The sequence below is a fragment of the Cyprinus carpio genome, chromosome B4 (genome assembly GCF_018340385.1).
Source record: "Cyprinus carpio isolate SPL01 chromosome B4, ASM1834038v1, whole genome shotgun sequence".
Taxonomy (NCBI): Eukaryota; Metazoa; Chordata; class Actinopteri; order Cypriniformes; family Cyprinidae; genus Cyprinus; species Cyprinus carpio.
Window position 1 is genome coordinate 26485339 of NC_056600.1, and position 117933 is coordinate 26603271.

At 38.5% G+C, this 117933-nt stretch overlaps 5 protein-coding genes across 11 annotated transcripts; 2 read left to right on the forward strand and 3 right to left on the reverse strand.

The window, feature by feature from the left end:
• Nucleotides 1-9887: 9887 nt before the first annotated feature.
• On the forward strand, nt 9888-14575 carry LOC109060142 (gastrula zinc finger protein XlCGF8.2DB-like). Of its 2 annotated transcripts, none has more exons than XM_019077289.2 (3): nt 9888-9973; nt 10609-10848; nt 13239-14575. In XM_019077289.2, the coding sequence occupies exons 2-3, from the start codon at nt 10659-10661 to the stop codon at nt 14030-14032; spliced, it is 984 nt and encodes a 327-aa protein (XP_018932834.2). In that variant the 5' UTR covers nt 9888-9973; nt 10609-10658; the 3' UTR covers nt 14033-14575. The 2 variants fall into 2 exon arrangements, with proteins under 2 accessions (XP_018932834.2, XP_042578796.1); XM_042722862.1 differs by having other exon boundaries at nt 9914-9973; nt 10473-10848.
• A 9232-nt stretch (nt 14576-23807) lies between these two features.
• LOC122137156 (piggyBac transposable element-derived protein 4-like) lies at nt 23808-25693 on the reverse strand. Its single transcript, XM_042722840.1, has one exon. It carries the CDS (start codon nt 25324-25326, stop codon nt 23980-23982), a length of 1347 nt encoding a protein of 448 aa, XP_042578774.1. The 5' UTR covers nt 25327-25693; the 3' UTR covers nt 23808-23979.
• Nucleotides 25694-29225: 3532 nt separating this feature from the next.
• Nucleotides 29226-31853, reverse strand: LOC109060140 (gastrula zinc finger protein XlCGF7.1-like). Of its 3 annotated transcripts, XM_042722866.1 has the most exons (4): nt 31795-31842; nt 31630-31656; nt 30902-31213; nt 29226-30264 (listed from the first exon to the last, which is right to left on the reverse strand). In XM_042722866.1, exons 3-4 carry the CDS (start codon nt 31158-31160, stop codon nt 29561-29563), a joined length of 963 nt encoding a protein of 320 aa, XP_042578800.1. In that variant the 5' UTR covers nt 31161-31213; nt 31630-31656; nt 31795-31842; the 3' UTR covers nt 29226-29560. The 3 variants fall into 3 exon arrangements, with proteins under 3 accessions (XP_042578800.1, XP_042578799.1, XP_042578798.1); XM_042722865.1 differs by lacking the exon at nt 31630-31656 and having other exon boundaries at nt 31795-31853; XM_042722864.1 differs by lacking the exon at nt 31795-31842 and having other exon boundaries at nt 31630-31776.
• A 13329-nt stretch (nt 31854-45182) lies between these two features.
• LOC109113420 (gastrula zinc finger protein XlCGF7.1-like) lies at nt 45183-52540 on the reverse strand. 3 transcript variants are annotated; one of them, XM_042722878.1, is made up of 4 exons: nt 52409-52540; nt 51374-51514; nt 45918-46622; nt 45183-45493 (listed from the first exon to the last, which is right to left on the reverse strand). In XM_042722878.1, the coding sequence occupies exons 2-3, from the start codon at nt 51456-51458 to the stop codon at nt 45937-45939; spliced, it is 771 nt and encodes a 256-aa protein (XP_042578812.1). In that variant the 5' UTR covers nt 51459-51514; nt 52409-52540; the 3' UTR covers nt 45183-45493; nt 45918-45936. The 3 variants fall into 3 exon arrangements, with proteins under 3 accessions (XP_042578812.1, XP_042578814.1, XP_042578813.1); XM_042722880.1 differs by lacking the exon at nt 52409-52540 and adding an exon at nt 51914-52075; XM_042722879.1 differs by lacking the exon at nt 52409-52540 and adding an exon at nt 51703-51903.
• Nucleotides 52541-59405: 6865 nt separating this feature from the next.
• On the forward strand, nt 59406-70519 carry LOC109071574 (gastrula zinc finger protein XlCGF8.2DB-like). 2 transcript variants are annotated; one of them, XM_042722852.1, is made up of 3 exons: nt 59406-60373; nt 60927-61082; nt 68414-70519. In XM_042722852.1, exons 2-3 carry the CDS (start codon nt 60998-61000, stop codon nt 69472-69474), a joined length of 1146 nt encoding a protein of 381 aa, XP_042578786.1. In that variant the 5' UTR covers nt 59406-60373; nt 60927-60997; the 3' UTR covers nt 69475-70519. The 2 variants fall into 2 exon arrangements, with proteins under 2 accessions (XP_042578786.1, XP_042578788.1); XM_042722854.1 differs by lacking the exon at nt 59406-60373 and adding an exon at nt 60490-60622.
• Nucleotides 70520-117933: the final 47414 nt, after the last annotated feature.

A 117933-nucleotide genomic window follows, 5' to 3' on the forward strand; every position in this document is an offset into this window, starting at 1 on the left:
GGCTCACAAGCCAACACTTGAGCACAGAGTCATACAACCCTGAATGAAAGTAAAGGCGGAGTGCAGTATAATGTGGTTTTCTGATAAGGACATGATATAAATCATCTGTTCGACAACTGCAGACAGATATCCACATTATCAAATTCCTATATAAACACAAGGAAATTACTGATAGGAAAAAATTTCCAGTCAGGCCCTTTCCATGTTCTGGCCATCAACCGCGAATCGCGGGCAGTGGGCAGACAATTCTCACCACAACCGCAATGCGCTCCATGCATTCAGCTCCCATGGGAGCCAAACATGTTCATGTCATCTGTTCATGCTCTAGATTACCTCTTGGAAATCAAGTGAGAATGGAAACTGCAGCTGCAAATGTGCTGCTATTTCCATGAGAGGCGAATGTACTCATGCAAACGCTATCTACAAACTAGGGTAAATGGTGAAGTACTCACCTTCCCGTCAGTAGACCCGCCAATGCATCACGATGAGCATAAGCTGTCTGCTTGTGAGTCGAGTGCGTTCAATTCATGTTTATTCCTCACAAGAAATAAGCAATGAATGCAGAGCGTGTCCAACTCCCTCAAAAGCTGAACGCACTTGCTCTTCACCACACACAACACGCGAGCCGTGCAAAGCCTCTGGTGAGAGAACATGCACTCCTAGTCATGCTTAGCTCATGCTAACATAAACAAACGATCAATGTTATTGTAGTGTTTACATGTATGCTTCAGACATTAGAAAGGCGTTCCCCCAAAGCAACCTCTAGAGGACACAGTTCGAAGCTTCCTAGGAAGGGAACCCCTGATTTACACCGCACATGTCTGTTACAGCTCCAACACAGCCACCGGAGCTAATCGCAGCCACTCTAGTCGGTTTACAGCAGCCGTGGCATGTTTCAGACGTGTCCCAGAAGCAGCTCTCTGTGCTGCTTTGCTAAAGATAAGCGCCTGGTCTATTTTGATGGATGCCGCATTCAAGCCGCACAGCTCAAATACAAAATAAAAAATCTAAATATACACTAATATATTTGTAAAGTTTTAAAAATGTGAAGTTGTTGATTTGGTTTAAAAATACCTTGTACTGGTAGGCTACTGTTTTAAAAATGCTTTATGCTCTGTAGACTTTCCAGTAGGAGAACAAATGCCAGTGTTATCCTCCTGCTCATGGGCACTGTAAATTCGTGGAAAAATCATGGAAATAATTTGCGGTTTTATTTTGCAAAGATTACGTTTCCCACACATTTTTATGAAAATGGATATAGTTATTTTCTGGATTATACATCACATTTTTTATTATCTGAAATATGCTGCGATTTAGGGTGGGCATTTACAATCTATGTTTATAGTGAATGCCACTATAATTAGTGTTTGTTTTTTTACTTATATTTTTGTTCCTTTTTCTGTTCTGATCACTGCTAAATTTATAGTTTTTTGTAGAGTGAGGGAAACATAAATACATGTTTCAAGTGTTTGTAAACCTTTAGTTTATTTTACATTATGAATGAAATGATAAAATGTGTCTTGACCATCAATTGACTTACCAATGCAACTTATCTGTGTGTCATAAAGTGTTCATAAAAAATTAGGCAGATCACGGACCACAGCGACGGCGGGTTGTAGTGTATGACATGATTGACATTTGCTGGCTTTGGCTAGCTTCTAAGCTAACGCCTACGTGCCTTTATTAAATATTATTACACATCGCTCCAGCAGAATTTATGTAAGCCAGTTTGACATTACACAGTTTATACAAAACTTTTCTGTTTCCTTCTAATTCAAAATAATCCCACACCTTGCTGGTCTTTCACGTGGGCATTTTGAGCTCGCCGCAACTGACACGAAGAAAACGTATGCGACATCTGAGGTAAAAATATGGTTTCCGCCCAGATACACTTTTAAAAATATTTATATATTTCAATATTTTAATATGTATTCTTTTTAAAACATTTTAACTTGTTACTTAAAATGTTTTAAATGTAACGTTAAAATTATAGTAAATGACTGATAAACTGATTTTTTTTTTTCTTTTTTCTATTGTGTAATCAACTATTGTTTTCAGTGTCGACTAGTAGGATCTGTACCATTTAGTCGACTAGACCCGCACATACCTATCCACAACCATAAATTAGACTGGCAAACGTTTCGAATTTACGGTTAGCAAAAAAAACATGTCTGTATCCGAATTTGCCCCCTATACCCTCATTCACTATTCCCTATATTAGGTCACTAATTCAGTTCACTTGAAGGAGTGAGTGAAAAAGAGTGACTGAATTCGGACACTGAGTGCACCGGAAGGACTGACACTTTTGCATAGTTTGTGCTGCTGTTTAATAATCATTTATAACTGGCAGCTCCAGTAGTAAGATTAAAGGTTTTAACTTGAACTCTGTCATGGAAATTATGTATAGACTCTGGTTAAACAATTTAATAATCAATTTACAATGAATTTGTCCCTGTGTTGTATTAAGCTTGTACGCCATGGATGAGCGTGTGTTGTAAAAAGAATGAATGGAGCTGCGAGCGCCATCTTCTGGCGAGATACGGGAATTCATTTGGTGTGCGATTCTCACAGTGCATTATGGGGATTTTCCAGCTCTTGAGTGTACATTGGTTTTACACTCGTTATTGCTGTGCATTGTGGGATTGAATGAGTACCCTCGAGAACATCCACTATGGTTTCGGACACGACTAAAAATGAATACTTAAAATAGCTCCCTTTTTGAGGGTATAGGGGGTGATTTTGGATACGGCCCATTACTATTCCATTTGGGACGATACACTACACGGTTGAGTGCATAGTGTAAAAGTGCATAGTACATAGTGCATCATTTTGGACGCAACTTTGGGAACTCTTCTCATCCACTGTGTCTTTTTTTTTTTTTTTTTTAAACATGATATTTTCTCATAAACATACATCTGCTTATCTCTCAGCATAAGAAAATGTCTGTTTTCCATGTTTAGTTTAAAACAGACCAATTCGCAGCACAGCGGGAGTTTGCAAGCATCATTACAGTGTAAATTGATGGACATATCATCATTCCTTGAAACAGAAAAGTAATAAATACAGTAATATTCCCTCCTCAATCTGGAAACTGTGGGCTTCCACACAGATGCACTCACATCCCTGTTTCTCAGAAGGGGAAGGGGATGGTCTCAAAATTACAGAAGAATGATACAACACAATGCCAGTAGGGGTCACTCATATGTCATTAAATTAAAAATAAATAGTTAATTTTACTGAAATACATAAAACATGGAACAGTTTGGTGTTGTTCTGTGATACACAGAACTGTTGGGTGAAGAAGTTATAGCTGTGCTGTATCGTGAATAAAACAGCTGCTGACCAATCAGAATCGAGGATTAAAACTAACTGTTTTAAAAAAAAACTATATGCATTTTCATTAGTGTATTTGTGCATCTATAGCTGAATGTTTTATAATCAATACAAAACACACCTATAGTTTTGATGTTAATATTTACTTAATAAAGTTGAACTGTTTGGTTGGGATAAGCATGTTTAGATGGCTGTGTTAATTGGTTTGAGAGCAATTAAATTACTTTGGAGAAAAATGTCAAATGTAACTGTAATAAAATACAGTTACTCATCTTTTGTATTAAAGTAAAGTTATTTCCCAACCTTGTCAAAAAAAATATAAAATAAAAATAAAAGGTTAATCCTCTCAAGTGCCTTTTTGGCAATTGTATTTATGATTGGACATGAAAAAAAAATATGATCTGGCCTTTAAATAAAATTCCTAAATATTAAATATAATTCAGATTCATCACAAATATTTTGGTTAAAATTAAATTGTAGCTTTAGAAAGTCAGCAGAAAGATAAATGCCATTTAAATTTAAAAAAAAAAAAATCTCTTTTGCTTTAGAATTAGAAATCATAGGTACTTTGATCTCAAAACTTTTAACTTCACTAAAATCATCAGAAAATTGACTAATATAACTTTTTTTTCTGATAAATGTACTTCTAGATTTTAAATTTGTAATAAACTGTATATAAAATCTTATATATAAAAACAAAACTTCACACTCAAAAAAAAAAAATAAGTAACAACTGAATGTTGTTGTAATGGAGTTAACAGATGAAGCGTCCATATGCAGGCTTTTATTTAAAGACGTGATCAAAAACACAGGCAGGGTCTAAACAGTAGCAAACAGGTATATAGAGGGCAAGGCAAAAGAATAATCCAAAACGGGCATGGCCAGTCGATGGCTAACAATATCCAGAGGGCTTGATAACAGGGGTAATCCAAAAACATGAGCAATAGTCCAGGCTGGGGCAAACAGTATCCAAAACAGGGCTAGGCACCTGGGATATTCAAAACACACAGGCGAGAATCAAAAACAGGCAAACCTATGACTTTGACTAGACTAGAGGAAACTAAAGCAGCGATAAATGCTAAACAGCGATAAACAAACAATACTCGTCAGTTTGGGCAGGAACTGAATGGATTTTAAATAGACAGGATAACGAGGTAAAGAGGAGGGAGGAGCTAATCAATTACTATGGAAACTAACAAGATGGGCAAAGGAACAATGGAACACAGAAACAATGGGGAACAAGAAAACTTCAAAATAAGAGTCCACAAAAACCCAAGACAGGAGAACATAGACTGAAATCATGACATAGCCCATGTATTTATGTTTCCCATACTCTACTGAAAGTACACAGGTGGTTCCCTATCAAGGCGGTAACTCAACATTACATCAGCTAAGACGTATATGGGAACTCCTCCCTTCTCCACTTTCGCTGAAATCTTATGGGCTAACGCCAGCTGGGGACAGCTGGCCAATTGACGCGAAGCATGCAAATACTGACACGTCACCGGCAGTATAAAATGCATGGGCGCGAAAATTACGTCAGAATCACGACTGAACGCTAGCACAGCTGATCAAACAGCAACCACGGCGGCTAACGTAATGTCTTGTTCCCGCCTCTCAGGGAACCGAGGTTACGATAGTAACCGGAGGCGATACTGTTGACACCTCTGGAGGTTCTGCAGCGGTTGCTGCCACCTCTGGAGGTTCTTCAGTAGTATCATCAGGAAACAGGGAGAGTTCATTACTGAATGCCACCACCATGCAGGAAGCTGAAGCGAGCGCCGCCACCTCATAACGTTCTGCAGCATGTGCTGCTACCTCAGGAGAAACTGCAACGGGCACCACCGCCTCTGGAGGGATCATAGTGGATGCCACCACCTCTGGGGTTTCTTTGGTGGTGTATGCAACCCAAACATACCACAAAGCGATCCCTATTATGTGAAGCGCTACAGAAAGTGGAATCAGTTCAGGAACAGGAGGGCTAGAATGACTGGGTTTGGGGATACCAGCTGCGCCTGCTGACATCAGCGGTGGATCCTCCAGGCTGGATGCCAGTCTGTAAAACTGGTGAACTGACCTTGAAGATCTGGGTGCAACAGTCAGGATGTGACTAGACTCTGGGCGATCAGCTTTGAAGTGACGAGACTCTGGACAATCAGCGGTGACATGGCGTGACTCTGGACGATCAGCTGTGACGTGACGTGACGTGACTCTGGACTATCAGCGGTGATGTGAAGTGACTCTGGACAATCAGCGGTGACATGTGTAAGGGAAACAGGTCAATTTAGCTCAAAGGGAATCATTTAAGATTTTAAAGGGAATTTTAACAGAATCACTGTTTCACGGCTGATCACTGAAACGGCCAGCGATTCACTGAACGAGCCGTTTAACATCAAATCTGCGCTCGATATTAATATCCAAAGTATAGTGAAAACACTATAAATTAGCACAGTAACAAGATCGGCAGTTTAAGACATTAACTTGTAAGCACAAAACACAAGATACTTCTCTTTTCAATATGAATGAGCCTTTATTAGATAAATCTAAGACATATAAACTAATCTAACACATAAGCACACGCACTCACACATTCACACAAGTTGCAGGAGGATAGAAAGTAAGGAAAGGATGAGTTTAAAAGAATGAAAATGTGGAATCCCAAGTTTACAGCAATATGTGAAATTGCATAGACATGAACAACCATCAATCACTTAATTAACCCTCGCATTGAGTTCATCAATTAGGTTAAAATTATATTAGATAACACCAGTACAGATGTGAGTCTGGAGGTACGTTACTTGTGTTGCCTGTGTAACGGGGTTCCCTTTGTTGTCGCTGAAAAGGGGGTTTCCCGAAGTTGCTGATTGGCTGGAAGTTCAGTAGTCGTTGAAGTGACGTCTCGGGAAGCCCGTGGTTGGGCGTTGGCTGAAGATGCGGAGTTGTGGGCTGGTTGAAGTTTCAGACGGGCACGCGAGGTCAGACTCGGAGACACGGCGTTACAAAACTTAACTCAGAACACGAAACTCTCAAACGGAAAAGAAAAGAAACTAAAGTAAAAGAACAGAAGTAAAGTTTGACGAGACTAGGTGGTGTTTCTTCTCATCGTGGCTAAGTAGCAGCAGGCGTGCAGGCCGAAGCATGCTGGAACGGCACTCGAAGAACGCTAAAAGTGATGACAAAGTATGACTAAAAGCTTAAACTACAAGCAAAGCTAAAAGCCGGCATGACTGATAGCAAAAGCTAAACGCAAGCTCAAAGCTAAAAGCAAAATTTTATGGTGTCCTGAGTATTTAAACTGGCATTTTGGCCACACCTCAAATGTTGTCTTGACCAATTAGATATTGTCTTTTCTCGGGGTGTTGCATTGTTTGTCCCACCCATTCATAAATCATATGTTATCTTAATAATAACGAGGTCCGAATTTTCCCGCTCTTGCAGGGTATAATTTGGACATGATTCCTATAACAAGAATATGATACATTTGACAAATACCTGATCATAAAAAACTCAACAAGCAAGAAGATTCGAACACACACATACTAAACATGAATATGATCCCTTAAGCTATTCAAGAGTTATTAAAAAAAGACATACACAATAAGTGATTAGAAACAAACTCAAATGTGTGGGTTACATAAATGATATGAAGTTAAGCAATGGACTGATATCCATTTAGAAGTCTTTTTTGAGTTCATTTTGGTGCATATATGCATTGGAAGGCATTCTCTGTGCCATTCTGGGGAGTTAGGATATGTCCTGTGAAGACCAGAGGGGTTAACAGGTCTCCTTAGGAATTTCAGTCTGGTTCTGCTAGGTGGGGGGAAGTCAATCCAAAGATCTTGTTTACTCTCACGGCTTTACATGTGAGGGTCAGACTGTCCATCTCTTCGATTACTTGCCCCAAATTAGACAATCTCTTCTTCGAATTGAAATTGTCAATAATTGTTCTAATGGTGTTAATGTTGAAAGCTGTTCTCTGAAAGAGTTGGTTGGTTATCAGACTGTGGTGCTAGGAGTTGATTTACAACATCCTGCCTTTCTGTGGAATTCGGCTCATGTTTCAACCAGGCTCCTGATCGAATCTTTAATTTGTCTGGTTCACGCTACACATGACGTGACTTTGGACGATCAGCGTTGACGTGAAGTGACTCTGGACGATCAGCGGTGACGTGACGTGACTCTGGACGATCAGCGTTGACGTGACGTGACTCTGGACTATCAGCGGTGACGTGAAGTGACTCTGGACGATCAGCGGTGACATGGCGTGACTCTGGACTATCAGCGGTGACGTGAAGTGACTCTGGACGATCAGCGGTAACGTGAAGTGGACTCTGGACGATCAGCGGTAACGTGAAGTGACTCTGGACGATCAGCGGTGACGTGAAGTGACTCTGGACGATCAGCGGTGACGTGAAGTGACTCTGGACGATCAGCGGTGACGTGAAGTGACTCTGGACGATCAGCGGTGACGTGAAGTGACTCTGGACGATCAAGCTCTGGACGTGAAGTGACTCTGGACGATCAGCGGTGACATGAAGTGACTCTGGACTGACGTGAAGTGACTCTGGACGATCAGCGGTGACGTGAAGTGACTCTGGACGATCAGATCAGCGGTGACGTGAAGTGACTCTGGACTATCAGCGGTGACGTGAAGTGACTCTGGACGATCAGCGGTGACGTGAAGTGACTCTGGACGATCAGCGGTGACGTGACGTGACTCTGGTTGACTATCAGCGGTGACGTGAAGTGACTCTGGACGATCAGCGGTGACGTGACGTGACTCTGGACTATCAGCGTTGACGTGACGTGTGACTCTGGACTATCAGCGGTGACGTGAAGTGACTCTGGACGATCAGCGTTGACGTGACGTGACTCTGGACTATCAGCGGTGACGTGAAGTGACGGACGATCAGCGGTGACGTGAGTGACTCTGGACGATCAGCGGTGTGACGTGACGTGGACTCTGGACTATCAGCGGTGACGTGAAGTGACTCTGGACGATCAGCGGTGACGTGAAGTGACTCTGGACGATCAGCGGTAACGTGAAGTGACTCTGGACGATCAGCGGTAACGTGAAGTGACTCTGGACGATCAGCTGTGACGTGAAGTGACTCTGGACGATCAGCGGTAAACGTGAAGTGACTCTGGACGATCAGCGGTGACGTGAAGTGACTCTGGGTATGATCACGCGGACGACAGCGTGACGTGACTGACTCTGGACTATCAGCTGTGACGTGAAGTGACTCTGGACGATCAGCGGTGACGTGAAGTGACTCTGGACGATCAGCGGTGACATGGCGTGACTCTGGACGATCAGCGGTGACGTGACGTGACTCTGGACTATCAGCGGTGACGTGAAGTGACTCTGGACGATCAGCTGTGACTTGACTTGTCTCATGACGATCAACTGTGACCTGACTTGACTCAGGAAAGATAGTGCTGGCATGAAACGGCTCTGTTGTTGACTCCATTTTGTGAACAAGCTCTGGTTAGGACGCCATTCCAGGCACAGACACAGTGTTGGGTTCCTCTTCTTTCCTGTTTGCTTCACAATCAGGGTATTGTTAGCCACCGATCGACCACGCCCGTTTTGGATTACTCTTCTGTCTTGTCCTCAATATACCTGTTTGCCATTGTTTGACCCTCACCTGTTTTGACCATGTTTAATAATAAAGCTTTGCACATAGATCCGCACGTCTCACGTCTCGTCAGCCCCTTTAAAGTTGTCATATTTTTGCCAATTAAAGGAATCATATTTTAAGCAAAATTGCTCATATAAAAGAGCATTACCACTGAAATCATTATGATCAAACACAGGCCATATTATGCTTTTCATCCAATCTTCATAGAAGACAAATTTATTAATTTTCAGTGTACTGTATCTGTTAGAGCTGATATGGGGAGGATGATGTTTGTAAATCAATACTTCCACTAACTGAAATATGAGAGTTTGTTAATATTATAATTACATTTCAGCAGAAATTAGACAGACAATGTTAATACAGATAATCTGGGGAAATGTAAATCACATTTCATTTATATTTAGAAGAAATTATTTTAACAATTTTAATTAAAGATTTCCATTCAGACATTCAAAATCAGCTGTTTCAAACCAACCATCAATGTAATCCTTTACAGTCATGGCCCTTTAATGAAATCCCCTTTAACCAAATAATGATGAAAACTGATTTATTGCCCTTATGTTCCGGGGAGAAACTGAGATGGAAAAAGATGAATACTTTGACATAAAGTTTCAGTTAATACATTAATTGGTTTAATCACTCTGCAATCACAAATTTAATTTTGATCTAAAAATTCTTTCCAATTCTGGAATTTGAACACCAAGATGCTGAAATATTAGACTTGATTGAGAATATCACAAATGTTCATAGTTAATCATTAAAGCACTTCACATTTGTTTACATTCAGATAGAAGACTAAATACAAAGCTCATCTCAACTGTATTGATAGCGTTGGGCTTTTGATATTTCTGAAATTCATCCTTTGAATCATCCTATATTGTACGCTACTATTTGTATTCCAATTCTATAAATTCAGCCCTAAAGACTTTTATTTTGTCTAGCGATATGACGTCATAAGGCTGCGCCGCGCTCCAAGCGTCTGTGACTACTGAAGAAAGGTATGTGATTTTAATCGTGTAAAGTGTTTAAATAAAAACAACTGTGAGATAGATTATTGCAGAATGTAACACTGTAATGCTTTATGTACTGTCACTAATGAAATATATCTTGTATGAGTAACAGAAACGGTCTTATTTTGCACCCTATATTATGAATCAGTTTATCATAAACACGAATTCAGTCACTGGCAAGTAATGATGGAGAAACGGTGCTTTTCGAAACTCCGAGTCAACTGAATCAGTTGCTTCATAAAACGATTCACTGTTTTGAATCACTCGAATCAGCGCACGCAGACGACAACTGCTGCTCAAAACAGCAACGAGAACAACAAACACAAACATGTTTAATGACAATTTTTACAAACCAACTGCAAATGTTTATTTTTTTTTATTTTTTTTAATTTTTTTTTTTGAGAGTGGAATCTATTAAATATAATCTACAAATCAGAAAATACCATTATTTAAATGCAAGTTTTGGTTGTTGTTTTTGTCTTATCAGGTGATTTAAGGGCATTAACTATGACTGACTCCCTTAACAGTGCACTGACTACTGAACTAGGGATCTGATTGAGACGCACCCCAAGATTCAAGCTGGATTTATTTTTCTTTCTGTTAATTATTCTGATCTTAAACAGTAAACAAGTGTCCAAAAACAGAAAAACTCCTGCTGAAGCAACTGAGTTTGATGTGGCATGCTATTATAAAGATGGCGTTTATTAAAGAAGAGAGTGAAGACATGAAGATTGAAGAAACATTCAGAGTCAAACACGAAGATACTGAGGAACAAATAAAGATTGCGTTTATTAAAGGGGAGAAAGAAGACATGAAGATTGAAGAAGCGTTCAGAGTCAAACAAGATACTGAGGAACAAACAGGTTGGTTTTCATTCTCAAAGCTGAACTCACTCATCTGATCCTTATGAAAGTGTTCAGCTCTACAGAAATAGAGATATGAAAATGATACAGAAGTAGCCTAAACAAAGTAGTTCTGGGAGCACCGGGGTTTTTGGTGTATAAACAGTAATTCTGATAATGGCTTCTATTGTAAAACGGAGACAGTTTGACGTTCGCTGTAGGAAAAATCACACTGCAAAACTGTGCGACAAATCTTCTGACGCTGCCAGAATTTGGACTGAAGCTGGTCACACACTAGAGTAGGGGTCGGCAACCTTTTTGGCATGACGTGCCATTTTACATTTTTCTGGTTAACTGCTGTGCCAATCCAGTTTTTTTTGCACACACACACCATTCGTCTCGCACACGGAGATCTGAGATCGTGCTGTGCGAAAAAATAACATTCAGAAGCTCAAAAACTTGTTGTCAGCGCTGCCACTGAATTGCTACATTATATTTCTCAGTAACAAGGGGGGTAAAATTGCTGTTTTTTAAGTAACTAATCCCAGCTTCATTGTTTGTAGAGAGAGACAGACAATTTACACATCTCTCTCTCTCTCAGACATGATCTTGATTGCAAAATTATATACATGATTGAAATATTGGGATTAACGTAGTACTACTTAACTAGCCTACTTGCCGTCTTAACTTGTTGGTCTTCATTACCCACCTTTGGAAGTTACTGGTGAATCTGAGGGCGAGATATGCCTAGACATATTTTCTTGTCTTTTCACCACACTGGACACGACAAAGTGAACATTGCAAATCCAACTGTCCTTTGTGTCAGAGCGCTACAGTTCGTCAGAAAGACAGTGGGGCATCCGTTTACTGTCATGGCTTTGTTGTCTCGCGCCACGCCGCATATAGAAACATCACTGGGTTCTATTTGCTTTTGTCACGTTGCGCCGCTTGCATCTGGTGTAGACACGTTGTTTTGGTATTGGTGAATCTTAAGTATATTCATAATCTGCTTTACGTTTACTTGGCACTGGCAGTATTTTCACAAACTTGCAACTTACATGCTCGGAGCAGAACCATGCATTGTTCATTTATATTTCTACATGGCTCCCTGCAATACAACTCAGAATCTTCAAACGCGCCATCTAGTGGCGCTGTTATTGATACAACCACAACTGCTACAACTGATAATGCAGCGCTCAAGCGGGGATGAGGTAATTAAAATATTTCAACTTTTGCGTTCAGTTATTTACTTATCAGGCGATGATAAGCGGGAAAATTATGCAGCGTATTCTTTATCACCCTGCAGTGGTTTCTTTTGCAAAATAATCTGATGACTGTACAATAAAATTATCATTTTATAAACTTGTTGGGTCTCATTTACTAATAATTGCATGGGTTATTTCATATTTGTATGCACAGGAGAGCTTCTCATGAATAATTTCCTAATTCACAACACATTTGTACGTACATGAATTTGCTCTTAACATCCTTCTGATGTTAGTGAATTTGGAGTATTATAAATGAGCGCGTACACATAGTTAGTCATTTACATAAAACACGTCCAAGCATCCAATGTAAGGACTTTCCATACACACCTTCCTTACAGCCTTTCGCTTTTTGCAGACACACTCTCACAAATGGAAGCTTGTTTCTCCCACAGAATAAAACATGAAAAATGTAAAAAATAATTGCAAATTGTATATTTCAGCATCAATCAAAAATGTAAGTTTTATGCTTGTAAACGTTACATACTAATACTTATGCATAGAAATGCAGCATTAAAGTAAAACCTGTTGCAGTTTGTCATTAATGAAAGAAAAAGAAATCATGCACTGCATGCTGATTAAATTTTATAGCTTGAATAAAGATGAGTTGTCATTCAATTTATAGTTTATGCAATTTCAGTTTATAGTTTATGCATATAAAATTTTTACAGAAAATTAAGTTTCTACAATATTTAGTAGTAGCTTATCAGTGGTGACTGTCAGTTTATGTGCATACGGCAGAAATGTTCCGAAAAATCAATAAAAGACGTAAACAAACAGACGATTAACACTATTAATAGCAATTATGCAATCAAGCTTATAGCAAAATGTGGTAGTTCTGTATGTTGTCTCTGGGTTAGCATCATCTGAGGTCCTCTGAGGGGCTGGCATCACTGACAATGTCCCGACACAGCAGGTTACTTCTGGCATGAAATGGGGTCTCAGGACTCCCAGTTTTAAAATTTTGTTATTTAAAAAAAAGAAATTCAAACAATAAATACCGTTTTGTGGCTCTTTAATGTGTTGACAGATCACTGTATTGCCTCAGTTCAAACATGTTAACTGATCTTTTCATATTTACAATAAGTACGAAATGCTTTGTGCCATTAAACTGGTTTAACTTGTATTTTTCTTATTTCACCTCAGACCTAATGGCACTGAAAGAAGAGCGTGAAGAACTGAATGAAACAGAAGAGAAAGATCAAAATGAGAAACATCATGACTTCAAAACTGAAGAAAAATTGATTAATTCCTTGCAGACTGAAAAGACTACCTCACGAAAAGAAGCTCAAAAAATACCAACTACCAACCTTAATTCCCATACTGGAGAGAGCTCTTTCACCTGCCAACAGGGTGGACAAATATTCAATCAAAAAGAAAGCCTTAAAGTCCACATGGAAATTTGCAATGAAAAGAAGCCAATCACATGCTCCCAGTGTGGAAAGTGTTTTACACAGAAAAAAAACCTTAATGCCCACATGAGAATTCACACTGGAGAGCGACCTTACACCTGCGAACTGTGTGGAAAGAGTTTCATACGAAATGGAGGTCTTAAGATTCACATGAGAACTCACAGTGAAGAGAAGCCGTTCGAATGTTGTCAGTGTGGAAAGAGCTTTACACTCAGAAAACTCCTTAATGCCCACAGGAAAGTTCACACTGGAGAAAAGCCTTTCACCTGCCAACAGTGTGGGAAGAGTTTCGGTTTAAAAGGAAACCTTCAGACTCATATGAAAATTCACACTGGAGAGAATTTATTTGAATGCATTCAGTGTGGAAAGAATTTCATACAGAAAAAGCAACTTCATTCTCACATGAGTATTCACACTGGAGAGAAGCCATTCATATGTGATCAGTGTGGAATGGGTTTCAGATATAAAGAAAGCCTTAATTATCACATGAGGATTCATTCAAGAGAGAACAGTTTTATATGTCATTAGTTTAAAAGAAAGACCTTAAGAAATGTGTTAAAATTCACATTGGAGAGAAACCTTTCATGTGCAATCATTGTGGATAGAGTTGCTCAAGAGAAGGAAACCTTAAGGATCACATGAGCTCACACTGGAGAGAAACATTTTACATGCCTTCAGTGTAAAATTAGGTTCACATATCCACCTTATTTTTGCAGTAAAATGTGGGGCGGCCATTTGTAATTTTTATGGGACTGGCTTCCTATTTTTAGCTGTACCTAACAGCTAGTGTAATACCGTTTCCTTTTCACATAGACACACAAATGAAAGACTCTTTTTGTTGGACTCTCTTAGTTAAAGAGTGTGACAAAAAAAAAAAAAACCTGACCGTCACCTTTGGTGTAGTTGCAAATATTGGTCAGTTGTGGCAGATTCCCTCTTATTTCAGCTATGTAGAGAGGTCACTGAATTTCATGCATTGATTCCTCTAAATCAAAATATTAGCCAAACTTCTACCTTTCTGGGAAATGCAATGACGTATCTGGAATATTATAAATAATCTGAAGTAAAACTGAACAAAATGACTTGTTTCCATTGATTCTAGGTGTTCTTTAGCTTATTATTTAGTCAAGTTAATTTCAATTGCATGTTGTAATATCTGGAGAGGTTTACTGATTGTGGAACCCTGGAAATACCAGGCAACTTTAAATTTATGATCTGGGAAAACATGGAAATATTATTCTAGTTATGCTCAGCTCCGAGATAATTTACTCATTTATCTAGAATTCTCATTTAACCATGTTTCAGATAAAACAATACTACAAAACTGGTGTTTAAGTAAAGATAATATAATGATTAAGATTATCACAATTACTAGATAAGCTTTTTATGTTCAAATGAAAAGTAGAAAAACATTAAAGGGCAAATATCTACACAAACCATTAAACTGATTCTCAGTATAAAAACTACAAAAGTAGTAATGTAAATCTATAGTTCTATATATTATATAGAATCAGGAATAATACAAATATTCTACATTCTCTCCCATCTGAAACTTACTTAAAAGGGTCATATGATGCTGCTAAAAAGAACATTATTTTGTGTATTTGGTGTAATGAAATGTGTTTATGCGGTTTAAGGTTCAAAAAACACATTTTCCACAAAGTACATTATTGTTTCTTCTCTATGCCCCGCCTTCTGAAACGCCTCGATTTTTACAAAGCTCATCGTTCTGAAAACGAAGTGTGCTCTGATTGGCCAGCTATCCAGTGCGTTGTGATTGGGTGAATACCTCAAGCGTGTGTCGGAAATGTTACGCCCCTTACCACAGCAGTTCCCAATCCTCGCGCCCCCCCCCCCCCCCCCGGTCTGCATATTTTGCTTGTCTCTCTTAGTTAACACACCTGATTCATATAACCAGCTCCGTGTTCATTGCTCTCTACTCCCTGAGCAGGGGAAATCTGTTGAAGTTTACTTCCAAACATTCATTCATGAATTTGTGCTGCGCTACTGCCTGCAGCGTCTTCACACACAGACGAGTGTGATATCATATACCTCTGTTAAAAAAAAAGTGGGAAACGCTGACTTACCATTCTGTGATGCCGTATCACAGCGTGACAAGACAAAACCAATAAAACCCTTTATAAACGAGGTATTTGTTGCATCCAGTGGGGATATAATTACTGATTATAATGACTTATCTGCATTTGTGATCTGAGAAACAACCAACAACAAGCGCTACTCTACCGAGTTTGAATCATCAGTGGCAAATTCTTTAAATATGAAAATGTACTTACAGTCTGTGAGTCAGAAGCACCAGATTGTTCTTGCAGAGTTGGAACTGCCTCACTTCACAAACAGACACCGGCATTGTAGGCTATTCACAGGAAACATTCCTCGTCCTCCGTAAAAAGCGCTGCACACATCTGAATATTTGGGTTGAACTGTTCTGGAACAGTGTTGTAAATACGACTTAACCACTGATTTCTAGTTGTGTCCTCTTTTGGAAGACCAAACAAAGTCACTTTCACAATGAAACAGTGGCTCCACAACATAGCGCCGGCGGCAACAGCGAGAATAAAAGTTAGGCCTTCTTTCTTTGTGTGAACATTTGGGTGGCATTATGCAAATCTTCCCACATCGTGACGTAGAGATGTGGGGGCGTGTTAGAACGAGCTGATTTAGGTAGGCGTGGTTGACTCTTAACTTTTATGAAGAATATCTCTTTGGATTTGAGACTTTAGTCTTTGCAACTTTACAGATCTTCTTTATGCACCAAGAGCTTGTAACACTCCAAAGAGAAAGGAAAAATTCAAATCGCATCATATGACCCCTTTAAGTCCCAACTTACTAACTTTTTCCAGAATGTAGTTTCACAGTCTTAGTTGTTGTATTATAGTTACTAAAATAAGTCACAGTTTCATTATTAATGACCCATACTTTTTCCTATGTCAGTTGTTAACCAAATAAAATCAGTCACCGAATGACATATATATATATATGTACACATAGCAGGTATCTATGGTAAGGGCATGACATTTCCCGACCAGGTGCCCAGTGGAGCCAATCACAACACACTGGCCCAGTTCACAGCACATTTCAGAATGTGGGCTTTTATTTGATACAGGAACTATTCGAGCTGTTCATGCCAAACTGGGGAGAGAGGTGTTGTAATATTGTAAAATATGTGAAAAATAATGTGTTTTTCGAACAGCTTAGTATGCGAGGCCGGCGCTGGTACACCCCCAAAACAAAATCAAGACTTTGTAAAAGTGCAAAATAAGACCCCTTTAACATATTTCATAGTACTAGCCTAACTGATTATTGTCTCAGCTTTATTCAAGTTGTATGTAGTTATATAACTATCAGGGGTTCGATAAATTGTACTATCATAACCTAGGTGGATAAACAGAACCACTATTTAAAGAAAGACAAGCATGGTGAAGCCTATTAAATAGTATTAGGCTAGTTTCACACAGTAAGCATGCAAAGTGCATATTTTTTTTTGGTGTGCATGTTAACAAATGCAGGGCGGAAGTGTAGGGGATTTTACATTTAAACCCTAGAACCAGGTATGATAAATGAAGACCAGGGCCCAGTTGCATGAAAGCCCTTAAGTAATTTGACTCAGGGGTATCCCTGAGGGGGAAAAAATCCCTGAGGTAAGGGATTTCTTTAGGAGCGTTGCAACAAACGTCTTAACTGTCACCCTTACCTAAGTGTTTATACTAAGCGTTTCACAGTAGTTTCTGACAACATTCAGACAAAACAGATATGTATACATATCTATGACAATAAACAGAATATAATGAAATACAAACCTAAACAACTAAAACACAAACAAACATTAAATAAACATGAGTGCTGCGCGTATCTGCTCTACTTTGTGTACAGTCGTTACAGAGGAAACCGCTTTGTTTCTGCAGTGAAAGCGTCTCCTGACCAATGATGAAAAATTTACCAAATGTGAAAATTTACCCATGTTTTGACGCTGCAATCACACTGAGTTGTAATTGTGAACAGGTGAATCGACATGATAATGCATTATAAAAATCTAAACAATTAAGACAAATTATATTTATATTGTTTAATGTAATAATTGATTAATAATAATTGTTTAAATTGATATCATAATTGATACAACTCGTCAATTTACTTTAAAAATTATATAACATTTTTTGTTTTGTGAAAACCTGTAAGTCATACTTTTTACAGTCATTTTACAGTTTAATATGTTACCATAGTCATTGCCCTACTGCGCTCATATGATATTTTATTTGTGCAGGTCTTAAAAAATGTCTTAAGTCTTAAACTCAGTATCTGCAGGCAGGGCTTGAAATTATTATTTTTTTTACTTGGTAGAACTCGTGCTCCCAATGTCAAGTTGGGAATTTAGGAGGACTCACCAAAAATTTAGGAGTGTCACAACTACAAATTATATATTAACAAATTTCATCTTTACATTCTTAACTTTAATGCAGATTTTAGATTGGTTAATATTAGCTGTCAATCACTCAGTCGCTACTTTCCGCTAACTACCGTGAGAAAAAAGAGGGCTGAAGAAGAGAGAAAATGAAAAGAACTCTGACAGACTTCTTTTGTAAACAACCTAAAGTTAAGCTCTTCTTTGGAGAGGGTTAGGATGGTGTATGGCTCTGCCAATTGCACGGAATGACTGGCAGCTGGGGTGTGTGATATTGACAAAAATTATATCTCTATATTTTCTGGGATTCTATTAATTATTTGACTGAGTGTTACTGTGCTGATATCTTGAGGACTACAGTGGACAGCTGACTCCTAAAATTTTTTATATTCTTCATATTCTGTGTGGTGGTCCGTTCACAGCAGTGACAGAAATTAATCTTTTCCAATAAGTTTCAATTGATTTTTCCCTTTTATGGTCTGAAAGCATTTTTTTTCTAAAAGCATGCATTATCATTTGAGTCAAACTCTTATATTTTATCAATCAGTTACAATTAGATATTTGGGCTGTTATCAAGCAAATGAAAGCATCAAAATTCATCTTTGCAATGCAGAGGAAACAAAGAAGCTGCATCTGAAATGGCATTTAGATGCATTTATACACTGATTAATGCATTACATGAATGCATTTAACCTGCAGTTACACATGCATAAATAATATTTTAATATTGTAAACATAAAACATTGAATACTGATATTTGAAATATTTGAAAGTTTAAATGTGAAATTAAAATTGCCAGACGGTGGCAGCAGGTCACTGTTATTAAGTGGGTCATTGCGATTGAACCTAATCATTTAACGAATGATTTATTCAGGAACGAAATGCCCTCATGTTGCTCAGAGACGCAAAACAGCGCTGTGACTGAGTTTAGAATTGTTTTTGTTGGCGAAATAGAGCAAAAACAGGCAATATTGTGTATGTATTGTCTAAAACGTAAGTCCCTTAATATTAACTTCTTGTTTATTGAACAGTTGTATAAAATCAGTATTGTATTCATGCTGATTTTTAGAGGAAAAAACAGCACTCTTCTTGTGATATTAATTAACTATATGAAATTATTCAAAGGGCCCATATATTGAATTTTGTGATGCATTTTAATAGACTGAATCATCCAGTGAAAGAATGCACTCTAAATGCGCACGCGCACTAATCTAACCTAATAGACGTCATGTATGCATGCACTCTCTGTAGGTGTATTTTGATTGGATTTTGCAATATACTCAATAATGTCAAACCGCACATCTTAAAACAACAATTACAAAATGTGCAGATTCGGTGGTGAACACTGTTACCTGCAAACTCCGTCCCACAGGCTTTACAATGAATGCATTGCAGAGAACCATAGCACTCGCACAAATGCTTCCAAATATATTTTGAGGTCGCAGATTAAATTTCGGGAGCATATATGACCAAAATGGTCACAATTTCGAGCCTTGGCAGGATTTTTAAACTCAAGTGTAAGATGACTTGAGGGAGCTCTTTTGGTGTTGTGCCAGCTCAGCTATTCAACACTCCAGTGTATTTAGGAGATGTTGTCCTCCTGTCGGACCTCCGTGGAATGAGAAAGGAAACGCTAAAAAAAAGCATAAAAGAAGGTGGCGTTTCAGAACACACCCACCAACTGCGTAACCGCCACAGACCAATAGAAGCTCAAAGGTGTTAAGGAGCCAAAACGAACTCTCCCAGAAAGTTTGCTTTGGTCAGCTGTGTCGAACTGCCGTAAAAAACAAAATGAACTTCGTTTTGGCCTGATTTTGTTCGAAATGACGTCATATCAGTTCGTTCTTCGATTTCGTTTGAAGTATATCCCGATACCTTTAGGTTTTTTTCTTGCTACCCAAGTTTCACTAAGGTCTCCCTTAATCTTATAACTAAGGGATTTCTTAGCATAAGGGCTGTCATGCAACCAGGTACAGAAGTCAGAAATGCAATCAATTGAAGAAAAAATTACTTAAAATAGTTTGCAGTTTCATAAGCAGAAAACAGCTTTAATACTCTTTGGTCCAAGATGTTCGGTGTCCCTGGACAGTGGCCCTGTGGAAGCCCAGACGAGGCACAATCAAGCCCTGGAAGTGACAGTTGTAACACGATTGGCCCTGGCACACACTAGCACCTTCAGTTTTGCCCTGACAGTGAGAACACGGCTATAGGGGGTCTACCAATTGTCACACCTTTAATGCAGTGGGTGACGCTATAATCTGCTGATTGGTCAGTTTGAATGTCTCAAATTTGGGTTTTAGTCACACAGTCAAGGAATGGATAAAAGAAAATTGTAACATAGCATATAGCATAATTGCTATGTCTTCTTTTCTTAGCTGGTGATCTCTTTCTTTGCTGGGGCTCCACTATCTCTCCCACGGTCTCCCTCGCTTTCTTTCTATCTCTGAAGAGCATTTCACTTACAAGCAAGGTACATTTAACTGTATAATTTCTTTATCTGTTTTGTAACCAGTTCAGGCATAACCATAATGAAATACTGTTCATTTACAAATTATGTGCTAACAAGTCTCTTGCAATAATATATAGTCACACAATAGCAACACTCTCCCACATATTTAGCTATTCTAACTGTGCTTATTTCCATTATTGGTATAAGTGGCAGTGGGTGGTAATAGACAAGAAATTTACAGTTTTATACCATCAAGCTGATAATGTTTCTTTAGTCATTCACCAATCCTACAGCCTGAACCACTGTAGGGAAACCATCATTACAGCTTTGACCCCCTTTTTGGCACATATTATATAGCATAGACCAAGGGTTTTCAACCCTGCTGCTGGAGAGCTAACATCCTGCAGAGTTCAGCTCAAACCCCAAACAAATACAGCTCAACCCACTAATAAAAGCATTCAGTGTTGCTTGTCAGGTTGGAACTTAAGTCTGCAGGATGGTAGCTTTCCAAGAGCAGGGTTGAAGATGAATAATAATAATAATAATAATAATAATACAGAGACATAGAGAGGAGCTCCGTCCTACAAACTGCCTGCTGGATAGTATCCCTGCCCGATTACTCAAAGATGTTTTTAACATTGTTGGTTCCAGTATTTTAAGCTTGGTTAACGCATCTCTCAGCTCAGGGTGTGTTCCCGTAGCTTTTAAACATGCCATCGTGCAACCCCTCTTAAAAAAGAAAAATTTGGATCATTCGGTTTTATCTAATTTTAGACCCATTTCTAAACTCCCATTTTAATCTAAAGTCTTGGAGAAGGTAGTTTTTAATCAACTGCAATAATTTCTAGATGATTTTTGCATTTATGAAAAGTTCCAGTCTGGTTTTAAACCCCGCCACAGTACTGAAACCGCCCTTCTAAGAGTATATAACGATCTTCTCTTAGCAGTTGATTCAGGAAAATCAGCTGTTTTAGTCCTTTTAGATTTGACTTCTGCCTTCAACACTGTCAACCACTCTATCCTCTTATCCCGACTCGAACAAAGTGTTGGCGTTACGGGTACGGCCCTGAAATGGTTTAAATCATATTTGACATATAGGAGTTTTGCTGTCCGCCTTGGGAATTGCTCTTCATCTGTTGCACCTCTTTCTTGTGGGGATCCCCAAGGTTCCATTCTGGGACCCATGCTCTTTTCCCTGTACATGCTGCCCTTAGGGTCCATTTTTATAATACATAACATTTCTTTCCACTGTTTTGCAGATGATGTACAAATCTATTTGCCTGTAAAAAAACAATGAAAAGAACAACATCCAACCTTTGTTAGACTGCTTGAGTGATCTCAAAATTTGGTTGGATCAGAATTTTCTGTCTCGATAAAAAGACTGAAATTGTTGTGTTTGGTCGTGCGGGACATTTAAGTGATTGTGCAGATGCTCTTGGTACTCTATTTTCCCATATTTGACCTTTTGACAGGAATCTGGGTGTAATTTTTGACAGTGCTTTTAAATTTGAAAAACAAATTAGTTCAGTTGTTAAAACTAGCTTCTTCCACTTGAGACTTCTGGCTAAGGTCAAGCAATACATGCTACGCAAAGACTTTGAAAGAGTCATACATGCTTTTATTACATCGCGATTAGACTTCTGTAACTCTTTGTATGCAGGTTTGGATCAGTCATCACTCCGATGGCTACATTTAGTGCAGAACGCAGCAGCTCGACTTTTAACCGGAACCAAAAAACATGAACACATTACACCGGTATTGGCCTCACTTCACTGGCTTCCTGTTTGTTTTGGAATTAAATTTAAAATTGCATTAATTGTTTTTAAAATCTTGAGTGGGTTGTCGCCTTCATATTTGACGGAGCTTCTACATGTCCACACTCCTGTCAAAGTACTGAGGTCTTCCGACCAGATGCTCCTCGATCTGCCCAGATCTAGGCTAAAAAACAAAGCAGTGGCAGCTTCTAATATCTGGAATAGTCTACCAATTTATGTAAGAACAGCTCAGACTATTGAAACTTTCAAGTCTTTGCTTAAGATGCATTACTATGCTTTGTATTTCAATTCAAGTTGAGCTTTGATATCTTGACCGGTTGGTTATTTTGTTTGCACTTTGTTTAATATAATATTTTTTTTGTTTGTTTGTTTCTTTGTTGGATCTTGTGAAGCACATTGGTCAATTATGATTGAACTTGAACTTGAACATACCGTATATCAAAAATACAGACATGATCTTTCTGGCTATATAACCCAGCCCTACCTTATGGCATGCTTTAAATGCTGAATTTTCCTATTTTTAGCTAAGCAGTAATGATACATTGTTACATCACTTGTTAAATAGTTATTTAACCTTTTCAGTGCTGAATTTAGAATATCTCAGCTGTCCCCCTGGAGTGAGTTTTTAACAGCCGTAGAACGTTGGGTTGTATTACATTTCAGTTTCCATGGTAACACCTGAAATTGGCGCTTTAATACTGCCTGGCCAGGAAGACACATTTGAGGGTTTTTTCTTCTTATTGTAAGTCTTTTGTAAATGTTATAATTATAAAAAAGTTGCGCACAATAAGTCGACATGAGCAGCAAATGTAAGAAATTTGTTGCTATTTGCATTTAATACGGGCTATGGCCGCAGCCTAGTTTGTTTACATTGCAAAGCAGCATGGGTTTCACGTGACTCAAAGAAAAGTTTTCAGTCACGTGACCTGTGCTGCCTACGGCAGGGTAAAACAATTATTAGCTATAACACTGGGCTCTTTGTACAGACAAAGCACAAGCCGATAAATTTTACTATTTTCTATTCTATTTCAAGCCACGAACATTGGATCACTCTCAAAAACAAAGATATGAACACAAACGCTTGTGTTTCAGAAACAGGAAGATATTTGGAACAGGAAACTCATGCTTACCGGCATGTGCAGATGGAAGTCGTGCATTCGGTGATCACACAAGGTATTATGATTATGTATTGCAAATGTATTCTCTTATATTTTATTATTTCAAATTAAATCTCGTTAATTTTATTGTAAACAAGAAATAACATCAACCAAAATGGCATGTCAATGAAACAATGTGCATGAAACCTTTATATTAAAGTGCCAAAATATCCAAATACTATTAATGAAAACGCGAAGCCAAAGTTAGTATTGAACAATTTTTTTTTTTTTTTTTTAACCAAAGTTGGTTTGGTGCAGTTTGCTTATTTGCACAAAAATAAAGGTAGTTTAACAGCATGAAGAGATTTACATCTCATATGTGTAGAACAGTCATCAAAATGTTTCTACAGCAATTACAAAGTATTTAGAATATATATCATGAAATATCTAAATATAAGGAAATTCTATAATAATTATGATAATAAATAATTACATATAAAATTAAATATAATTACAACTACAGCTTGACATAGCTAAACTATTCCTAAATTACTGTACACGTATTTACAAGGTTGATATAATAGCTGTGTTTATGTGTGTGTGTTTTTGATATATTTTGCACTGTAAACAACATACATTATATACACAGTAGAGATTATTTACACAGTAACAAAAAAAGAACAAGTATTGCTATTACAGTGCTATAACAATTTTAGGCTGAAGTGTGGTACTGTTCAAATCACTCTGTTGGACACAGCGCTGTGTTGCAAGGTTTGCACATGAACCTCGTCTTCTGCCTTTTCTGTGGGCACTTTTTGGTGGTCAGACAGACCTTGCAGTACCTGCGTGTGTTCTTCCCCTGTTTGGACAGTTACAGGGATCTCAGAGGGGAAATGCCGGGCAGTGAGATGAAGTGGGTTGTAAGCAGGAGGGCGATCACCAGAAGATGGCTTCTGGGGAGTGTGGTGTTCTTCCACAAGTTGGCGAACAAGATTTTTACAGAACTTTTGGTATGTCAGGCTAGAATCATTCTTCACCTTGTAAACAATGAATGCATTGTGTACTGCAAGGTCCACAAAATGGAAGAACAGTTTCTTGTACCATTTTAAGGTCTTGCGAGTACAGCCAACAAAACTGTCCATCATATCGACCTTATCCACACCACCCATTTTCTTAATGTAGTCCAGCACGCATTGGGGTTTGATTTTCTCATTTCCAGTTGTGTGGTATATCTTTCCAGAGGGTGACATCTCTGCTGAGTTGACTGTTGTCAGCATGTGGACATCTCGTTTGTCATGCCACTTCATGGCCAGCATTTCTTCGCAACTTTTAAAGTCTGCCTCCCCACTGGACATCCCGTCTCGGAAGCGTGGGATGCCCTTTCTGTTGGCCCTCACTGTTCCACAAGCTCTCAGCAGGTGATTGAAAAGAGAAGGACTGGTGTACCAGTTGTCCACGTACAGAGTATGCCCTCTCCCCAAGTATGGCTTCAGTAGTGTCAGCACTACTGAGCCAGACACACCAAGCCTGGAGTGTGTGATGTCTGTGCTGGAGCCAGTGTACACTACCACATTGATGATGTAACCAGTCAGAACATCACACAGCATGAAGAGCTTGATCCCAAACCTTTTCCTCTTTGATGGAATGTACTGTCGAAATCCAAGCCAGCCTTTCCACAGCAGCAGTGACTCATCAATGCACAAGTCCCTGTGAGGAATGAACATCTGCCCAAATCCAGTCATCAGAGAGGTGAAGATGCTTCTAATTTTATTCAAAGGATCTCTGAGATTTGCTGTAGCATTGTCAGCAAAGTGGAGGGCCCTCTGGAGTAGCTGGAACCGATCCAGAGAGAGGAGAGCAGAGAAAAATGGGGTCCGTATTACTGGATCAGTGCTCCAGTAATCTTTCAAGGAGTTTTTTCTTACCAGGCCCATAAGAATAACAGCTGCCAGAAATGTGTAAATTTCATTTACAGTTGTTTCAGTCCATTTTGCCAGCTTCCCAGGGATAGTAGCCGACTCTTTCAGCTGATGAGCATACCTATTGGTCTCCTGGCACCACTTGCTCCACAAGTTGCTCATTTATAAATAATCTGAAACATTCTGCCTCAGAAGGATTTGTTAGGTAACTTTGAATACCTTTAGTAGTGTTGTCAAAATCCAGGGCTGATGGAAAGAATGGATTGGACGTCCAGGTTGGAAGGAAGTTCTCCACAACAGCGCCCTCACTGGCAGGGCCGGCATTGTCAGAGATCGGCGGGGCTTCGGAACGATCACAGCCCGCAAGGTTTTCTGGGAGGGGGGCTTCCTCGTCACTGTCTGACAGCTGTCTGTCACTGCCACTGCCAGATTCAGTGTCCGAGTCAAAAAGAATGTCCAAAATATCATCACGAGTAAGTTTTCTTTCCATGTTTACTCTGAAGTAATGTGGTCAACTCAGAGGGAGACGCGTCACAACCACGGCAAACATTCCCGCAAAAAAAAAAAAAAAAAAACATCCCGCTAACTATGAATAGTGATGTCATGAGCTGTCAAGTAGGAAGCCATGTTTGTTTGTTTGTATACTATAAGTACTAAGTTATGTAAACAATAAACTGTATAGTAATGCATCAAGTGACTGTGTTTCATTTGTTGTGGTACTTCTGTGACAATCTGAGTTTTTGTGACATAAAATAATCACATAAAGTGCCTATAAACACTGTTTGAGTGAACGTAAATGACAGCCGTGCTGCCTATGATGAAAGCAAAGACGGCTGCGCACATTTCATTCATACATTATTTCTTGTGCTTATGTGCTCTATAAACTTTTGTTGTGGTACTTCTGTGACAATCGGAGTGTCCATGGCATAAAATAAGCACATCATGCAAATGTAAACACTGTTTTAGGCTGATGGACTGTCATTTACGTTCACTCAAACAAACAGGCTGAGCTCGTTTCATTCATAAATTATTGTGCTTATATGCCCTATAAACTTTTATCTGGTGCTTCTGGGACAGTATAAGTGTATGTTACAAAATAAACACATCAAGTGCCTATAAAAGCTGTTTGAGTAGCTAGTTGTGCAAATAATGACCAGCGTTTATCATGCTGGCCTCTCTCTGTGTTGGCGCAAGAGGCCGATTTGAAATTGTGAATCTGGCAGTTACGCGACGTCACTGAACGTTCTAAATCCCATATGTGGGACCATACTCTCAGGGGCACAGAAGTAAGAATCCCATATGTGGGACCTAGTGGCGGACTGGGACAGTAAATCAGGCCGGGAATTTGACTCCACCCCAGGCCACCTCTGTTGCTGCAGTCACCACCACCCAATTCATGTGTCCACCAGACTGCTAAACTTATAGGCTAACCCTGTTAGTTGATGTAACAGGTAGACTACCATACATAATATGAATGGATAAATAAATAAACCCTCAAAAACTCACTAGGAATCCACCATCTATATCATCTTTCCCTGAATCCCTCTCTCTCACACTCTGCACATTTAGTTTCTCTGCTATATGAAATAAGCACTTTCAATAATCTATATTAATTTTGCAGCCATCAATTGTATGTCCCCATGATCACAGTCCTACTACTGATGATCTTATAAATCATAAAAGCACATATTGTTCTAAGAGTAAAGCCAGCATGTTTAGTTTTGCTTATAGCTTAAACTTTACCGGAAGGTTCCTGCTCTGACTCAAAAGCTGAACTGTCCACCCCCTTTTGTTTAACAGCAGGAGCACTTGGAGCACTAGTGCTACTGTTGCTTCCTTCGTCACCTTCAAAATAAATAAAATAAACATTGTAGACTAGACTACATATTGTAGGCTAGAAATGGAAAATCAAAATTTCTGGTCAAATTTGGCACTAAAAAAATACTGTGTCCCCATATGTAAAACAGTGTGCTAGTTTGTCATAAAGATGCTCTTTTAAAACTTCTATCATTATATATATATTTGTAATACATTTTTTAGAATAGTTTGTATCTATTGTAAGTCTCTTTGGATGAAAGTGTCCGTCTGCCAAATGATTACGTAAATATAAGGGGTGGAACAGTTCAGCTTTTTCACAGTTAGGTTTGTTTCACAGAATGTGCTATGTTTATGGAAAAACGATACTTTCAAAAAATATATATTTTATCTTATTATTAAGAATATTCTAACTACAAGCAACAGCACAAATAAATACAATAGAGTAAAGCTACAAATAAAATAAACTGACTTTCAGGGTTTTTTAGGTAGGTATAGCATAGTTTTAGGTACATAAATTGAACAAAGTAATCAAATGTAAAACAGCATTGCATTTTGGACTACAAATTAAAGATAAATCTTTATTAAAGGTACAAAAGCTTTTCAATCAAGAGCAGTGAGTGATTTCTTTGTTGTTGCTGTTCGATTAATATAAAGACTGTCACTTTAAAAGAATGCACTGATCCAGTGTTCGTATTCGTATTGAACAAGAGTGAATGGTTTGGCCACGGGTTTTTTTTTTTTTTTTTTTTTTTTTCTCATCGCTGTTGTTGTAATGTCTGGAAAGCCAGAATGTTCATCCATCAACAGAAACATATATTAACTGATACCTGTTTGTTTTACGTGTTATTTATAGTAAACCATATTACAGATGCTTTGTCAGATTTAAGTTGAACAGCGTTTCCAGCGCGTGCCGAACCGTGTGTGGAGAACCGAACAGTTCGATTTTTTCAGTGAACCGTCCCACCCCTAGTAAATATAATGTAGGCCTAAATGTAATGCTGACCGACCTGCTCCCTTACTGGTGAACGTGGCTGGGATTTTGCATCAACTTAATGCGTCTGTCGCCAGGGCTTTTCTCTTTTTTATACGTTCCCGCTCCCTTTGCTTTTACGCTCCGTTTTTTGCACGGTTTTCTAAGATGAAGCCTGTCTCTGGATATAGCCAATTAGGCAGTGCTTCGCTGATGTTGGGTCATGTGGTGGTGTCATTTTCACTCCGCGATCGCCTGATTCGTAGATTCATAAATCCGTCAATTAATTCGCAGTTGCATCCCAGCCTATTGCACGTCAGCCTGATCGACTGCACAGGGGCACAGAAGTAAGAATCCCATACGTGGGACCATACTCTCAGGGGCACAGAAGTAAGAATCCCATACGTGGGACCATACTCTCAGGGGCACTGAAGTAAGAATCCCATACATGAGACCATACCGCTCAAAAGGTTAACAATTACAATCCCTGGCAAACATTACGGAATCACCACACTTATGTTGTTTACACAATTTATTTACTCCATAACAAATAAATGAATCACGAATATAACACAAAACTATTTTTGTTTAATAATTCAACATTCTGGTTATGTGAAACATACCTCAAACAAATGTTTTTTAACTCTTTTAATTAATACAATTTGTTTAGTAAAGTAGTAATAATTTTAATTTCATAAAAATTATGAATCATTCAATGTTATGGAAAAAAATATGGAATCATCCACCAAAACACACAGTTAGTACTTGGTTACCCCCTATGGCTTTTATGACGGCCTGAATTCTTTGGTATGGAAAGATATTCCAGACAATTTTTAAAAAGAATTGCAAATTGTATTTTCAATTGCATTTTCCATATGTGGACGTATAAATTGTGACAATCCAAGTGCAACTGCAAATTTTGCATTACCGTTTGCATTTTTTGCGCACAGTGACTGCCAAATTTCAAATAAAAAAGCCAATTTGCAACAGTATTATCCATGTCTTACGAGTTATGATCCTGTCATATTTAAATAGTAATATGAACTACCACAACTGCTTTTTCACTCGTGTAATCTGGCAAAACTCAAATGAAATCGCAATTCCTTTTCGGATGTATACTATGACTATACTATGGGGTGTGTTTGTATTGGGAGGTGACGTCACTCAGATGAAATGCTTAGAACATTGGAGACAATCGGTGAAGGCTCCACTAAAGGCAGCAACCAATCAGTTTGTGCCTATGTGAATGAACAGACAATGCAAGTGATGCAACTACAGTGACAACTCTGATGTCAAGCCACCTTTATTCTATAGAACTTTACACAATATGGATTGCATCAAAGCAGCTTCACAGAGATAAACAATAAAATAACTGAATTGATAATGGAAACTCTAGGAAGACCATTTAGATTATGTTGTAAAGCCACTCCAAAAATCCAGCATTGTCATTATTTAGTTCAAATCAGTTCAGGTCAATAACATTCTGACATTTTGTATGCTGGAGTTTTAAATGTAGAAGTGCTGAAACATTTCTACACTGTACGCAGGTAACTGAGCTCTCTCCAGTGTGAATTCCCATGTGCCTGTTAAGGATTTGAGTTGAACTTATTACACACTATAAGGCTTTTCTCCAGTGTGGATTCTCATGTGGAGTTTAAGGTTTCCATTGTGGGCAAAACTGTCTCCACACTGTTGGCACGTGAAAGGTTTTTCTCCAGTGTGAGTTCTCATGTGGCCGTTAAGACTTCCTATATGAGTGAAACTCTTTCCACACTGTTGGCAGATGAAGGCGCTCTTTCTAGTGTGTATTCGAATGTGGGCTTTAAGGTTTCCTCGTTGACTGAAACATTTTCCACACTGAGGGCATGCAAAACGCTTTTCTCCAGTGTGAATTCTTAAGTGACTCTCAAGAATGGATTTACAAGCGAAACATTTTCCACAATGTTGGCAAGTAAAAGGGCTCTCGCCAGTATGAAACTTCATGTGGATTTCAAGGTGTCCGTGTTGAGCAAAACTCACACCACACTGTTGACATGCGTACGGCTTCTCTTCAGTGTGAGATCTCACATGCCTGTTGAAGTTTTCTTTTAGAGTGAAACATTTTCCACACTGAAGGCATATGAAAGGCTTTTCTCCAGTGTGAATCTTTATGTGCCCCTCAAGACTTACTTTAGGAGAGAAACTCTCCCCAGTCTGATTTTTAGGGGTTCCCTGTTGAGGGAAACTTCTAGTTTCTGTCTTTTGAAGATTCTCATATTGCTCTTTTTCAGTTTCATTGAGTTCTTCATTCTCCTCTTTCAGTGCCATTAGGTCTAAGGTGAAAAACAAATGAATAAAACCACAGTTTAATGGCGCAAGACGTCAAAACATTTAGATACAATGCATGAAAACCATCAACATGTATACTAGACCCTATACCAGGGTTGTGCAAACCTGCTCTGGAGGTCCAAACACACCTGGGCATGCTAATCAAGGTCTTCTTTATTACTAGAAAGCTAAAGGCAGGTGAGTTTTATCAAGGCTGGAGATAAACTCTTCAGGAAAGGTTGAGAACCACTGTGCTTCACCATATTGCTAACAATTTTCCTTCTTTAGGACAAGAGTCTTTAACTGGGGGTCTGCCAATTAATGTTTGATCACAAATAATTAATGTTAGACAAAATAATAGTTTGCTTAGGCTACTTATGTATTTTTTATTCTAATTAAATGTGTGACGTCATGGTGTCCAGTGTGGAAGTAGGATCTCAGGTTGAAGGCAGCTTTAGTATTTATCTGGTCATGTGATCTCAACATGTCTGTCCACGTGATCCGACCCTCTCCATGTCAAATAAAACCACTTCAAATACAACACTCATGTGACATTCTTCAAAAATATCATTCATTTCTGTAGTGTTGGACATTTTAATGAGAATCAAATGAGTGAGTTCAGTTTTAAGAATGAAAACCAACCTGTTTGTTCCTCAGTATCTTCATGTTTGACTCTGAATGTTTCTTCTATCATCATGTCTTCTTTCTCCCCTTTAATAAACTCCATCTTTATTTGTTCCTCAGTATCTTCATGTTTGACTCTGAATGTTTCTTCAATCCTCAGGTCTTCACTCTCCTCTTTAATAAATGCCATCTTTGTTTGGTCCTCAGCATCTTCTTGTTTCACGCCGAATACTTCTTCAATCTTCATGTCTTCACTCTCCTCTTTAATAAACGCCATCTTTCACGTTACGTGGATCTCAGCTGCTTCACCAGTTTTTCAGTGTTTGGACACTGTCATGTTTAAGATGAGAATAATTATCAGAAAGAAAAATAAATACAAAATTCTACATCTGGGAATCTAAATCAGCTCCCTAATTCAGTACTCAGAGTGATAGTTAATGGACTGATTACAAACAATTCTTAAAACTAGCACTAAAAATGAATTAAATAACAGTTTATATTGAAAGTCCATACTTGTTTGGCATTTAATGATTTAACGACACTAAAACATTTGTGATAAGCTTGTAAAAGCTGTAGTTAGTTTTAAGTGTCTGTTGTTCTCGTTCTATTTACAGTGTTTTATCAGCACGTGACGTCAGCTTGCGGTGATTCCAGCGGTTCGAATCACTGAATCATTTTGCAAACCAATTCACAACTCGCCTGTGGACTCATGTTTATGATTAGCGGATAAACGAAATGAAACGCACCGTTTATGTTCCTCATGTGTGGATGTGCTTTAGTCACAAAAAAGTGCATTGGCGTTAGATAAAGCATCACAACATGACTTTCAATAATATTAGATCGCTTGTGAAAAAAAAGTAGACTGAATTCTCTGTATCGATATAAACACTATCAATGCTTAAAACACAAACCTTTCTTCAGTCGAATCTTCAGTCGGAGAGCAGCGCAGCCTTCTGACGTCACACCGACAGCTCAAAATAAAAGTCCGGTATAGTGAATAGATATTTACATACAGGATTTTATTTTTTTTTTTTTTCTAAAAGGCATGTTTGAGTGCAGAAACCTTTTAGTTTATAGATAGTCTCTTTTTTGGCTCATTTTATCTGTAAAAGAAAACCTGCTAAATTATGCACACCTGAAAATAAGGCGTTTTTCCACTTCCAGCCTTCATGGAGATTTATATACCACTTATAAATGATTTAATACAAAATTAATAGTGGTTTTCAAGATTAATGTGGTTTGGAATTGGTAAAGTGTGCTTGGAAAAAAAAAATATGATCAGAATATCAACTTAATTATGCACGCACTGCGTATATTATATATTTTAGAATTATTTACTTCTCTTTCTATTTAATCGTGTATTTATAATTATGATTTTTTTTAGAATGTTTCTAGATGTGTCAAAAGTCATTTTGTCACTGATTTCTGTGAATTCTATCTTCAGAGAAACCACATACAGTACACACTAAATTTAATTTGAGACATTTCGTTCAGTTTGCTAGACAAAATTCAATAAATTATCCAGATTGTGCCACACAGTATTGCAAAAGTACAAGATATTTGAAGAAAAACACCATCTATTATACGTTTCAGACAGAAAGAAAACTCAAAATCAAGTTATATAAACTATAAACAACAATTTTTAGCCGCTTACAAAACAAAATCAACTGTAAACACTGACAAAAGAAAAAAAAACACTCAGGCCTTCTGAAGACCAAATATAGTTGAATAAGTTTATAGCGGATAAAGTAAAATGTGGCTTATAACAGACATATGTACCTGGTAAATTTTAAAAAAGTACAATTCTGCAATTTTTATGGTTGCTGCTAAAATGTCTTACAAACTCGTCCATATTTAATGATTGAGCCCATCTTGATTCAATGCTCAAAACTCCTAGATGGTTGTCTTTCAATCCCCCATTGTTGTTCTGAGATGGTTTTTGATCAGCTTGCCAAAAAACTACATTCACACGCAGCACTACTTACAGGTGTTTCAATCTTACACAGTTTGAAAAGCTCATGAAACACCCTCAAAGGAAATACCACAAATTCAATGAGAGAAGTCATTTGGTTTTTTTGTTTCCTTTCAGAAACTCTTTTGGTCTGATACAGCTCATGCTTCAATATTTGATTAAAAAATTCAGCAAATAAAAAAAACAGTTCTTCATGCAAGAAAGTGCTGCTTTTATGGTGGAGTGCTTGGATTCCATGCATATAGCACAATTTCTTGTCAGGTCGCAGGTTTGATCTGTTACTTTTCCTGCACGTGTTTCTTGTTTTCGTTTTTCATGTATTTAGTTCGTTCTTATTTGTACTTCTCGTTTTTGCTTTTTCATTGCTAGTGTTTTTTGTCATTTTGACTTTACCTTTTTTTTAGTTGTCACGGTTAGTTGTTCGTTTTCTTTTTATTTATTTTTTTGGTTTTTGTTTGCCCAGCTACTTTTTCTAATGCCTGCTAGCTCCGTGTATCATCTGATCAGTCAATTATTCCAGTGATTCTCAGCCGGTGGGCCACGGCCCTCTAGTGGGCCTTCGAACGCCATCTAGTGGGCCGTGTAGGCAGTGGTAGACTACCCTAAATTATTTTTTATTTATTTTTTAATTGACAAATCTTTCGGCTGACAGTGAGCCTATGTTTGATCATAGCCTTCTCAAATCATCACAACTCGCCTAAAATAAAATCCATAGATATAAAACAGTTCAAGCATATAACCATGTTTAAACATTAAAAGATAAATGTGTGTTATATCTAGTGGAAGCTAAAGCGCGCTTTGCAGGACATGGAGGCTACAGGGCGATCATTCGCATTTTTTCAGTGGATACACTGTTATTTTTCCTCATAAAGTTAAGAGTGATACAACATCCATAACTGTAAAGGGTCTACTTTTATTTGTGTGCACTCACAATATCAACAAAACATGCTTTTATAAAATAAAGAAAACAAACTGCTGTAATCTTGAACAGGAGCACTTCACCAAAATAAACAAAAACTCAGCAAATACATGCCTCACAAACATGATAAATATATCTATAGAAAGCTTCAAATTACTAAACGAAATAAAACCAATCAAAAATAAAAACCCTTTCATAATAATAATAATCCATAAAGATGCACTTCTCTCTAAAGGCGCGTCTTAGGAGATGGCGAGTCAGGACCCTTACCAAAAAGTAGTATACTTCAAGTTTATTTTATTAAGTATACTTAAAGGTGCCATGTGTAAAAATTGAGGTAAAAATATCCAAAAAATGACCTACACGCATCAAAAGAATGAGAAGAAATAAGGGCGATGATGTCATTAAAAAAATGTCAAGTTATAGTGCTGCAGAGATATCAACCTTAATAAGCATTAGCATTACTAGCCACGGCCCGACAGGTGTCGTAATACCAGTTTCGGCCATGGGAGGCGATATGCGGGCAACATAACCACCAGCCAACCTGCAATACACGAATAACTCGCACGGCTTGTGGGCGTACTTGAAGCTGATGTCAAGCAACCGCGCTCGGAAGTCACAAATCAAATCCGATAAGAAAAGGAGCCGAAACAGAGTAAACATCGGCACTGCTTTCCATCACTGGAGACAACTGATGGACTTGAAAGAAATGAGCTTCGACTCCGAACTTGCAACATTTCTTTTGGATTGGTAAGTAAGATGCTGTTAGTATTTCGCTAGAAGTTTGTTTTATATGTTTTGCGTATTTTTTTTCGGGAAGTTATAACATAGAAATGTATCGAAGGCTGTTCGATAAACGTGCTAATGTTAGCGATGGCTAACCGTAGCTGCGTTTGATAGTAAGCTAGCTATAACTTACCCACAGATCCGATCCGGTTTTCACCTGTTATCTACCAAAGCCCGTCTCTACCAAGCTGATGCTAAAATGTAACATTACCTAAGAAGCTTGAAATGTCTTCGATGATAATGAACCCGAGAGAGAGAGAGCGCGCGCCCCGGCCGCGCGCGCACTCACTATATTCAGAGCGGTCAAGTTTTTGAAAGCGTGTGAAAAGAGTCAATTGCGTGTGTCTCACGGTGAATGCTTGAGAGTTGGCAGCTCTGGTTACTTTGGTTGGCGCTAGCTTGGTCAACATCAGCTGTCTGATGTTGACCAATGATGTTGACAGAATGCTGTCTGTCAAATTAATTTAATTCAAATAATGTGTATATACAACTCAAAATGTAATATGAACAAAACGAATATGAACATATTCACTGGTAAAGGTGAAGGGGAGTAGCTTGAAGATGTCATGTTTCAAAATCACTTGACATCACCCAACGTTCCTCTGGAGGCAAAACGTCCTTTAGGCTTCGGCTATGGCTCTAGGGTTGTTGTGAAGGTAGGGGCGGAGCACAGAGACTATGCCGTTTCTCGTTTGTTACTCTAGAGTAGACCAATTCACTTTATTGAGGCATACTGCCCCCATCTGGTATGGAATGTGGAGTATGACTTGATTTTTTTGCCAGACATTACACATGGCTCCTTTAAGTAAAGTTCAAGTATATTTAGACTTTTTGTAAGTATAAGTCAAGTATACTTTAATGTCATTTTATGTATATTTCTGAGAAGTACATAAAGCCCATTTCTGAGAAGTACATAAAAAGTAAACTAAAAGCATACTTTCCTATTTTTAGTTTAAAAAAAGAAGTATACTAATAGCACACTTGAATAAACTTCTTTTTCGTAAGGGGATTGGCAACTTCATTCTTGCGACACCGACTCAGAAAACACTATTTATTAGTAAATAATTCAAATATCTCCTTACTGTTTCCCCCTGACACATTTATGGTAATTACTTTTGCCGATGCTTTGCGGCAAGCGTTAGCCTGTTGCATGTATTTGAACGCAGAACTGTTCAGCTGCGCTGACTGCATGCACCATACTGCTGCTGGCAGGACACTAAACACCGTGAGTCGCTCTCGACAGTCACGGTAGCACGGTCTCATGTGGTTTCCACCAGCGAGGCAATTTTTTTCAACACTAAGCCGGGCTTGAGGTGCGTAAAAAAGTCAGGGCCCATTAACAGAGCACGTTTACAGAGACACGCACACAGAATAGTGCTCATACTAGGCTCATTGTGGTCTGTCACCACAATGCAGTTGAAATACTAGACACTGAAGGAACAAGAGGTGCTTCAATTGAAAACTTTTTTTATTTTTTTTTTTACTTTATTTACTTTTATTTGCCATATAACCAAGTAAAGTTGTCAAACCTTTGCATAATAATTTAGCAACATTCACATGTCAGTCTCACAAATTAGCTCTCATTCAATCATTATACATTTTGTGTACTCATTTAGGGTCCTTTTACTGGAAACAAAACTCACGAAAAATCATGGCTGCATTGGAGGCTGATTTCCAAGCTATTTCCAACAGAAGAGGCAGAGAATCTCGTAAGTCAGTTTGTCAGTGACTTGCTATGCTTCCTCAATTTCCCTCCTGACATCAGTGCTGTAAAAGGCAAAGAATGGCCTTAAATGAGCAAAGCTGATTTGATGCAACATATGGAAAAAGTCATGTTTATAAGTGTTTCCTTTGCTAGTACTATATCAAATGCATTCCTAGTTACCTATGTCTGCTTAAAAATATAACATTTATATAAAAAAACGAATATATAAATTCAATATTTCTGTTTCATAGACGCAGAGATGATGAAGGGGGACTGGACAGTGTATTGGAGAAAGTTGAGGAGGTTGTCCTGGCTGCTCAGGGTTTATCTGAGGTGACCACTGCCATCCAGGAACTGTCTGACCTGGTCCATCAAAACAGGAGGACAACATTGGTGCTGACTGAAGAACAGTCCAGGAATGTGAGGGATTTCCTCACTTGTCTAGTTTGCAAAGGTCAGTCTTGTCTTTTTATGGAATTTAAAAATTCAGCCTTCATACACACATTGGGCCCTGGGTGTGTTCACGGTGTGTGTGTGTGCACTTTGGATGGGTTAAATGCAGAGCACGAATTTAGAGTATGGGTCGCTGTACTTGGCTGTGTGTCACGTCACTTTTTTGCAGTACTATATAAAACATTATTAACATATAACATTGACATTTATGTTTGTGCTTGGAGAATCTGGAAACACAGAAATATTGCACTCCCACAGATCTCCACTTTCAGGATTCATGGAAGAGCCGGTATTTCGCAGCATGCTGTGAAAGCTTAGTTGGATGCAGATCCTGCACTACTTTGTGGCTTCAGAATTCTTTACTGTGTTTGAAGTGTTGAACAGATGATTTTTCCACCAACATTCACAGGGTGAATGCACAAATCTATTCATTCCAATCTGGCACACCTGGCCAGTCAGATTGGATGTGCAGAACCTCGTCAGGCTGTCCTCCATATCAATTGCTTCCCTGATCTTGTAGCTGTACCAGGGCCTCTTTTAGTGGGTAATTTATCCGGTTGTTGATTTCTGGCCACATCCTTTCCACAGTGTGATTCTGTAGTAATAATAATAAAAGGTTGGAACAGGGAAGCTTACACATTTTGAAACTAGAGAAACAAACAATTCAAGAGAGTAATGTTGTGTGTGATTGAAGAAATACTCAGACCCATTCAGTAAAAGCACCAACATCATGATGTTGAAATACACCATCATAAAACTGTACAGTAAATATTTTCTGATAAATGTATTGGAAGTTCTAAAATTTCATGTTGGCCATTTTTCAAGAGCAGTTACATTTTCTATTAGTTTGTCATTACGCATACTGCAGTGGAGTATCAAGTAGCAGAACATGTAAGTACAGGAACCTCAAACTTTTACTTAAAAGCAATAATTTGCCTAATATATTACTTTTCATGACTGGTATATGCATTGTTTGATGGCTTGCAGACTAATAACCTTACCCTTGTTAACTGAGTTTGTAGGTATGGCGCTCTCTGCTGGTTGTGTCTATATTTTGACAGCCTCTCTTGCATGTACAGACAGAGGTAAAACTCTTTGCCATAAATCACACAAAGTATTTCGTATTGCTTTGTAAAGAAAGTAACCTATCCTACAGAAAAGCATTAAAACTGCTAGATCTCTTTCTGTCTCTTTTAGAAGAAAACAAACATAATTCCAGGTATTTATTCAATACAGTGGCTAAATTAACGAAAAATAAAGCATCAACAAGTGTTGACATTTCCCAACATCACAGCAGTAATGACTTTATGAACTACTTTACTTCTAAAATCGATACTATTAGAGATAAAATTGTAACCATGCAGCCGTCAGCTACAGTATCACATCAGACTATCAGTGCACTATAGATCCCCTGAGGAACAGTTCCACTCATTCTCTACTATAGGAGAGGAAGAATTGTATAAACTTGTTAAATCATCTAAACCAACAACATGTATGTTAGACCCTATTCCATCTAAGCTCCTAAAAGAGGTGCTTCCAGAAGTCATAGATCCTCGTCTGACTATTATTAATTCCTCATTGTTATTAGGATATGTCCCCAAAACCTTCAAACTGGCTGTTATTAAGCCTCTCGTTAAAAAAACACAACTTGACCCCAAAGAACTAGTTAATTATAGACAGATCTCGAATCTCCCTTTTCTGTCCAAGATACTAGAAAAGGTAGTATCCTCACAATTACATTCCTTCTTAGAGAAAAATGGTATCTCAGAGGATTTCCAGTCAGGATTTAGACCGTATCATAGTACTGAGACTGCTCTCCTTAGAGTTACAAATGACCTGCTCTTACCATCTGATCGTGGTTGTATCTCTCTATTAGTGCTATTGGATCTTAATGCTGCGTTCGACACTATTGACCACACTATTCTTTTGCATAGACTAGAACACTTTGTTGGCATTAATGGAAGTGCATTAGCATGGTTTAAATCGTACTTATATGACCGCCATCAATTCGTAGCAGTGAATGAAGAGGTATCATATCGATCACAAGTGCAGTATGGAGTACCTCAAGGCTCAATACTAGGGCCGTTACTCTTCACGCTTTAAATGTTACCCTTGGGAGATATCATCATGAAACACGGTGTTAGCTTTCACTGTTATGCTGATGATACTCAGCTCTATATTTCTACGCAGCCCGGCGAAACATACCAATTTGAAAAACTAACGGAATGCATAGTCGATATAAAAAAACTGGATGACGAGTAATTTCTTACTGCTAAATTCTGAAAAAAACAGAGGTGTTAATTATAGGACCTAAAAGCTCTGCATGTAATAACCTAGAACGCTGTCTAAGACTTGATGGCTGCTCTGTCAATTCTTCGTCATCAGTAAGGAACCTAGGTGTGCTATTTGATAGCAATCTTTCCTTAGAAAGCCACGTTTCTAGCATTTATAAAACTGCATTTTTCCATCTCAAAAATATATCTAAATTACAGCCTATGCTCTCAATGTCAAATGCAGAAATGTTAATCCATGCGTTTATGACCTCAAGGTTAGACTATTGTAATGCTCTATTGGGTGGTTGTGCTGCACGCTTAGTAAACAAACTCCAGTTAGTCCAAAATGTACCAGCTAGAGTTCTTACTAGAACCAGGAAGTATGACCATACTAGCCCGGTCCTGTCAACACTGCACTGGCTCCCTATCAAACATTGTATAGATTTTAAAATCTTGATTATTACTTATAAAGCCCTGAATGGTTTAGCACCTCAGTATGTGAATGAGCTCTTGTTACATTATAGTCCTCAATGTCCGCTGCATTCTCAAAACTCTGGCAATTTGAGAATACCTAAAATATCAAAATCAATTGCAGGCATCAGATCCTTTTCCTATTTAAAGCCTAAACCCTGGAATAACCTACCTACCATTGTTCGGGAGGCAGACACACTCTTGCAGTTTAAATCTAGATTAAAGACCTATCTCTTTAACCTGGCTTACACATAACACACTAATATGCTTCTAATATCCAAATCCGTTAAAGGATTTTTAGGCTGCATTAATTAGGTAAACCCGCACCGGGAACACTTCCCATAACACCCGATGTACTTGCTACATCATTAGAAGAATGGCATCTACGCTCATATTAGTCTGTTTCTGTCTTATTCCGAGGTCACCATAGCCACCAGATCCAGTCTGTATCCAAGTCAGAGGGTCACTGCAGTCACCCGGATCCAGTATGTATCCAGACCAGATGGTGGATCAGCACCTAGAAAGGACCTCTACAGCCCTGAAAGACAGCAGAGACCAGGACAACTAGAGCCCCAGAGACAGATCCCCAGTAAAGACCCTTTCTCAGACGACCGTCGGGACAAGACCACAGGAAACAGATGATTCTTCTGCACAATCTGACTTTGCTGCAGCCTGGAATTGAACTGCTGGTTTCGTCTAGTCAGAGGAGAACTGGCCCCCCAACTGAGCCTGGTTTCTCCCAAGGTTTTGTCTCCATTCTGTCATCGATGGAGTTTTGGTTCCTTGCTGCTGTCGCCTCTGGCTTGCTTAGTTGGGGACACTTCATTTACAGCAATATCGTTGACTTGATTGCAAATGATTGCACAGAGACTATTTAAACTGAACTGAACTGCATGATGACATCATTGAATGCAATGATGAACTGCCTTTAACTGTCATTTTGCATTATTGACACTGTTTTCCTAATTAATGTTGTTCGGTTGCTTTGACGCAATCTTTTTTGTTTAAAGCGCTATATAAAGTGACGTTACATACAGCCAAGTATGGTGACCCATACTCAGAATTCATGCTCTGCATTTAACCCATCCAAAGTGCATACACACAGCAGTGAACACACACACACACTGTGAACACACACCCGGAGCAGTGGGCAGCCATTTGTGCTGCGGCGCCTGGGGAGCAGTTGGGGGTTTGTTGCCTTGCTCAAGGGCACCTCAGTCGTGGTATTGCCGGCCTGAGACTCGAACCCACAACCGTAGGTTTAGGAGACAAACTCTCTTACCACTAGGCCACGACTTCCCCACAACTGCTTCTAATTCTCCTTTTAACACTAGCCAACAATCTGACTTCTCCATAGAGGCGTTAGTGTTTTTAACAGCTCTTGTAGAGATATTTTAGATTTTGTAGCTCCAATTATAATAAGAACACTGAAACCTTCTTTATCATGTCTAAATGAATTAAGAAACTTAAAGAAACTATTAGGGCTGCCCCCTAATAGTCAACTAACCATTAGGTGATTAGAAGAGGCTTGGTCAACCAAAATTTTATTGTACACTTAGTCGCAGAAAAAAAATTATAAAAAATTCCACATGCTGAACAAGCAGTCCGTGACAGATCATTACCTGGTGGTCTTTGTGGTAATACAGTACATTGGGCGGGACATCCAAATGATCACTTAAATATGGCTTATCATCTGAAATATATATATAAAATATATATAGTAGCAGCAACTTTACATGGCCGCTCAATCTAATGTTAACCTAGAAAATGTTCAAGTGTCATTGCAGAGTGTGGAAGATGAACAGTAGCATGGTCACTGCATGTGCGGTCACTTGCTCTTACAACCCCAATTCCAGAGAAGTTAGGACATTTTGTAAAATGCAGTAAAATCAAGAATCTGTGATTTGTTAATTCTCTTTAAATTTTATTTAATTGACAAAAGTACAAAGAAAATATTTCCAAAGATTTCACAGACCAACGTAAATGTATTGTGTAAATATGAACAAATTTTGTTTTTGACGGCTGAAACACGTTCCAAAAAAGTTGGGACAGAGGCAAAATAAAAATAAAAATGTTATAGAATATCCATGGTAAACTGTTTTGAAACAGGTCACAGTAACCAGGTGAACTGGTAATAGGTCAAGGTATCATGTTTGGGTATAAAAGGAGCATTTCAGTCTTTGCAATCAAAGCTGGATCATGGCTCACCACTTTGTGCCAAATTTCAGGAGAGAAATGTCAAACAAAAATGCAAAGAATTTAGGTCTTTCACCAAGTACCATACATAATATTGTGAAAAGATGCAGGGAATCCAGAGAAATCACAGTACTGTACATGTAGGGCAAGGTAGGAAATCTCAGTTGAATGTGCTTGACCTTTGAGAACTCAGATGGCATTGCATTAGAAACCATCATGATGCAGTGTTAAATATAGCGATGCTGCAAGGTTCTCTGGGCCAGAGATCATCTCAGATAGTCAAAAAGACAGTGAAAATGTGTGCTGTATTCAGATCAGTCCACATTTCAACTTGTTTCCAGGAAAAATGGATTTCGAATTCTCAGTCCAAAAGACCAAAGGGACTTTCATCAGTGACAGAAGCAAAAGCAAACGTCTGTCATGGTATGGGGGTGCAGCAGTGCAAACAGCATGGGTGACTGGCATATATGTGAAAGTACCATTGACATGGAGGCATATATTGGGATTGTACAGAGAAACAAACTGCTATAAAGATGATGTCTTTAATGGGATGTCCATAGTTATTAGATCAAGACAATGCCGGCTCTGCATGATGTCAGCGTGCATGTGCAGAGTGCATTCAGACTGTTGTGTCGTGTATTCGTAGAGACAGACGACGAATGTGCTTCTGAGACTTGTTGTGTCAAACATTTTGAAAATGTACCAATGACCAGTCAAACAATAAAAGGAAGAAGGTTGATACAATGTTTAGAGAGTCGACGAGAGTCGGACTCACAGAAGGGTTGCTCAGCTTGTGAAATCTGTACAGTTCTCAAGCTTCAATACCACGACTGGACAAAGGCATCGAACATTTCCAATTAGTATCCTCAATTCCCAAACAATAAAAGGAAGGAAGGTTGATACAATGGTGATACAAGGTTGATACAATGTGACACAAATTTAAATTTGCCATACAATGTTGATACAAGGTTGATACAATGTGACACAATGTTAAATGTGCCCCCTTCCCAACTTTTTTGGAGTGTGTTGCAGCCATCAAAATCAAAATTTGTTCATATTTACAAAATAAATTTATGTTGGTCAGTGAAAACTTTAGAAATCTTTTCTTTGTACTTTTATTAATGAAATAAAAGTTAAAGAGAATGAACAAATCACAGATTCTTGATTTTATTGCATTTTACAAAATGTCCCAACTTCTCTGGAATTGGAGTTGTAAAATACTCCCTCATTTTTTGGTCATACAGATACGAGTAATACATCATTTAAATCTGTAAAGACTCTACATTTATTTGGGTGCACTAACAATAACAACAAAACCTTTACTTTTGTAAAATAATGAAAGCAACAGGATGCACTTTCTGCCGTCTTGGTCTCTGAACTTGAGAACAGAACTGTATGTTTGCCTTACAGACATAAAAAATGTCTACTTTCAACTGAACCAACTTAAAAGGAAAACAAATATTCTCAGATTATGTAATCCGTATGAAACATGCACATCCATGTCTTAAACTGAAAACAAAGAAAGCACTAGTTTATCAATAAATGATTAAAATGTTAATGCAGCCTCCTCACTGTTTTTCCCCGATACATTCATAAATCATTACTTCTGCCGGTGCACTGTGGCAAGCTTTATGGGTCTGCTTGAGTGCTTATTAGGCTATGTTGGCAATTAAAGGTTCATTATTATGTTTTAAATAGTTTATTAATAAACATGCTATTAGTCGACTAATTCTTAAAATTTGCGACTACTGGTCGACCAGAAATAAATATATATATGTGCTTTCACTAAAGATGAATCAAACACTGCACAACAACATTTATTTTACTTATGTCCTTTTATTTATAAAATTTAATTTACACTGCAACATTGTCTCAGAAAGATAGAAATAGTTTAATTATGCTTTTTTTTTAGATATAAGCTTTCAAGATTCGAAAATGTAAAAAGTTGCAAAGTTAAAAAAATTCACAATCACAAAGGTGTGTCTTGGGACAAAAAAAGTTTGACAACATCTAAACTACAGCAAAGCAGATAGTCAGGTGCAGCCACAGGTTCATATATACAAGACAAAAAAAAAAGAGCAAACCGTTATGAGGTTGGACAATCAGATTTCGACCACATTCAGCTTTGGTGGAAATATAGCCTTGCTTTTACATAGATACATTTTTCTGGTGCCATTTTAAACTGCGGAGCCATTTAAATATTTTTCCGCAGGAAGAACGCGTTGTCTCACATATGCATAATTTTCCTAAATTAAATCAGGTGCATCTGTTCACAATTCACACTGCACCGACAGACACTTTGTCGGGTTTTGCCTGATCATTGTGTTAACCCTGTTAGTGTCTGGTGGAGCTTATTTTCACTGACTGAACATGCAGTTTGTCTTGGTTTGTCTGAGAACTGGCCTAATGTGAACTGGCCTTAAGTGTTATAGCAAAATAATTTTTTTTAATACACTAACCACAATTAAACTGCCTTCCTCCACATTGAATGCATGGATGATTTTTGTATTAATTGCTCCTCTTTTTAATCCTCTTTCCACTCTCAGAGCACTGCAATTTCTTTCCAGTGTGTTTAAAAATGAAGTTTCAGGTCTCTGTCATATTTGAAACTCTTCTCACACTGAAGACACATGGAAGTATTCTCTCAAGTGTGAAGCCTTGTGTGCAACTTAAAGCTTCCTTTGTGTGAGAAGCTGTTCCCACTGTCTGCAAATAAAAAGGCTTCGCTACAGTGTGAACTCTCATGTTGAGAGTGTTTTCTCTCTTTATCAGTGGCGGCTCGTCAGGGGAGGCGTAGCCTCCTTAAAATTTTGAGGTGAAATTAATTTCAGTTCATGTCTCAGAATGTGTTTTTTTTTGTTTGTAATACCATAAAATGTTACTGAAGTTGGAAAGTGCATCTCTATCGCTAATGTGCCGAATCTGCTGATATAATTACAACTGCTAGGTGATAGAGAAGGGGAGAGGGAGGCCGGGGAGAGCTGAGCTCTCGTGTCTCCGTTTTAAAAAAATAAATAAAAATAGCCAATCAGCATCGAGTGTTCACTTTCAGTGCTGATGAGTGTTGAGAAAAGAAACCTCGTAGAGGAGGCAAGCGTCCCTTCTGGTATATCAACCAATTATCATAGAGACGTAAATTACGTGATATTAGTTTGAACGTCTCGCGCTGCACTGGTAAGGCACCAAGTACTTATGATGAGCAGCGTTACTGAATATTTGATCGCCAACAGATTTACCAAGCTGTCATTCAAACAGTACATATACAAATTTAAAAAAAAAGGGAAAACACGTCTAAGCCGGACATAGAATACAGCTATCGGCTTAATTTAATGGCACAACAGGCAGCTCTCTTTTAACAGACTTTTAAGAAGGGATGGATGTTTGCTTCGAGTAATAGGCCAGGTAAGTGAAATTATATTATGTTGTTGTATGTGTGTCGGTTTCTTTACATTTTCTGACTAAAAGCAACCAAAAAGCCATTTTAAAGCGGTTAAGCAATAATAATAATAATCAGCAGGGATCCCAGACCAATACAATTAGTGTGCCTCCGAGCCGCCACTGCACTTTATTGGACTTAAGGTTTACTTTGTTTGAAACCCTTTCCACACTGACCACATGTGAAAGGCTTCTGTCCAGTGTGAAATCTGGATGTGGATTTTACGGTTATGTTTTTGATTGAAACGGTCCACATTGATGGCAGGTGAAGTTAGTGTTAGATTTGGTCTCGTTTGTTTCATCTGTATGGATTTTTCTACAGCTATGAAATCATGTCTCTCATATGGATCTTTCTCTTCTGTTTCTTCCAGCTATTGATTCTCTTTCAGAACCATCAGATCTAAAGTGAAAAAGACAAATATAAAGTTAACAGCAGTTTAATAGACATCAAGACCAAGGCAAAAGTGTTAAAACATCAAACCCAAGATTATGCATAAAAACAGTGTTATTTTAGATAATATTTTCTGTTACAAATAGATGTTACAACAAACAAGTATGGAGTGCCACAAGACTCTGTATTTGGTCCTCTGTTTTTCTCCTATGCTGTCCCTGAGGGACATTATCATTAGAGCTCTCTATGTTATGCTAATGATACTCAGTTGATACTCATGCCTCAAAGCAAGACAAAACTGTTGGTCGATAATGAAAATAATCACCAATTAATTCCATTGTTTACTAATCATGTCTGCAGGCAATGCATGAAAAAAAGTAGTGAATATCATTTCTGTGGATCCCTTACAGTCTGGAAGTGTAGGGACTCTCACCTGTCTTTTCATGCGTGAATCAAGGGTTGTTTTCTGTCTGAAACGCTTTCCACACTGATGGGAAAGTCTTCTCTGCAGCATGAACTCTCAAGTGTGACTTCAGATTTCCATTTTGTAAGAAAGTATCCCCACACAGTGGACAGATAAACTGCTTCTCTTTAGTGTGAAGTCTTACATGACTGTAGAGGCTTACTTTACTACCGAAATTCTCTCCACACTGATTACATATAAAACAATTATCTCTTGAATGTATTCTTCGCATGTGGTTACTAAGGCTTTCTGCATATTTGAAACCCATTCCACACTTGTCACATGTGAATGGCTTCACTACAGTGTGAATGTACATGTGATCTTTAAGATTTCCTTTTTTAACGAAACTCTTTCCACACTGTTGGCATGTGAAAAGCTTCTCTCCGGTGTGAATCTTCATGTGCTCTTTATGGTTTCCCTTTTTAGTGAAACTCTTTCCACACTGTTGGCATGTGAAAGGCTTCTCTCCAGTGTGAATTTTCATGTGCTCTTTAAGGTTTCCTTTAAGTGAGAAACTCTTTCCACACTGATGGCAACTGTTAGATTCAGAGTCTTCAAACGAATTTGTTTCAGTCGGTATGGATTTTTCTACAGCCATGAAAACATGTCTCTCATATTGACTTTCCTCTTCTATTTCTTTCAGTTCTTCATTCTCTACTTTCAGTGCCATCATGTCTAAAGTGAAAAAAAGACAAAAACAAGTCAATGGCAGTTTGATGGCTTAAAGCAACAGACATCAAAACTAAGATAAAATGTCAAAACTAATATTATGCTACAAAACAAATTGCTGCATAACAATTAGTAAAATTACAGCTTAACCACTGACGTCACATGGGCTGTTTTAACGATGTTACTACTTACTATGTTTTTGGGCCTGAAATCATTTTAGTTACATTGCTGTCTATGGAGGATCAGAAAGTCCTCGGATTTCATCTTAATTTGTGTTCCGAAGAGGAGCGAATGTCTTGCGTGTGGCATGTGGGTGAGTGATTAATAACAGAATTTTTTTTTTGGGTGAACTATCCCTTTAAGAATATTCATGAACAAAAGGCAACAAACCACATTTTGCTACAGTTTATCCTAGTTACAAAACGGTCGTCACAGCTGCTCATGTTCTGTTAATTTCTATTCATATATTCGATGACTACATCATCTGCTGGAATGCCACTCCGATGTACACGTTAATGGAAGCTAGAGATTACGGTTTATAAAGTTCTTAATATGTATATATTTCGTACAAAAATGCATCGATTCGCTTCAAAATGCCTTTATTACTGCTATGGTGTTGCGGGACCCGAATGCAGGCGCTCAACTCTCATTCATCAAGAGAAGAGTCAAGCTTGGGTGAAACTTATTACTACGAGTATAACGCAAAACCAGGCATTTAACCCCCTCAAGTCAAGCAGAATTAGTTTAAATGTCAGATTCAAATGTTTGTAAATGCTGTGCTTACATGAAACTGCTTTCAGCTGCTTACTGTGCATTCACACCAGACGTGACTTGCGCAAATAAATCACGCTATTCGGGCGTAGTTGGACGCTTGAACATTTTGTGTTTATTCGCTTCATTCGTGCATGAAATTAACTTCACAACAGACGCGAATTCGCGTCATGGGAGGGGCTTCTGCCAGTTGAGTTCACGCAGCATTGTTATTTCAACCACCATTTTTATTCGGATAATTTTAAAAATATTACTGTGTCATGAAATGTAGTTTTAAAAGTATTTCAGGCGAGAATGTAGTTGGTTTAAACTCAAATATGCGGTTTATTTATAAAAACAGTGTCTATTTAAAAAATGTGTTTCGCCGATTTCGGAGACGAGCTCCATGCGATCAGCGGGAACTCAGTGCTCATGTATCCGCCTAGAGCACTCTCAACTCGGCTAGTCCTTCGGACATTTGCCGCTGGCTCTGATGTCTCTTTAGTGGTTCAAGATAAAATATAATTCATTTGGGCTAAATCTAATCTTTGGTCTTTATTCAATTAATCTATTGATATGTTTTATATAACACACACACAAAAAAAAAAAAAAAAAATATATATATATATATATATACACACACACACACACACATATATATACACATATATACACATGTGTGTGTAAACTATTTACATGCAGGAATAAAAGGTTCTTGATTGGAAGAGGGAAGAGTGGCATGTGAAATTTTCTTTTGATTTACAACCTTTATATATTGTAAATAATCTTTTCAACCTCTCTTGTAAATATTGCTATCTTTTTTCATACTTAACTCTTGTAAATCTTTCATCATTTTCAATATATATTTTTTTTTGTTCAAGTTTAGATTGTTATAGTTTTCTTGTTTTCAAATGATAAATGGAGCTAGCCTCCAAAAGGAATCCCTGTCTCGTTGCTGCATTCTCATTACACTATACCGTAATCACGTCACTACCATAACAAGCTAACGAATCGCTAAATTTCACCAAAATTCAGACAAATCAACACATTCCAACCCCCCCTCAAAAACCCCAAAAACACAATTCGCGCCAAATTCGCGCCGCCCATTCGCACAAAACGTGCCGCAGGTTGTCTATTCGCGTCTTTGCATTGACTTAACATTGAAATCACTCGCGCCAGACGCTCTATTCGCGTCTGGTGTGAACGCTTCATTAGAGTTCCTACTGCAGGTGTGAATGCAACCAAATGGCCCAGAGTGAAAATTAGTTCTCGGAGAGCTACCCTGGTGGTGAAAGCTCCCATGTTCTACAGGTGCCTCTTTATAGTCTCATTTGCAACAGTAGTCATGTCACAGGCTGTCAACAGCTAAAGTCCGTCTACACTGAACGCGACTTTTGCAAATCATTTGAACTTTGTGTTAGTACTATGTCATAAATAGAACAAGGCATCAGTTCACTGTCGGGGATTTGTCATGTCGTGCCACATCCAGTGTAGTCAAGACAGTGTCACTGATTATAATGGGTTGTATAGTATTCTGTTGCGCCGCTCGCATCTGGTGTAGACACAGTGAGAGCCACGCAGATACACGTGAACACTGAACTCCATTCATTTCCACGTCTATTTGTGCCTGAAATGAGACGCATGCACAAAATTGTCAAAATTCATGTCTCAGCAAGTATCCTTGTGAACACGGTTGCTTATGGCTAAACAAGCAAAAAATATAAAGCACTGTTTATTTCACTTGTATATTTGTTCTATTATATTTACCTATGCTTCTAATTTGTTTATTTTCTGTGCTGAGTCACTCACCTACAAAACCACCCCAATCATTGATTATTTTTTTCCAAATAGAGCTATTCAAGTCATTTGGTGATGTTTTTTAATATATATCACAAATAGCATAAAACAAAAACAAAATATCGCAATGTGAGTTTTTTTTCAATATTGTGCAGCCCTAATTGGCACAGTGGTTTACCAGAAAAATAAAACACTAAGGTTGCCGATCCCTGGTCTGTCCACATGGGACGACCCACTCCATTTCAAATAAATGTGCTTTAAAGAGCAGGTCATATGAGTTTTTGAAAAATATCTCTTTTGCAGCAATGTTAATTTCATCAACAAAGACGAGAACGAAAAATATTCGTTAACAAACATTTTTTCTGTGACTAAGATGAGACGTTGACGAGCTAAACCTAATATATGATGATAAAAACTATGACAAAATGTATGCAGTGTCTTTGTTAATAGGACGAGACAGGACTATAATGTTATTTGAGGACTACCGGATATTCAAAATACATCCTATAGGCTACTGTCTTGTCCTTCAAAATGTGCGTCCTTGTCATTGGATTGCAATCGTATAAGGGGCATTCGCATAGTCTCAGTATGGCAGCCACAGTGGATGGATAGACTACCAAAACACGAACTAGCGATCTGAAACAATGGCCTCAGCACCCGAAGAGGTAGGGATAAGGTGACCAGACGTCCCGTTTTTCCCAGGAGTCACAATTTGTTGTCGATTAACAAAGTTAGTGAAGAGGGGATAGGCGGAATGGCGCTGACAGAAGTGTTCTCTCTCGTGCACGCTCCATATCCAGCGCACGATCAGTTCTCAGCGCTCAACTTAACTGATTTGGTCTAAAGAGAGAAGAATTAATGACTATTTTTGTTTGAAAACTACATATAAAATAGCTACCAAGAAGAGGGTGCATTCATCCTCTATTTGCGCCAGACATGGACTCCTTCAATTTAAGGTCCTTTATCGTTTGCATATTTCTAAGGAGGAGTTGGCTAAGTTTTATCCAGAAAGTGATCCAATGTGTAATCGCTGTAAAGCAGATATTGGTTCACTTTTGCATACCTTCTGGACATGTGCTAATCTCAATAAATATTGGACATCTATATTCAACACTTTTTCTGAGGTGTATAGAGTTAATTTTACTCCCTCCGTTTTGACTGCACTTTTTGGGGTGGTACCCTCTAACATTTCTTTAACTAAACACTATTCAAATGCTATAGCTTTTGCCTCTTTGCTTGCACGGTGTCTTATACTCTTAAGGTGGAAACAGGAACATCCCCCAACACATGACCAATGGATCGCTAACATTATGAGGTTTTTAAATATGGAGAAGATGAGATGTACTCTAACTGGTTTAATGGTATTTAAACTGCTTAATTTTCTAACCTTAAATGTCTAATTACGTTGTTTTTCATGTTGGGGTTTTAGTTGTTGTTGTTTGGAAAAAAAGCACAGCAGAGAGAAATTTCATTGTGCTATGTTATTGTAAGCTGTCAAAAATCATAAATAAAGTGGAAAAAAATAAAATAAAATAGCTACCAAAATAAATGTTGGTAACTGCAGTTTGACTAAAATAATGACTAAAAATAATGACTAAAAGTTGACAAACTAGACTAAAACTATGAAAGACTCAAATGACTCAAATGTGACTAAGACTATTAGGCATTTTCATCTCAAGATAAAGACTAAGACTAAATCAAAAATGCCTGTCAAAATTAACACTGTTTTGCAGTTTATAACGTAGCTATCCTTAAATGAAAACAATCTGCACAGTTGTTAATCAAAAAAGGTGCACGATAATAAAGATATTGTCTCTCAAAAGAGAGTCGGTTCTGAATCACCTTAATAAGTCGTCATATTTTCGAATCTTTTGCCTGGTACCAGTATATGTCACTGAGTAACACATTTGCATAATCCCCGCCTGCCCGCGAAATACGAACCTGTCTGATTCGAGTCTGACCTGCCCACAAACACTTCCGCTAGTTAGTGTGTTTACATGATGTTGAGAAGACGCTGTCTTCAAGGATACCACAGAAATATGCATTTAAACCTGTTGTAGGGGACTCCAACACAATATTAGGACACTTTTTAAAATACCATATGACCTGCTCTTTAATTAGGACACTCATTATAAAAGTATAATTCTGTAGAGCGGGACATTTTAATAAGGATCAACTGACTGAGTTCAGTTTTGAGGATGAAAACCAACCCGTTTGTTCCTCAGTATCTTCTTGTTTGACTCTGAACGCTTCTTCGATCTTCAGGTCTTCACTCTCCACTTTAATAAACGTCATCTTTATAACAGCGTGTCACATGGATCTCGGTCGCCTCACTGGGAATATTTCTGTGTCTGGAAAAAATAAATAAATCCGAAGTAAATCTCTCCAGTCAGAGTGAGAGTTAATGGCCTGATTAGCCAAAAAAAACACTCAAAACTAGTGCCACAGTTGAACAAAAGAACACAAATCATACAAACACTTAAAACACAAACCTAATAAAAGTCGGGCAATTTAGTCTCTAAAATTCTTTGACTATCACCTGCTTTAATTTGTAGTGAGAGATACAGGGATGTTTTCATTGCATCGGATATGTGACTTTGCTCACAGCTGATTGGTCCAGTTTGGGTTTGCGATCTCTAACCCAGAATAGAACCTGATCCGGAGCAGGGTAGCTGTGTAGCGTGAGTCAAAACCAACCCACCTTCTTGAACCCAAAACTCAGAGTTTGCTCAAACTAAACACGAACTTACCCTGGGTGAAAACAAACCGGCTTCGTGCTACAGACCACAGATCTCAGAAGTTCTTGGTTCATAAAGTCACACACGACGAAGCAGATTTAACTGAGAAGCTGCTCCATCTTCACACGCGTTTGTGATTCACTAAAAGAACCGACTCTTAAGAGTGATTTGATGAGGAATGTTTTTGATTTCTTAAAAGAAGAACCTTTATTACACCCGTGTGTGTTTCACTGTATTTTCACTGGTGTGACATTCGATACAGTTTCTTTTTTTCTCATCACTACTTGCACAGACTGAACTCTTGTGCATGTTAAACTGATTCACGATTATAAAGAGACGCATCTTTAGCCGCGTGTGAATGCGCTTTACTCGGAAAATAGCATTCATTGATGTTGGATAAAGCGCTGTCATGTTATTCGCAATAATAGAGTAATTCATCTAACGGGTCTTGTAAAAACCGACCAGTCTGCGTCGATTTTAATTATTTAAATGCGTAAAACAACAAACCTTTCTTCAGCCGAATCACAACAGATGCAGGAACACGGCGCGGTCCTGTGACGTCTTCCTCTTCCGTTTTTTTGGCGTGTTACATCCTGTGTGCATATCGCCACCTACTGTTGCTGTTCTTCTTCTTCTTCTTTCTGGAGTTTTTCTTGGCGGCTGGCACACAACGAAAAGGTGCATTACTGTTGCTGTTATGCAGTCAAGGTTTATTTATAAAAAAAATCTTACACACATATATACACAAATATTCCTACTGAAATGATTCTATGCTCCATCCCATTCCTTCTCCCCAGGATCCACCTGGCGCTGCATGTTCAGCTCCTCCAGACTAAATCCGTGGTCTCCTAAAGATCCAGAACAGAATAGAGCATCCACATTCAATATTTAAATCCTTTCACTTAACCCAGTAGTATATATGTATTTTATTAATATCCTGTATCCTTCTCTATCCTAATAAGTATTCCAAATCCCTATTAACCTTACCTTTTTTGTTTAAATATGATATTAATTCCTTTCTTTCTTCAACATACCTTGTACAATAATAAATTACATGCTCCACTGTTTCTTTCTCCCCACAATTCCCACATAGACCAGTCTCATGTATTCCAGTTATTACCACTACTCTGTCTGGTCTTACTTCCTCTACCCATGTTAGTCCTATTATGATAGCAACCATTTCAACAGTATAAACTGACAGTTTAGATGTTAATCATTTAGTTATGGATATATGGATATAGTAGTTCAATATCTTTAAAAACTTATTTTTTTCCTACTGAACAACATATAACATGATTTATTTGTTGACATTTAAAAACTCCATTCCATACTCCATATTTCCACCTTTTTAATAGCTGTTTGCATACTTGAAATCACTTGGATTACATTTTGACCTCTTCCAAATAGCACCATCATCAGCATATAATGCACATCCCACACCATATCCCAAATTGACAAAAATATCATTATTCATAATGTTAAAAAGTATTGGACTCACTACACTTCCTTGTGGAAAACCATTTTCTGCCTTAAAAACTGATGACTGAAACGCTCCTATTTGTACTATAAATGTTCATTCAAATAAAAACTGATAACCTATTATACATTTTACCATCTATTCCTATCCTTGATGGTTTAACAACCCTTCTCTCCATATTGTGTCATAAGCTTTTTCTATATCAAAATATACTACTGCCATAATTTCTTTCATTTTTATTGCCTTCTCTATTTCGTCACTCAACTTTAATGCAATCCATTGTTGATCTTTTACCTCTAAATCCACTCTGATATTTACATAATTTAACCTTCTTTTCTAACTCATAAAATAATCTATGAAGTATGATCTTTTCCATTAATTTACATAAGTTTGATATTAAAGCAATTGGTCGATAATTTCCCAGGTATGTTAGATTTTTGTCTTTTGAGGTCATGTCGTCAGACTCTTCTTCGGTTGGCAAACAGCTTTCGGGTGCATTACCGCCACCCACTGATTTGGAGTGTGGACTAAGGATCTAAATCACTATACACCTCTTAGAGGGTTAAATGTGGCTTGCATCAAAAAACGTTGTTTTACCACCACCTTCTGGATTATGTTTTGTGCAACGTTACTCCAGTTTATTTCCTCCGGCTTATTTTTCTCAATCAAAGTATTCAACTCATCCAATCCATTTTAATTAGTAAATTACAAATATTTCTTCTGCCTTTTCCATTTACACCACTTTGCAGTATATCTTTTATTCCTGTCCACGACAACACAATTCTTCTTTATTCTTCTAAAATATTTCTCCTTTGTTCTTCATATCTTCTGCAACTTAAAAAACATGTTCTATGGTTTCTAATACCTGACAATACTCCCAAAACCTGTAGGATGCATTCCTATTCATTCGATAGAATGTATCTGCATACTAGGGAATACCAATATGGTGGCACGGTGGCTTCACTTTTATGACGTCATGAGCAATCCAGTTCTCTATTATAGGTCAGTGCATACTATTCAAATTACTGTGTCCTACTCTTAATCTCGTCATCACTATTTCTTCTCTCCTAGTTCCTCGCCAACTCTATACCACACCAATCTTATTCTGAATGGCATACAAAAGTCTTCCTTTAGCTTATTCCCTGACATTGCCATTCTCTCAAGGTTTCTTTCCAAACTATACTTTTGCCTTCATATTTTGACAGCTTAATTTTTACTTGATTCAGCTTTGAGTATTGAGAACACTGTGAGGTCCTTACAGTTCTGCGCTCCAGTATAAACATCTAATGAAAGATATAAAGAAAGCATGTTAACCGATCATCTCTTCTTCTTTACTAGTTATAGCAAATAAACATGAGTGAACATCAGAAGGTATCTTGTTTCAACCGTAGAAAGATGTCAGTACATGCCCTTTTTGAAGTTCAAGTCCCACCAGTAATCTACTCTCTGCATTATGATTGGTCAGATCACATGTCAATCAAGCTCTTGCAAAGAGTCAATTCAGTGGTATTTAAAAAATTTGACTGCTTTTGCTGCAATGCCAGCTAAATCCATTACTGCTTATTTACTGCAAAAACCTCCAAGTCCACGTCCTTGTACAACAAGACATAGTAAACAGCTGCAAATGGAATCTTTCTGAACGTACTGGAGCTGTTGATAGCTTCCTTTTTCTGCCATGTCCAGGTAGTGTAACCGTCGTTCCTTTAGGTTTGAACTTGTGAACTTTGCTTCTGACAGTGTCTCTAGGAACATTCAGTGTCTTTGCTATCTTTAGTTGATTAGTTGACACGGGTTTGTTTGAGAAATGTAAAATTAAATCCTAATTTTGTCTTTATGTCTGCATATTTTACTCTGCGTTTTTGTAAAGATTTCTGTTGCAGCTGATATCAGTAAGTAACTGTTCTAACTGTCCCAAGTCCTATTATAGTGTTAATTTTAAAAAGATAGCACATTTACAGTGCTTATAGCTATCTTAACTTATGGTTAACTAACATTCCATTATTTAAGCATTTAAGTTCCTAGATGATTTTGTAAGACTGCGTTGGGTGGACCTCAGTCCCTCTAGGTGCCTCTGGATTATTATTTTTTTATTTATGTACATTTTAAAGCTAAATTCATCAATCTAGTGCACTTTGAGAGCTCAAAATTGGTCACTTGTCACAGAATTGACTTGTACCTGAATTTTAAAGTTCTTCTCAATTCTTTAATTTGAAGACCAAGATACTGGACTTTATCCTTGAGTGAGAATATCATAAATACTATGTAATTTATTATGAATTGAAAGCACTTCACAGTTACATTCAGATATAAGACTGTATTGATAGTTTTGAGCTTTCGATAGCATCGCAAATCGTTCTTTTAGACCATCCTATCCTATTTGTTTTCTAATGGAAAGTTATGATTTTTGCTACAGAGACTTTTATTTTGGTCTGGTGATGTGACGTCACATGGGCAGACACTCTTGTGTGAGGGGGTCGATGGCAGAAGCTTCAGCGAGAAGTCGGAAAGGAACTGTGAATGGAGCAGAGAGGTTTGAGTGGGGGGATAGTGAAGGGAGTATGGATGTAGGAAGTGAAGAGGAAAGTGAAAGATCTTTAGGTAATGGCTGGAAAGAAGTAAGGGGAGAAAAACGGAAAGAAGTTCGGGGAGAAAAACGGAAGAAAAGGAGTGATGTAGAAGAGTCTGATGAAAAGAGTGGGGAAAGTATAAGGTGCATCGTAAGGTTTGGAGATCAGATTGGGGCAAGCAAAATTAATCCGTTAAAACTGACAAAGATCATAAATAGAGATATAGGAAATATTGATTTCGCTAAAGTTCTCTCTGATGGGAATTTGCTAGTTGGATGTAATAAAGAAGAGCTAGCAAATAAAATTCTCAAACTTAAGCAGAATGGAGCGATTAAAGTTGTCAGCACAAACAGAGTTGGAGATAAAAGTAAAAGTAGTGGCCAAAAAGGGTTCATTTTTGGTGTTCCTCTTAATATAGGTATGGAAGAGTTTAAAGGTAACCTAAAGGGAGCAAAGATAATAAATGTGCAAAGGATTAAATCAGGTGCATATGGAAACAGAAGAGACACTGAAACAGTAGTAATAGAATTTCAAGAGGATGAAATTCTAAAAAGAGTAATGATGGGTGTGATGAGCTACATTGTAAGAGAGTATATACCTGGAGAAGTGAGATGTTTTAATTGCCAAAGGTTTGGGCATGTTGCTACGAGATGAAGGGGACAGTGTAGATGTGCTCGTTGTGGAGAAAACCATGAATATGGCAAGTGTGAGGAAGGCGTACAACCAAAGTGCTGCAACTGTGGAGAGGCACAGAGGCATAGTGCAGCATTCAGGGGATGTGAAGTATTGAAAATGGAAATGGAGATTCAGTAAAGGAGGGTGGAGAAGAAGCTAACATATGCAGAGGCAGCAAAACAGGTTAAAGAACAAACTAAAGAGCAAAGAGGTCAGTCAGGGGTTTCAGTTAAAGGAAACAAAGTTCCGGAAGAATTTATGATGATTGAAAAGAAAAAATTGGTGAGTTATAAATAGTAAAGCTGGGATTGAATCAAAAACACAGAAGACTCAGTTAGTTGTTATAGCAGCAATACGGCATCTTGGAATGACAGGCTTGACCTGGGAAGAAGTCAGAGATGAACTTCAGATAAGATCAAGTCAAGAAACATGTGGATAATGCATATAGACGATTTCAATAATTCAGTGGAATGCAAGATCTCTGATAGCAAACGGTCAGGAGTTAAAGCATTTTATTGAAGATTTAAGTATAAAACCGGATGTAATATGTGTTCAAGAAACTTGGATGAAACGTTGTTTAGATTTTGGTATACAAGGGTATAGTATAGTACGGCAAGATAGGGAAGAAGGGATTGGTGCTGGGTGTGCAACATTTATTAAACAAGAAATTTCATATAGAATACTGGGAAAAGAAAGGGATCAAGAATATATTGCTGTGGGGATATGGGGTAGAGGACAGGAGATAGTCATCATAAATTATTATAACCCATGTAAAAAATTGGAATAAGAGAAGTTAAAGGAAGTACATGGTCAAGATAGACTTAGAATAGTATGGTGTGGGGATTTGAATCCACATAATACACTATGGGGAGGTAGTTACATAAATGCCAATGGTCAAGTTGTAGAGGAATTAATAGAGGAGAGGGAGCTGGTATGCTTAAATGATGGGAGGGGAACAAGGATAGAAGTTCATACAGGAATGGAGTCTGTGTTGGATTTGACACTAATTTGGCTAGTAAGTGTAATTGGGAAATTTGGGGGAATCTAGTATTGGGAGTGATCATTACCCAATAGTTATAACATTGGATATTGAGACAGATAGAACTGTAACTCAAAGAGGAGGAAAATTGGTATTTAAAAAGCAAATTGGGCTAGATTTGTGGAAATGTGCGAGGGAAAAATGGCTGCAATTGATTCAAATCAAGATATTGACATCCTCAATGAAAAAGTATGTGCAGTAATACTAAAAGCAGCATCAGAATCAATTCCAAAAAGTAAAGGAAAAATGACAAGAAAAGCTGTTGGACAGACAAGTGTAGTAAAGCTGTGAGAGATAGGAATAAGGCTTTTAAACTTCTTAAGAGAAGGCATAATTATAATCATCTAGTTTTATTCAAGAAAGCTCAAGCAGTTGTGAGGAGAACTATAAGGCAAGCTAAAAGAGAAAGCTGGCCTGGTTTCTGTAGTGGAATTGGAAGAACAACTCCAGTTGGTGATGTGTGAAATAAGATCAAGAGAATGGAAGGTAATAAGAAAGAGTGGGAATATCCAGTATTAGAGTCAGAAGGAGAAATAGCTGTAACGGATAAGGACAAAGCAGAAATGCTAGTAAAAACATTTGCACAAATACATGGGTCAGGGAACTTAAGTGAGGAAGGAAAGAGGAGGAGAGAAATAACAAAAAGACAAAATATAGAAGCATTGGTAAAAAGTGGGGGAATGGAGGACCAGCCAATTAACTTCCCTTTCAATAGAGATGAATTGAAGAGAGCTATTTGTAATGCTAATAAAAAATGTTCATCTCCAGGAAAGGATCAGGTCGGATATATAAGACATCTTAAAGAGAGGGCTGTGGGAAAATTTTTAGAATTATATAACAGAGTATGGGAGGAAGGAAGACTTCTGAAAGTTTGTAGTATAATAGTAACTATCAGAAAGCCAGGAAAAGATCCTTCAAAACCCTCTAATTATAGACCGATAGCTCTTACATCGAATGTCTGTAAAATAATGGAAAGGATGATAACGGAAAGGTTGACATATTATTTGGGGGAAAAAAGGATTACTATCAAAATATCAAAGTGGTTTTAGAAAAGGAAGAGGAATAATGGATCCTATTGTATCTTTAGAAAATTAAATTAGGAAAGCGCTAAATTTTTAGGTATTTATTTTGATGCAAAACTTACTTGGGTTGAACATATATATAAAATAGTGGATAAAGGTGTTAAACATCATGAGATGTATAAGTGGAGTGGAATGGGGGGCAAGATTTTCTTCACTAAAAATGCTCTATGTAGCACTGATACGGTCTGTGTTTGATTATGGTTGTGTGGTAGATGGTTCTGCCTCAAAAAACCTGTTGGAAAAACTTTGTAAAATTCAAGCTCAAGCGATGAGGCAATGTTGTGGAGCAGTAAAGACTACACCCATTCCAGCTTTACAAGTATTAGTAGGAGAGATGCCACTAGAAATTAGAAGGAAACAATTAATGGTCAATTATTGGGCTAACCTCCAGGGCCATAAAGATGAACATCCCACAAAAATGGTCTTACAGAACTGCTGGGAACAAAATGAAAGATGTAGAACAAGTTTTGGGTGGAGTAGTAAAATATCTGCAGAAGAAATGCAAGTAAATAACATCAAGATGAGCCCAACAGTTGTTGAACCATGGGTTTACGTAACACCTCAAGTAGATTTGCATTTGTTGGAAGTTTAAAAAACAGAAAAAGAAGCTGACTTGTCATCTGCATTTTCAATATACTGTACACCAGAGTCCAATACCCCTGGCATATACAAGTGTATACAGATGGCTCAAAAGATCCAGAACATGAAATAACTGGGGCTGCTGTTTTAGTTCAAGACAGTGATGGCCAGTGGATCTGTGGAGTAAAGCGAACTTCAAGTCATTTGGCAGTTTATACTGTAGAAATAATGGGAATGCTCTTGGCATTGCAGTGGGTTGAGGAACACAAACCTGAGAATGTTTTAATTTGTTCTGACTCAGTTTCAGTCTTAAAGAGTTCGAAATCTTTTAAATCATGTCACCAAGATATTCTTTTTAGTATCCTACAATCAGTTTTATATGGGTCCCAGCACACATAGGAATAAGGGGAAATGAAGAAGTGGATAAATTAGCAAAGCAAGCTCTACAGAGAGAAACGATAGAGATACAAGTTCCATTAAGTAAATCAGAGATTAAGGTTTTAATATGGGGTAAAGTGATTAAAGAATGGCAAGTTAAGTGGAACAATGGGGAAAAGGGTAGAGTCCTTCATAATTTAATAAACAAAGTAAGTCATAATATAAGGTGTACAGGTAAGTCAAGGAAAGAAGAGGTTATCTTTAACAGAATATTGCTAGGGCACTCAAATTTAAATAGCACTCTTAAAATAATAGGGAAACATCCAAATGGGTTAATGTTGAAGAAACAATACCTCATGTATTTCTTGAATGTAGTAAGTATGAACGGGAAAGAGGAAAAGTGATAGTAGAAATAGGAAAAAATGGAATTCAGGATCTTAATTTTAAGGTTTTAATAAAATGGCCAAGTGAAATAAATAGTAAAGTATTCTTTGATTTTATAAGAGAGACGGGGTTGTTATATAGAATTCAGAACTCTGTTCCACACTCCGGAGCAGAAGGTGGCGGTAATGCACCTTAATTGCGTTGGTGCCAGCCTCCCCTTAAAAACCAAGAAGAAGAAGAAGTGACGTCACATGGCTGCACCGTGCTCCTGCGTCTGTGATTCTCTTGAAGGTGTGTTCTAGAGAATTGTAGCGTGAAATGAATTATTAACCAATGTTATACTTAATGTAGGGATATTAAAGAACGTTATTTTGTGCGTGTGAAGCGTATCCACACATGAGTAACAAAAAGCTGCGTCTAGCATCCAGACGCTGGCCAGTAGTGATGAGAAACGGGAGTGTTCCGAGTCATCTGAATCACTTGCATTTCAGGATGATTCAGTGATTCGATTCACCGCACGCTGACGACACCTGCTCAAGTGTAACACAAACATTTAATGTTAACGCTTACAAACCAACTCCAAATGTTTTAATTAGAGTGGAATATATTGAATATAACCTACAAATCAGTAAATACTAAATATAAATCTTAATGCAAATGTGAGCCTTAGTATAATTTGTGTCCTTTTATTTATTTGAGTGCTAGAATTAGTTGTTTTTTTTTGTCCATTAAATATCACTCTGATTAACACCCTCACCAGTGCGCTGACTACTGAACCAGGAAGCTGAATGAGATTTAGTTTGCATTTCTATTTCTCTCTGTTGATTATTCTCATCTTAAACAGGTCAAGGTGTCCAAACACACAAGAAAAACTCCAGGTGAAGCGACTGAGATGCACGTGACACTGTTACAAAGATGGAGTTTATTAAAGAGGAGAGTGACGATATGCATATAGAAGAAGAATTCAGAGTCAAACATGAAGATACTGAGGAACAAACAGGTTGGTTTTCATTCTCAAAGCTGAACTCACTCATTTGATCATTATTAAAATGTGCAGCTTTACAGAAATAGAGATATAAAAATAATACAGAAGTAGCCTATAGAAAGCAGTTATTTTTAATTTACACTGTATTTTGTTGTCTGTAAGTGAATTTTTTTTCTACTTGTCCCATCAAGGTGCTATGCTAACGTACATATCTGAATGTAAATAGCAGGAAATGTTCATTACAAAAAATAAAAATAAGTACTATGTCAGAATCACCAGCCTACTTGTAAAATAACAAAACATTTCTCCAGCTGACACAGCTTGGTAGAGTCACTGCATGCTGTTTATCTTTGTTCTTCGTTTAAAGAGCTTTAATTTTATTAACAGTTGATATCAAAGACCTAAGTAGTTCACTAAAGAAAACATCTGTTGTGCCCGTCGCAGCTTCTAACAGCATCCGTTGTAAATGAATCCTCAGAAGTAGGGATGCAACGTTACTATTTTATCAGAAAATTCTGAGTATCTGCCGATACTGATATCGATCCGATATAGTTTTTTCCATCAATTAAAAACAAACAAAAAAAGTGAAGTATGGTGACCCATACTCAGAATTGGAGCTCTGCATTTAACCCATCCAAAGTGCACACACACACCGTGAACACACACACACCCGGAGCAGTGGGCAGCCATTTTTGCTGCGGCGCAGTTGGGGGTTTGGTGCCTTGCTCAAGGGCACCTCAGCATAAATGCGCAAATTTACCTGATGTAGCCCCTAAAATGAGACACGAGAAATAGAAAAACTGCAATATAATAATAATAACGCTATCATAACATTGTTTCGTCTCGTTTTGGTCAGTGAAAATGAAAGAGACATTTTAGCATAGTTTTTATTTTGTAAACCACATTTAGTCTTGTTTTTAATCATCAACAATATTGCATTATACATTTAATTATAGTCAGTGTTTCCCCTGCCATTATATTGGGGGGGCGGCCCGCCACCCCAACTGCACCCCCCGCCCCCCTTGAAGGTCGAGGTAATTTTATTTAATTACATTTTCTCTATAGCACCAGATCACAACAGATATCATTTAAAGTTACCTTTTCGATAGAACAGGTCTATACCTTGCTCTTTTATTACACAAACTAAATAACCTTATGTTATTGATCTTATTTACATGACGCATGTCAATTCGGTCTCTACGTTACATGGTCACACTCTCTGTATCACGCACAGCGGAGTACCGTCCCGATGCGTGCACACACACACACACACGTGAACACATTCCCACTAGTATTTAGAAATATTAAGCCGCATAACGACTATTTAAATATGAATTCTGCGTGTCTCTGTGTTAATGAATAGTGCAGCCGAGTGGTTTGGTACTTGTACTGAAGCACACTTGACGCTTACGGTGATATTAACCTCTGCCGTCTCACCATGACGTCATAAATACATGAACCACATCTCCAGAGCTGCTCCGAGAGTCACTTTATGAGCAATTGATGGTTTAATTTTTGTAAATCTATCCTCAAATCTATCCTCATATCATATACACACAGAAATGAAAAGGTATTCACAGCAACCCGTTAAACTTGCCCTTGCGAAATATAGATTGTTCAGTATAAGGCATAATAGGAATAATCATATAATATTTATTTAATGTTTTAATTGACATTTTTCAAATAATTAAATTTTCATTACTTAAAAGATAAAATAAATGAATGTTTTATGCCTTAGAATTTCTGAGCAAAAAAAATCATAAGGGTATTGTAAGAATAAAAAAAAAACTTTTTTATACTCTCAAAAAAAAATACACACTAAAAAACAAAATTTTAAAAAAAAAAAACAAAATTTTAAAAAAAAAAAAAACATATAATACCCCAAAAAACATGTAATTTTTCAACAACTTTTAATAAATTGATGTTAAATTGTTTGAGCTTCATTATTTTAATTCATTAGACATGCTTTCGATTAAGAAAATTGATTTTAACCATTAAAAAGGAGTCCCCCCCCCAAAAGCCATAAACCTGAGGGAAACACTGATAGTCATCGTCACATGACCAGCATTTACGTTGCATCTCGTCTCGTTTTCGTCACGTGATAATGGTTTGTTGACGACGATATTTAGTCATAATTTCTGTTGACGAAAGCAACACTAAAGGTGTGTATATATATATATATTAGTATAAAATTTAAAGACATTTCTTTTAAGTGCATAGCACAGTAATGAAAGCAGCAACATATGATAGATATGACAGAACAAGAAAGACTATTAATAATCTATAATTGCACAAAAGTCTTATATGAAAGACTGCAATAAGGAGCAGCACAGAATGCTTATGCGCATCCTGTGTGCAGAATAATGTGCTTGAATCACAGCGCACAGCTCTCCGCATAGAGAATTTCAAAGCACAAAGAAAAGAGATTTGGATGCTTAGTGTATTAAATCTGTGCAATAGTTTGAAACTTTTCTTTTAACAGTTTTAAATCTCAATTATTGTGTGCTCTTTAAAAGAGTTTCATTGTCTTGACTGTGGTAATCGAACGCAGTTTGAATGCTGAATTAGAAGAGTTTACTTAAACTTGAAGTTAATTACTTAAATATTCATCTGTACCTTGCATTGAATTATGGATGAGCTTCAGAACACATGAAAAATAGTGCACGGAAACTTTATGGTGCTTTATAATGTTTGTGCGCCTTTTGTGCACTTAACAATAACACAGAATAGTATGCGCACAATATTGGATTTAGATCAGGGTTCCTCAATAGGCGGCCTGGGGCCGGAGAGAAAAATGTTTGGCCCGTGCTAATTTCAAATAATGTGGCATGAAAATTCAAACACAGCATCAGAAAGTGACATTAACTTACGTTGTGTCTACACCAGACATTAGACACATTTAACACTGAATAAAGCACATAATTCATTACCTGAGATTGTCACTGTCATATTTTGTATGTTGTCCCTTCCACGACGTCGCAGAAAATAAAAACCATTTCTAAAATAGAATTCCGTGTCGCTTATTGTCACGTGTCGGTGTCGCGGGTGGTTAGGACAAAAACTACATGCAAAAGATACTTTTTATTGCGTCGCATCATGTCTGGTTGGGACACACGGTGTTAAATTTTGATCTCCCCCCAAAAAATCTAAGTATAAAAATATTAATGCTGACAGATCTAATAACTGAATCTGCAATTAGGGAAAGTGGAGAGAAGTCGTCCAGTCTGGAGATGAGCAGGAAACAGTTGATTTGCATGGCAGACATAATCAACAGGGAAAGTTCTTCTGTATCTAAATGCAAAAATGTTAATAATTGTTTGAATAAAACAGACTACTGCATACCTGCCAACCTGTATGCATTTTGCATAGCGGCTACACATTTTGACCTTAAAGTATGCTGGTACGATTTGTCAAACTACGCAACAATCTAGTGACGCCTCTGTCCACACGCAGTATTCAAAAAAAGCAACAAAAAAAAAGATGATGAGTTCAACCAATCAGAGCGTTTTTTTTTTTTTGGTTTTGCATTTAAACAATTTCTGCATTTTATTTCTCTCCTAGTAGCCTATAGTTTATAGTTTCAGTTCAAAGCGGCTCGAGTTCGCCCCGTTAGATGCTCTGACAGAAAGGCTGCATGTGAGGCTGACAGAGACACACTGTTTAATGTGTTTGAGATGTGCTGTTTTCCTTAATCCATAACTTACATTTCACAGGTATATTCTCCATCAGTAAATGATAAAAAAGCCATGGAAATATTTCCATTTTGCTGTCAGAAGAGCAAAATTTTGATTCATGTTCATGGACATGAATTCCCCCCCCCCCTTTTTTTTCATGTCACTCAGCACGACTTTCAGTTTAATGCATTTCAATAGGGATTGTATTGGTGCAGGGTACCCCTTCTGTTTAAATCTTCACATTTGTAAAACTAGAGATTATTTTATATTTATTACTTTGGAACACCTAACACCACACTTTATCCTAAACCTACCTACTTCTCAATGATATAAGACACAAGTAAATTTAAGTATAGGCATATGTATTTATTGCAAAAATTTACCACAAACAGTATAACAGTATTACAAACATTTTGTGTTGCATTCCAAATCTTTCGAAGCCATGCAAGATTGTTATATGAACAGATCGAGTGAAGGTTTTATTGCTTAAATAATCTTGCTCCGTGAACACACAAAGTCACGTCTCATACAAAAAATACACAACGCAATCTCTCACGAGACACAAAATCCAATTTCGGGCGGCAATTTTGAATCTGCACACTAAATCAGAGACGGTGATCGCTTTTGTGTGCGTTCTTCAGAATCGTTTTACTAGGGAACATTTATATGGTATTTATTTTTTACTTTAAAATAGTGTTTGTTGTTATTGCATGTTATCTTGTGTTTTATATAATATACAAATGGGTATGTTTAGGGGTGGGGTGCTAAAACATGTAAATTGTGTAAAAAAAAAAAATATATATTATATGGTGGCTGATTAAAAATAAATCACGGAACGTGTTGCAGTGACAGAAAGAAAAACATGGCGCAGGCATGAAAGTTACTCCCTACTGAAATGCATTACACTGAAAGTCGTGCTGAGTGATATGAAAAAAAAGGGAATTTGTGTCCGTGAACGAGAATCAATAGATTAAAATTTTGACTATGCCACGAAATGCCATGAGACTGGGTTGCCCTAATCAGAAGATAATCTAGGATGAGTGTTTCTTCTCCTGAACTGATGTAGCAGCACACAATCTTCTCACACTAAGACACACAACATAAACTCATAAAACATAAAAAAATTGATTTTTACAGGGATACTGAGACTAGCTTATATATAGCTGCTTTTCCACCATCGGTGCAAAAGTTTTTAAATCCACCTTTCTACTGTCTCCAACATATGGATACGATTGTCGCATTTCTCCCCAGTGGCAGTTGCACAAAACTTTTAAATTGGTCATGAAGCAACCGTTACCCTTGGCTTATTCACCATTTGTAAAATAAGTTAGGAATAATTAATGACGGGCTGTTGGATTATTAGAAAAATAATGCACAACCAAGGTGGTGATGCGAAGTGGAGTGGTTGGTACACCTCGAGTGTGCATTCATTTTTTTATAATTCAACGGCTCGGAATCTTAAAATGCTATTGAGAGTACAATTAATTTCTTCCGCATTTCACTCAATGCTGCTGTTTTGGTTTAACTGGTGACCATGTTATCTGGTGACCAACTTCCTGGTTCAGGTCTGCACTCCAGATATGATGGAACGACTGCAGCAGATTCGCCGATTCTGAAAGCACAAACTGACGTGATATTAAGCTGTTTAATAAACACAGACTTGCTCATTACAAGGTTTTGGTATTCTTGTAAATATTACAAATTATTGGTATGATCGCCTGTAACGGCTGAAGTACGGAAAATGCATAAAAGGGTCTGCTTGGCACGGATTTCGAACACGCGAGATAAAAAGAGGTGCTAGATGTGACGAGCTGTCTGACTTCTCTAGTTCAGCCGCAGATTTTTGGAATGAAGTCAGGATTTTATTCTCGGCGTTACATTACGCAGCTGGCAGGATCGAAGAAATGTGCCCGTGTTAACTTGTGACCTGTGTTTACCTATTATGAAAATGAACCATGATTATTATAGTAAAAGTATATTACATTTTATGGTTTATTATGTTAAAGTATATTTCACTGAGTCTCAGACAAAGGTAAATTCGTGGTTACTATGGTTTTAATTACAAACGCTATTGTTAAACTATTTTTACTATAGTAAAAACATGGTACTTTCTCGTCAGAGACTAGCTGATTCCATTCATAGCAGACTAATGCAGAGAGAGAGAGAAAGCGTGTGAATTACCTTTCTTAGTCTGTCTCTCTAAAAACTGTTTGGCAGCAGTCTCTACTAACAGTAAAAGTTTAAGTTCATTTGCTTCACGAACAGCACTGTTGTTACCTCGCTTGTGAGAAATATCATGTAGCTTTTAAATGATTAAACTATCTTACTGATAAAACCGTCAGAGTAACAACGTTTAGCTTGTGTGAACTGTTAAAACATTGATGGCTTGGTTTTAAATCTTTAAGTAAACATCAAAAGTTGCACACATCTGCATTTATCATGTTTGTATTGTGATCTCGCTAGTTCCAATTATTTATTTCTGATTAGTTTTCTGATAACTTCTCTTTCTTGGTGAAATGATGGGGTTGCGTGATGTTGTTCCAGAGAGGTGTGTAAAGGGCGGGTTTTAGTGAAGCGTTGCGGAGCTTCTGGCACCACCGGTGGAAAAGCAGTGTGATTTTGGGCTCGGTGCTACAGGTATGAGGCTATTAGCCCCGCCCGGCCCATTTAAAGCACTGGCTCGAACTGGCCCGACAGTGGAAAAGATCAGAAAAACACTTAGCTTCTTTGCTAATTAGCACACGAAATACCATTCGTATACTACTGCTGCCGCCTCACCGAAAGTTGTACCAACGTTCTTTTTTATAGTAGCGCCCCCCCAGAAACAGGTGGATAAAGTAGCAAAAACAATTCCATTCAATACTCCCGCGCTCTGAGCATCGTCTTCACGTGTGAACTCCTCTCTGACTGCGCTTAGAATGTCTGTTTATCAGACAGTGCATGCATATAGCCAAATGAGTTCTTTTTTACTGCTAATTGCTTTTCGACGGTTTAAAATCTTGTTTTTAGATTGCATTGCTAAAAACGCATGCAAACGATACGTTTTCATGACCACATAGTACAGCAACATCACGTGAGTGTGTAACTGCGATAGAGACTATATTCCAAAATTTCTACCGACTGACAAATTTCCACCAGTTAATCATGTCTACCGTATATCGCCCACCTTTTGATGTCGCCATGACACAACAGTAGGTAATTAACATAAAATGCTGCCATTCATTTTGAAAACACTTAACGAAAAGCAAAAATTAAGGTATCATTTTATAAACTTAATATTAGTAGTTCACTATTTTGTTTTAAAAGCCTTTTAAATGTTAAAAACCATGGCTTTCAATTACACTGTAATGTTTAATGGCTATAATTATTGTCTTAAATTGAGGGGGAAATGGATGTAATAGAAAGAGATCAGAAGTACTTGTATCAATGATATTTGCCTTAATTAATAATAGGCTTGGTAATATATTGGTAAAAAAAAGACACCATTAAACCACATATTTTAATTACACAATCTTGTTGTTTCTACGTTACGTTGGAGATTAATTTGGAGATTTAATGTGAAATTGCATATTAATATATTTATATTGTCAATGTAATATAAAATGTTGTGATGTTTGTTGCATTGTGCCATTAAACTGGTTTTAACTTGTATTTTTTTTTATTTCACCTCAGACCTGATGGCACTGAAAGAGGAGAGTGAAGAACTGAATGAAAATGAAGAGAAAGATCAGTGTGAGGAACATCACGAGTTCATAACAGAAGAAAAATGTATTAGTTGCTCACAGAATGAAAATACTTCCTCACCAAAAAAAGCTCAAAAAACACAAACTACAAACCTTAATTCCAACACTAGGATTCATAATGGAGAGAGCTCTTTCACCTGCCAACAGGGTGGACAAATTTTCAATCAAAAAGAAAGCCTTAAAGTCCACATGAAAATTCACATTGGAAACAAGCCATTCATATGCTCTCAGTGTGGAAAGAGTTTTACAGAGAAAAAAAACCTTAATTCCCACATGAGAACTCACACTGGAGAGAGACCTTACACCTGCGAACAGTGTGGGAAGAGTTTCACACGTAACGGAAACCTTAAGACTCACATGAGGATTCACACTGGAGAGAATCCATTTGTATGTGATCAGTGTGGAAAGAGTTTTACGCAGAAAAAACAACTTTATGCCCACATTAGAATTCACACTGGAGAGAAGCCATTCACCTGCCCTCAGTGTGGTAGGAGTTTCACACGTAAAGAAAAACTTAAGACTCACTTCAGGACTCACACTGGAGAGAAACCGTTCACATGTGATCAGTGTGGAAACAGTTTCAGATATAAAGAAAACCTTAATAATCACATGAAGATGCACTCAAGAGAGAAGAGTTTTAAATGTCATCAGTGCGAAAGTAGTTTCACAGAGAGGGAACATCTTAAGAACCATGTTAAAATTCACATGGGAGAAAAGCCTTTCATGTGTCACCTCTGTGGAAAGAGCTGTTCAAGAGAAGGACACCTCAAGACTCACTTGAGAGTTCACACTGGAGAGAAACCTTTCACCTGCCCTCAGTGTGGAAAGAGTTTCAGGTTTAAAGGAAACCTAAAGGCTCACATTAGAAGTCACACCGGAGAGAAGCCATTCACATGTCATCAGTGTGGAATGAGTTTCTCATACAGCACAGAGCTGAAACATCATTTGAAAACGCATTCTGGAAAGAAACTAAAATTTTCCACAGTGTGAAAACAAAAAGCAAATGTGAGACTTTGTTTGTGTCCTTTATTAAAGAGTATAAGAAAAATGCTGTGTGAAAAAATGCCATGCTATGTTCACACCAGCCTACATCTGTTCATCACCTTCATTACTACTTCTTTTATGTCTTTTATTTTCATATTTATTCTTTCTATGGGGTTAGGGTTTCAGGAACCCTTCCATCTAAGATTCATGCTTTTTCCCCTTTAAATAACCTACACACACTCACACAAGTCCTTTGAGAGAGGACAAAGTTACAGATACAGATCATGCCGAGTCATAAATAAATTAGTCATGACAAAAATTGATAACCAATGTATTTTTCCAAGTATCCACTATGTTAGTGATTATAATGTTAACTTGCTTGTTTGGGAGCTTGTTTAATACCGTAGGTTGTTGGACAGTGTAGTGAACAGCACGTTCCAGGGCAAGGTTTATGGCAGGGCTTCTCTATGACCACAATAGTGGACAAAGGTTTGCTACATTTTGATGGGCTCTTGGTGGACTAACATAAGAAAACTGTCCAACACAATCAGATAAAGATGCTAGAGCAACATCCAGACACCTCGTAGTGGGCAAGAAAAAGACCTCTGGTACCAAGCTTTTCTAAATGTGTGTACTGTACAAATAAGTTCATCAGGAGGACAGAAGGGTGGTTAGGGCGGTCTGTGTAACGCTTTGCAGTTCTTTGATCAATTTGCAACTTCAAAATGAATCAAATGAAAAATAGGTTTCAAACTTAAATTTTCTATTTTTTGGAATACGTCACAAACGGATAATTGACTCTCTGTTTAACTGTCAGTCCTACACCTTTGGGTTGCTGCTTCCAAATTAGATTTTGTAACAAACAAACAAAAATTTACTCATTCTAGTTTTCCATTTTTGTGTTCCGCTTGCTGTTGGAACGTAACGTATTACCACAGGCTGAGGGGAGATTAGCCTGTGGCCGTGGCGCGGACACAGAGCGCTGTTGTGTAGTGTCCTTTGGCACCGCTGGCCACGCAATTTTTTTTTTTTATCCTCTACCCAGTATGACAGAGGGGCGACACGGTGCATCCGGATTTCAGAAATGTAAAATAAATAATAAAGTGTGATAATACTATTTTATTTTAAAATAAAAAGGGAGTATTAAATATACAATTATTTTAAAGTACATTTAAAAATAAAATGCTAATATTTTTATTATTATTTTAATTTGAACCTTTATTATTATTTTTCATTTGAAATATTAAAATTTTTCATTTTCAAACTTAAAATCAGCAAGCTTTTATGTTGGCGGGTTGCTGGCAAGTAAGTATATGCGCATCCACTTCCAGGTTTAGTGCTGCAGATTGTGGAGCATCAGTGAATGAAATGTCAGTTTTGAATTGTGCTTTGAAAACATTAGTGGGTAGCCTAGATTTACATATAGTCATTTAGCTAATAAAGATTTATGCTTTCAGTTTGAATAGAAATCTTATACAGTGCAGTTTGTCGATCTAAAATGGTAATTGTGCATTAACAACTGTTAATGTCGGTACGCAAACGCGTGCTCTGAACTAATTTACACAGTTCATTTCTTATTTTGGATGCGCATGCAGACCACTTATGTGCATCCCTGATTATGAAACATACGTTGCCTTAATAAAAAATTTCTGTAATTTTAATTTTGACAGATAATACATTTTATGTACCTAAACATTAAACACTACTAATGGTGATTAGAAGTGATAGCCTAAGGGCAGGCTATTACATTTCAGAACAGTCATATGAAAATAAGCCTGGATATATATATTCTTGTTTTAAATGTCAAATTAAAATAAGCTTTGTGTTATTGTCACATGACATTTGAAAATAAATAGAAAATTGATAGCTCTATCAGTGATGGATAACCTTTATTTGTAGTGCAGCCTTATAATTTGAAATTATTCATTTTAGTCTTTTTCTATGGAATTTACCCAAACCGGAAGTGTCACGCATAATTCAGAACACACTAGGCTTATCAGGAAAAATGTGCATATGAATTGCTATTATAGCATGATTAACATGGAGGAAGTAAAGCCTGACAGAGTAATGATGTGTTCTGTTTTAGCAAATACTATTTGGAAATCATCCAAAGAAGCTATTATGAATTAAAATTAAATGTTTATGCTCTTATTTTGTATTTCAAGGAAAACGAGTGACAGTAAGATTATTTTGCGGTATAGCAAAGGGGTTCCTGGAAACAATGCTTCAGATGGGAAATAAAAAAAGGCTTTAAAAAATTACTCGGGGTTCCGACTATTTGGACTGAATTTTTGTTAGAATTAATAGAAACTCACTGATATTACTCAAGTTTTAATGGAAAATTAAACTGTAGACATTCGATTGCAGAATGTGTTGGGTAGAAGAAATTATTTCAACATTTAAATAAAAATGGCTATAATTTGGAGTATATGTAAGGTGAAGAGATTGGACAGGATATAGGGCAAAGTGTCAAACTCTTATAGGGCTGCACAGCTCTGCAGAGTTTAGTTTAAGCCCTAATTTAATTAAATTAATTAAATTCAAGTTTATTTGTATAGCGCTTTTTTCGATACTGTAAAACTAATAATTGCATCCAAAATAGAAAGTTATATAAATAAATATATAAAAAGTACACACATATATTTTAGTTACAACTTTTATTTTAGATGCAATTCTGCACTATATAGTAATCAATTTATGGATAAGGACCAAAAAAAAAGATAATTAGTACTTTAAAACAATAAGTGATTTCACAGATGAAAGAGAAAAAAGGAGACATTAATCATTTACCAGTTACCTAAATCCTCAATGCAATCACATAACTACAGGGATTTACCCTGTAATAGTGTTCTGTGTGTGCGCCCACCATATCGCTCCTACGCTCCTTACCTACTGGCTAGTGATGTCCGGTTCGCGAACAAATCGTTCCATTTAACCGGTTCTTCTTAGTGAACCGGTTGAACCAGTTCACCAAATCGAACTGCATCATTTGAAACGGTTCGCGTCTCCAATAAGCATTAATTTTAATGTGGCTGTCACTCCCTCTGAGTCAAAATAAACCAATATCCCGGAGTAATTCATTTACTCAAACAGTACACTGACTGAACTGCTGTGACGAGAGAACTGAAGATGAACACCGAGCAGAGCCAGATAACGAACGCCCACTGCTGGAGCGGTTCTCGTTCTCGAGTCCAGAACCAGTTGCATCGGTTTTCAGATCACCAGTACACTGAACCGAGAACCGTTTCTGTCGGACGCGTCCGATTTGAGAACTGATGAGCTGATGATACTGCGCATGCGTGTAATTTTTCAAGAGGACAAAATGCATATCGAAGTATTTGGTTAAACATCAGAAAGTGTGATAAAATAACTATGTGTGTATATATATATATATATATATATATATATATATATATATATATATTTTTTTTTTTTTTTTTTAAAGATGAATGTATCCAATCTGTGAATTTTGTTAAATTGTAGATTATGTGAGATTATAGGCCAAAGGGGTTTTCAGGGAAGTTGGACAATAATTAAGACTCTAAAGACTCTATGCTTAATAGGAATAAGGGATGATTTATCAAAATACCTGTACTAATCCATCTGTGATCAATGATGCCCATGTAGAATGTGGTGAGGATGGGTGGAGGGAGACTTGGACTTTCCAGCCGATGGAGAAAGTGTAGGCGCTGTTGTGCCTTCTTGGAGAGTGACATGGGGTTGGTGGTCCAGGTGAGATCCTCTGTGATGTGCACCCCCAGGAATTTAGTGCTGCTGACTCTCTCCAAAGTCAAGCTGTCAATGGTCAATGGGGGGTGGTCAACGGAGTTTCTCCTGAAGTTCATCACAACCTCCTTTGTCTTCCCCACATTGAGGGACAGGTTGTTAGTCAAAGTTTAAGAAATAACCAGGTGCATCTGAGTTTCATTGCAAAAGACATGAGACCATTTTCCGTGGTCGACAATGTCGGATTTCACGAATTGGTCAGGGTACTGGAGCCCAGGTATCATATTCCGTCACGCCTGCACTTCAGTCAAGAGGTAGTTCCAGCCCTGTACTGTGAAGCTAAAGCAAAGGTGGTCTGAAAAAGACAGTCTAAAAAATGCTGAGAATGTGGCAATAACAAAAGACGGGTGGACTTCACGGGCTTGTCAGAGCTATATTACAGTCACGGTGCATGTTTTTACCACGGAGTGGGAAATGAAAAGTTTTGTGCTTCAGACTCGCCCACTTTTTGAGTCACACACTGGAACTAACATAGCCGGAGTTTAAAAAGCGGCTATACAAGAGTGGGGGCTTGAAAAGGCTCCTCATAGTCCTACTGCTGTTGTTACTGACAACGCACGCAACATGGAGGTGGCAGTGAGAGAATTAAACTATTTACCAACATCACGAATTAAAGTTAGGGGAACTAAAAAATATCCTTTTGGTACATTATAACATTATTAGGCCTGCCATTATTTCTGAATGTAATAAAATGCGACTTATACATGACATTTTTCCTCTCAAAAACGTAATTTATTTTTAGCATGTTTTAAAAAAACATGCAGCAAACGAAAATAGGCGATTAATCGGTTAAATTTTGTTACTGTGGGTTAATCTAGGCTATGTTGTTAACTAATTACAAGTTTCGTGTTTGTGTTTATCCCATTTTTTTTCCATTGCATCTGAAAATTACTTAACTAAAAAGCCTCTTCCCCCCTAAAAATTGTGCATGCACATTCACTTTATGCGCCCTGATGCAGAATCTGCCTCCCACGTTGCTCAGCTGTGGACAATTTAAAAATGTTTGATATAAAGGTTGCTGTCCCATTATATACAGGAATTCTTAATTTTAAAAACAATCTATACAAGATACAAGTTCATTTAGGCTATTTAACATGCACTATGACATTTTCACCCGTTTCAGCTTATAAACTCCTTGAGATTTTAAAGTCAGTTTAATAGTATTGAGATTCAAGTTAAATCTAGTATTTATAGTCAGTCAATAAAGCATTTTTTTAAACAATGGCACTTAAAGTTTTGAATTAAAACATTATTTCAACCATATAGCCTGTGAATGAATAAAAATGCATACTTCTCAGTGAAAGAACACTTAAAGAGAGTGTAGGTTGCTTCTGGTGTTTGGATTGATACTTCAGTATAATGAGGTCCAAGTTTAAGAATAGCCAATAATAGGTAAATTTTATTTTTCAATGTATTTTTTTCTCTCTCTAACAGCATTAACTTACAATGAAATATGTCTTTCCTCAGGTAGACTGGATGTTTTCCTGCTTTTCTAAATGTTGGGCTCATGATCAATAAGTTGCATTCACCTCAAACTGATTTTGTAAAATCGAAACACTGACGGTGAACCTGGGTGCAGATATCGCGAATCGCGCTCGCTGCGAAGCGGGAGCAGCTGGCATAATATGTATATATTATATATATGATCAGCATTTAAACATCAGCATTGTTTGGAAAAGGGAAGTTTCGTTTTTCAAGTTAGTGATTTTAACAACACAGGTTCAAATCCCAGGTTGTGTTTTTTATTTATATATAATAAAATAGTATATAAAATTATTAATACAAATGTGTTCTGCAGTTCGCTGGTTTATGTTACACCATTTTTTATTTTTATTTTAGATAGAGTGTGTCCATTTTACACTAAGCAACCAGTAGTGACTGAATTCAGTCCAGCTGGAGGGGGTTGGGGTTTGAGGGTAGTTCTGTATAGCTTGTGGGGGTTGAAAAATAAAGGTGTGAATCTCTTGCTCTTTCATATGGACAGTGTCTGATGAGGGTTTCAAACTTGCAGAGCAGGTTTAGGCAAAGCATCTTCATGCCTTGTTGGGTTTTGCCTTTGCAATTTTTGCAACCGCATAGGCCTAAAGAGTATTACATAAAATATAATATGTTTTTGTTATATCTCTGGAGAGATGAGGCGCTTCTGAGAAAGAGACAAAGAAACTGGCAAAAGAGACGCGCATCTGCCAGAGAGACAAAAACTTTTGTTCTAAATGTATATGCTGCTTTGTACTAGTTTTAATTATACGCGGCAATGGTGCAGTCATTTTGGCAATACAAATGTAAAAATATATTGCCGTAATAAGAAACTGTCCCGAGACATCACGTAGGCCTAATTATTTTTAGTTTCATTATAGGGCAATTCCAGCATTACTGAAGTGACATTCGCAGTCAAAACCTGAAATATAAATTCTCACAGAATGTATTCATTACCAATATATTGAACCATTTCTTTATGTTTTTATAAATCCAGAACAGTCCAGACATCAGAAAAGTATCTGTCTATGAACGTGTTTTATAAGCTATTTTAGATTTGGGAAATACACGTGTATTACGGACGTGACAAAAAAGAGTTTTTGGGAGACAACATTTTGTAGACTTTCTGTGATTTACAATGCAAAAACCAGAAGCAAATATCTGCAGAATGGAGAAGGGTTCACCATTCTCAAAACATAAAATATCTATTTTATTTCAATTTTAATTTTTGTGTTTCAGAGGAAAAATCAATGTTAAGGCTTCTCTCCACTTTGGACCGTTCTGAAAGCAAAATTTATACAAACGCGTATAAAATGCTTTAAAAACTTTAACAGAGATGTCTAGAGTGTATTTAATAGGTCTGCCCCCCACGTAAGATTTTTCTAGTTACTAGTAGTCGTTCATTTTTCATTATTCAACTAATCGCACGTTTATATAAAATTAACACAGTCTAATCCATAATGAGCCTTAGCTAATATGTTCCGCAATTAAGCACACGCATTAAGTTTGCCAGAAAGCACAGGCAGAAGTAGCCTAATAATTGTGAAAAAAGAGACATTTTAATTATTTATTAATAAACTAATGTTTCCTTGTCGGCTGCAAGATGAAATTCACAGTGCTGACTCTCCTCTCCACAGGATGCGCATAATCAGAGTGTATTTGCTTTAATTTTGAATTGGTTTGTTTAAATTTCAAGCTTTCTATAGATATATTTCTCATGTATGTATGGAACCCCATTTTAAGTTATTTCATTATCAGGAAAAAAGAAAGAAATTATGGGCACCTCCCTGTCATGCATGCACATCAATAATTTTCCGCACAAACACTTAAATATGAATAGTAAAAGAGCACATTTCTTTTAGGTTACAGTATTGGATTCGCATTAAAAATTAATCTTCACAAGTCTACAACCGAGACAGATGCAGTTATAACCTGTAAATTAAAGGCTATTTGACATTTTAAAATGATCTAACAGCTGATGCCGCTCCAATTTGTTGATTTTGATTGTTTTAATAAATCACTTTTACATTAAATAATAAAGATACAAAGCAGGTTAAGTCAGATATTATTGTACAAATAATTATAAAATTCTATAGACTGCAAATAAGATTGCAGTTTCACATTTTGCATATGCATTAAAAAGTTAATTATTTTTACATGCAATGATACAAAATAAAACCAAAAAAGATTTGTAATGAAGAAAAAATATGTAGACAAATAAGAATAAATGTTGTGCGTCGCACTCAGCATGTTTTATTCAGTTTTATTCATTCTAAGAAACGAACATGACTTAATAAGTATCTGTGAATATTAAATATTTTAACTACAGTGTTTTTCTTTAATTTTCCTCTGACTGCAGCCGTCAAATGTAACACACCAGCGAGGAAAAACTGACGGCTATTAGCGAAAATGTGCTTTGATGCGTTTGCTTGATAACTTGTGGTTAAAGCGCCACTCAGCGGTCAAAAGCTGCAAATGCAGTTTGCAGACGTGGTAGAAAGTAGAGCTGAAGATCTTTGCCCGAACCCGACGGGTCCCGATGGGTATGCTGAGTAGGTGAAACGGACCATGTTTATGATGAGAATAATGAGCCAATAATTTTCCTCCACAAACATGTAGGCCTACCCTGATCTTGGTGAGTAAAGGTTTTTCAAATTATAACTAAATATTAATTGAGTCTTAAATGCATAATGTAGACAGAGTATATAGGCTAATGTTGGCATTATTCTTTTATTAAATTTCAGCTGCTAGTGGCGAAGCAAATAATGCGGAGCCTTTTTCGTAATTTCGTTATTGCCAAATACCCATCTTAATTTAGAATTTAACTTATTTTAATTTAAGAAAGACTTGTTTTTATTGGTGCATTGGCCTATTTAAAGGCTAGATGAGCCTATGACTAGGCCTATTTAGAGTGCTGAGATGTTACGATGTTACAGAGGACTTATTTTATTTCTTTGTTCCAACTTCCAAGTGGCCTATAGCCTAAGTAAGTCATGAATAAATTATGTTAAAACATGTATAAATGACTCATTCTTGACAAAAGGCAAAAGAGCTGTGTGCGTGCACACATTTGAATAATGTCAGGCTGTAAACGGGTTCGGGCTTTTAAAAAGCTGTCAATCAAAATGTACTTGTCGGGCTCGGGCCGAAATCTGTCGGGCCCAACTTTTAAGGCCCGATTACAGCTCTAGTAGAATGCACACTCTAGTTGGCCACCTACTGTGTATATATATATATATATATATATATATATATATATATATATATTTGATTAAAAAATAAGTATTTTTTAATACAAGATCATGTTAACTAATAAAAAAGTAGTAAAATAAAAGAAAGAAATTAAATTATAGAAAGTAAGACGTGAACATGAGCAAGCTGTCGTCACTTCAAAATACAACGCATGACGTTAACTAGAGACCATATAAAAAATAACACGATAGATGGAAAGAAACACCTGTCCGGAGCACAAAAGCCAAAAAAAAAAAACTAGAGATGAATACGATAAAGGGTTAGTTCACCCAAATATGAAAATCCTGTCATTAATTACTCACCCTCATGTCGTTTCAAACCTGTAAGACCTTCGTTCATCTTCGGAACACAAAAAACAACATTAGGGTGAGTAATTAATGACAGAATTTTCATATTTGGGTGAACTAACCCTTTAAAAGAATGAAAGTTTGCCTTACGAACTGGGTTCTTACAAATTAGAATAAACCAAATAATGGAGTTGATTTTAGTGACAGACAGGGACAGACTGAACATGCTAATTGTTACGGCCTCAGTGTGGACACTAGATTAGCATAGGGTGACCATACGTCCCCTTTTCCCCGGACAAGTCCTCTTTTTGGAGCTAAAAAATGCGTCCGGCCGGGTTTTTTGTTTAATCGCCCAAAAATGTCCAGGATTTGGCTGCTTTAAATCTCGCTCCCACTAAATCTCTGACTATTGCCGCCTGCTCCCCCAACATGATTTCGCTCCTGCAACTGTCATGTCCTCCACCCATTAAACATTCTTATATTGTACATAATTCTGGCACATCATGGAGCCGCTCTCAGTATGCGGTGTATTTAAATGTTTTTGAATGAGCGTTCGCGCTGTTCACTTTCACTTCGATTTTGCGATCACACGCACTCTGTGTAAAGGGAGCACATCTTACAAGATCAGATATTTGTCAATGAGCTCAGGATCTGTTGAGAAGCAAATACTCCAGCATTTAAAAGGAAAAACATGATATTTTATAAGTTGTGTACCATTAGGCTATGTGTTCTTACTGAATTTGGAGCTGTGTAGTTTCCTTCTCTTCCTCAACAGGCTATATGAAATATTAGTTTATTGTAATATTATATTGTAATTTTGATTATACTTGAAAGTCTAGTATCTGCACTATACTAATACATGTATAATTTTACCTATCTACTGATCCATTTTTTAAACACAAATTTGGTTCAATAATAATTGTACCAACAGAACCAACAGTAATAATTTTTTTATTTAACATGTTGTAATAAAAGGGGATTTTACAAAATATTACTAAAATATTTATTAAAATATTTATCTCTAACTTATTCACCATTTATCATCTGTAATACTATCGTGTAACACTAGATGGCTGTTTATCTCTCTCTATATATAAACATAAACATGGCTGTGTGTTCCCTATAGTGGCTGGAAACTTTGGATTCCCACATAATTAGTTACTTGAATTAGTTATTAAAGACATATTTATCAAAGTTTCTGCATTAGTCAAATCTGGACACAAAGAAAGCATTTTGTTACTCATTTTTGTTTCATATAATAGCTTGATCAGTCACATGAAAGTATGGAGGGATTATTGGGTCAGATTATAAACTAAAAGTCTAAAACTAAAAGTCTTAAACCAAAACTAAAAATCTAAATTTGAAACTTAAAGTCCAAGTCGAAAATTAATTTGGTATTTAGGATTGGGCATTTGGTATTTAGGATAGGGCATTTTGTATTTAGGATTGGGCGTTTTCTATTTAGGGTTGGGAATTTGGTCAATTAGCCATTTAGGATTTAGGATTGGCCATTTGGGGATTTAGGATTGGGAATTTGGTATTTAGGATTGGGCATTTAATCATTTAGCCATTTAGGATTGTGGATTTGGGGATTTAGGATTGGGCATTTGAAGATTGAGAATTGGGCATTTGAGGATTGAGGAGTGTATGCAAATTAGGAGGCGTGGCCCAAATACTGGAGGCTGGGTTTGAAATGGCTGGTGTGCAGAGGCACCTTATGAACAGCAGAGGGAGCTCCCAGTGCTAAGGAGCACACTGTAATGAAACCAAACGGAGCGAGTAAGCGGCTTGAAGCGAGGACTGTGTGATAACTTCAACTTAATGACAGCTTTGTAACATTTGTGGCCTCAAACTATGGCGGCATTTCAATGCCATTAATAACCGAGCATACAACTGATGCTTGCGCGAGCGGTAAATCGCTTCCACGAGATGAAAACAAAATCGAACGCGATGAAACGGGAGCCCGCTAGCTCATTTCAAACTCTCGGGCGCTTGACATGTTCTCTGCGCGCAATACAAGCTGGCAGAGGATTTCGCTTGGTCTTAAAGCCGTCCTCGCGTAAACGCCTTCGTTCACAAATAACAATGATTTTCGCAAAAAGAATGATTAATTATCAACTGAGAATTTGATTTTATCATGGTTTGATGAAAATAATAATATGGGTTGCGAGAAAATAATAAATAAAAACAGTAGGGCTGTTGTGAGTGCAGGCAGCATATTTCAACCCAGTAGCATGACAACACACCATTACTCGCAGCCAAAAAACAGACCGAATTCAGTTCAGCTGGAGGGGGGTGGGGTTTGGAGGTAGTTCTGTATAGATTGTGGGGGTTGAAATAAAGGTGTGAATCTCTTGCTCTTTCATATGGAAAGTGTCTTATGAGGGTTTCAAACTTGCAGAGCAGGTTTAGGCAAAGTAGGAGGCGCCTCTGAGAGAGAGACAAAGAAACTGGCGAAAGAGACACGCATCTGCCAAAGAGACAAAAACTTTTGTTCTTAATGTATGTGTTGCTTTGTAGCTACTATTTTCAGTTTTGCACTGTTTTAAGACAGTTCATCAAAAAAACACAACTAGACTCCAAAGAACTAGTTAATTTCAGACTGATCTCTAATCTCCCTTTTCTGTCCAAGATACTAGAAAAGGTAGTATCCTCACAATTATATTCCTTCTTAAAGAAAAATGGTATCTGTGAGGATTTCCAGTCAGGATTTAGACCGTATCATAGTACTGAGACTGTTCTCCTTAAAGTTACTAAAGACCTGCTCTTATCATCTGATCGTGGTTGTATCTCTCTATTAGTGCTATTGGATCTTAGTGCTGCATTCGACACTATTGACCACAACATTCTTTTGCATAGACTAGAAAACTTTGTTGGTATTAATGGAAGTGCATTAGCATGGTTTAAATCATATTTATATGACCGCCATCAATTCATAGCAGTGAATGAAGAGGTATCAGATCGATCACAAGTGCAGTATGGAGTACCTCAAGGCACAGTACTAGGGCCGTTACTCTTCACGATTTATATGTTACCCTTGGGAGATATAATCAGGAAACACGGTGTTAGCTTTCACTGTTATGCTGATGATACTCAGCTCTATATTTCTCCGTGGCCCGGTGAAATATACCAATTTGAAAAACTAGCAGAATGCATAGTCAATATAAAAAAACTGGATGATGAGTAATTTCTTACTACTAAATTCTGAAAAAACAGAGTTGTTAAAGGGATAGTTCACCCAAAAATGAAAATTATGTCATTAATGACTCACCCTCATGTCGTTCCAAACCCGTGAGACCTCTGTTCATCATCGGAACACAGTATAAGATATTTTAGATTTAGTCCGAGAGCTTTCTGTCCCTCCATTGAGAATGTATGTACGGTATACTGTCCACGTCCAGAAAGGTAATAAAAACATCTTCAAAGTAGTCCATGTGACATCAGAGCGGTCCGTTAGAATTTTTTGAAGCATCGAAAATACATTTTGGTTCCAAAAATATCAAAAAACTACGACTTTATTCAGCATTGACTTCTCTCCCGGGTCTGTTATGAGCTCGTTCAAAACACTGCAGTTTAGTGATATCCGGTTCGCGAACGAATCACTCGATGTAACCGGATCTTCTTGAACCAGTTCACCAAATCGAACCTGAATCGTTTGAAACGGTTCGCGTCAACAATAAGCATTACTCCACAAATGACTTAAGCTGTTAACTTTTTTAACATGGCTGACAATCCCTCTGAGTTCAAATAAACCAATATCCCGAGTAATTCATTTACTCAAACAGTACACTGACTGAACTGCTGTGAAGAGAGAAATGAAGATGAACACCGAGCCGAGCCAGATAACGAACGAAACATTGACTCGTTCTCGAGCCAAGACCGGTTGCATCGGTTTTCGGATCACCGGTAGTGATGGGAAGTTCTGTTCTTTTTCCGCGAACCAGTTCTTTCGGACAGTTTGATTCAATAAACCGGTTGCCGAAAATGGATCACCAGTTCTTTTGCGCTCGACGTAATGACTTCATTGGCGATGATTGCCCTTGATTCAAGCCTTCGGTTTACCCGCGCTCATAACATTAGCACAGAATCAGTTCAGAATCAATCATCAAAAGAACCAGTTCAGTTCAGACGCGCTGTGTGTCAGTCTGCTTCACGCTGAATCACGCATGCGCAGTATCATCAGCTCCTCGCTTCTCGAACAGGACGCGTCCGACAGAAATGGTTCTTGACTCGAGAACGAGTCAATGTTTCGTTCGTTATCTGGCTCGGCTCGGTGTTCATCTTCATCTCTCTCTTCACAGCAGTTCAGTCAGTGTACTGTTTGAGTAAATGAATTACTCCGGGATATTGGTTTATTTGAACTCAGAGGGAGTGTCAGCCATGTTAAAAAAGTTAACAGCTTAAGTCATTTGTGGATTAATGATTATGTTGACGCGAACCGTTTCAAACGATTCAGTTCGATTTGGTGAACTGGTTCAAGAAGATCCGGTTACATCGAGTGATTCGTTCGCGAACCGGATATCACTAAACTGCAGTGTTGTGAACGCGCTCATAACAGACCCGGAAGAGAAGTCAATGCTGAATAAAGTCGTAGTTTTTGATATTTTTGGACCAAAATGTATTTTCGATGCTTCAAAAAATTCTAACGAACCCTCTGATGACACATGGACTACTTTGAAGATGTTTTTATTACCTTTCTGGACGTGGACAGTATACCGTACATACATTCTCAATGGAGGAACAGAAAGCTCTCGGACTAAATCTAAAATATCTTAAACTGTGTTCCGAAGATGAACCGGAGGTCTTACGGGTTTGGAACGACATGAGGGTGAGTCATTAATGACATAATTTTCATTTTTGGGTGAACTATCCCTTTAATTATAGGACCTAAAAAGTTGCATGTAATAACCTAGAACGCTGTCTAAGACTTGATGGCTGCTCTGTCAATTCTTCGTCATCAGTTAGGAACCTAGGTGTGCTATTTGATAGCAATCTTTCCTTAGAAAGCCACATTTCTAGTATTTTTTAAACTGAACAAAACAAAGACTGCACTTGCTCCCTATTAAACATCGTATAGATTTTATAATCTTGCTTATTACTTATATAGCCCTGAATGGTTTAGCACCTCAGTATTTGAAAGAGCTCGTTACATTATAGTCCTCCACTGTGTTCTCAAAACCCTGGCAATTTGATAATACCTAGAATATCAAAGTCAACTGCAGGCGGCAGATCCTTTTGCTATTTAGCGCCCAAACTCTGGAATAACCTACCTAACATTGTTCAGGAGGCAGACACACTCTTGCAGTTTAAATCTAGATAAAAGAGCCATATTTTTAACCTGGCTTACACATAACACACTAATATGCTTCTAATTTCCAAATCCGTTAAAGGATTTTTAGGCTGCATTAACTAGGTAAACCGGAACCGGGAACACTTCCCATAACAACCGATGTACTTGCTACATCCTTAGAAGAATGGCATCTATGCTAATATGTTTCTCTCTGTTTCTCTCTTATTCCGAGGTCACCGTAGCCACCAGATCCAGTCTGTATCCAGGTCAGATGGTCACTGCAGTCACCTGGATCCAGTACGTATCCAGCCCAGATGGTGGATCAGCACCTAGAAAGGACTTCTACAGTCCAGAATGTCTGCGGAGACCAGGACAACTAGATGAGCCCCAGATACAGATCCCCTGTAAAGACCTTGTCTCAGACGACCACCAGGACAAGACCACAGGAACCAGTTGAGTCTTCTGCACAATCTGACTTTGCTGCAGCCTGGAATTGAACTGCTGGTTTTGTCTGGCCAGAGGAGAACTGCCCCCCCGACTGAGCCCGGTTTCTCCCAAGGTTTTTTCTCAATTCTGTCACCGATGGAGTTTTGGTACCTTGCCGCTGTCGCCTCTGGCTTGCTTAGTTGGGGACACTTCATTTACAGCGATATCGTTGACTTGATTGCAAATTATTGCACAGATACTATTTAAACTGAACAAAGATGCATGATGACATCACTGAATTCAATGATGAACTGCCTTTAACTGTCTTTTTGCATTATAGACACACTTTTTTCCTAATTAATGTTGTTCAGTTGCTTTGACACAATCTGTTTTGTTTAAAGCGCTATATAAATAAAGGTGACTTGACTTCAATTGTATGCAGCAACACTGCAGTCGTTTTGGCTATACAAATGTAAAAATATATTGCAGTAATAAGAAACTGTCCCGAGACATCATGTAGGCCTAATTAAATTTGATTTCATTACTGGGCAATTCGTTACTGTTGTGACATTCGCAGTCAAAACCTGGGGCCGGATTCACTAAAATCTTCTTAAGAAATAAGTTAAGAAATTTCTTAAGATAAATTCCACGAAGTTCGTAAAAATGTTCTTAAGTGTAATTCTTGAAAAACTCTTAATAAGTTCTCAAATATATTCTTAAGAACAATTTTATTCTTATCTGAATGAACACACGACGGACAGATAAACTCACACTTTATTGTCTTTTTCCACTTCCTGCAGATTACCCTAATAATCGTAAGCAAGCACACTATTTTCGTCGTGACTCTGACTGGCGCTCAGCTTCATGTATTTAATGCTGCACGTTTTTGAACAATGACTTTTAAAATTGCTACTGAGTTTTGAAGTCAACAAAAAGTAGCATCACACATAGGCTAATCATTACCGATCACTGTTTATATTAGGAATCATTAGAAATTTTCTGGTTCTGGTTCCGTTTCTGCCTAACGGTTCCGGTTACGCCTAACGGGTTGGGTATTGTTAGAAATTTTCCAATTCTGGTTCCATATAAATGAACTATTATTGTGGGTTTTTTTTTTTTTTTTAACAATTTTACCTTCATTGAATGTAGTGTTGGCTGGAAGGTAGTAAGAAATGTTGATTAATGCTACTCCATCAATCCGCATGTGCTGCAAAGTTGATGTTTTTTTTTGCAATAACGTTTTGCTTTTCAAGCAGGAATAAGCTGGTTGGTCAAATAGTCTCTTGAGGGCTAATACACTTGTTCATTTCCCTAAATTATTAAAGTGCCCCTATTATGGATTTTTGACAATTACCTTTCATGCAGTATGCTACACAGCTCTAAGTGAATGAAAACATCCTGCAAAGTTTTAAATCTAAAAGTGCACGGTGTTGACTCTTTCTTTTGAAAGACAATAACTTTATACACCGAGTCATGAAAACGAGTCATTTTTAAAACAACTCTTTAGCTGTTTCAAGGTGACGTCAAACTGAAACCTTAACATATTTATGCCCGCCTATTTGTTGTGCGTGCAGAACTGGGAAAACTTGAACCTCTCCTCCCTCAAACTGTGGAAAAGACACTGTGAGGGGAAATCCGTTTGGGTACAGTTAGGGTATGTTGAAAAACTCCCAACTCATTTTCTCCTTCAAAATCATCCGAAATTGCTGCTGAAACACAGACCCAGTGTTTAGTGCAAGGGTGGTCAAACACTCTTATTGAAAATAAATAAATGAAAAAAAAAAAAAAAAAAATATTTAACCAACGATATAGGAAGATTTTGAACTCGGAGGAGAAAAGTGTTGGGAGTTTTTAGACATACCCTGTCTTGAACCATTGTACACAGAGTTTGAATGTGCATCGCAGAGCTAGACAAGATGAGCAAAAAGTGTATATATATATTTTTTTTATTTTAGAAAATGACCGATCATTTCGTTATTTAAGTTGCGACTGATAAATTATTTGCGACTGAAGAAAGGGAGACATGAACATCTTGGATGACATGGGGGTGAGTAAATTATCAGGATATTTTATTTTTCAGGAACCGGACAGAGAATTTTTTCTCTCTCTCCCCTCTGGTCTCTGCTTCTCCTCATCCTTCTGTCTCCTTTTCTCTTACCTGGTCTGTCCTTACCCCCAGGTTCTGTGGCTGCCGTGACGGGGCCCCCAAAACAACATAAAATCCAGGCCTGGTCCTCTTTCGTCTTTCACTGTCATTACTACTCCTTTTATCCTTCCAGAGCTCCTTCATGGGACTCGAGACCGGTGAGTGGTGCAGGTGCACACATTATCATTTACTCCACCGGCCTCACTCCGCTCCCACGGCTCTCGGTCCTGCCCCACTCGTCACACCGGGAACACCAGACTATACTGGCCTGCTGCCAGCCAGCCACTTTATTGCTTTTTTATGTACCAAAATTATGACTTCCGACTTTGGCATTCGATAGAAATTCGCACTGCATGTGTGCAAAAAACAATTAAGTGAAACAAATGAATGATTTTTCTGTCGGATGCTGATTTCAGAAATTATCAACACTTTCTCACTTGCCCATCCAAAACATTCACTTTTGTTAGAAACATGCATTCATGTCTAGCCCTGAAAAATATAATCTTTATATGTTAATTTATTTTTTATTAATGTATTAAAAAAACAATAACAATCAGGATCAGACCTTTTTTATTTCTCACATTCTCTATGTACTTCACAGAATATAATGCCCAGAATCAAACTAGGCAGTTTGAACCTTGCCTGAGCGCGTTTGACCCCCAAAGACTGGTTCGTTTGACTAGTGTGATTGCTCCGCGCCGTTCTCGGGTGCGGTTCTTTAGCATCCCTGGCTCAGTTGGAAGAGGTGGGCCAGAGCGCGGTTCAGTTGGGAGCTCGGAATTTCTGATGCGTGCAGCAGGATTGTGTGAACATTTCTGAGTGGCAAAAGTCATTTTTCTGTAAAGCAATAGATTGTAAGAGGACCGCGTGTTACCGGGTTCCAAAAGACTCAAAATAATAAACCAGAAAGTTAACAAAATGATGCACTCATTGTGCTGAGCAAGAGTGCTTCTCTGCTGCCTTCACGTGCTTCACATGTGGAAACTCATTCAGGTCTTCAGCAAGTTGCTGATTCGCCTCAGTGCTGGGCGATGGTGTCTTGTAGTTTGTGATGGCTTTCAGACCTTTCCACACTGAAGCTGAGTCATTGGAAGCGAACTGATCTTTCAACTTTTTAGCGTAGCTCCTTTTAGCCACTCTAATCTCCTTATTCAGTGTGTTCCTGGCCTGATGGTACAAGACTCTGTCCCCATTTCTGTAGGCATCCTCTTTGGCATGACGAAGATGTCTGAGTTTTTCTGTAAAACATGGCTCATCATTGTTGAATGTTAAATAAGTCCTGGTAAGAATGCATATATCCACCCAGAAACTAATATAGGATGTTCGTCCAGATCGGTGGTAGCAGCTTAGCAGCTTCAAAAACACTCCAATCAGTGAGGTCGAAGCAGGCTTTAAAACCCACTCTGTTTCATTGGTCCATCTCTTTACAGTCTTTACTACAGGTTTAGCAGATTTACGTTTTTGCCTGTAGGTTGGTATAAGATGAACCAGGCAGTGATCAGAGAGCCCCAAAGCTGCCCGTGGAACAGAGTGATATGCATCCTTTATTGCTGTGTAACAGTGATCTAGTATATTACTGTCTCTGATGGGACATGTAACATGCTGTCTGTATTTTGGCAGTTCATGGGGAAGATTTACTTTCTTAAAGTCCCCAAGAATGATTAAAACAGGTCCGGTTGTTGTTGCTCTGTCTCTGTGATCTGATCAGCAAGTTTTTGCAAAGCCAGACTCACGTGCGCTTGCCGAGGAATGTAAACACTCATGTGAATGAATGAGTGAAACTCCCATGGCGAATAGAATGGTTTTCAGTTAATGAAGAGCGCATCTAGATCAGGACAGCACATCTACTTTAACTGTTACATCTGTACACCACCTTTCATTGATGTAAAAGCTTTTCCCGCCGCTGCGCGATTTCCCTGTTGATTATGCATCGCGATCCACTCTAAACAGCTGAAAGCTCGGCAGATGGAGTGCGCTGTCCAGTATGACGTCATTCAGCCAGGTTTCCGTGAAACACAGAGCAGCAGAGTGTGAGAAATCATTATTTGTCCAGGGGAGCAGAAGAAATTCATCTGTTTTGTTGGGTAGAGCGCAGAGATTTGCCAGATGGATGCTAGGCCAAGGCGTTCGAAATCCGTGCTTCCTGAGCTTGACGAGCGCGCCGGCTCGCTTCCCCCATCTGTGCATCCTGAAGCATTTGATCAGCGCCGTTGCTCCACCAACTACAATGTTCAGCAACATTTCATACTTTTATGTGGGACCTGCACATCAGCAACACACTTCAGTTATTTTTCCATGACGACATCTGATGTGTTTGCAGTGACAGTTACGTACAAATCTGATCAGAGCAGTCAGACTGAGATGGATTTCCAGGAATACAATCTGAAGAGGATTTGAAATCACATACGAATGTAGCTCGAAGGGGATTTGCAAAAATTGGATTACATGTAGTTTGTTGCTGTTCCATCTATCTAAATATGATTGGATTTCAGTCGGATTTGCACAAGTCTGAACAAGGCTAAAGTGTGCTTGAAAGTTCACTAACTGCACCATCAATAAAAAAAGGTCAGTACTTATTAAATTAATTTGACTGGATGCGATAAGGTCTGACTCATACTGCAACTTTTTCTACCATAATATTACCACAGTAGAGTTGGAGAAAAATAAAAAACTATAGCTGCAAGGATGATTCCAAGGTCCCAACGAGGGAGAGGGGGCCTAAACACTTTATCTACTAGTGGGGAAACATGGCTCCTCTCTCTAACTGTTGTACATGCATTCATGAGAGAGTGACGTTCCAGCAGATGAGGGTTGGTGGGGTTATTATGAGACGTTATGAATGAATGAATAAAACAAATTTGTCTGTGTTTCACGCCATCTCGATTGGTGCTCGCAGAAAGTGCTTGAGAAACAGTGTCTATTCCAAATAGGGTTGCCACCTTCAGCGAGGCAAAATAAGAGAAACCCATTCCAGCCAGATTAATATTGTTATTTTACATTTGATTATTTATAATTATTAATAACCCAATTATTAATTAAGTCTTTTTTTCTTTCTTTTTTTTGACAGTTCTGCAGCTGTTACCTGGATAGGATGATTTTTTTAATTAATTAATTTATTCATTATTCATTTGCTGAAATTAGGGCTACATTTATTTGTCCCATTTTTAACTAATAATTTAGCATTTTTAACAACTTTTTAAAATTCCAAATTGTATATGACATTTTTGATTATTTATTATGTATATATTTATGATTAATATAAATTATAAATTAATAAAAAGGGTCTAGCATTAATTATATATCTATTAATGCATCTGTCTAATAATGTCTACAAAATATAATAATTATATCTACCAAGCAATGATATGGAATATTATATTAACATTCTATCCAAATTTTAATTAAACAATAGGTCTACACCTTGAAGCACAGATTTGTCTGTCAATTTGAAGGTATGGTTCACCCCGAAATTAGAATTCTGTCATAATTGATCCAGGTTGCTCTAAACCTGCATAAAGTTCTTTCTTATGTTGAACACAAAAGAAGATATTTTGAAGACTGTAGGTAACCAAACGGCTACTGGTCCTCAGTCACAGTCCACCGTGAGCAACTGAATAGCCGCTTTTCCACTGACGGGCCAGTGCGAGCCAGGGCTTAAAACGGGCCGGGCGGGGCTAATAGCCTCGGGCCAGTAGCACGAGGCCAGAATAGCACAGCGTTTCCACCGTCGGGCCAGAAGCTCCGCTGCGCGTCACTAAAACCCGCCCTTTACACGCCTCTCAGGAACAACGTCACGCAACTCCATCGTTTCACCAACAAAGAGAAGTTATTAGAAAACTAATCAGAAATAAGTCACTGGAACTAGCGCGATCACAAAACGAACATGATAAGAGCGGCCTTTTGTTTGCATGCTTTGTTAAATATTCAAATTCAAAAGCATCAATGTTTTGCTATAAGTGATACATTGAGCATAATGAATCAATTTATCATGACTCAAAATTAATCACACAGAAATAAATGAAATAAATGTATTTCTATTTTATGTATTTATTTTTAACGTTAATGAAAATAGCCTGCTTATTCAGTCGAGACTGTTTCTGTTTATTTGTAGTCACAGTAGCCTATATACGTCACATTTAGAATGAATGATAATAACTCTATTTTTATAAAAGCTCCCGAACAAAAATCATTATTATATTTTGATGACATGCTACGCGGAGCTACTCTCGAGACGAAACTTATGACAGATAAAATATGTTACTAAATAAATACACAATTGTGATGAAGAAATCAGACGTCAGCTTCTTATTCTCTAAGTGGTTGCATTTACCATGTTTATTATGGTAACGTTAATGTTTAGCGTGCATAGTCTTTTACATCGCTTATAAATATTTCTGCCTTTTATGGTGATTATAATCCACATCGGATCGCTTTGTTTAAAACACTCGCTGCTGACTGAAAGTGAGTTTTGAGCTCAGCTTATTTTAAAAAGTTTTTAATGTTGATGTTATAGCTGTTATTTTTCTGAAATGATCCGCGGCTCTGACGCTTTCCACACGCGGAGGAAAAACCGCCTTTGTTCATAACCACTCCTCTAGCGCCAGCTGGCCCGCTTTGGCCCAAGGTCAATTATATCTTTATATCTGCTCCGCCAAGTCTGACCGCCGAGGGTGCTGGAGGATGCTCGACCAGGGCACGCCAACCGGGGAACTCTCCTGGGAGAAGAAAGGCGCTCGCATCCCCGTGTTAGGGGGAATGGCGCAGCAAGCGTGACACCGAGCCAGTACTTCCCGCCAATTACCTGTTACCCAACACACGGTAAGAAACTGGCTCTACACGAAGGTTGTAAAACCTCGCGAAGGTGTTAGGTGTCGCCCAGCCTGCAGCTCGACAGATGTCTGCCAGAGAGGCGCCGTGCGCCAGCGCATAGGAGGAGGCCACACTCTGTGTGGAGTGGGCCCTCACCCCAGGGGGCACGGCTCACCTTGGGAATGGTACGCCAAGGCGATGGTATCCACTATCCAGTGGGCCAACCTCTGTTTGGAGACAGCCTTCCCCTTCTGCTGACCTCCAAAGCAGACCAGGAGCTGCTGAGAGCTTCTAAAGCTCTGGGTGCGGTCCACATATATGCGAAGCGCTCTTACGGGACACAGCAACGCCAAGGCTGGATCTGCCTCCTCCAGGGGCACAGCGCTTGCAGGTTCACCACCTGGTCTCGGAAGGGAGGAGTGGTGGGAACCTTGGGCACGTATCCAGGCCGGGGTCTCAGGACAACGTGAGAGTAGGCCGGCCCGAACACAAGGCACTCTTCACTTACCGAAAATGCTTGGAGGTCCCCGACCCTCTTGATGGAAGTGAGCGCGACCAGGAGCGCTGTCTTGAGAGACAGGAACTTAAGCTCGACTGAGTCTAGCGGCTCAAAGGGACCCCTCTGAAGTCCAGCCAGAACAATAGAGAGGTCCCAGGAGGGAATCAGGGGTGTCCTAGAAGGATTTAACCTTCTGGCACCCCTCAGGAACCTAACGATCAGGTCATGCCTCCCCAGGGACCGGCCGTCCACTGCATCGTGATGGGCTGCAATGGCAGCCACATACACTTTCAAGGTGGAAGGTGACAGCCTACACTCCAACCTTTCTTGCAGGAAAGAAAGCATGACTCTGACCGAGCATCTCCGGGGGTCTTCTCGGTGAGAAGAACACCAATTCGTGAACAGACTCCACTTCAGAGCATAGGCCTGCCTAGTAGAGGGGGCTCTAGCCTGAGTGATAGTGTCCACCACCGCCGGTGGCAGATCACTTAGGTCTGCCGCGTCCCGTCCAGAAGCCACACGTGGAGGTTCCAGAGATCTGGACGCGGGTGCCAAATAGTGCCCAGCCCCTGAGAGAGGAGGTCACTCCTCAGGGGGATGCGCCAGGGAGGGGCTGTCACGAGGAGCATGAGTTCCGAAAACCAGGTCCGGGTGGGCCAGTAAGGCGCAACCAACAGGACCTGTTCCTCGTCCTCCCTGACCTTGCACAGTGTCTGTGCGAGCAGGCTCACTGGGGGAAACGCATACTTGCGTAGAGCCCGAGGCCAGCTGTGTGCCAGTGCATCCGTGCCCAGGGGGGCCTGGGACAGGGAATAGTACAGCTGGCAGTGGGAGGACTCGTGGGAAGCAAACAGGTCTACCTGGGCTTCCCCGAATCGACTCCAGATCAGCTGGACCATCTGGGGATGGAGTTGCCATTCCCCGGGGAAAGTGAGCTGTCGTTACATACCAACGACTTCACGATTGAGCTCCCCTGGGATGTGGATAATGACTCCAGAGGAGGAGATGGCGGGCGAGTTGAGACATGCGACGTGATCGTAGACCGCCCTGTCGGTTGATGTACGAAACAGCCGCAGTGTTGTCCGTGCGGACCAACACGTGCTTGTCTAGCAACAGCGGCCGAAACCGCCGTAAAGCTAGATGCACTGCCAGCAACTCCAGACAGTTGATGTGCCAAAGCAGTCGAGGTCCTGCCCAGGACCCTGAAGCTGCCTGCCCGTTGCATGTCGCCCGTGTTGGAGGCATCTGTTGTGACAACAACATGCCGGGACACTTGTTCTAAGGGCACGCCGGCCCGTAGAAAGGCAAGGTCCGACCAGGGGCTGAATAGGCGGCGACCCATCGGTGTGATGGTAACACGATGTGTACCGCGGCGCCATGCCCATCTCGGGACTCGGGAGTGCAACCAGTGCTGAAATGGCCTCATATGAAGCAACCCGAGCGGCGTGACTGCAGCTGCGGATGCCAAATGCCCCAGGAGCCTCTGAAAGTGTTTCAGTGTTACCACTGTCCTGCCGCTGAAGGAACCAGGCAGTTCAGCACTGACTGGGCATGCTCACTGGTGAGACATGCCGTCATACTCACCGAGTCTAACTCCATACCGAGATAAGAGATTCTCTGCGCAGGGGAGAGCTTGCTCTTCTCTCGGTTGACCTGAAGCCCCAACTGACTGAGGTGCCGGAGCACGAAGTCCCTGTGATCGCACAACTCCTCTCGGGGACAGGGCCATAATGAGCCAGTCGTCGAGATAGTTGAGGATCCTGATGCCCACTTCCCAGAGTGGGGCAAGGGCGCCCTCCGCGACCTTTGTGAAGACACGGGGGGACAGGGAGAGCCCAAAGGGGAGGACCTTGTACTGCCATGCCTGACCCTCGAATGCAAACCGCAGAAACGGTCTGTGACGAGGGAGGATCGAGACATGAAAGTATGCGTCCTTCAGGTCGATCGCTGCAAACCAATCCTGGGCTTGAACGCATTTGATAATACGTTTCTGCGTCAACATCTTGAACGGGAGCTTGTGCAGGGCCCGATTCAAGACTCGCAGATCCAGGATAGGTCGAAGGCCACCGCTTTTCTTGGGTACGATGAATTAGGGGCTGTAAAACCCGCTCTTCATCTCGGCTGGAGGGACCGGCTCGATTGCATCCTTCGCCAGGAGGACAGCAATCTCCTCGCACAAGACAGAGGTGTCCTGGGCTGCCACCGAAGTCTCGAGAACGCCATAGAACTTGGGAGGTCGCCGGGCGAACTGAATCGCGTAACCGAGTCAAACCATCCGAATGAGCTAGCGTGACGGGTTGGGCAGCACAAGCCACGCCCCCAAACTCTGTACAAGTGGGCCCAAAGGGACAGTCGACATACCCGCAGTGGTGCAACGATGGGGAGTTGTGTCGGATGGCCCAGAAAGCATCACGTTCTGAGTCATCACAGCAAAACTCCCCCTGTTCCCGGAGGAACTGGCCAGAGACACGTGGAGAGGCGTTGCGTCTCCGACCCGCGACCTCTTGGCCACTGGCGAAAGGGTGCGTCGTGGGTGAGAATGAGGAGGCAGTGCGTCGCTCATTGTCAACCCACGAGCCTTGCAACTCGGAGGAAAGGGAAATTGCTCTTTTATTGAAAATGTGGGTGCCGCCGGCCGTCGGACCAGCGGCGGAACAGAAAGAAAAGAAAACTGAGGGTTCTCCACCCGGCCCTCCTCCGGGGGAAGGAGTGGCGCTGTCTCCGGCAGCTCCTGAAGAGCAGTCTCCCACATCTCCGAGTTGCCCATGTCAGGGCCGCTTCGTCGTCTTCTTAGAGGATTTAGCGACCGGCTGGGACCACGGGGGGCGCCGCTCTCCTGCGCGGGGCTCGACGCCCCGGCCTCGAAGAACTCTCAGCACGGGGCGGAGCTGGTGTGGAGGACGCAGGGGGGCGCCCACGGCGACGAACAGGCTGAGGCACTGCCCGCGACGGAATGGTGGCAACCGGAGGATCACGTCGGGGCAAGATGTGCTGAATGGCCTCAGTCTGCTTTTGCACTGCCGAGAACTGCTGGGCAAAGTCCTCGACAGTGTCGCCAAACAGGCCCGCCTGGGAGATGGGAGCATCGAGAAAGCAAGCTTTGTCGACCTCTCTCATCTCGGCCAGGTTTAGCCAGAGATGGCGCTCCTGGACCACTAATGTGGACATCGCCTTCCCGAGGGACCGCGCCGTGACTTTCGTCGCCCGTAAGGTGAAGTCAGTCGCTGTGCGCAGCTCCTGCATCAACCTCGGCTCGGTACCACCCTCGTGCATTTCTTTTAGTGCCTTGGCTTGATGTACCTGCAGAATAGCCATGGCATGCAGGGCAGAGGCTGCCTGGCCCGCAGCACTGTAAGCCTTGCCAGCCAGAGCCGCCGACAGCTTACAGGCCTTGGACGGGAGACGTGGACGATTCCTCCAAGTGGCGGCGTTTTGTGGGCACAGGTGCACCGCAACCGCTCTCTCCACCTGGGGAATGTCCACGTACCCCCTGACTGCCCCGCCATCGAGGGTGGTGAGGATGGAAGAGGAAGACGAGTAGCTTCTGTCCGTAAAAGGGGCCGTCCACGACTTCGTCACCTCTTCATGCACCTCCGGGAAGAAAGGAACCGAAGCAGAACGCGGTTGTGAGCCGCGCTCCGCGCCGAGAAACCAATCATCCAGCCGCGAGCGCTCAGGGCTGGGCGGTGTAGTCACCTCCAGCCCGATGCTCACGGCTGCCCGGGCAAGCATGGCCAACAACTCTAAGTCAGATTCGGCAGCAGCGCAACACCCGAGGGGGGCAGCCCCGCCGAATCCTCATCCTCAGAGGCCGATAGCCCATCCCCCGATGCAGCAATCGACATCTGATCCTCAGGCGGCCCACCGAAAGACACGCTGGGGCCGCCATGAGACGGCCCAGCAGAATCAAACGGCAGCCGCACGGGACATGCGCTGCGGGAGGAGTGAGAGGTCCGTGTGGCGTGGCCCGGCGGAGAAGCTCTCACTGTCACCCACAGATCTCCCAGAGCGCCAGCCGGCGGTCCCCTGCTTAAGCCAGAGAAACCGGGATGGGTGGCGGCAGAGGGGTCTGCTGCACTCCCCTTGAGGAGTGAGAGACGCGATCGCAGCGATGCCATGCTCATACGCCCACAATAGACGCATGAGTCATCCACGAGCGCTGCCTCAGCGTGTTGGAAGCCCAGGCACTGCAGACAACGCTCGTGACCGTCAAGCGAGGACAGGGAACGACCGCATCCAGAAGGACACGGACGAAACGGCATCTTGAAAAAGACGCGAATCGTCCGTGATTTGCTCTTTTAGAAACTGCTCTTTTAGCCGAAGCGCCCAGGGGAATCACCGCTGCCGGGACACCGCTGTAATGCGCCGTCACGCCGACCAGGAACAGACTTTCCAACACAAAGATGAACTGGCTTTGTAGTGATAGCTCATCAACTACTCGGCTCCGAAGCAAATATCTGAATGAGTGGATGCACCTGTCGCCTATTTATAACCCATAGGCACGGGGAGTGGCTCAGGTATGTAAAATCCAATAGCCAATTTTCATTGGCGTTTTCTCTTAAACTCAGAGATGATTGGCCTCCCAAGTGAGACCCCATATGTCGTTCGACATAACTCGTAGTGACCGACAGATAGGGAACTGTTAATTTCTATTTTGTTTTATAATAATAATAATAAAACAAAGTTACTTACTTAATGTTGATGGTGTCTTCACTTGTTTGACCATGCATTGTCCTTTCCTGGCCTTTGGAAAGTTCACTTTGAATAGTGGATGTCCTCTTGATGATGTTGCTTGTGCAAAACCAGCATTTTCATTGTAATGAAATGCAGCCAGGTATAGTCTGCAAGTGTACAGGCACAATTCAGGAAAACAGCCTATATTGATGTAAAGTTATTTTAACAGCAATTACTTCACCTGCACAACATTCCAAGAAATGGGAACACATTTTTGGGGGCAAAACGTAGAATGACGCTTTATAAACGACTCCAAAGATTAAGTTTGGTGACGTCCTTCAAAATCCGGTTGTTTGCAATGACTTTCTCCAGGTTGTGGAATACCTGAGTTTCTATGAAAAAGGATTTAAAAAAAAACTGGATTACTTACAAATAATAATTTTAATTCTAGGTTATTTATGCTTCTACTGATAGTCCCTTTTTTTTGTAAATGGCGTGTTGGGAAAAAAGTATACTTTTTCACAGTATCATACCAGCAACATGCCACTTGTTTCTGTCTCTGCTTCTCTTTTGAGGATGTAGACAAGCAGGAAAGTTTGGATCCTCATTTGTGTGTATGTCCCTGACATGATTCAGAATCTAGCTCTATTTAGTCACTCTTTCTGGTCCAGTGGTTGAAGATGCTGCAGTCCAGTAATTGTGGTTTTTAATGCTTTTCAGCCATTTCCATAATTTTATCACAGTCTTTCAACTTGCGAATGTTTTCAAGTTGCCTCGCAATCCCTGTAAATGAAAATATAGACAAGCATTTTACCACTGAGAGTAAATACAGTTTGCAAGTACTAAATATTTGTGTTATGAATGGCCAGGTGTACATAGAAACTGTCACAATTTCTCTAAATTTGATATTGTACCTACTTATAAAAACTATGTTATTGAATTTGTATGGTTTATAAGGAATAAAACCACACATCATTTATAAGGAATAAAACCACACATCATAAAACAGGTTGATGTTACGTTCTCTGATGAATTTTTGTATTTGTGGGTGGCGGTCAAGAGTAACACCACGAGCTTCCAACAGGGCAAGGTTCCTTTGTAATTCTTCTTTTTCCATATGGTAGCTTCCTCCCACCTCGTTACTCTGATATAGACAAGTAGGGAACGAAACAATCATCTTAGACAAACCTGAAGTGAAAAACTTATCATAATGTAATTTTTTTCAATACTAATGTGTCTTCTCTGCCACCTTTTTGTCCACAATGGTGTTGGTCTGAAGGTCCATCAAGGTATAGCTTCCAAACTTTGCAGAGTGCCCTTTGAAAGTAATATTACACAAAGCATTGATTTCAGTTCAGTTAGATACTACCACTCTATGTATTTTCGGCCTCATTATCCGGAATGTACCGTAACATCCAAGCATCCTTCTTATTTACAGCTGTGTACCTGGTGAGTCATCCCTCATGTCACCTCCAACGATGACCTTTTCCCTTTCACTCATGCGATGTAGCATCTCATTCTGCCAATGCATCCACTTGTACACTATAGCTGGCTCAACATACAATCGGAATGGCACCGAAAGGTGTCATACTTGAAAAGCTGCAGATTCATAGTAGCGCTTATATGGTGACAGAAAGAGCAGACAAGGTGATGTTGCACATTATTAATGTAAAATAATATATTTTAACATGGTAATGTGTTTAGAAATACAATAAGTGTTAATAACTTGTTAATGTACTTAATATTTCATTTACTTTTTCTAATTTGTAGAATGAAGTGCCACAAAGATAGACTGCAGCAGAAATATGGAGGTTCCCAGCTGGAGTACTGCCTAGTACTGGTTGGCTGTTCCATTTCCATGAATATTGACAGTTGTGGCAGAGTCGTTCAACTCGTACAAAAGTTCTGATCCTTTGAGGATGCACAGAACAGTTCTGCTTGCAAACTGGGCACACCTCAAACAGCTCCAAACTGCAATTTTTGTACTCTATGTATTTTCTGATTTTATGAATGGGACAAGATGCTTGAGCACTAAGAAACAAAAACACGTATTGGGTAAGCAATATTAAAAACAAAAGTCACAAAATATAATAATAATAATTACAATAACTTCTGAACCAGGGGTGTTAAACTCAGTTCCAGAAGGATCAACAAGCATACTTGAAGTTTTTAAATGAGCCTTAGGGACTTGATTAGCTGGCTCAAGTGTGTTTAATAATGATTAATTATTACAATGAGTGCTGTGGCCAACAAGGAACTGAGTTTGACACCCCTGTTCTAAACCATATGCACAGTTTTGGAACTTACGACATGTCTGCTGTCTCCGTTAAAGTTGTGTCCGTCTCTGCAGGATCAACTGTAGAATCTTACTCTTCAGGTGCTACTATAGATGATGTGTCCATTCTTCATCGTCCTCTTCCTCCAGTTCCACACAAGGTCTCTTTGATGGCCTCTTTATAGGTGTAGAGGACATAAATATTACACCAGCTGCTGGTGAAAACGAACTGTCAATGTCCAAAGAATTCTGTTGTCTGGACACCTGTAATGTACAAAGTAGTTGTGTCTTAGTGTTATGTGACACTGATTGTGTAACAAGACTAGTTATAGGTCCTCTGTATAAGCAGTATCATGTAATACATAAACATACCTGTACTCCAGTAGTGAGCATGAAGCATCTTCATTGATAACTGAGTACCAACAGACTTGGTCAGCAGTTTTGCATCTGTCTAGCAAGCAATATCCCTTGTTTGGCTGCTCTGTTCTGATGTGCTGGCCTTTGCAAATAAACATTTCACTATTAGAACAACCCTGATATTTTCACAGAAAACATACCTGATTTAAAAGTCAGTCATCTGATTGTACTGTGCATAATAAACGAGCATTTACGAATTACACAGATGGAGCACGGCGCGATAAAATAACAACATAGCTGGTCTCATGGTGCCATTGCGTGCTATCAAAAACTTTAGAAGTCCTACTTGTGATTATGAACTCAACAAATTCATTGAAAATTAAGAATTGTCGTTCCAAACCGGTAAAAGATCTGTTCGTCTTCAGAACACAGTTTAAGATATTTTGGATGAAAACCTGGAGGCTTGAGACTGTCCCATAGACTGCCAAGTAAATAAGAGTGTCATGGTCCATAAAAGGTTTCAAAGTCATCGTCAGAATATGCCATCTGCCATCAGACATGCAATCTGGGTTATATGAAGTGACGGGAACACTTTTTGCACTTTTTTTTTCAGCGGCCTCCTCTGTGTCTCTCCAAATCACCGTATGCTCTTCTGTGTCATCCGCGCCACAAGGATGCGCTGTTTTATTTCAAATCAAAGCTAAATACACGTTGAAACAGCACATCCTTGTGGCACAGATGACACAGAAGAGCATAAACAGCATACGGTGATTTGGAGAGACACAGAGGAGACAGTTGACAAAGGAATTATTGAATAAAGTTGTTATTTTTGTTTTCTTCGCTTACAAAAAGTGTTCCCGTTACTTCATATAACCCAGATTGCACGTCTGATGTCAGATGGAGTATTCTGACGACCACTTTCATACCTTTTACCTCAGTTTTCGGGAGTAAATGGAGAGAGTTATGTGGATTCATACATCCAGTTACAGAACACCTAAAACGCTTGGGAGACATTCTCAAAAGTGCAGCAATGGAGGAATGTATACTGTCACAGTGTCGAACTCTGTGGTTCCCTCTTCCGACCATCAGAGGGCTCCCTCACCCAAACATTGACTCTTACACTCTCAGACTACATTTCCCATCAGCCCCGTATCTAGCACTGATCACTCAGCCCAGCTGTAGCCCATTAGCTGGCCTATATAAACAGTCTGTTCCTTCCATGTCATTGCGAAGTCTTGTATTACTGTGGTTTACATTTCTGAGTGGTTGCCTTTGTGTTGCCTGCCTGTTGTGACCTTATCTGTACCTCATGTTTGACTCTCTGTCGCCTGCCCCGACTTTAAGCCTGATTACTGACAACGATTGTGTTTGCCCTCTGTCACTGTGTTTGCTGGTGTATGACCATTGCCTGTTTGACCACAATTCTAATAAAAGCCTGCTTATGGATCCCACTTCGAGTGATGCATCTTTACATATACAACTCGCTCAGGGTGGTTCTAAGTTAGAACGGCAGTATCTGTCAACTTTCACATTAGCACCATGGCTGAAAACAGGTATTTGGGAGACGCTGCTTATGATTTATGGGGATTAAAAAAAAAGGAGTGGGTGGATTTTTATCACTATAGGGTGGTTATGTACACACACTGCCAACACACATTTATGTCAAAGCACCATGCAAAAGTGAATTTTGCATAATAGGTCCCCTTTAAATCATCTTTGAGAGTAAGAGGGCCCTACGCAGCTTTTTGTACCCTACTGTTATTGAAAATTAAGAAGCAAAAAGGAAATATATATCTTACTTAAAACATCTCCTTAAAAGGCAGTGTTAACCGATATAGCAGACATGTAAAACACTACAGCATAGTGTGAAACATACATGCAAGAAAGGAAGTTGTGGTTATGCTACGTGAATAGTGAGTCAGACTGAGACGGAGGCTTCTTTGTGAACCCTGGGAACAGATTGAATATATCAGAAAACAGTAAGTCATATACTGATTTCAGATAACTGCAATGTTATCTGGACCCACTACGATGCCTGTCATCTTTGCAAGACTGTAATGAGAAGAGTGCACAAAGTAAAATATTTTAGCAAAGTGGTGAAAGGGAATAGCACAATACCGGTATATCTGTTGGTATAAAATGCATCACATGCATCATCGTTTTCAAATACCTTGATTTTCACAGACAACACTATAACACGAAAATAGCATTCGTAAGTTTACCTACTTTAAAGAGCTTTTTTAAAAAGCATAGTTTTCCCTGACAAAAATTCCATCTCAGTGTGAACGGAAGGCCAAAACAGAGAGAAAATAATGCATTTTTGCACAAAACGTATTAGTGTAGACAAGAACTTACTCTCGTCACAGTCACTGAACTGTGATTCCTGCTGCACCATGTGCGACTCAGCAGCTCGTGCTGCATGAACAGATGCTTTAAATGTTTAATTCAATTGAATAACAGTTCAATTCAATTCTAAAATGAGAGAATACACACACACACACACACACACACACACACACACACACACACTGACACTTTTGGTGCCAAACATGCAGCAATTAGCCAATGCACAGATGTGATAATATATTTGTATCTGTTATTCTACTGCATAAAGTGCTGTTGTGGTAAAGACAGGTGCACTCTCTATTGCATATGCATATAAGAGGTGTGAATGTTGAGAAAGCCACATAATTGTGTGTTCCACACAACAGGATTCTACAATCTATGATGCATTTGTTTGCAAAGCTATTTTATCCATTCTTTTTCCATCTTTATTGATATGAAACTATCACAAATGTTCACGTCAGCTACAAGAGATTCTTCTTGTGATGGAAGAGCATATCAAGTAGTCACAGACTTGTGTGCTACATAGACTGACAGCATTGAGGATTTTTTGTTTAGTGAAGAACTAAAAGAGAGTGTGACAAGATATTTTTTACTGCTTGATTGAAATAATTCAGCCAAGTTGGTGTGGTGCTATACATGGATGGAGAGACTGCAATGACAGGCAAGAAAAGAAGTCTTGAGTAGTTGCTTGCTAAGGGAGGTTGCATCAGCAACTTTTACCTAGTAGCTGATGCAACCCTTGCCAATAAGAAACTGCTCCTGGAAATGTGGCAGCATCTAAAAATGAAGTATAAAAACATAATTCAGGTAAAGTGTTAAGCATGAAATATTCATAGGATGTAAGCTACATGACTTTACAAACATTTCACATATTAAATAAATATATGCTGAAGCACCCCCTGTTTTTTTGTGGGCACCCCCTGTTTTTTGTCTATTTACACTAAGCGCAAATATGTCGACTTGTTGGCATAGACACCAGCTTAACGTGTGATTGGGCTAGTCAACATTATAAAAGACGGTCTTCAGAAATCAGATTCAGTGATGTAGATGATAAAATGTGGGTCATATTAATTTTGACGCGATTGACCCGGGTTCAAATCTGCCTTATGGCGAACTTTTTTTCTCCCTTTTCAAATTTCAAATCACATCAGAAAAGCATTTTTGTATTTTTTTTATATAAAAATTAAGGAAATAATCAAAAAGTTGAAAAAGTATTGGGTAGGGTTAGGGTAGGTCCATAGACTATAAAAATGGGTAGGTCTAGTGCTTTTGTCCCAATAAGGTGGCATCCATTTAATATTTTGAATTAAATCAATATATTTATTTGAAATAAATCAATGTTATTATTGCATACTGTTTTATAATGTATTACAATGCTGAGGTGCATACAATTGCCACTATTTGCAACAAGTAATTAGCAGAATAACCTGCTATTTTAGTATAAACAGAATCTAGGTTATAGCATATAACTAAAAAATACTGCTATTTACACTTAACTCTATCTCGAGACGCAACGCGATGCTGTGATCGTATGAGATTCCATCGTCCGACACGTCCGTGCTACGTTAGCCGAAGGTAAAGTGCACACTCACTGTTTCCCTGGTGCTCGTGTTCTTGATGTTTCTGCGCAGATACCCGCGATCCTGAAGGCCGACGAGAGCCCCAGAGCGGTCGTGCTTCACGCCGGGGTTAACGACACCACGCAGTGGCAGACGGAGACGCTGAAGAGGGACTTCAGGAGCCTGATCGAGACGGTTCGCAGCACGACGCCCGCGGCGACGATCATCGTGTCAGGACCACTGCCCACGTATCGACGAGGACACGAAAGGTTCAGTAGACTTTTTGCTCTAAAAGAATGGTTATTGTCATGGTGTAAAGAACAGAAACTGCTCTTTGTTAATAATTGGAATCTTTTCTGGGAGCGACCTAGGCTTTTTCGCGCTGATGGCCTGCACCCCAGCAGAGTCGGAGCAGAGCTGCTCTCGGACAACATCTCCAGGACTCTACGCTCCATTTGACTAGTAAGCCAATTCTCAAATAACTGCTATGATGGCTTTTGTTCTACCCGCTTAAATGTTAGAAGTACTTGCGCTGTCCAATCTATTAAGACTGTGTCTGTCCCCCGAATAGTGAGGTCAAAATATAAATTTAATGTAGGATCTAGAAAAAAATCTTTTAAACCTGAAAAACGTAAAATAAATGAACAAAAACAATTTTTAAAGTTTGTGCTCATAAACATTAGATCACTCACACCCAAAGCAGTTATTGTAAATGAAATGATCACAGATAATAGTTTTGATGTACTCTGCTTGACTGAAACCTGGCTAAAACCAAATGATTATATTGGTCTAAATGAGTCTACTCCACCAAACTACTGTTATAAACATGAGCCCCGTCAGACTGGTCGTGGGGGAGGTGTTGCAACAATATATAATGATATTCTCAGTGTTACCCAGAAAACAGGATACAGGTTTAAATCATTTGAAATACTTATGCTTAATGTTACACTGTCAGATATGCAAAAGAAATCTATTGTATCTCTTTCTCTGGCTACTGTGTATAGACCACCAGGGCCATATACAGAATTCCTAAAAGAATTTGGAGATTTCCTCTCAGACCTGTTGGTTACCGCTGATAAACCGCTAATTTTCGGAGATTTTTAACATTCATATTGATAATACAAATGATGCATTAGGACTTGCGTTTACTAACTTATTAAACTGTTTTGGAGTAAAGCAAAATGTCACCGGGCCCACTCATCGTTTTAATCATACGCTAGATTTAATTATATCGCATGGAATCGATCTTACTGACATAGATATCGTACCTCAAAGTGATGATGTTACTAACCATTTCCTTGTATCGTGCATTTTGCGTATTGATGATAATAATTATATAGCTTCGCGTTATCGTCCGGGCAGAACTATTGTTCCAGCCACCAAAGACAGATTCGCAAATAACCTGCCTGATTTATCTCAAACTGCTCTGTATACCCATAAATACACATGAACTAGACAAAATGACTGGCAACATGGGCACTATCTTCTCTAATACATTAGAAGCTGTTGCCCCCCATCAAATTGAAAAAGGTTAGAGAAAAAACGTACTGTGCCATGGTACAACAGTAATACCCACGCTCTCAAGAAAGAAACTCGTAGTCTTGAGCGCAAATGGAGAAAAACGAACTTGGAAGTTTTTAGAATTGCGTGGAAAAACAGTATGTCCAGCTATAGACAGGCTCTATCTTCACTGATAAAATAGATAACATCAGAAATACAATAACAAATGTAGATTCTACAGCATCTAATACTTTAGTTTTATCTATCGCACCCAAAGATAAACTGCAGTGCTTTACTATAGGACTATAGTATAGTAAACTATAGGACAGGAAGAGCTAAATAAACTTATCACTGCATCTAAACCAACAACATGTTTATTAGATCCTGTACCCACTAAATTACTGAAAGAGTTGCTACCTGTAGCAGAAAAAACGCTTCTCAATATTATTAACTCGTCGTTATCTTTAGGTCACGTCCCAAAACCATTCAAGCTGGCGGTTATTAAGCCTCTTATTAAGAAACCACAACTAGATCCTAGTAAACTGGTAAATTACAGACCCATTTCAAATCTTCCATTTATGTCTAAAATTTTAGAAAAAGTTGTGTCTGCTCAATTGTGCTCCTACCTGCAAAAAAATGATCTCTATGAAGAATTTCAGTCGGTTTCAGGCCCCATCATAGCACAGAAACTGCACTTGTTAAAATTACAAATGACTTGCTTCTTGCTTCAGATCAAGGCCTGCATCTCATTGCTAGTTTTACTTGATCTTAGCGCTGCGTTCGACACCATAGATCACGACATACTCATAGATAGATTACAAAACTATACAGGTATCCAAGGGCAGGCTTTAAGATGATTTAGATCCTACCTGTCCGATCGCTACCACTTTGTTTATTTAAATGGGGAGTCATCTCATATATCACCGGTAAAATATGGAGTGCCACAAGGATCTGTCCTAGGTCCTCTGCTATTTTCAATATACATGTTGCCCCTTGGTAATATCATTAGAAAATACGGGATTAGTTTCCACTGTTATGCTGATGATACTCAACTATATATCTCAACAAGACCAGGTGAAACTTCAAAATTATCTAAGCTAACAGAGTGTGTTAAAAATGTAAAAGATTGGATGACCAATAATTTTCTCCTATTAAATTCAGATAAGACAGAGATATTACTTATTGGACCAGAAAACATTACACAGAATCTCGTAGATTACAATTTGCAATTAGACGGATGCACTGTTACTTCCTCTACTGTCAAAAATCTGGGTGTTATATTAGACAGTAACTTGTCTTCTGAAAATCATATTTCCCATGTTACAAAAACAGCATTCTTCCATCTTAGAAACATTGCCAAGCTACGAAACATGTTACCTGTTTCTGATACAGAAAAGCTAGTTCATGCGTTCATGACCTCTAGACTGGACTATTGTAATGCACTGCTAGCTGGTTGTCCTGCATCCTCAATAAACAAGCTACAGGTAGTCCAAAATGCAGCGGCTAGAGTCCTTACCAGGTCAAGAAAATATGATCATATTACCCCAATACTACAGTCTCTGCACTGGCTACCTATTAAGTTCCGTATCAGTTACAAAATATTATTACTTACTTATAAGGCCCTTAATGGCTTAGCTCCTGCGTACCTAACTAGTCTTCTTCCACGCTACAACCCATCACGCTCCCTAAGGTCACAAAACGCTCGACTTTTGATAGTACCTAGGATAGCAAAGTCCACTAAAGGAGGTAGAGCTTTTTCGCATTTGGCTCACAAACTCTGGAATAGCCTTCCTGATAATGTTCGGGGTTCAGACACACTTTCTCTGTTTAAATCTAGATTAAAAACACACCTCTTTGGCCAAGCATTCAAATAATGCATCTCATAATTTTGGACTGCAGTTATATCTGATCAAATGTGCATTATTATTCTTTAGCTTGGGTTAATCTAATTAATTTTACTTGGCTGGAACAGCAGCTACGCTAATTATGTCTCTATTTGTTTCTCTGCTTTGCCACGGGATTTACATCCCGTGGTAACTAGGATTTACACAAGCTCCAGTCTGGATCCAGAACACCTGAGAAGAGATGATGCCAACCCCTCAGAGGACCTCAGATGATGCTAACCCAGAGACAACATACAGAACTACCACATTTTGCTATAAGTTTGATTGCATAATTGCTTTTAATAGTGTTAATCGTCTGTTTGTTTACGTCTTTTATGGATTTTTCTGAACATTTCTGACGTATGCACATAAACTGACAGTCACCACTGATAAGCTACTACTAAATATTGTAGAAACTTAATTTTCTGTAAAGTTGCTTTGTAATGATTTGTATCGTAAAAAGCGCTATACAAATAAACTTGAATTGAATTGAATTGAATATCTAAAGTATTTTTTTCTACTTTTAGTCAAAGAAAACTTATAATTTATGGCAGCCATTTTTAATTTAGTCTTAGTCTTACTCAAAAGAATATTTTAGTTTATATCATATTTAGACAACCTTGTCCTGTTTATGTTTATTCAATGAAATGTATGAGCATTTTAGTCAATGAAATCACATTTTTGTTATTCTGTATAATGGTTAAACTGATAAAAATATTTTTTTCTCAAAATTATAATCGTAATGACTGTTGTGATTTGAGAAATTTACTTTTGCATTTCAGACATCGCACTTTCACCAGTAAGCACAAATCAATAGAATGTCGCCATACCCAAGCCCAGCAATCGCAGTCGCCATACCCTAGCCCAGTCAGGTGTGCCATTGAAAATTATCCAAACTTCATATCTCTATTATATTTCGTTATTATTATTTCAAATCAGTGCTATTGATTTTCCTTATATCTGTTTGAGGGTTTTACAAATATTTATCCAGTGAAAAGCATTTAAAAGAGCTTGTCACTAAAGTTCGTAACACCACTGGATCCTCAAACTGTCCGCGAAACCTCATAACTTCACCCCACCTCCATTCAGAATGAAGCATCACGCACGATCTGGAGACAGATCTCCGCTTGTTCTCAATGCAAGGGTAAATAAATAACTGATGTTTGAAAAAGTACAGCATTTTCTTTACTCAAACACAATGTCTGTAAAGGCTAATGTTTTTTGTGTGTTTGAAGCGCGTAGAACAGTCTTAGCTTTTGCCGTCTAGCCCATACTTTTGTACGTTTCAAATATACTGTGCATATAGCGCCTCATCGTTTATATCATTATATTTTGGCCAAGTGTATTAAACAACAAGCGACCTATAGCGACCATATAGCTCCAATAAAAATTATAACCTGTAAGCTGATTAAACGTTAATGCGATACACTTGATGCCTTGGATACAGCCGTTCTAATGACATACAAAACACAGATCGTCATTCACTGGTCAAAAACCAACTTTTTGATGTGTAAATAAGGATGAATTTTTAAAAAGGCATGATCTCATACTTTTTTAAAACATTTGTAAGCATTTAAATTACATTAAATAATGATCTGTTCATCGTGTAATATTTAATAAGTTCATTAGTAAATATTAAGAAGCACATTATCCAATGTTAATAGCCATTTGAATATATATTAACAAATGATCCATTGAGTATTATATAATGTTTGTTAATAATTTGTTAAGGTTTTAATCATTGCATAACGTTAAAATTATTTATAGATCATATGAATTGAATATTTAAAGACATTTGCAAGCATTTTAATATACATTAAAGAATGATCTGTTAATCATTATCTAATGTAGGTGTATGTCTGTGACCTCTGTTAATGTCCCATTTACAGACTTCATACTATTTCCACACAAAATACACTTTGAAAAATTATTGCAATGCAGTGTGTATTAAAGTCTGTAACAGAATCAGCTGAAATTAAACAAAAATGGAGTTAATGATTTATGGCAGTTCAACCGGTGAATCTCTAGTACTTGTTTGATTATTACAACTAAAGCCATTTTTTTCTTAATTTGGTAGAGGCGTTTATTGAAGGAGGTCCAATCATCCTAGGGAGTTTTTGAGGGGCAGGAAGGACAGGTTTATTTTTTTTTTTTATGCATGATCAATCATCTTTAGAGCAGGCAGGTAGTATACAACAGGGAAACTGACAGCCTGGTTTCTGTTAAATGGAGGACCAGGCCTTAAAGCACTCGAACCAGCATTGTGTTCGCTAATGTGGGGTCAGGATGCAGGTGTACAGAACTGTCCTAAAGGTATTCACAAGTAGGTTAACATATACATAAATGTAAGTAGTTTTGTACAAACAGTTAATGATACTGTATGTAATTTCTTGAGTGCACTAAAGCATAAAAACACAATACATTTGCAAATATTTAGGAAACATGTTAAGTTCACATACTTGTTTCTCTGAAAAACAACTCTACAACCAGTTATTCTACTTTGAAAATGTACGGAGCCCCTAAAGGGTCATGGTGGTCAGGGTTCGTACAAGGTGCTTGAAGTACTTGATTTTAACTTTTTGAAATTTATGTCTTGGAAAACCCTTGAAAACAGCCATATTTATGAAAAGGTACTTAAAAAGTACTTGAATGTTTAAAAGGCAGTATATATTAAATTGGTGTTAATTTTTGTTTTCAACAAAAACAATCTTTTCTCGCTAAATTAAAGATGCAGCAAGTCTAAATACAGAGCCACTTCACCCAGTTGCCCGGAGCGCACAAGATCTCGCGATATTACTCCTTGAGATGAAAAGTGGTCTCGCAATATCAATATAAAGTTGAGTTTGTGATAAAACCTTTGATAGTGCTTGCATTATATTGTTCGGTCTCTTATTGCATGTGCTGTTCATTTGGGTTTCATTTGGGAATGCATATAAACTCTGACACGTTTTGTGTTGCACTGTTATCATTTACAAGCATGAAGCATGTCTCCATCTCAGCCGCTCGGGACACAAACTCTTCCTCTGCATATGCTGTAAGTTTGGGCTGCTTAACGTTCGTCTGGGAAAACAGTGTGCATTATCTCACTAGATTTATAAAGTAAATCTTTTAGAAACCCATGCCAGCACAGGAGAATACATCAACATATTTCTATATGGGATTTGTTGTACATCCCAATTTCAAAATAAAAGTTTAAGCCCTAGCTCTGAGTTTGCATGTGACCAAATATGAAAATTATATGGATTTAAACGTCATTTAATCACGCTGTAAAGTGAAACATCACCTGGCTGCTGGCACCCTCTGCAGACATTTGATAAAATAATAGGTCTATTCTACACAATATGAACATAACCAACATAAGTACATTAAGTATTTTATGTATTTCAACAGTGTTGTTTTATAAAACCATGTGATTACTTGGTTTTGATACTTTATTCAAACCAAATTATTATTGTCTAATCGTTGGTTTATATATAGTCATCCTAAAGCCTGTTTTTCACTTAGGTCAAGTCAAGTCATCTTTATTTATATAGCGCTTTAAACAAAAAAGATTGCGTCAAAGCAACTGAACAACATTAATTAGGAAAACAGTGTCAATAATGCAAAATGACAGTTAAAGGCAGTTCATCATTGAATTCAGTGATGTCATCATGCAGCTCAGTTCAGTTTAAATGGTATCTGTGCAATAATTTGCAATCAAGTCAACGATATCGCTGTAAATGAAGTGTCTTAGGTCTATTTTTATTACCAAAAAATTTCAGATTACTCAGTTGTTAAAATAATCAGTAGATTTCTTGATTTCGTTAGCTAAATGTATTGTCACACCCCCAGTGTCCATGAATGTTTTATATATATTATTTTTTTTTCAAGTGTATGATGAAGCTTTTACTCTTCACGTAAATCATGAAAAAAAAAAACATTTTGAATAAGGAAATTGATTACTTTGCCATAGTATCCTTTCAAATGTTAAAGTTGCCACAGTCATTGCATGCTTTGACTGTGCTGCATGTTATTTGTATAATTTTGTTTTATTCATTTATTTATTAGAATTTGAAGATAATAGCGATATTGTGATCTCTGATTTTAGTCCTTGAAAACCAAAAAAGTAGTGCTCGAAAAGTCCTTGAAAGTCGTGGAATTTCATTTAGCAGTTTCTGCATGAACCATGAGTGGTGGAAATTTTTTTTGGGGTGGGTGGAAAAAAGTTTGGGTAGGAGGAAATTTTTTTATGCGTTTAAAACTTTTGCGTTCCCTCGAGAAACTTTTGTGGTCTATCGCAAAATATATTTGTGTTCCCTCACAAAACTAGTTGAGTTCGGACAAACACTTCCTGTTTACTTTACAAGTAGTTATTTAGTGGTTCATACAGAGGTTCATAGAGTTTATATTTATATATAGAGTTTTATTTTAAACTTGGACTTAAGTTCAAAGACAGTTAGCTTTGCTTACAGTTTAAGGCATGGTTTTGGGACATTCTAAAACGCTTAATATGGCTTAATATACTATAACAGTGACACTGGAGGTCCAATTCGGTATAAATAAATACTATTAATATTAATAACAATTATATTAATAACCTAATTAATAGCATTGCTTTTAGTAAAGCAGGTAGCGGTAATGCAATGCCATAGTTAGGCTATAGAAAATGCGTAAAGGAGGAATAATGGACAAGGGTGGTACAAAACCAAAATATGGTACACAGTTTAACAATAAAATATAGCCTATTATGCACAGGAAAGCAGACAAGCCCAGAATAGCTTGAAGCCAAAACCTTATTTATAGAGAAACTAAAGTATGGGCTCACCGATCTCATTCAGCACAAATCCAAATGTTTCCATATTCGCAATGTATTTGAAGCGAAACCATTATTTATTAAATTAACTGGGCTTTGTATGTTCCAATATCGACGGGAAAAAAACAAACAAAAAACAAATTGACTGTGTAACATTGTATCTGTATTGGTGATGCTATGTTGTATTTTAATAATGAAAAGGCTGCGCTGTTTGCAATGAATATGTGCGCATGAGACGCCGATGAGATCAAATCGCTGAAACATAAAATACTCCGTCACTTACAGTAGGGGATAATTCGAAGTGTTAAGTGTTAATAGTTTGAAGATTCAATAACATAAAAGATTATTAGATACATTCTTATTCCGCTCTGAAACCAATAATGCAATTTTCCCTGAATATCCAAAAGACTGCAAATCTGACATTTTATATAACAGTTCAACAACAAAAAAAGGCAATATTAAATGTAGGCTATATTTAAAATGTACATTTCAAACACAATATTCTCAATATTGTTTGTTATATTTTAAAATTAAATAATAATTCCAACGAAATCTGCAACAGAACTGGTGTGCGTCTCCAAGCAACAGCAGTGAATGAATCTGCAGCTTTGAATGATTCGGAGAGTCAGTACTGATTAATAACCCTTTCATAACTACAACCATTTGCTTCGTTACTGAATCAGCTTACCCAATAATATTTAGACAGTCCAGGTTGCCAGTTGGTGGAAAACACAGTGTAATGCAGCCATGGAAGCAAGCAAACGAACTGGGTCAGAGATCACACATTCTGCCTGATCTAAAAAGCCCTGGCATCCAACCAAAAAGCTCTATGACCACAGGTATATTAAAACACATGTAAACTAGCTAATCAGCTTACAGTGTAAGGTTTGTCATCTTCCACTGTCCGTTGCGCTCATTCCTGTTGTGTGTCCTCGAACCTACAACCCACATGAGCATCAAGTCTGAGGAGGAGGGGAAGGGAGAAACAATATTTTGAATTTGGACTGCACTACCCATTTCAACCACTAGCTGTTAATATAAATTTTCCTTCTATTTGTTACTAAAGATGAAGCAGAACAACACATAAGATGATTGTGTTAAGCTTAAACAAGATCTTGGGGAATGGCTGCAGATATACAGTGCTCACCTTGGCTTGATCACCTTCCCCAAATTTATGGACAGGTTGTGAAACACTTCATTTCTTCGTTTTTACCAATTGCATAGTATAAATGTCAAGTTTTAAATTTTGAATGTATTAAACTTGCAGACAACTGCCACTGGTCTTCAGAATAATAGGAATAAAAAAAGGAAAATGGACTACTTGTTCATCTAGGATTTATTTTTTTATTTTTACATATAAGTAATTGCATTTATTTAACTATTAAATTTTTTTTATGAAAATCCTACATGCAATTTTGGCAAGAGTGAAACTAATATTATCAACTGTCAGAGCATTAAAAGTAGCCCCTTCTTGCTCTGGCATCAGCTGTACTTGTATCCCTCCATTGGTCCAACTACACCAACATAATTTTCTTGCCATTAATCTCAATAGCTTAAATATTACCTATACTGGCAAACAAACTTGTGGAGTATTATTGTGGTACATAGTGTTATCAAAATTATCAAAGTTTCATCAGTTTGCCTAAAAGAACACAAAACATTTGGATGTTTTACACACCATTTACACACCATTTATATATGGTTGGGAGCATATGCACATTTTTTCCCTACCAACTTACATTTTGAAAATACAACTTCTTTAATGAATCCAGAAATTTACAAATGGTCTAATTCATGATTGAGGATCAATATCTGGGAAAGTTCTGCAGTGAAACCAGCAGTGATGCTGTCTGCATCTTGTATGTTTTGTTTTCATATGTATTAATCACATTATAGATCATCTAACATGATCAACCAGATTTTAACAAGGGTCAACTGTGGGACAAAGTGAAAAGGCACTGGAATGCCTTCAGGAAAGTCTTCATCCACAAAACAGGGCAACTGACAAGGATATCATCACAATAATAAACAAAAATCTCCTGGAAATATCTTCTCACCAAAATTCAAGAAGTGGGGGACGAAACAATGTTCCCTTGGGAATTTTTAAGTTTTGAAGTACAGTACCTTCACAGAATACTTCACCTATAAAATAAAAATTGTCATTTATTTGCCCTCATTTTTCAGATGCTCTACAAAACGTCATTGCACATTTGAGCTTTAATTTATCTTTTATTATTTGATGTGCTCTTTATATGTGTTGATTTAAATTTTACTTAATCCTCACTGTAATGGGATTATTTGAGTTTTGGTGTATTGTCCATACTTTATTTTGATTTGGACTATCTTGAACACAAAGGTTTTGTAATTGTCTCTCTACATTCAAACTTCCTGTGCTGACAGCTGAGCAGCATACATCTATTTCCTTTTTTTGTGGTATAGACTTGTACTCATGGTAGGGTGTGGTGCCCTCAGCTCCTCTACAGTTGGTGCTTTATACACATATGGGGCTGTGGGTTAGGGTGGAAACTGATTTGATGGTGGATTCTCAAACCCTTTGTTCAATTTATTGCATTTTGGTTTTCTAACCCCTATCCCCATATGGCTTCATTTTATTCCATTTATTATATGATTCCTTCTTATAGTAATCATCCTTTAAGAAACATATATACATACATACATACATACATATTTTTTTTAATGCTAATAACATGCTAATCATGTTAGAAACATTTACATTTAATGCGCGCACAACCGTGGATAATTCATTTTCCACTCAAGTCGAGGCTGGAGTGTGCGATACAGCATCATCTGCGATAATATGGTAAGTGTTGTTGTAATGATGTGCGATCTGACATTATCAAGTAGGCTATATCACCAAATCACACGAGTGCACGCACGTTGATTTATTAGTCTATTAAAACTCAAAATTCCAGGCACTCTAAATTGTAGAGGACAAAAATGCTTCCGTGTTCTTTTTATATAATTTAATATAGTTAACTTAATCTATATCACACAAAAAGTTTTTTTTTTTCTGAAGATATCAGCATGAACACATTTAATAATCATTTTATATAAGTTCAGTAAAGTAATAAGTGATTTACATTTTAGACATATTATTACATGTTTTTGCTCAATTTCGCCAACAAAAAATAGGTCCAAACAAAGATCACAGCACTGTTTTGCACCTTGGAGCAATGGACAGTGTTTATTTATTGAATGAATCAGCTTTTGAACGAATCGGTTGAATAAATGATTCAGTGATTCACTCATTAACAAAGTCAAATGCTTTGTTTCTGAATTAATCAGTCGCTTGAATGAATCGGTTAAATCTCAATGACTCACTCATTAACAGTCACTTGCTGTCACCTACGGGCAGTTTTAATTTCACATTTCAACTATTTATTTCATGTTTTAAATTATTTTAAATATCAGTCTTCAACATTTTATGTTAAAAACAAAACATTAGGCCTTACATTAGGTATTTATATCGTTTTTACCTCTTGTACGCAACCACGTCCAAGTGATCTGAGGGCGCGCGTGCTTCCTGGTGTGTGACGTGTGCGCACGTTCTGGCTTAGTCTGTGCAAGCGCCTGAAAGCATCGGACGTGATCTCTCGTGCATGTACGTCAGTCATTGTTTACGCAGAGATTTCGTAAGTGTTACCTTTCAAAGTCAACACTAAGTAGAGCTACACGAACATGAATACACACTGTGTATTATTATTATTATTATAAGGGTGCAGTCAATGATAATACTACTACTGCAGTCAATGATAATACTACTACTACTACTAATGAGTAGTACACATATGCTGTGTCCGAAACCGCTCCCTATCCACTATATAGTGCACTATATCGGGTGTCAGCCATTTTGTAGTGCTGTCCGAATTCTGAGTGAACGACTTCATTCCCTACATTCGTTCACTACTTTTTACCCACAATTCATTCTGATTTCGAGTGTACAACTGATGTACACTCGCTGAAGCACTATTTCCCACAATCCAATGCGGAGTAGCATCACGCTGGAAGAGAGAGCGGGAACGAGCGAGTTTGAATGAGATGACGTTTACATCTTTATTATTTCTGTTACGTTTATTTCATACAATCATTTATATTAAAATGTATTATGTAGGCAATAACTCAGTTTAATATTTTACTAATTTACTGAGGTGGCATCGTTGTTAACTTACAAAAATGATGATAATTTGGTGGCTAATTTAAAAATGTTCGTTAATCACCTGTAGGTAGCGTATTCATTCTGATGTAAAATTAACGGTCGCCTGAGTGCGCTCTTCGACCATTATCTTATCTGAGCTCAAAACGCTTGCTCGGGAGAGTTTCAGGATACTAAAAAAAATAATTACATAAAATTATGAACGTGTTAATATGTGTTTATTTTTGTTCTCAGTATTTTAATAATATGATTATGAACATAAAAGCATTACAAAACAAATAAATAATATACCATCAATGAAAACACAAAGCTGACGGGGAGGTATGTATAATTACAATAAAGTAATTTTGAGTGTTATTGGTATTTATAGTATATACATGTAATATAAAATTGCATATGTGACAATGTTTTTGCAACCGCTCCAAGTCTCACGCGCAGTGTATACGTCACCGTCATAAAAACAGGTCACCGTCCGAATCCATTCACTTATTTCGTTCACTCCTTTATGATTATAGTCCACACAACTGCTATTCACTATATAGGGATTAGTGAATGAGTGAACGAGTGAGCGATTTCAGACACAGCAATAGTTTCACATTGGTTTGACTAGATATCTCTCTCATGTAAAACCATTCTTACCAAATATATGGTGCCCATATAAAAAAGTAGTAGTTATAGAAATGCAAGTAAACCCCCCAAAAATTGGTTTTACTAACTTACATCAAAACTACATTTTATTGCTCATTTCATGTAATGCCAGCTTTACAAATAGAAAGGACACATACAAAGACGTTGTTCACATACCTCCGCTGGATGCGAAAACACCATAGGCACAGCTGATGAAGTCAGTACTATGCGATCCACTCCTTGGTTTGTAAAATCATCAGGGGAAAAATAATCACTGCAGACCCTCCACAACTTTAGTTAGTTTATGGGTGTGTTGATATCCAGCCGAAGAGCAATCAACCATAACTTTAGGAGAAGAAGGATCAGAAAATTAGAATGCGTGAAAACTCACCACTCCCGGATGAGTTCGCGCGACCATACGTAATTGTTTTCTTTTACATTGGTTTAAACATCCCGGATAAATGCAAATTAGTACCATTTCTATTAGCCGTCTTACCTACAGTCTCTGTTCTGTGTAAACAATGAGTGACATACACGCATGAGAGATCACTTCCGGCGCTTGCGCAGACTAAGCCAGAACGTGCACACACGTCACACACCAGGAAGCGCGCGCGCCCTCAGATCACTTGAACGTGGTTGTGTACAAGAGGTAAAAATGATATAAATACTGTTCGTTTTCTCACACAACCCGCTCGTTTCGTGTCTTAGGCCATCAATGTGTACTTACGATGGGGAATTGTTTAATTTGGACTTCTCTGTGCATGTTCTTTGAGGTGGTGACCATAGACCTGCAATAAATGACTGACAGACAAGAACGGTTTGATCCAAAAATTTCAAAATTGAAACTACTGCGGAAACAAAGACACCTACATCTTGGATGCCCTTGAGGTAAGCTAAAACATACCAAATTTTAATTTCAAAGTGAACTATCCTTTTAATTCTTTGTTACCTGAATGATCCACAGCTGTGTTTTTTTTGTTAAGTGATGGTTGTTCATGAGTCCCTTGTTCGTCCTTAACTGCCGTAACGCACCGCAGACTTGTGCATTGTAAATGGCAGAGCAGAGCACAAGTGAATGTGATCATTCCTTCCCCTTTACTAGGCCTACTAGTTTTAATGCGAATGAACATCTCATGCCTCATGTAATTGCTCAATCAGTGTTTCAGCTGCGGAAAGCTGTCAACAAAACAGTGTGGAAATAAAATGTCACATAGCATACTAGCATTTCTTTTACCACAGCAAGTCATCAGTGTCCACAGCTCATTAGTTCACTTGAGAAATGAAGTCTAGAGAAGAGCATTTTGTGAAATATCACACACATTCATATTTTAATTTACCTGTAAGTCTTAATTAATTAATGTATGTTTAAATTGATCTGCTATGAAACATGCTATGAATGCCAGTTTGTAATTGAATATATTTTAAGAAATAGAAAATTTATTATTTGTTTATTTAAAAACTGCATTGTGTGAAGAAAAAGATGCACAACCAACTGAGAGAACCGCAGCCTTATGAGGATTGTCAAGCAAAATCGATTTAAGAATTTGAGTGAACTTCACAAGGAATGGACTGAGGCTTGGTTCAAGGCATCAAGAGCCACCAAGGAATTTGGCTACAGTTGTCGTATTCCTCTTGTTAAGCCACTCCTGAACCACAGACAATGTGAAAAGTCATCTTACCTGGGCTAAGGAGAAGAAGAACTGGACTGTTCCCAGGTGTTCCAAAGTCGTCTTTACAGATGAGAGCAAGTTTTGTATTTCATTTGGAAATCAAGGTCCTAGAGTCTGGAGGAAGGATGGAGAAGCTCATAGCCCAAGTTGCTTTAAGTCCAGTGTTAAGCCTCCACAGTCTGTGATGATTTGGGATGCAATGTCATCTGCTGGTGTTGGTCCATTGTTTTGTTTTTTTGAAAAAAAAAAAAAAGTCAATGCACCCATTTACCAAGAAATTCCATTTTATCCAACTTCATGATCCTTCTGCTGACCAGCTTTTTGAAGATGCTGATTTCATTTTCCGGCAGGATTTGGCACCTGCCCACACTGCCAAAAGCACCAAACGTTGGATAAAATGACCATGGTGTTGGTGTGCTTGACTGGCCAGCAAACTCACCAGACCTGAACCCCAGAGAGAATCTATGGAGTATTGTCAAGAGAAAATGAGAAACAAGAGACCAAAAAAATGCAGATGAGCTGAAGGCCTCTGTCAAAAAAACCTGAGCTTCCATACCACCTCAGCAGTGCCACAAACTGATCACTTCCATGCCATGCTGAATTGGGGCAGTAATTTAAGCAAAAGGAGCCCCTACCA

Excerpts from the sequence above, each read along its gene's own strand:
- LOC122137156 (XM_042722840.1), bottom strand. The coding sequence starts at position 25,326 with ATGAGCAACTTGTGGAGCAAGTGGTGCCAGGAGACCAATAGGTATGCT.
- LOC109071574 (XM_042722852.1), top strand. The coding sequence starts at position 60,998 with ATGGAGTTTATTAAAGAGGAGAGTGACGATATGCATATAGAAGAAGAA. Across the intron at positions 61,083-68,413 it reads AGATACTGAGGAACAAACAG|ACCTGATGGCACTGAAAGAG; the intron begins GTTGGTTTTCAT and ends ATTTCACCTCAG.
- LOC109113420 (XM_042722878.1), bottom strand. The coding sequence starts at position 51,458 with ATGACGTTTATTAAAGTGGAGAGTGAAGACCTGAAGATCGAAGAAGCG. Across the intron at positions 46,623-51,373 it reads AGATACTGAGGAACAAACGG|ACATGATGGCACTGAAAGTA; the intron begins GTTGGTTTTCAT and ends TTTTCACTTTAG.
- LOC109060142 (XM_019077289.2), top strand. The coding sequence starts at position 10,659 with ATGTGGCATGCTATTATAAAGATGGCGTTTATTAAAGAAGAGAGTGAA. Across the intron at positions 10,849-13,238 it reads AGATACTGAGGAACAAACAG|ACCTAATGGCACTGAAAGAA; the intron begins GTTGGTTTTCAT and ends ATTTCACCTCAG.
- LOC109060140 (XM_042722865.1), bottom strand. The coding sequence starts at position 31,160 with ATGGCGTTTATTAAAGAGGAGAGTGAAGACATGAAGATTGAAGAAGTA. Across the intron at positions 30,265-30,901 it reads AGATACTGAGGAACAAACAG|ACCTAATGGCACTGAAAGAG; the intron begins GTTGGTTTTCAT and ends TTTTCACCTTAG.